Below are 109,872 nucleotides of genomic sequence, written 5' to 3'. Positions count from 1 at the left end.
TAGAGATCATCGTATTGATACAAAAGTAAGGCTCTGAGAGTGGCTGACCTACACAGCTAGTCGGTGGCTCAGCAGGGTCTGCAATCATCTTTCCTGATATGCACCCAAGTGATCTTTTAATGTCACCATACCTTCTAAACGGTACAGAATTATGAACACAAGAATGTTGCTTGATATTTTGATTTTAGTTTTACTATTAAGATATAACATGAGAGAACTAGAAAGTATCTCAAATTTTTATGACTTTTAAAGTTTTATTTTACAACATAAAAAATTATTTTATAATATCAAAAGCCTTGAGAAGGAAAGAGATAAGTTAAGGGTCAGGTGCGGTGGCTCACCCGGCAGCCGGATCGCCTGAGGTTGGGAATTGGAGACCAGCCTGACCAACACAGCAAAACCCTGTCTCTACTAAAAAATACAAAAATTAGCCAGGAGTGGTGACAGGTGCCTGTAATCCCAGCAACACAGGAGGCTGACGCAAGAGAATTGGTTGAACCTGGGAGGTGGAGGTTGCAGTGAGCCGAGGTCACACCACTGCACTCCAGCCTGGGCAACAGAGCAAGATTCTGTCAAAAAAAAAAAGGAAAGAGATAAGTCAAGATGTATCCTACAGAATAGATTAAATAAAAATGGCATGATTTACAAAATGAGTTCAAAGGCTAAATTTTGAACTGGTTCCGAATTTAAAGTATATTTCATACATTTGTACTTCGAAATACCATTATTATCCAATTTAAGCTTCACATCTTTTTAATATGTAGCCTTATTATGTTTGATTCTCTATATAAATTATTTCCAGTAAAATACTTTTTTAAAAATAGAAAATAAAAACATATTAGTATTTTTCGTGTAACCAATGAAGTATTTACCTTGTCAGAACATGTATTCTATGTTCATGGAATAAACTTTCCAAGTGCTGATGAATTTAATTTAATGTTCTGTTGAGTTTTTACTATGTTGCATTTAAGATATACAAACCTTTTACCACTGTGTAAGCAGGAAAATGACTCTCACAGTCACTGTAAATTGAGAAGAGGGCTTTTTTTAAACCTTAGGTAGTTAAAATAGATTGGCCTTTGTAGTTACACCACTGACCTTTCCCCTAAGTTTACTTGATCGGCAGTGGAATAGTTTTTTCAAGTGCTCTGGAAAGTTAGGTTGCGTTGGTCATCAAACTGAGAATCTATACAGGTATCACTCATAGATTATACTTCATCTATTTTTATTTTTACACAATGTACTGTGTGATGATCTATATGAAATAATGACCTGCGTGGAGAGGTTAGACAAATTACTTTTATTTTCCAATTCAGACTTTAATTACTGGTTAGCCATGTACCCTCAGACAATCTATCAACTTAATTCTTAAGAAGTGAATAATGCATGAGTCTATATAGCTTTGGAAAAAGAAAGCGATCAATTATGACATGGAGTACATGAGAGTACAGTCCTTTCTTAATACCAAACTCTAAACTTTTCAACTCAACAATACTTTGTCAAATGTCATAACTGCTCACTTTTGCACTATTTGTAGAACTTGAATGTTTTCATATTTATACTTCACAGTAAATTAACTGTATGGAAGTTACTGAGTTTGATGTACTCTCTTTTGGGAAAAGGAGAGAGAAGAAAGGGCAAGAGATACACTGTTCTTGGATTCCTTCTCAAGACGTTATTAAGTGTTTTCTATACCACAGGCAATGTTCTAGGTGCTGGGGATTCCGGAGAAAAGATATTCTCTCCTCTCAATAAGCTCACCTTCTAGTAGGACAGACATTTAATTGTTAGGTCAGGATACCTGATGCATTCTTAGGAATTCTTACACTCTGAGAGCTTTGTTTTGAGAGGTTTGTTTTCCACCCTTCTAAGCTGGGCAAAGGACACACAAAATCAGCTGTCAAATCAATTCCTACTCAAAACTGAAGAAAAAAAAAAAACCTAACCAAACTTAATGAGAAGAGGGCTGCTTTTGAAAAGACAGTAAATGCATCATGGTTAGCATCATACAAATCATAAATTTTCCATGCTGCTATGAGATATAGCAAATTCAAGCCCCTTAGCCTTTCCTGTGATACTTCAAAAAGGAAAAGTAAATGTGTATTCTTTAAAAAATAAAGAGGCTGGGCACTATAGCTCACGCCTATATTCCCAGCATTTTGGGAGGCCGAGGCGGGCAGATCATTTGAGGTCAGGAGTTCAAGACCAACCTGGCCAACATGGTGAAACCCTGTCTCTACTAAAAATATAAAAATTAGCCAGGCGTGGTGGCACACACCTGTAGTCCCAGCTACTCAGGAGGCTGAGGCAAGAGAATCACTTGAACCCGGAGGCAGAGGTTGCAGTGAGCCGAGATCATGCCACTGCATGCCTGGGCAACAGAGTAAGACTCTGTCTCAAAAAAAAAAAATTTAAACATAAAAAATAAAGAATCATCTCAATTGATGCAGAAAAAGCTTTTGACAAAATTCAACATCCTTTCATGATACAAACACTCAGCAAACTAGAAGAAACCTACCTCAACATAATAAAAGCCGCATGTAAAAAAATCTACAGCAAACATCATATTCAATAGTGAAAGACTGAAAGCTTTTCTTCTAAGGTCAGGAACAAAGCAAGGATAACCACTTTCACCACTTCTATTCAACATACTGAAAGTCCTAACCATAACAATTGATCAAGACAAATAAATAAAAGGCATCCAAATTGAAAAGGAACAAGTAAAATTATCTCTGTTCACAGATATGATATGTAGGAAACTCTAAAGATACCCCACACACACACACACACACAAACTGTTAGAATAAATGAATTCAGCAAAGCAGCAGGATACAAAGTCAATGCACAAAAATCAGTTGCATTTTGATACACTACCAACGAACAATCTGAAAGGAAATTAAGAAAACAATTCTATTTAAAATAGTATTTAAAAACTTAGTAATTAACTAAACCGAGAAGAGACTTGTACGCTGAAAACGATAAAACATTGCTAAAAGAAATTAAGAAAGACACAAATAAATGGAAAACCATCCCATGGTTCATGGATTAGAAGGCTTAATATTGTCAAAATGTCAGTACTACCCAAAGTGATCTACAGATTCAATGCAATCCCTATCAAAATCCTGGTAACCTTTTTTTTTTTTTGTTTGTTTTACAGAAATAGAAAAATCAGTTTTAATATTCATATGGAATCTTAAGGGACCCTGAATAGCCAAAACAATCTTGAAAAAGAACAAAATTGGAGGACTCACATTTCCTGATTTTAAAACTTACTACAAAACTTTGGTAATTAACAGTGTGGTTGGTACTGGCATAAAGACAGATATATAGATAAACAAATGAAATAGAATAGAGAGCCCAGAAATAAACCCCAATATATATAGTCAAATGTTTTCCAACAACAGTACCAAGACCATTCAGGGGAAAGGACACTCTTTTCAACAAATAGTGCTGGGAAAACTGAATAGCCACAAGCAAAATAATGAAAATGGACTGTTACCTAACCCCATATACAAAAATTAATTCAAAATGAATCAAAGACCTAACGAAAGAGCTAAAACGATATAATTCCTAGAAGAAAATATAGGGCAAAACCTTCATGATACTGAATTTGGCAATGAATATGACACCAAAGACACAGGCAAAAAGCAAATAGATAAATTGGATTTCATTAAAATGTAAAACTTTTGTGCATCAAAGGACACTATCAATATCTTGAAAAGACAGCCTACAGAATGGGAGAAAATATTTTAAAATTATACATCTGATAAGGGATTAATATCTACAATATGTAATGAACTAACCTAAAACTCAACAACAACAGAAATTCAAAAGTGGGCAAAGGACTTAAATAGACACATCTCCAAAAGATATACAAATGGCCAGTAAGCACATAAAAAAATGTTCAACATCACTACCCATTAGGGAAATGCAAATCAAAAACACAATGAAATACCATCTCACATCTACCAGGATGGCTACTATAAAAAACAAAAAATAGAAAACAAGTGTTGGTAAGGATGTGGAGAAATTGAAATCTTTGTGCACTGTTGATGGGAAGATAAAATGTTACAGCCACTGTGGAACACATTATGGTGGTTACTCAAAAAGTTAAAAATAGAATTACTATATGATCCAGCAGTTCTACCTCTGGGTATGTACTCAAAAGAATGAAAAGTATGATCTCAAAGAGATCATTGTCTGCCCATTGATATGGTTTGGCTGTGTCCCCACCCAAATCTCATCTTGAATTTCCACATGTTGTGAGAGAGACCTAGTGGGTGGTAACTGAATCATAGCGGCGGGTCTTTCCCCACTGTTCTCGTGTTGGTGAATAAGTCTCACAAGATCTGATGGTTCTGTAAGGGGAAGTTTCCCTGCACAAGCTCTTTCTTTGCCTACCACCATCCATGTAAGATGTGACTTGCTCCTCCTTGCCTTCCACCATGATTGTGAGGCCTCCCCAGCCACGTGGAACTGTAAGTCCATTAAACCTCTTTCCTGTATAAATTACCCAGTCTCAGGTGTGTCTTCATCAGCAGTGTGAAAACAAACTAATACACTCACGTTCCTAACAGCATTATTCATAACAGCCAAGAGCAAACCACATGTCCATTAACAGATGACTAAATGTGGTATGTACATACAATGGAATATTAGGCAGCCTTAAAAAAGTAATCTTAGACCAGGCATGGTGGTTTATGCCTGTAATCTCTGCACTTTGGGAGGCCCAGGTGGGAGGATTGCTTGAGTCCAGGAGTTTGAGACAGGCCTGGCAACATAATGAGAACTCGTCTCAACAAAATAAATAAATAAAAATAAACAAAATTAGCTAGGCATGGTGGCATGAGCCTACAGTCCCAGCTATTCGGGAGGCTGAGGTGGGAGGATCACTTGAGCCTGGAAGGATGAGGCTTCAGTGAGTCAAGATCATGCCACTGCACTCCCCGCTAGGCAATAGAGTGAGACCCTGTCCAGAAAGAAGGAAGGAAGGAAGGAAGGAAGGAAGGAAGGAAGGAAGGAAGGAAGGAAGGAAGGAAGGGGAAAGAGAGAAAGAGAAAAAGACTATCACATGCTACAACATGCATGAACCTCAATATTTTGCTAAGTGAAATAAATCAGTAACAAAAACTACTGTATGATTTTATTATATGAGGTACCTAGGGTCATCAACATCATAGAGACAGAAAGGAGCAGTTGCCAGGAGTCTGGGAGCGGGGGAATGGCACATTATTGTTTCTGATATATGAAGTTAATATTTCTAAAGATCTTATTTGCCTTTGCAACATGCAAGACTTTCTCCATTCAGCCTAAGACACCCATCTGTCTCTGCAGGAGATTTGGATTGTTATAGAAAAAATGCATAGAGAAAGGAGAGTTAATGTTTAACACCTGACATTCAAAATAGGATTTTGCAGCAAGACTATGAGCATTTTTGAGAAACAAAAATATTTCTAAGGGAAACCCATTCTCTTAAGAAAGGGTTTGAAAGATTGTAAACATGAAAAACCTAAAGAAAAGAGAAGGAGGTGAAAGAAACGGTCTGATGCGTCATGATAGAAGCAAGTCAGATAGGTTGAGGGGATTACTAGATTATAAATTCCATGCAGGCAAGGATTTTTGTGTGTTTTAATCATTACTGTATCCCCAGTGCATAGAACAGTGCTCAGTACACAGCAGACACAGTATTTACTGAATGCACACAGGGCTTTTTCTTCTGCTCCCTGTTCTGAACTCTGGTTGTAGAATGCTATGCTAGGCAAAAACGGTTGGGGGGAGGGGGTCCAAAAAGAGGGATCCTAGAATGATTAAGAGGGTAAAGCAAGGAGATCAGTTACGGATAGGACCTGGGTTTCAGTCCCAGTACACATTTTATGGATCCACCATGACAGAGGTGAGGTCATTCCAGTAAAGGCTTATGAAATGGATGTCTTGGGTCTTGGACCAGGCGGAAAACATTTTAGATACTCAGAGAAGGGTCTGCAGTGAAAGTAGGATCAAGAAAGGCTGAGACAGTAGGGGAGGAGGGTGCCTTTAGACTCCGGCCAAGCCAAGAAAGAATGACGAGGAAGTTATCAGCTACAGACATCAATAGCTTGTGCCAACAGGATAACCAGGAACAGGACTAGACAGACATACATTAGGTGATGCCAGCCCCTGCACAACAACCAGTTTCAAGGTCACAGAGTTCAGCTCCCCCAGTGCAACCAGTTCATGTAAGATCCTGCTCCTTGTACTAGACATCTCTTAGAACAAAGTAGAGAGAGAAAGGGGCGTCGAAATGATAGAAAAATGATTTCAAAGAGACTGGGTTAAAGACATTATTTAAATAATTCACTCAGAATTAGTTTCCAATCAGATTAGACTAAAACTATTTTTGTTTTCCCATACCTGCCTAGCAGTTAGGAAATGGTAAAGGAAATTGGAGAAGCTTTTAAGAATAAAATATACTTTCTTCCTTTCTCTGCCATCGTGGTGTGTGCTTGACTCTGCTTCTTGCCATGTCTTCTCACAAGACTTTCAGGATTAAGCATTTCCTGGTCAAGAAACAAAAGCAAAATCATCCCATCCCCCAGTGGATCCAGATGAAAACTGGTAAATCAGGTAGAACTCCAAAAGGAGACACTGGAGAAGAACAAAGCTGGGTCTGTAAGGAATTACACACGAGATGGCACACATATTTATGCTGTGTCAAGGTCACAACCATCTTACCATATCAAGCTGAAAATGTCACCACTATCTGGACAGTTGGACATGTTTTATCGGGAATGTAATTTTTTCTCTGTGTATGTGCTGTTTGTGCACTGGTAGGCCAGATTCAGCAGTAAATATGTGAGACCTTTCATTTCAAACAAACAAAAAGAACAAAATATACTTTTCTTAGTATATCAAAGTAGTGTAGATAGTTTTATAATTCCGTTCTCCAGAGACAGAAAACACAGTCCCTGTCTTAAGAAATCTAGTGGGATAATGAGTTATTACACAACATGGCACAATATATCCATAGCAAAGGAGCTCCAGGGAGCACCTAACATAGACCCATGGGAGGGAGGGCACAGCAGGCAGAGATTTCCTGAAGGATGTCTGAGATGCTAGAGTCTTACATTAGCAAGAATATCCTAGAATCAAGAAAACAGACTCACTGTTGGCATAGCCATATACAAAGTCAACAACATTCCAATTCAATTTCTAAAACCGTATTGATTACCAGGCCATGGACGTAGCATCAGTGCCTCAGATGTAGGGTTTACTGAACAGAATCACTGAGGATGCAATTGAAGTCACATTCTTTCACTTGCTCACTGTGATCTTAAACAAGTTACTTAACTTTGGGGACTCAGTTTCCTTGTCTTTATAGTGGGGGTAAATAATAGTGTTGTTCTGGAAATTGAGTTAACTTAGAACAGTACCTGGCACCTCTTAAAAGCTCATTAATATTAGTTGTTACCATTTATAGAGCATGTATTAATTTTCAAAACATGTCAGACATTTTATTTTTGCGATTCTTGGTAGATAAATTAACAGCTGAGGGATTAGTGCCTAAAAGAGGTTAAATGGCTTATATTATGTTTGATGACAGTACTTTCCCCTAATTCCTGTTTTCTTTGAAGACAGAGTGTCCCAAAACAATATCTTGGATTTTCTTTGTCCTTTAACTCGCTCCATTCCTGAGGAGGAAAAGTGACTTCTCTGGTTGGGAAATTGGGGAAGAATAACTGTGAGCTTGGCTCACCTCTATCCCTCTTCCTTTTAGGAGTGACCATGAAGTGACCAAGCACGATTCTTCCAGTCCTTCTGTGACTGGGAGAGGAAGTTGGCCCAGTTCTAGAGTTTAGTTCTAGCAAACTCATTTATCTGTCAGGTCTAAAGCATCATTCTCCAACAGGACTTTTTTTTTTTTTCAATGTGGTCACGCTCATTAAATAATCAGTTTCTCCCCCGCCTCCCCCCATCCCTTGGAGACATTCCTCCAAGAGCCTTCCATTCTCCTGCTGCAAACTGTGTCACTTTGATAACAATTAAATTTTAAAATAAAATACCACGCAAACTGTGTCAGAGACTACTAGTCGTCTACCAAAATTATTCCCTCTTTCCTGAACAACAAAACCTGGGTTTTAGCTAGTCTCATTGCTGCCTACATAAAGGTTACATTTGCATGTACCTTGGGATTAAGTTTTAATTAACATGAGACAAGCAGAAATGTACAGTATTTTCAATAATTATCCTTAAAGGAAGAAGGTTCGCCCTTCTTTTTCTCTTCCTCCATCCTGATGCCTGAATTTGGATATGACAGCTGGAGTTCTGGAAGCCTTGTTGTACAATGAAGATGAGATCCACAACACAAAACGGAGGAAGCTATGGGCTGAAAGGAGCCTGGGTTCCTGATAACATTACAGAGCTGCCCCACCAGCTTCGAAGAGCTTACCTCTAGGCCTTTTTTTTTTTTTTTTGAGACAGAGTCTCGCACTGTCGCCCAGGCTGGAGGGCAGTAGCATGATCCCGGCTCACTGCAGCCTCTGCCTCCTGGGTTCAAGGAATTCTCCTGCCTCAGCCTCCCAAGTAGCTGAGATTACAGGGGCACGCGCCACCAGGCCTGGCTAATTTTTGTATTTTTAATACAGACAAAGTTTCACCATGTGGGCCAGGCTGTTCTCAAATTCCTAACCTCCAGTTATCTGCCCGCCTAGGCCTTCCAAAGTGCTGGGATTACAGGCGTGAGCCACTGGGCCCAGCATCCTCTATACTTGTATGTGAGAGAAAAATAAACTTATCTCTTGTTTAAGCCACTGGGGTGTGTGTGTGTGTGTGTGTGTGTGTGTGTGTGTGTGTGTGTGTGTGTGTGTGTTCCTGCCATCTGCAGCTGAGGTAATGCTAATAAATACAGCAAATCAGCTTGAAGTCCCCCTTTCCCGGTCTTTTCTCTTCAACTAGACTGCCAACCCTAAGCCCTCATTTATGGAAACTCTGGAGCTCACAATTTTAAGAAGCAGCTAAATTTACTCGCAAGAGTAAAATGATTTTGTTTTTAAATTCAGGCCAAACAACATTTTAAAAGATCTACTCTAAGAAAAAAGGAAACATCACCACCAAAAAAAAGCCTCTTGAGTGTCCTCCTGTCATGCATTCAAAGCATTCCATATATTGTTCTTGATTAATTTATTATATCAATGATCAGGAATTTTTAAAGGACTTTTCCTATGCAAACTCTAAGAGCTCAAGTTTTGTTTTGAATAGAAATACAACTATATTGATCACTCTTTATGTACATCTCAATACATTTTCTAATAAATATTTATTGTATACTGACTAATCCTCATTTCATTCCCCAATTTCCCAACCAGAGATATCACTTTTCCTCCTCAGGAATGGAGCGAGTTAAAGGGCAAAGAAAATCCAAGATATTGTTTTGGGACACTCTCTCTTCAAAGAAAACAGGAATTAGGGACAAGTACTTTTGTCAAACATAATAGAACTCATTTAACCTCTTAGGCACTAATTCCTCAGCTGTTATTTATCTACCAAGGATTACAAAAACAAAATGTCTGAAATTCTTAGGTTCCACCTTTCCTCTGTTTTCTAATTTGGGCTGAAACACTGGGCTCTGACTTTGCTCTCTAAATTCACTCTTACATCCCCTCTTCACAAAGTAAGAAACTTTCTGAAACCTTTGGCCTCTGCCATGCACTGGGAATCTCCTCTTCATCTGATTTGTCTGACTACCATCTTTAACCCAGCAAGGACAACTAGATGTAACCCCTTCTTTAAAAAAAAAAAAAAAAAAAAAAAAAAACTATTATTAAAAGTCTACCATATGCTAAGTGCTAGAATAGATGCTTCAAATGCTTTCATTTTTTCATCTAATCTTCACGCCAAACTTGCAAGTGAGATCTTGTTCTCTCCATTTTATGGGTGAATCAACTGTGATTCAGAGTGATTAAAACGAATCCAAGGTTTGTTTGCCTCTGAAGTCTGTTTTCTATCTCATTTTAAAAAGATCTCTCTCCAATTTTCCATACCTCTATATCATTATATTCAAGTCTTCCACTTCAACTTCAACTCTATTTCTTTTCCCAGCTTCCCTTTTGCTTCTCACTGACTGTATCTGGATATTTCAAAAGTACAGAATAAATGGTTCAATTCGGAAGGGATTCTGAAAACAGAACTCCGAATTTTACAAAGTAAAATTATGACATGATAATAATGGTGCACTATAAAATAAAGTGCACAGAAAATGCCAAAGAATATAAAAACCAAATATAAGGCAGCCCCATCCATTTCAGATCCACAAGGTCACAGGATTAGGACCTAATTATAAATAATAACCCAAATAACTGTTTTCCTTTCAGAAAGCATACACGCATACACACAACCCTGGAGAAAGTCTTTTCCAACTACAGTCCTCCTCCCCACTCCCCAAATGCATTAACATCAATGTTTTAGAAAGCACTAGAGTCACTGCCAAATAGTTGAGGTTATCCATCAGATGTTCCTCAAGGCGAGCCTTCTCCTGACAACTACAGCATGAGATTATTGTGTATATATAGATCACTGTCATGCACAGGACAGGCACATGACAAATGTGCATTAAAACGAAGGCTGCACATGGCACCACTGTAGCCCTAGACTGCAAATTCATTGGCATTCCAAGAACTTCACAAATAGCACAATAATGTGACTTTTTAAAAATGGACACTATGTAGCTTGTAAAATTAATCTTAGAGGCACATCATATTAATCATGGTTCCATTACTTAACAGTCTTCATTTTCATTCAAAATATGAAATTTCCAAGATTAAGATCATTTGGATTTACAAATCTTGTAAAATTCAAGCATTTGTATGAGAATAAATCACTACTAAAGGAATTGATGTCATCGATCTCTTTTACTTCTTATGTCTAATTGCAACACTGGGCATTAAAGTGAGAGTTTTACTGGAGGAAGGACAGCAGGAAAGGCTAATTTTGGAGCCCCGGAGAACAGTGATCAACAGGAGGGCAGTGTAATGAGACAGTCATAGGAGAGACTGAAAGTGGGAGGGGGCATGAAAAGGGAGAACTTGAAGACAAACGTAAATGTGATCTGTTTTCACAACATGATCAGGGCCTCACTCTGCTAACATTTGTTTGTACACTAGTACTTAGTCTCTATCAGGCACAATTTTAAGCCCTCATTTACTTAACAATAGATACTACTTTCATCCCCATTTTACAGTTGGAAAAACCAAAGCCCAAAGAGGTTGAGTACCATCCAAAGCTTCACAGCTAGTTAGTGGCAGAGCTAGGATTCAACACCAGGCACCACTTCATAATCATGAATTATCATTTTACACAGCATGCAATCTAGAACAATCACTTTCAATCTTGTTTTTAACCATAATCCTTCCAGTAAGAATATATGACTCAGTACACCAAAACATAAGTAACAGACACAGAAGCTTTGTGAAATAATATTTTTAACAAATGTAATGCATTTGGTAATCCCAGCTACTGGGGATGGATGAGGAAGGCTGAGGGAGGAGGTTGAGGCTGCAGTGAGCCATGATTGCATCACTGTACTTCAGCCTGGGTGACAACAAGACCCTGTTTCAAAAAGTAAAATAAAATAAAATAATATAACTTTTTCTATTGGTTGTATGTTGAAACGATGTCTTGGATATATTGAGTTAAGTAAATTATATTGCTAAAATTAATTTTACCTTTTTCAAACCTTTCTTTTTTTTTTTTTTTTTTTGAGACAGTCTCGCTCTGTCATCCACGCTGGAGTGCAGTGACATGATCTGGGTTCACTGCAACCTCCACCTCCCAGGTTGAAACGATCCTCCTGCCTCAGCCTCTGGAGTAGTTGGGACTACAGATATGTGCCACCACGCCTGGCTAGTTTTTGTATTTAAAAAACTTTTTTGATGTGGCTACTTGAAAATTTTAAATGACCTATGTGGAACTTAATATTTCTATTGGACAGTGCTTTCTGGTCGTTCAGGCCAAAAACCTTGGAATCATCCTTGACTCCTTTCTCCACTAGTCAATTCTGTAGGCTCTACCTTCAAAATAGTCCAGAATTCAGCACCTGCTACACCACCTGCTATACCACCTCCCCCCCATCCCCCCAACCCCCCCCACACACACACAAAACACACACAAGTCATTTTCTCTTGCTTGGATAACTAAAATAGCTTTCTAACTGGTCTTCTTGCTTCCTTCCTTGCTACACTCTACAGTTTATTCAACTATTTACCATAAAGTTGCAGAGCGATCCTTTTAAAAGGTCAGATTATGTCACTCCTCTGTTCAAAATCTCCATGGCTCTTTTTCCAAAGTTTAAAAGCCCAAGTCCTTGCAATGGCCTACAAAGCCTTATAAGATCTGGTCACCTGCCCGTGCTCCTGACCCCCTCTCCTGCCCCATCTGTCTGTCCTAATCTCTTACCACTCTCTTCTTCACTCAGCTATGGTGACCTTCTTCGGTTCGCCAAGTATGCTCCTGCCTCATGGTCTTTGTACTTCCTATACCTCTACATGTAACCCTCTACCTTAGACATCCTCTTCCTTCTTTCTCTCAGTTTGGCATCACTTTACTAAACGTTGTATTTAGAAATACAAACCTCTCTCTGCTTACTCTTCCACACTTTCCCCTTCTTATTCTATATAGGATATAATACATCCTTATTATATAGGATATATCATAGCCTATATAGAATAAGAAGGGGAAAGTGTGGAATAAATTATACAGGATATAATATATCCTGTATAATTAAATAAATTATAATTTATCTGTCTCCCACCAATAAAATGTAGGAGTTCTCTGAGGGCAGTGACTGTTTTATTGCTGCATTCCCAGCACTTTATGTGCCTGGAAAATAATAGGGGCCAAAAAATGAGCTGTGGGTTCCCAAAGTCAGTTACGGACCATTTGCAATTAGCCATTCTCAGAAATCTACAAAACAAACAAATACTTCAGTATGGGTTTTTTTTAACCTATACCCTCTTTAGACCTACAGTCATACCACAATAAAAAATGCAAGAATCTTCTCCACACCCCACAAGGCTTAGTTAACCAAATCTTCTGTTCATTTTCTCATGACCATTAGGAACCCTCCAAAAGCCTTGTTAGATGGGTTTTCCTTTACCCTCAGGCATTAAATCTCCTTAATCATCTGCAAAAAGTTCTGTGTTACTGGCCTAACAGAAGTGCAACTTAATCTCAGATGATCTCCAGGTCTATCTAGGGTAACTTAGGTACACGCAGCTATGTATCAGTAGGTTCTAGACACCGTTAAGTATCAGTGGTGTTTGCATGATCGATGGTTTGCAGACTGGCCATACCTTACCTACTGTATCCGCATTCAGGAATATGTGTCCTGTCTGTTAGCACTAGAAATGATGGACATGTGTTGGATGGAATGTCAAGGCTGTAGCCAGGACTCTTATTTTATTTTTTATTTTATTTTATTTTATTTTATTGAGACAGAGTCTAGCTCTGTTGCCAGGCTGGAGTGCAGTGGCGCGGTCTCGGCTCACTGCAACTTCCGCCTCCTGGGTTCGAGCAATTCTCCTGCCTCAGCCTCCCGAGTAGCTGGGACCACAGGCACCCGCCACCGTGCCCGGCTAATTTTTTTTTTTTTTTTTTTTTTTTTGTATTTTTAGTAGAGACAGGGTTTCACCAACGTGGCCAGGCTGGTCTTGAACTCCTGACCTCGTAATCAACCCGCGTTGGCCTCCAAAAGTGCTGGGATTACAGGCGTGAGCCACCGTGCCCGGCCGGGACTCTTATTTTAGACACTTAGAAATCAGGGCTCTGAGAACTTAGGCCAAGTAAAAATTATCAAAACAAAGAAATATATCACGCGGTGGTACAAAAGTCACCAGAAGCCAGTCGTTTGCCCCTCACCATTCAGCCCTTCCCACCAAAAAATCCTACTGTGCAGCTCCACCTAGCTCGCAGCCTGGTACCGCGGGATTTTCATGTGCAACTGTGAGCTCGCAGGTTGTTAAAGGAAGGCCGCGCCTTGGTCGCCGCACCCTCCCCGTGGCAGGAGAAAACGCGGCTCCCGGCCTCGGCCGCAGCGGGTTCCAGGTCTCTGGGCCCGGAGCCGACTGAGACGGTGCGGTGACCACGCTCTCGCGAGACTAGCGGTCGGGGCGAGCGGGTCGAGCCTCCCGGAAATGGGCCAGCGGACTGGTCCGCTCCCACCTGGAGCGAGTGTGCGCACGGCCCGGTGGGGTCCCAGGTGTGCCCCGGACCCCGCGCGAGGCGGAGTCGCTGAGACGCCACTTGCTCCTCACCCAGCCTCCTCGGCCCTGCCCCAGCCGCCCGCCGCCCCTCCCTTTGCCCTTCAAGGTGCCCGGCCCTCCTTGGGCTGCGGCTTCTGTGCGCGGCTGGGCAGCCAGCCTTTCCCCTTCTGTTTCTCCTGGTCCCCTCCCCCGACCGTAGCACCAGAGTCGCGGGTCCTGCAGTGCCCCAGAAGTCGCACGTATAACTCTCTCGGCGTAAGTGCTAGGAATGCCGCTGGCCTCGCGGGGAAGCGCATTCTTTCTATCTATAGCTCGCTCTGTACATCTTCTGTCTACGGCAACTATTCCAGAGGCAACAACTGCTTCCCTCTGTTCTCATCTCCCCATTGGTGGCTGACGACCCGAATTTGGGAATGGGGAGATCGCCCACCTGTTATCTTTGAGCAGACTAATCTCTTGTAAGCTGAAGTGCCATTTGGAGTCTCCAGAGCCCTGTGGCTTGGGGTTGGGAATGTCCCCCTGACTTCAGGCTTTCCTGAATGTGTTGCTTTTCTCTGAGAATGCTCTAGGTTTTTAATTTTTTTAATTGTAAGAATCTATAATACAGCATTTTTATTTCGGTTTTATTCGTTGTGCTCAAAGGCAGGAAACAAGTATTAATTTGCCTTCTCGAATCTTATTAGTTATAAGATTCGTTCTCTTTCGTTGCTTTGCTAGGCATAAAACACACTTCGAACATGTAAGTGCCGCTGTCAGCTCTGGAGAGTTTAGGCAATAGTTATGTTCGATATTTTAATTCCTTTTTGTTTCATAGGGGTAACTCATTCGACTGTGGAGTTCTTTTAATTCTTCTGAAAGATTTCAAATCCTCCAGAAGCCAAAATGGGGCACAGTAAACAGATTCGAATTTTACTTCTGAACGAAATGGAGAAGCTGGAAAAGACCCTCTTCAGACTTGAACAAGGTCAGTAGCAAGTTGTTTGACTTGCTCATTTGCATCTTTTAAACTTTTAATTCATTGGCAGTCCTGTTAATTTTTTTAAAGGTTTAAGATAAATATTATTTCCAAGATCTAAAACTTGCTTTGTACAAAGATGGTGCTGTGTTCTTCATGTATCACTAATGAATGTTGATTTAAATTAAAACTATTTTATATCCCTCATGTTAGGATAAGGATAAAATAGCTCACTTTTCTCTGCATACTAATTCCCACTTAAGATTGAAGTTAAATATGTGATCAGAAGATTGACCATATCATTTCTAATAACATTTACTATTAAAACTTGATAAATTACTTCGTATGTAATTTTGCTTTGGGTATGTGTGTAGTTTAGCCTTTATATAGCTCTGCCTCTTTTCCTTTGTTGAGCCTTTGAATTGACAAAATAGATTACAGCAAAAAGTATAGTAAACTATTGCTTATGTATATCAAAAACCTCTCAAATGTGGAGAAGGTAAAAACTGAAAATATTTTCTTACCAAATAAAAAGTGCAATAGCTCATCTGGTTATGTTGAAATATAGTTGATCTGTATTTAAAAGATCAAATTACTTTTCTACAAGACTAGTTAATAGATGTTTTATTTTCTTCACCTTTGTAATTTTTCAACATTGAAGAAGTGTAATATATGAAAAATGCAATCACCCTTATTAATGTACCAAATGGATGTTGATAGTCATAAACCCTTCGAAGGAATTTTTTAGTTTCCCTAATGTTTTAAGAGTTAAATTTTTGGGAAAAAAAATGTCACACATACAATGTGTTATCTTCATGCCAAATCCGTGTCTTTTTCCAACTTTGGCATTTAAAATCACTGAGTACCTACTCCATTTTTGGCTTTCCTGACTCTGCACTTTTCTGGTTTTGATTTTTTTTTTTTCCCCCTACCCTGTTGCGTATTCTTGTCAACTTGGTGTCTCTTACTGGGCTCTCTTCCTTTCACTTTTTAATTAATTATGGGTATCTGCTAGGAATTCTTTCTTTTTCTGTTCTCCTTCAAAGAATTAGTTACACAGTCTCATGGCCTCAACTGTTGCCTCTCTGCTGACGACTCCTTTTGGAGGAAAGGCCTTGAGCTTGCTTCTTCTTGGAAGCTTTCAGTGTTTGATGACAAGGGTAGAGAGCCAGAATTCTCCTGGCTCTGCGGCTAACAAGCTGACTTGGGGCAAGTTACATTAATTCGGAGCGTTCATTTCTTTTTTTTTCTTTTCTCTTTTTCTGAAACAGGGTCTTACTCTCTTGCCCAAGCTGAGTGCTGTGGCATGATCACGGCTCACTGTGGCCTCGACTTCCTAGGCTCAGGCAATTCTCCTGCCTCAGCCTCCCAAGTATCTGGTACGACAGGCATGCACCACTATGCCCAGCTAATTTTTTTTTTTTTTTTTTTTTTTTTTTTTTTTTTTTTGTAGACTGGGTCTCACTGTGTTGCCCAGGTTGATTTTGAACTCCTGGTCTCAAGCAACCCTCCCTCCTTGGCCTCTCAAAGTACTGGGATTACCAGCATAAGCCACCGGACGTGGCCCCAATTCTGAGCATTAATTTATTAGTGAAATGAAAGTGGTAATGTCTGTTCTACCTTTCTAGGTTTTGAGACTCAAAATTAATAATACATGAATTTCTAGTGACAAAGCCCTAAATAAATATAAGGCATTTATATGAATCACTCCATGTATTCCCACCCTGGACCTTGGCTTCAACCTGATATTATGCAATAGAATAGCATTAGGATAGCTCAACTTGGATATGCTTAAATCTGGCATGTCCAAAAATATCCCCTCCCCATTCTCAATCCTTCTTTATTTCTCAGCTTCCCTGTTTATTTCGTGGCATCTCCATTTTTATAGTTCCCAGGGTAGAAACCTTATATTCTTCTTTGACGATTTCTTCTTTTTTCCTGCAGTCTCTTTTTAAGCTTGCAATTTCTTTCCAAATATCCCTGATTGCCTGTCTATTCTATATGGCTGAATATAGATGCCAGAATAATCTTATGCAGTCTCTTCCCTTTTTATTAAGTGGTATGTATAAAATCAAATTTAAATACTTCTGTCTGACTTCCAAGACATTCTGTAATGAGACTACACCTTCCTTAACCAAGATTGTATCTCATTATTCTCCATCATTAATGTTATAGATCTTTACAGTTGCCCAAGTCATCCCTATCAATTCCCTTCTCAGCAGCTTTTCTGATGCGTGTCCTTATACCGCTGCTCCCATCAGATTCCTTTATATCTGTTAAATCCCATTTGACATCAGTCTATGTGTTGCCTGAGTTTCAACTTTCAGCTAGAATTCTACCTCCTTTGTGAAGTCTTTCCCTAATTTTTCACTGTCTGCTTCCTTTGACTTCCAACTACACAATGAGCACAGAACTATTAAGTGCTGAATAATGAAGCAGTGTCTAAAAGCTTGTTAGTCTTACAGTGTCAGACTAGGGTTTAAAATCTGTGAGAATTGATGAGGACAGGTGACTCACACTTGTAATCTCAGTGCTTTGGGAGGCTGAGGCTGGAGGATCACTTGAGGCCAGGAGTTCATGGTCAGCTTGGACAACATAGTAAGACTTTATCTCTACAAAAAAAGAAACAAAATTAGCTGGGCATGATGGTGCTTGGCTGTGGTCCCCAGCAACTTAGGAGGGTGAGGCAGAAGGATCTCTTGAGCCCAGGAGTTAAAGGCTGTAGTGAGCTATGATCCCAACATTGCCCTCCAGCCTGGGTGACAGAGTGAGACCCTGTCTTTAAAAAACAAAAATAAAAGGCCTTGGTGCGGTGGCTCACACCTATAATCCCAGCACTTTGGGAGGCCAAGGCAGGTGGGTCACCTGAGGTCAGGATTTCGAGACCATCCAACCTGGTCAACATGGTGAAGCCCCGTCTCTACTAAAAATACAAAAATTAGCCAGGTGTGGTAGCACATGCCTGTAATCCCATCTACTTGGAAGGCTGAGGCAGGAGAATCGCTTGAACCTGGGATGCAGAGGTTGCAGTGAGCCGAGATCACGCCATTGCACTCCAGCCTGGGCAACAAGAGCAAAACTCTGTCTTAAAAAATATATAAAGCAAAAAAAATAAAATAAAATAAAAATTCTGTGAGGATAAGGACAACCTTACAAATCTAGTGCAGTGTACAACAGTTAAATACTTGTTGATTTATTACTAAGACTCTAGTTAAAACTAGCAAAAATTATAAATTCAGCTAACTTATTTGAAGAGGGAAATGTGAAGAATTTATGAAAAAAGAATGATGTGGTTGACTTTATAACTCTGGTTAAAACCAGTAAATATGTCCAAATGTTATAAATGAGAATATGTCACCTATTTTTGCAGTAATGGTGTGATCATATTATTTTAGAAGATAATTTGAAATGTGAAAGATGAGTTGAAGAGAAGGGACATTGGAGACAAGAAGCATTGAGAAGGCTATTTTAAAAACACATCTGGTTAAAGAAAAGGGTTTAACAGTCTGAGTTGAAAAAGAGAGGACAAGGCCAGGCGCAGTAACTCACACCTGTAATCTTGGCACTTTAGGAGGCCAAGGCAGGCGGATCACCTGAGTTCAGGAGTTTGAGACCTGCCTGGCCAACATGGTGAAACTCTGTCTCTCCTAAAAATACAAAACTTAGCCGGGCATGGTGGTGGGTGCCTATAATCCCAGCTACTCAGGAGGCTGAGGCAGGAGAATCGCTGGAATCCAGGAGGCAGAGGTTGCAGTAAGCCGAGATCATGCCACTGCACTCCAGCCTGGGCAACAGAGCGAGACTCCGACTCAAAAAAAAAGAAAAGAAAAAGAGAGGACAAAGTATGAGTTATTTTAAAGTTCAGAGGACTTGGTAACCAATCAAATGTGAAGAAAAACTGGCAATTTTTGGTTCTTTCATATTTAATTGGTCACCAAAGCCCTCGTATTTCTTTCCTCCTCTCTTTTCTACAAGAAAGAATTCCTCCTCATTTTTAAGACTGATATTTCTATAGATTCTTCCAATTCAGCAAGTACAAGACTAAATAATGATCTTTCCTAGACAAAATCATAGCTTTTTCTTTTATTTCCTATCTCATTTAGTGGTAGAATAATGAATAAAATCAGACCCGACACGGTGGCTTACTCCTGTAATACCGCACTTTGGGAGGCCGAGGTGGGTGGTTCACCTGAGATCAGGAGTTCAAGACCAGCCTGGGCAACATGGTGAAACCCCATCTCTACCAAAAATACAAAAATTAGCCGGGTGTGGTGACATGCGCCTGTAGTCCTAGCTATTCAGGAGGCTGAGGCAGGAGAATCACTTGAACCCAGGAGGCAGAGGTTGCAGAGAGCCAAGATCATGCCACTGTACTCTAGCCTGGGCAACAGAGCGAGACTCAGTCTCAAAAAAAAAAAAAAAAAAAAAGAGTGAACAAAATAAGTACTTCCCAAATCTGAAATTCTTCCATCTTTTAAATAGGTTGATGAAATTTATAATTTTTACTATTTTTTAAAGAAAACATTTATACATAAAGGTTCTTTGATTAGATTGAGTTTCTATAAATTGAGTGGAGGGGAAAAGATAGAACATATTTATTTACAATAATAGTTTAATCCCTCATCATGCTAGTTGCCTACAAGAGAGATATGGCTAATACAAGTAAAGTATCCTAGCGTTAGTATGAGGAATAAGATAGCCACACCATGTACTGCTATGACCTCAGCTAATTTTAACAAACTTAGTCATGGAATCTGACCTACTCTAGGTCCTCTGATGTTTCATTTACTGTATATAAAAATTTTAGTTTCAGTGATTTGCATTAGAGGTCTACAGAGTGGCTGTGTATCCCTCGGGGTATGTGCTGATGTATCTATTGGGCTACAGAAGGAAAATGTAACATTTATCCCTCCCTCCCTCCCTCCCTCCCTCCCTCCCTCCCTCCCTTCCTTCCTTCCTTCCTTCCTTCTTCCCTTTCTTTTATTTTCTTTCTACCTATTTTAGTTTTTCAGTCTGTGTTAACAACATTGAATTATGTTAATATATGAATTACACTCTCAGTTTGTATGTCAGGTAAGTTATAAACAAAAAAGGCATACTCAGAAGATAACGTAGAGGTTATAGGTCTGGAAGGGGTTGACAATCACACCCTCATTTGTTTGCAGTATGTTGCCATGAATTGCACTTTTACTTAAGCTAGGTTAAGTAGCTTTACAGGTTATATTATCTTAAATAACGGAGTCTCTATATTACTTCATAAGGAGAAGTAGAGTAACCAAGAATAGTTCTTTTACCTCACAGAAGTGATCAAACTTAAAAGATGAGTTAGAAAGTGTTTGAGATTTGTCCTTTTCAGGAATAGCAAGTAGTCTTAGATAGTATGATACTTAGAAAATATTTTCAGAAAAAATAAAAACTTAACTCTTTGATGTAAACATGAGTGAGAAAGTTAAGTGCTTTTTTGAAGGAAATTGATGCGGCGGAGCAGAGTTTGGCACATATTTTCCTGTAAAAGTTCAGATCGCAAATCTTTGTAGCTCTTCAGGCAATGCATTCCCTATTGCAGCGACTCGACTCCTATTGTAGCAGGAAAGCAGCCATAGGCAAACATACATGAATGGATGTAGCTGTGTTCCAGTAAAACTTCATTTACAGAAATGGGGATTGGGCTGGATATACTTTGCCAGCCCTTGCTATAGCGAAAGCATTTTGAATATATATTTTTAGAAATGCTTCTTCCATCATTGTATGATTTTACCCAAAATAAACAGAACTTGAAATCTTTGAATCACTTTATTATAAAATATTAAAATCAAAACTTTTTAAAGTAATGAAATTTATTTAGTTACATTGTTTTCACTGAGAGATATTATCAGTATTAATTTTTAGTGAGAACTAAATAAAGTATATTATTTATTTCATTTATATCTTATCTCATTAAGTTAACTTCTGTGTTTGGTAATTTACATAATCTATTAGAACATATATATTATAGAAATAAAGGACTTAGTTTGGGAATTATTGGGGTTTTTTCTTGAAGGTAGAGCACTGATCCAAATACTATTTTGGAGATTTTAGATGAGTTTTAACCTTTGCACTGCAAATTCTCTGAATCCTTGTGTAATTGTAAAAACAATATTTGTATAAACTTAATGGGGACAGGTTGTACACATATACCCAGACAGCTAATCTCTGCTATTTGTACTTGTTCAAAATGACACTATTTCTCCTAATGATAAATTTAGTCATTCTTGTGAGATGTAAATGTTTATGCTTCTCAGTCACTAAATATTTTAGTTCATGTTTTAATTCTTTGTGTAATTATTTCTTAGTCTATCCCTTCATAATTGTAACTCTAATTTTAGAATGATTTCCCCAATTATAAAATTATGAAAATGTATAAAAAGCATTTTTTCTGTGTTTTGTTTTTAAAAAATTAGGATTATACTATCTAAACAATGTTGTAACCTGCCTTTTTCCCCTATTTGTAGTAGTAGTATGGTATACGTACTCTACCTCCCTGCCTACTGCCACGTTTCAGCCATGCTTTTTTCCAGAAGATATTTTAAAAGCTCTACATAAATATGTAAAATGTAACAAAATAAAATAAATTAAAAGTAGTTATTATTATTGCTTTTTTTAATGGAGTCTTACTGTGTCACCCATGCTGGAGTGCAGTCGCGCGATCTTGGCTCACTGCAACCTCTGCCTCCTGGGTTGAAGCAATTCTCCTGCCTCAGCCTCCTAAGTAGCTGGGATTACAGGTGGACACCACCACACCCAGCTATTTTTGCATTGTTAGTAGAGACAGGGTTTTGCCATGTTGGTCAGGCTGGTCTCAAACTTCTGACCTCAGGTGATCCTCCTGCCTTGGCCTCCCAGAGTGTTGGGATTACAGGCGTGAGCTATTGTATCTGGCCAAATATCTTTTGATAACATGATTTGTAATGGCTTTATACTATGCCAACTTGTAGATTTACCATAATTTATTTAATCATTGCGAATCATTAGATATTTAGGTTGTTGTCAGTTTATTTAATTTCAATAAATGAGGCTGTGATAAATATCTTTATACATAATCGCTGTTTATATCACTGATACTTTTCTCAAAAAATCTATATAAAATTCCTAGATCAAAAAATATAAACATTCTTAATATATTAATGCCAAATTATATTATAGAAAAAGTACATGTAGTTGCTTAGAGAAGAAATTCTTAGTTTCATTATACAGCATTCTCTTAGTGTCTCTTACTGAAGTATTTTCTTCACAGAAAATATTCCTGTTAGTATATCCTCTTTTATTACTTTGTTGGATGTTTAATAAATCAAGGATTATAAATTATAAATAATATATATTAAATATATAAAAGTTTTTTTCCTCTCAAAGAAATTCCTTAGATATTAAAGATTTTACTCAGTGGAACTAAACTTCCCTGCCTCATCAGTTATTATTGCCCATTACTAATTGAAAGTTATATTCATGTTTAACATTGATATGTATTATATTTCTAATAGACTTGACCATAGTATTTTCATATTCTAATAATTGTAAAGGAAGTTTAAAGTCTGCTTTAAACCAACCAAAACGTTTCTTTCACAGTACAGTTTTAACTGTAATGTGCTTATTTGTTTTCTCTTATGGCAAAATACTTGCAGCACAATGCAGAAGTCTAAGGTATGTTTTTTAAAAAATAACCTAACTTGGGCAAAAGTAGAAGTAAATGCATTGGCTCTCAGGATTACAAGAACAGCTTTAAGAACTAAACCATGAAGCATAGGGATATAGGCAGTAGTGTGTTGGAGGTGCTTATGATGGCTCACAAGAGCTGATTGTGCACATCCCTTCCCACTTCCACGTTCAATGTTGTCGTGTTGGTAGCTTAAGATTGTCCACGTCAGGATTATTTCCACCAGAAAGTCAGCAAACACTCCAAGTCAGAGGTTCCCACCACCCTAGTCAGTTGCTAAATCTTTATTAGCACATCACTGGACTTGAGCAGACATCAATCAGGTTCAGTTGCCTTCAGAACTCCTGTTAGAATCCTGAATTCTGCCTCTATAGAGGTTGACTTCTGTCAGTGAAGACTAGCTTTCTCAGTATAGTGAGATAATTGTCCCGTGGCAGCTCCCAAGTTTTACATACTATCACATACTTTCTGACACCATAGAGAAACAAGCTTTCTCTGTTGCAGTTAGAAAAATACTAGAGAAGGCCTCTCCTCAGATGCCCACCATTGGGTACTTAATTCAGGGTTGAGGATGGGGGATCATGGTAAATGGGGTTGTATAAAAATTTGCACATCCCAGAGTTGCTATGTGAATGGGATTGAATTTCCAGGGGAAGGAGAAAGAGACATTACAGAGCAGACAGCTCTATGATGTTTACTATACTTGCTAAAATATGAAATTCAGCTAAATTGGAATACAAAGTAGTGCCAAAACAGCATTAGGTTTGTGGAGTTATGTTAAACATAATTGAAAAATCAAGGTTTTTTTAAATAAAACATGTATTTTTTCAATCATGGTAATTTAAGTCCTACAATGAGTTTATTAAAATGTGCTTTTTATTTAGGGTTTGAACTACAGTTCCGATTAGGCCCAACTTTACAGGGAAAAGCAGTTACCGTGTTTACAAATTACCCATTTCCTGGAGAAACATTTAATAGACAAAAATTCCGTTCTCTGGATTGGGAAAATCCAACAGAAAGAGAAGATGATTCTGATAAATACTGTAAACTTAATCTGCAACAATCTGGTTCATTTCAGTATTATTTCCTTCAAGGGTAAGTCAGGTGTTTTGTTTGTGAGAAAAAAAAAGTTAATTTATTCTGTAATTTGAAGTTACCTAACTTGTAAATGTTACTGTATGAACCATGGCAGTGCAATTTTTACAATGCTTCCTTTGAGATGCAAATGGAATATTCTTTGATTTCTAGGAGGTAATTGTATGGCCCATTGCAGAGCTAAAGTATCATGTAAATGTATTTTAAGTAACATCTTAAAAACTGTAGTCATTTCATGCAATCTGATTATAGGTTGCTGTTTATTTGCATGCCGTTGTTATTACTGATAGGTTTTAGTATACTTATTTTTCATGAAACCAACATTATTGGATATTTTGTGTATTATACATGTAATTATGTAGATTGTGAAAGGGTAAAAGTAGCTTTTCCATTAAGTTTTGTTGCAACTTTTAAAATGATTTTATGTGCTTAGAAATAAATATATTTTATTTGGGACAATTAACCTTTTAGTTAGAGTCAGACTATATTATATGAGGATTATTTTTCTATCAATGACTGAAAAGTTTTTGTTTTGTTTTTTCCCTTAGAAATGAGAAAAGTGGTGGAGGTTACATAGTTGTGGACCCCATTTTACGTGTTGGTGCTGATAATCATGTGCTACCCTTGGACTGTGTTACTCTTCAGACATTTTTAGCTAAGTGTTTGGGACCTTTTGATGAATGGGAAAGCAGACTTAGGGTTGCAAAAGAATCAGGTAATGTCAGCTTGCTTTTTCTTATTTAAAAAAATAAATGTAATTATCCTCTGTGATACAGATTTCAAAAGTTTTGTGTATTAGTTCATTCTCTCATTGCTATAAAGAACTACCTGAGACTGGGTAATTGATAAAGAAAAGAGGTTTGACTCACAGTTCTGCAGGCTGTACAGGAAGCATGGCTGGAAAGGCCTCAAGAAACTTACAGTCATGGCAGAAGGCAGAGGGGAAGCAGGCACGTCTTACATGGCTGGAGAAGGAGGAAGAGAACAAAACAGGAGGTCCTACATGCTTTTTTTTTTTTTTTTTTTTTTTTTTTTTTGAGACGGAGTCTCGCTCTGTCGCCCAGGCTGGAGTGCAGTGGCCGGATCTCAGCTCACTGCAAGCTCCGCCTCCCGGGTTCACGCCCTTCTCCTGCCTCAGCCTCCCGAGTAGCTGGGATTACAGGCGCCCGCCACCTCGCCCGGCTAGTTTTTTTGTATTTTGTAGTAGAGACGGGGTTTCACCGTGTTAGCCAGGATGGTCTCGATCTCCTGACCTTGTGATCCGCCCGTCTCGGCCTCCCAACGTGCTGGGATTACAGGCTTGAGCCACCGCGCCCGGCCTCCTACATGCTTTTAAACAACCAGATCTTGTGAAAACTCACTCACTATCAATGAGAACAAGGGGGAAATCCACCAGCTTTCTCTCACCAGGCCCTTCCTGCAACACTGGGGATTACAATTTGAAGTGAGATTTGGGCAGGGACACAAATCCAAACCATATCTTTTTGCCTCTACGTTTAATTTTGTTTCTTATTATATTTGGTAATATAAGTAGATAGAACCATATTTAAAAAAAAATTTTTTTTTTTTTGAGATGGAGTCTTGCCCTGTCACCTAGGCTGGAGTGCAATGGCGTGATCTTGGCTCACTGCAACCTCCACCTCCTGGGTTCAAATGATTCTCCCGCCTCAGCCTCCTGAGTAGCTGGGATTACAGGTGCCCACCGCCAAGCCCAGCTCATTTTTGTATTTTTAGTAGAGACGGGGTTTCACCATGTTGGCCAGGCTGATCTCAAACTTCTGACCTCGTGATCCACCTGCCTTGGCCTCCCAAAGTGCTGGGATTATAGACATGAACCACTGCACCCAGCCCATATTAAATTTTTGATACTTAACCATTTTTAACCTATAAAAATGGCAAATTTTGTGGTTCATCTTAAGAAATGAAAGAACTCCATAATGAAATAATTATCATTTCTAGGACTTTACCATATAAAAATCAGAAGTAAGCTATTGAAAAGTGAAGGAAAATGTGTTATCATTATATATCATTTTAATTCAACAAGCATTGCTTAACCATCTTTTATGTAGAAGACGTATGCTATCATCCATATCAAGAGCAAAATGAAACTTAAGTTGTATTTTGCTCTTAAGCAAAGGGCAAGATTAATTTTTTCTTTTCTTTGTTTTTTTTTTTTTTTTTTGAGACAGGGTCTGACTCTGTCACCCAGGCTGGAGTGCAGTGGTGCAATCTCAGCTCACTGCAGCCTCCTGGGTTCAAGTAATTCCTGTGTTGCAGCCTCCCTAGTAGCTGGGATTACAGGCATGCACCACCACGCCTGGCTAATTTTTGTATTTTTAGTAGAGATGGGGTTTCACCATGTTGCCCAGGCTGGTCTCAAACTTCTGACCTCAAGTGATATGCCCACCTCAGCTTCCCAAGGTGCTGGGATTACAGGCATGAACCACCGTGCCCAGCCATATATATATATTTTAAGACAAGGTCTCACTCTGTCACCCAGACTGGAGTGCAGTGGCCTGATCTATTTTTTGTAGAGACAAAAGTCGCACTGTGTTGCCCAGGCTGGTCTTGAATTCCTGGGCTCAAGCAGTCCTCTTGCCTTGGCCTCCCAAAGTGCTGGAATTACAGGTGCAAGCCACTGCACCTGATCTCAATTTTAATTTTCTGCTTTTAAATTGAATAATATATGAAGAAAGGAATGAGAAGTTCACTGACATAACTAAAACAATACAAGTACTATGGAACATTAAAAGTAGCTGAAAGACATATGTTGATATACTCGTAGAGGATAGATTTACTACACGTAAGTATATACATTTTCTAATAGGCAGTATGTGTGAATTTTTTCAAATATTACCTCATTATCTCTGTCTTGTATATAAGGACACTGATATCTTGAAAGATTTAAATAAACTTGCTTAAAGTCTGTTAAACTCTTGGTATTGGAACCCAAGTGTTTGACTTCTTTTTTAGTAGCATGCTTGCCTTGCTATTTATAATTAAGAAAGTTTAAATTTATATTTTCTTCATTTTAGGCTGGTTTTGTTTGTTTGTTTTTACAGTGGTTTTTATTTGTTTTGCAGGCTACAACATGATTCATTTTACCCCATTGCAGACTCTTGGACTATCTAGGTCATCCTACTCCCTTGCCAATCAGTTAGAATTAAATCCTGACTTTTCAAGACCTAATAGAAAGTATACCTGGAATGATGTTGGACAGCTAGTGGAAAAATTAAAAAAGGAATGGAATATTATTTGTATTACTGATGTTGTCTACAATCATACTGGTATGAGCTTCATTGACTGCCTTTATTAATTTTGATGAGAATTTATACACACACACATACACACACAAACAGGAGAAGGGAAGGGAGGAAAGAAAGGGAAAGGAAAGGGGCTAACATAAATTTTAAAAACACAAATGATGATTAGGTGTCCTTCCATTTAAAAAATTAGTATTTTTCCTTTCAAAGAAAACATTCTTAATTGAGGATAAAGTCAATATATAAGTATCTTGCGTCTGATGTTTATAAATACAGGAGAGTGATCATAGAAGGAACATAATGATCACATATTTCAACTTAGAGTACAGTAGTCCCCCCTTATTCACAGTTTTGCTTTCTGAGGTTTCAGTTACCTGCAGTCAGTCACATTTCAAAAATATTGAATAATTCCAGAAATAAGCAATTCGTAAGTTTTAATTTTCATGCTGTTTTAAGTAACATGATGAACTCCCATGCCATCCTGCTCTCTCCCACCTGGATTGTGACTCATCCCTTTGTCCAGTGCATCCATGCTGTAAACACTACCTGCCCACGAGTCACTTAATAGCCTGCTCAGTTATCAGATCAAAAAAACAAAATATCAAAAAATATATATGTAGGGTTTGATACTATCTATAGTTTAACACATTGACTTGGAGTCTTGGAAGGTATCCTTTAAGGATAAGAGGGGACTACTCTGTTAATACTTTCTCAAGTAACACATGGATCCTATATTAGCAGGAGCTCTAGTACTGTAGTGCTATAGCATATATTAAAAAACTAAATGACTTCTATTATTTGGAGAGAAACTTATTAGTAAACTCTCAGAAGGTGTATCTGGAAATTATGTCTTCTACATGTTAAAAGAGCTTATTAAAGTTAGTCTGTTTTGGTTCCCAAGATTCCTTAGTGATATATAATTCTATTAAAATATATCAGATTTTTCCAGCTAGCGATCCTTGAGGAAATGGTTCCTCACCTCACCTGTCAGAGGAGCTGAGCCTGGCCTGGCCTAGCCTGACAAGGCCTGGCCTAGCCTGACAAAGCCTGGCCGTGAGCAGCTTTGGGTTTAACCCAGTTTACCTTACAAATGTTATCTTGGATGTATGCTACAATGTAGAAAAGTTTGGAAAACACTGTTTTGCATATGTAAAGAACAAGAATTCTAGTTGGTACAAACATTTAAAAGATATAATCTGCTGTTTCATAAAACAGTTCTCCAAGTAACCATAGGAACTATGAAGATATTTAAAAGCTTATATATCTGGTTCATCAATATAAATAAAAATCTCTAATCATAATGGCAAAGTTAGGTAAAGAAATAGGTACATTCTAAAATTTGGTGTTTCTGCATGTACCTAGAAACCAAGCCTCCAATTCTACAGTGAAAACTTTGCAATACCCAAGAACTCAGTATTCTTCACGTGAATATTTGACATTATTAAGCCAGGTGCTGTCGCTTGCACCTGTAATCCCAGCTACTTGAGAGGCTGAAGTGCGAGGATCACTTGAGGCCAGGAGTTTGAAACCAGCCTTAGCAACATAATGAGACCCCATCTCTTACAAAATAATGTAAAAAAATTAAAGGAAAATTTGACAGTCTTGATAATCACTTTGAGATCTGTAATATTATTGAAATCAAATTTATCAAACCACATAATGGCATTTTATGAGTTACAAATTGTATGAGTTAGGATATGGCTTAAGCAGCTGTAACAGAAAAATATAGGGACTAACAGCTAAAATTGTATTTATTTCTTACTAAAAGATTAAATAGGCATTCCTGGACTAGAATGGTAGTTCAGTGGTGATAGGGAACTAATTTCTCTCATGTTGCTCAGCAGTCTCCAACACTTTGCTTCAAATTCCTAGATATGGCTATTCCAGCTCCTGCTACCACATTCTCCCCAGTGGAAATGGGGAAAGGGCAGGCCTGTCTTTTCGGGTGTGATATGATATATATTACCGTGTTCACATTGCGTCACAGGAATTTGTCTCTTGCCATACCTACCTTAAAGGAGACCTGCAATGTAGTCTTGAATTTGTCAGCTATGTGTAAAGTTGAACCTTGGGAATTTTATTACTAAAGAAAGAATGGGAGAATAAAATTGAGTACAGCAGCAGTCTCTGCCACAAACTATATTTCTGAGACATTTGAGAGGTTCTATGCAACGTACAAGAAGTAAACCTTGCCACAGCCTTACTTGAAAAGTGTTGCAAATCATAATATCCTTTCTGTGAAACAAGTTTTCTTTTAAAAAAAAAAAAGTATTATCTAGCAGAATTCAGCCTCCAGAATGGTTATGTGAAGGCTTCACACACTTTATGCAGTGAAACAACCCTAACTGGTGAAAATTATTTGAAGACAATCACTTAAATCCCCTGGAAATTGTCCTATGGACATTTAGCATATGGAGAAACATACGAAAATCTATTACATCTTTTTTTTTTTTTTTTTTTTTTTTTTGAGACGGAGTCTTGCTCTGTCGCCCAGGCTGGAGTGCAGTGGCCAGATCTCAGCTCACTGCAAGCTCCGCCTCCCAGGTTCACACCATTCTCCTGCCTCAGCCTCCCGAGTAGCTGGGACTACAGGCGCCTGCCACCTCGCCCGGCTAGTTTTTTGTGTTTTTTAGTAGAGACGGGGTTTCATCGTGTTAGCCAGGATGGTCTCGATCTCCTGACCTCGTGATCCACCCGTCTCGGCCTCCCAAAGTGCTGGGATTACAGGCTTGAGCCACCGCGCCCGGCAAAAATCTATTACATCTTAATAAGAACAAGTATCCTTGGTGATTGAACCAAGACCTGCTCCATTATCTTACACAGATGCCTCTGTTATGGAAGCTTTATCACAGGCGCACCACTCCTGGTAGGTGTGGTCAAGAGGAGACATTCTCTCCTCCCAACTTCCAGCCTGGGGTTACAGTTTCACCCTAAGAGGCACAGTCTATGAGTGTTTCTAATTCTCCCTGCCGGCCCTGTCTTGCAGAAGTTCTTTTTTTTTTCTCTTTTTTTTTTTTTTTTTTTTTTGAGACAGAGTCTCCTTCTGTCACCCAGGCTGGAGTGCAGTGGTACAATCTCAGCTCACTGCAGCCTCCACCTCCCGGGTTCAAGTGATTCTCATGCCTCAGCCTCCCGAGTAGTTGGTATTACAGGTATGAGCCACCACGCCTGGCTAATTTTTATATTTTTAGTAGAGATGGAGTCCCGTCATATTGGCCAGGTTTGTCTCAAACTCCTGACCTCAGGTGATCCACCCCGCCTTGGCTTCCCAAAGTGCTGGGATTACAGGGGTGAGCCACCGCACCCGGCCATGTTGCAGAAGTTCTATTCCAAGTAGGTAGGTGGAGAAAAATCTCCCTTTCTCCACCCAGCCCCTACTTGCAGAGCTGACATCCTTTCCCAGATGTAGCAGGCCAAGAACACTGGGAACCCAGTTGCCCTGGAAAAGGTCTTGGTTCAAATGCCAAGAATGTTTCTCCTTATGCTGAATGCCCTAGGATAATTTCCAGGGACTAAATGATTGTTTTTAAAATATTTTCACCAGTCAAATTGTTTTGCTGGGGACAGTGTTTGTTGAGTTTCTTCCTGTATCACTCCAAAAGTCCACATTTATTTTTTAATGTTGATGTGTGTTAAAATATAGTTTGGAGTTTGACTCTTCTTTCATGTAGAATTAGAAAAAAATATTTTCACTACCTGTTGTTTAGAATTCTTTCATTTTACAGTTGATTTTTGTTTCAAAATATTGAGAAAAGAAACAGTTTTAGGATTTTGCTATTTTAAAAATTGGGGATGGATGGAGTGGCTCACACCAGTAATCCCAGCACTTTGGGAGGCCGTGGCGGATGGGTCACCTGAGGTCATGAATTCGAGACCTGCCTGGACAATATGGTGAAAACCCATCTCTACTAAAAATACAAAAATTAGCCGGGCATGGTGCTGGGTGCCTGTAATCCCAGCTACTCCAGAGGATGAGGCAGAAGAATCACTTGAACCAAAGAGGTGGAGGTTACAGTGAGCCGAGATTGTGCCACTGTACTCCAGCCTGGGTGACAAAGCAAGACTCTGTCTCAAAAAAAAAGAAAAATTTAAATTAGCAGGGTGTATTGGCATACACTTGTCGTCCTGACTACTTGGGAGGCTGAGGCAGGAGGATCACTTGAGCTCAAGGCTGCAGTGAGCTATGGTTGCACCACTGCACTCCTGCACTCCTGGGTGACAGAGAAAGACCCTGTCTCAAAACTAAATGAATGAATGAGGGCAGCATTGGTATTTATTCTCTTTTTTTTTGAGACAGGGTCTCATTCTATATGTCACCCAGGCTGTAGTGCAGTGGTACCATCTCAGTTCACTGCAGCCTCCACTTATTGGGCTCAAGCAGCCCTCCCACCTTAACCTCCTGAGTAGCTGGGACTTTAGGCACATGCCACCATGCTAAGCTAATTTTTAAAAGATTTTGTAGAGATGAGGTCTCACTATGTTGCCCAGGCTGTCTCCAGCTCCTGGGCTCAAGTGATACTCCCTCCTCGACCTCCCAAAGTGCTGGGATTACAGGCGTGAGCCAGCGCATCTAGCCCCAGTATTTATTCTTTATAAGTGAAAATCCTATTTGGATATAAGTTATTACTACATTTTATGTTTTTGAAAAATACCTTGAATTTCAGTGATTGTGTTGATGAATCTCGGAGGAACTATCTTGATGCAAGTTTTGAGAATTACCAGTTTAACTTTTATTACAACTTCTCTGCTCCTTACATAGCCTCTCTTCATCTGAGTGTTTATTATGGGTATGAATAAATACTAAGTAAATAAATGATTTAATAAACAAATGACTGAAACTAGAAATAATAATGATTGTAAAATTATATAAGAGTGCTCAGCTGAGTGAATGAAGCATGAACACATGCATTTCAGCAGCAGAGCAATGCGGTTAAGATTGCACATTCTGAAAAAGGACTTGGCCAAGTTAATTCCTGACTGTATGACTTGGGCTGAGTTACTTAACTCTCCGTGCTTCAGTTCCTCATTTGTTAAGAGAACTTAACAGTACATCCTAATTTGTGTGGTAGGAAGTGAGGAATAATAAATTGGCGTATTTAACTGCTTAGAACAATTTCTGGTATGTGGTAAATATTCAGTAATTGTTACTACTTTTTGTTTTATGTACATTAATCACTCATGCTCTTCAATATGAATTCAGGGATAATTAGTCCATTTTAAAGATCAAACAAATTCCATGTAACTTTCTTTTTTTATTTTAAAATTAAAACAAATTATCTTTTTTTAAATAAGTAGATACAGGGTTTCACTTTGTTGCCCAAACTGGTCTTGAACTCCTGCAGGCTGTCCTACTTCCACTCCCACAAAGTGCTGGGGTTGAGCCACCATGCCTGGCCAAAACAAATTATCTTCAATGCTGTAAATATTTGGAATACTTTGCCAAACTCTTGATTCTGATTCTGAACTGTAAGCTAGATTCATATTCCTTGAGCATATTTCTTTTAGCACTTTCTCAGCCTCGCTTTTATCCAACTTATCAAAACAACATATTTCATTAATGCTTTAGGATTAGCCATACAAAAGTATTACCTATGAGAGAGTTGCTTTTTGTTGCATCGGATTTTCTAAGCAGAATTAAAGTTTAAAAAAAAAAAAAAGTATGGTGAAGCGAATGATAGGATACCATAACCAAAGAAAAAATGTTTCCTATAACAGTATCATTGTAAAATATTGATATCTAATATAGAAAAAAATGAGTGGTGGTAGATGTTTCTATTTTATTTCACCTCTAAACTTAACATAGATACAGTTTCAATTTAATTATGAGATACTCCTTTGTGTCTCCTTTTTCCTTCAGCTGCTAATAGTAAATGGATCCAGGAACATCCAGAATGTGCCTATAATCTTGTGAATTCTCCACACTTAAAACCTGCCTGGGTTTTAGACAGAGCACTTTGGCATTTTTCCTGTGATGTTGCAGAAGGGAAATACAAAGAAAAGGGAATACCTGCTTTGATTGAAAATGATCACCATATGAATGTCAGTATGTACAGAGGAGTATCACACTAAAACAGAAAAAATTTCTAAAGTACACATTAAATATATGTTTGAAAATTACTTACAATCTGTATTTTAATATGATAAACAGTATTTGGTTAAATGATTTGAAATAAATATATGTATATATGTGTTTTTTAACTATTGACATTTTTCAGTCCATCCGAAAAATGATTTGGGAGGATATTTTTCCAAAGCTTAAACTCTGGGAATTTTTCCAAGTAGACGTCAACAAAGCAGTTGAGCAATTTAGAAGACTTCTTACACAAGGTAAAGAATATGTGCTAGAATGTTCCTATCAATTTTAAGAAATTTAATATTATAAAGGGAAAACTCTCTTGCGTAATGTCATTATGAAATATGTCATTGTATGATATTTGTGTTATTGTTGATATTATAAAACTGTGATTCTGTAAGCTGAGAGTTAGCAGAGACATCTAAAGGGCACGTCATAATAACACATAACACAATTATTTCCCCTGGGTACTGTATCTTACTGTTAGTTCCATAGAATGCTCAGAATTCTGTGGAACCCAGTATATAGTTATTAAATGTATGAATGGGAAGTAGGTAGAACAGGTTATTTCAACCGAGAATGGCTTGAAACAAGTTTTGAAACTGAGAGATGTGATAGTCTCCTGTTGTCTATAGTAAGAATCTTAACTGACATAGAGGGGCTTCCAGCTGATTTTCCCCACTATTAAGGCCACCTAACCACTAGTGATACTGAAGCCAGATATTGGTGAGATAACAAAAGGTAACGAAGTGAGTCTTCTGTTAAGGACATAACTAATCAAGAAGGTAATGTGCCCCCAACAAAATAGGGTAGGAAAAAATAGGTGAAATGAGAAAGTAGGGTTTGTAGGAGACAAATTAGAAAGGATTATTAAGAGCTATCTGCATTTCATGTAGGACAGCCTAGCAGTGAGGATTTGGAGAAGATCTTAAAATAAATATTTTTTTCTCTTCCAGAAAACAGAACTAGAGTAGGACTCAGAAATAGTGCCTTTGAAATAGAATGAGCTCTAGGATCCTCAGTCAGCTTCATATATCAACTTTTGCAATTGTGTAACACCTTAGTACAGGAATTTTTAATATTAACCTTTTTCCTGTTTCATTTTACTAAAGGGCCTCTGTCTTCCCTTCCCCCAGTAAGCTGTATTATTTACATGAAATAATATGTGCTCATTATAAAGAGAAAGAGCCCAATAGTTCGAATGTGTAAGAAAATAGAATGTATGACCTCCTCTCTCCCAAAACCCACATCTCAGCTACTACATATTGTTTCTTGTATTTAAGACTCTTCTTGAAAAAAATTCAATTTGATATATAATTGTATGTAATTCTATATATGGTATGTGTATAAGTTTTATATTTATATTATTTTTACACATGCAAATAAGACTAGAACGTGAACCGTCAACAACTTGTTCTTTTAGTTGACAATATAAATTTATAGCTAATTATTTCTTTTAACCTCTGTATAGCAATATGCTGTTTTTAAAGTACTTGAATTTATTTAGCCTTTTTGATAGGTCGTTTCCAGATTTTTCATTTTTCATTCATTCATTCAATGCATATTCATTGAACCACCTACTGCTGTGTGCTAGACATTCCTCCAGGCATGAGGATTCAGTGGTAAACAGAACAAAGTCCTTTCCCTGGATAAACTTCCAGTCTCATAAGCTGTACTTGCAGAAAATACGTCCCCGTACATGTTATGTTTACTTGCTTACGTGAGTCAATCTGAAGGATAAATTGTTAAACATGGAATTATTGAGTCAAAGGGTATATAGATTTCAAATATAATAAATTTATTTTCACAGCAAGTTATACCAACTTAATATTATCACTAACGTTAGATATCATTAACCTTTATCATGTTTGTCAATGAGGTGAAACATAACCTTATTTTAATTTACATTTCTTTCTTTTATTTATTTTTTTTGAGATGGAGTCTCGCTTTGTCACCAGGCTAGAGTGCAGTGGTGTGATCTCAGCTCACTGCAACTTCCACCTCCCAGGTTCAAGTGATTCTCCTGCCTCAGCCTCCCAAGTAACTGAAACTACAGGCATGCGCCACCACACCCAGCTAATTTTTGTATTTTTAGTAGAGACAGGGTTTCACCATGTTGGCCAGAATGGTCTCGATCTCTTGACCTCATGATCCGCCTGCCTCGGCCTCCCAGAGTGCTGGGATTACAGGCGTGAGCCACCGTGCCCAGCCTTTTAAGTTACATTTATTTGCTTATTAATGAAGTATATTTTTACATGTTAATTAGCTATTTATATTTCTTCCATTAATTGCCGTTAATGCTTCTTCTCATTTTTCTATTGAGTTGTCTGTTTTTTATATTGACATTATTATTGATTATTACACAGGCCTCAAATATATCCTCCTAGGATGCTCTTGATCTTTCAACTCTTGTTTATGGTGACATTTTTTTTCAATGTAGTCAAACTTTTCAATTTCTGATGGCTTCCAATTTTATATCATGCTTAGAAAAGACCTTCCATCAACATTCTCTTTTCTTCTAATTTGTATTTTTACATTTGAGTATTTAATATACCCGAAATTTATTTTTGTATATTATATAAAGAAGATATTTAACTTGATCTGTATTTTTAAAATTATATTGAGTTGAAAATCCATCCTTTTATACTGATTGGAAGTACCACCGTAATACTTCATAGTGTATGGTAATATACAAAATATACATCTGTTGTCTGTGCTCTTCCACTGATCCATCTCTTTTATTCTATCAATACTAAAGACTAAATACTAAATACTAAAGTTTATACTGATGGCATAGCTTTTTCTGTTTTTCAAACATTTCATTTCTTGGCAGTGTTCTTTTTTTTTTTTTTTTGAGATGGAGTTTCACTCTTGTTGCCTAGGCTGAAGTACAGTGGCATGATCTCCACTCACTGCAACCTCCACTTCCTGAATTCAAGCGATTTTCCTGCCTCAGCCTCCCGAGTAGCTGGGATTACAGGCATGTGCCACTACACCCAGCGAATTCTGTATTTTTAGTAGAGATGGGGTTTCTCCATGTTGGTCTCGAACTGGCTGGTCTCGAACTCCTGACCTCAGGTGATCCGCCTGCCTCAGCCTCCCAAAATGCTGGGATTACAGGTGTTAGCCATCATGCCCGCGGCAGTTTTCATATATTTACTCTTGCAGATGAACCTTAGAAACTGGATTTTAAGAATCGATTTGTATTTTATGCTGTTTTGTGAGGCGAACATGAATAACCACTACACTATGGAAACCCATTATTTTATGTTTTTTTGTGTTTTTATAAGCCATTTCAAAGTCTCTTTGGAATAAGCCAGATAGAAATTAATTAGTTAATATAAAATCAAGTTCAATGGAGGCAATCCTGTACCAATTCTTAATTTTATTACAAACAAGTGCCAGAAAAAGAGTGAAAATTTCCCCAAAAACTATTTATTTCCCTTTTAATTTTTAAGTTATTATCTAAGGAATATGGTTGATGAAAAGGGAAAGAAAGTATTAAGCCTGTGTGCTTCTTTTAGAGAATACAAAGAAAGTCAGGTTGTTAATAAGACTTTAGGAAGCAAACTTTGAAAGCAATCTTGAAAAAGAACTCCTAATGTTAGAATATTGGTAGCACATGGGAGGAAAACACGTTCCACTAAAGTCCTTAATGTGTTTAAAAAAAAAAAAGAATAGAATAAGTGAATGCTGACGTAGGCAGAAAAGTGGTGCTGGGGTTGAATTGATAGGAATCTTTGTGTCTTTCTTTTATGTTATTTTTGTCTCTCTGTGTTTCTTTCTCCACACGCCTCGTGTGTGTGTGTGTGTGTCTGTGTGTGTGTGTGTACACACACAGCAAGATGAGGAGAGGAGGTAGAACGATACTTGTGAAATACTTGTTTTATTTTCAATGAAAAAATTATAGGCCCCAAATTAGAAAATAGTAACAGTTATAATCTTTGTGGATAGTTGCATTTAAGATACCATCTTTTTTTCTTTTAGAAAATAGGAGAGTAACCAAGTCTGATCCAAACCAACATCTTAAGATTATTCAAGATCCTGAATACAGACGGTTTGGCTGTACTGTAGATATGAACATTGCACTAACGACTTTCATACCACATGAGTATGTAATGTGTTTTTTTCTGTGAAATAAAGAATATTACTTATAAACCTTTATGGCTAGTATGATTTTCATACTACTTATTAAAAATGCTTAATAGAAAATGAAATAAAGTAATTCACTGTAATTCTACTATTTCAGCACATGACATTTTCCCACTTTTTCTGTGCGTTGGCCATGTTTCTATATTTGTGTATAAACATTTTTACAATTGAAAAGCATCATCAGCCATAATTGAAATCCTGATGAATATATTTAAGGTTTCTGTGACCTTTGTTAGAAAGTTTTTAAATGTAGAATCTGTAAAGCCATTAAATACTATATCTGCATTTCTCCATCTGCTCTAGCAATGGGCCAGCAGCAATTGAAGAATGCTGTAATTGGTTTCGTCAGAGAATTGAGGAATTAAATTCAGAGAAGCATCGACTCATTAACTATCATCAGGAACAGGTTTTACTTATTTTTGAACTGCTGCTTTTCCTTGCATCTTATTACTATTTTTTTGTTGTCTTGATGATGATGATGATCTAACACAATTTAATGTTTTTCAGGCAGTTAATTGCCTTTTGGGAAATGTGTTTTATGAACGACTGGCTGGCCATGGTCCAAAACTAGGACCTGTCACTAGAAAGCATCCTTTAGTTACCAGGTGTTGCATTTTTGTTGTTTTTTTTTTTTTTCTTATTGATGGTTGAACATTGAAAATTGTATTTAACATCTGAAATTAACCTAAATGTTTTCTTTAACATGTGACTTCAGTACATTTCTTAAATTGAAATAGAAGTTTTGATTTGGACATAGGCTTAATATTAACTCATTTTATTAGGCAAATATTTTGTTAGAGAAACTGTCATCAGTATGAACCAATTTATAGTTATCATTTACTTTAATGTTTCTGGAGGACTGCATACTTAGTGATAAATTCAATATTAATCAATTTAAGCAAGCATCTAGCTCCTTACTTTGTAAGTGACATGAAGCATAGGTTGGGCAACTAGAGTGTAGTAAAAGCCTTTGCATAACTTTACTTAAGAGTCTTTTTTTAAAACATCTTTGCAAAGTAACATCAATGCCTCAATTATTTTTTTTTTTTCTTTGAGATGGAGTCTCGTTGTGTCACCCAGGCTGGAGTGCAGTGGCGCGATCTCAGCTCACTGCAACCTCTGCCTCCCGGGTTCAAGCGATTCTCCTGCCTCAGCCACCCAAGTAGCCAGGCTACAGGGGTGCACCACCATGCCCAGCTAATTTTTGTAGTTTTAGTAGAAACGGGGTTTCCCCATGTTGGCCAGGCTGGTCTCAAACTCCTGACCTCAGGTAATCCGCCTGCCTCAGCCTCCCAAAGTTCTGGGATTGCAGGCATGAGCCACCATGCCTGGCTACCTCCATGATTTTTTAAAATAGTTTTATGAAGTTTTTTTTTGTTTTTTGTTTTTTGTTTTCTTTTTTTTGAGACGGAGTCTCGCTCTGTCGCCCGGGCGGGAGTGCAGTGGCCGGATCTCAGCTCACTGCAAGCTCCGCCTCCCGGGTTTACGCCATTCTCCTGCCTCAGCCTCCCGAATAGCTGGGACTACAGGCGCCCGCCACCTCGCCCGGCTAGTTTTTTTTTGTATTTTTTTTAGTAGAGACGGGGTTTCACCGTGTTAGCCAGGATGGTCTCGATCTCCTGACCTCGTGATCCGCCCGCCTCGGCCTCCCAGAGTGCTGGGATTACAGGCTTGAGCCACCGCGCCCGGCCTAGTTTTATGAAGTTTTAAACATTATTTTAAATGTTAGCCAGCTATCCTGTTGTGTTAACTCCCTATTTCTCACATTCTACTAGATTTACTCAAAAAGTCTATTGAAGATTCTTGACCTATGTTGAACTTTTTTTCTATAAATAGCATCAAACTAATTTTATTCTATTCATTAGAGAAGAAGTTTAGTTTTAATGTTGCAAATTCATATTCTCTCCAAGGAGTTTCTTTGTATGGATTTAATATTTAATTATATTTTCATAGGTATTTTACTTTCCCATTTGAAGAAATGGACTTCTCCGTGGAAGAATCTATGATTCATCTCCCAAATAAAGCTTGTTTTCTGATGGCACACAACGGATGGGTAATGGGAGATGATCCTCTTCGAAACTTTGCTGAACCAGGTATATAATTTTTAACTTCTCTATGAATAGGGAAAGAATAGTTCATGGCAAGGTCAAGATAAAATCTGCTTTATTGATTTTCTTCCCCATTATTCTATTGGTTTTTAAACTATTTCACCAATAAAGGTACCAGAGGTACATACAATTTGAGAAAGAAAACATGGAGTCAACAAATAAAAAAGTTCATCTTCTTTCCTCTCCTTTGCCTTCCTACCTTTTATCCTCTCAAACGGAATAACTTTTATGTATCTATTTTCTATACTGTGGGTCTATGTAAGCTTTTATTTGGACAAAATATTATTGCATTTTTACAAACAAGTTTGAAACCACTGCTATTACAAATACATTGTCATAAGAGAGATTTTCACTCATTGGCCAGAGGTATTAAAACATTTCAGTGGCAATTAAACTAGAACCTAATGGTTTGAGGTCCCCCCTCATTCTTAGTGTCTTGTTTTTCTATAGCTATTTCATTACCAGGAAGAATGTTGCAGGAGCTCATTGATATATTTATTTTTTAACATTTCAAAACTAGAAGTCTATTTTAGTGACATCAGAATTTATTCAGAAATCTTATGCTTTTTTTTAAGAGTATAAATTTGGGTGTAAGTATCTCTGCCCTCTTTTTTCTAGCCATTCTAAACAAAATCAAGCCATTCTGCTGTATGCCATGGATCTAATATAACCTGTTGCCGAAAATAAGTAGGAGGTGGAAATGGAGCTTTAAATGTCTTGGTAGAACTATGGTTTTGAAAGGCCTATGATATTAACATTTCTATTTTCCCTTATGAAGTGACTTGGGTTTTTGAAATTGAGGACACATTTTTAGAAGAAACTATAAGCTAGAGTTTTTTCAGAGTAGCTATGAGAAATAAATTATTATTAATTTTTTAAAACATTATCTCATACCACTTTAGATACAATTTTAACCAATATATCATTCGTGGCAGAAATGATCAAAGCAATTTAAAAATCAGTGTTTCCATGAAGTAATTGTTTTCATTTTATTTCTTGAACTATTGAAAGCAATCTCTTTTCTGGACAGGCTCAGAAGTTTACCTAAGGAGAGAACTTATTTGCTGGGGAGACAGTGTTAAATTGCGCTATGGGAATAAACCAGAGGACTGTCCTTTTCTCTGGGCACACATGAAAAAATACACTGAAATAACTGCAACTTATTTCCAGGGAGTACGTCTTGATAACTGCCACTCAACACCTCTTCATGTAGCTGAGGTACAGAAAAACAATTTATCTACATTAAGAAAAGAAATTCAGTGTTCTTTCCTAGCTTTCCTTAAGTAGACTATGCAGGTAAATGTTTCCTTTTGCTAGTTGGACACTGACATTGATTTGGTGGTAGTGTTTATCACTATTGCATAATTAACATAATTCTAACAATCTTTTGATGCAGTTGTTATGGAATACTGGGCTACAAAATATTTAACTAGTTAATTTTAAAATTTTAATTTAGGGAAGTTGATCATATTGTTTCTGATAATATGGAGCGCTATTGTAAATACATGAAATGTGTTTACAATACATAAAATGTATATTGGCTACTGTAAATACATAAATGTTAATTTTTCTTATTTTTAGGTTGCTTTCAATATATTTAGAAGTGACTGTGAAGGTGAATAGCTTATTACACATTATAGTGGTGTGCACCTGTAGTGCCAGCTACTCATGAGGCTGAGGCAAGAGAATCACTTGAACCCAGGAGGCGAGGGTTGCAGTGAACTGAGATCACACCACTGCACTCCAGCGTAGCGACACAGTGAGACTCTGTCTAAATAAATAAATAAATAAAATAAAATTTAAAAAAAATTAACGTTATAGCATATTGAAGCCAGTCTAGCCTCATCGATTTAATTTTTATTATTTATAAAAATATAAGTGTAAACATAAACATTGTCTATTCCTCTTTGAGCTCTTTACAATAACTTCTGAACAATGCCAATACTTACAATATTACTTTCTATCTAATACAACTTTGTAATTAAACTCATAATTTTCATCCTGCTTATAAGATTTTTTTTAATTTATTAGTTTTAGAAACCCTACAGTAGCACTGCTTGTAAGATTTTTGATAGCTTCCTAGTGACCAGTGTCACCTAGGTGTTCTTTGGAAATGTGTGTTTACCTGAAAAAATCTTATTTGTATGATATTAAAGCAGTATTATAATGTATATGTTTCAAGTCCTGTGATGAAAAATTGATTTGATTTGGAGGGATTTAGTGAACATTAGTTAAGCTGATAGAACATTGTCTAGTTCCAAAAAATGACGGCTTTATTTTATTGTGCTTTTAGCAACAGCAAAAAAAAAAATGCTTCTAAGATTATTATATGGCAGAAAAGAATGTTCAAACTTAATTTTAAATTACAAAACTAGGATTCTACTTGTTAGCTGAGAGAATTTCAAGTATTTTATTAATCTTTGTGCAAATGTTATGTTTAACAGTTTGGAACCTATCTGATTTTTTATTATAAACCAGTGTTTATAATAAACAGCTAGGTAGATAGCACCAGTGTTAAATATAAATCACACAAGTAGAAATTGTAAGGTATGAGAGTTTTTAAGAGTTTTATCATCATCTGTAGGAGAAACTGGCTTCAATCTGGTCAAGCAGACCTAATCTTTCCAACAGCTACGTAATTCATCAGGGAATTTGTGAATAATTGTTTAGTCAACCACCTGGAAATTAAGTCTGATTAAAGTTTTAAAAATAAGCACATAGGCCCTGGCACAGTGGCTCACGTCTGTAATCCCAGCACTTTTAGGCCAAGGCAGGCGGATCACCTGAGGTTGGGAGTTTGCGACCAGCCTGACCAACGTGGAGAAACCCTGTCTCTACTAAAAATACAAAATTAGCTGGGTGTGGTGGCACATGCTTGTAATCCCAGCTACTCAGGAGGCTGAGGCGGGAGAATCGCTTGAACCTGGAAGGCAGAGGTTGTGGTGAGCTCAGATCACGCCATTGCACTCCAGCCTGGGCAACAAGAAAGAAACTCGGTCTCAAAAATAAATTAGATAGATAGATAGATAGATAGATAGATAGATAGATAGATAGATAGATAGATAGATAGATAGATAGATAGATAGATAGATAGATAGATAAGCAAACAGGGAGAAAGCCTAACAGAATTGTAGTGTTATGATTTACATTTAGTAATATGAAACTAACATTTTTCTTCTTCTTTTTCTCTCTCATGTCTCAATATCTTTGCAAAATCTAATCTTCCTTTTTAACTGTTTTCTTCTCTTTATAAATTCTCTTGTTTCTATGTGTTTTGGTATGTTTGATATTTTCTTACATATGTACAATGAAATTTTATTTGGAAATTCTTCTTGAATTTCCATTTTATCTTGCTGCATATTTTTCTATGTGAAATCCATGCCTCCTTTTGTTTCCTTCCTTCCTCCTATCTTGCTATTCTCTTTGTTACATTTATTTGTTACATTTGTCGCTGTGCTTTTTACAGTACATGTTGGATGCTGCTAGGAATTTGCAACCCAATTTATATGTAGTAGCTGAACTGTTCACAGGAAGTGAAGATCTGGACAATATCTTTGTTACTAGACTGGGCATTAGTTCCTTAATAAGAGGTAGGCTTGTTGGAGTGTATTTCCCATCTAAAACTTTAGCTTTTGTTTAAGTAGATTAAAGGATTTAATAGCTTCATATGCAATGCTTAATAATTTTTTAACACAGTTAATGTTCTTTTAAATAGTTTGTATGACATATTCTAATATGACTCATTCTATTTTTATCAGTATAAATTTCTGCTTGGGGGTAAGGTACCTCATTTCAAATTGAAAGACCAGTAGGATGAACTGAAGACTCACTAACAAAACCATTTTTTGTTGCTGAAAATACGTAAACCTGTTTTTCATCTTCTACTGGGAGATATGATGTAAAGTTTAGATGTTTTACACTGAATTTTGTGTAGCTTACATCCCAGTAAACAACGTATGTTCCCTTTTCCTTACATGAGCCATTTCTCCAGTTAAGTTACGGGGAAAACTTTTTTGTCACTTAAACTAGTAGACATTTGTTTAAATCCTTAAAGCAGTTTTTTTTTATAATGTTGATGTGGTCTTTATTTTGAAAATCATTTATGATAAGAAATCTAACCTCTTCCTGGACATAAATAATGAAGATTGTTAAAATATTCTGTAATGCTCTGCAGAGGCAATGAGTGCATATAATAGTCATGAAGAGGGCAGATTAGTTTACCGATATGGAGGAGAACCTGTTGGATCCTTTGTTCAGCCCTGTTTGAGGCCTTTAATGCCAGCTATTGCACATGCCTTGTTTATGGATATTACCCATGATAATGAGTGTCCTATTGTGGTAAGCACCTAATCTTTTTCATGTACTTATTTTGCTGAATGCTTTGATACTTAACTCTCTAACACTTGGTCACAATCATTTCCATATACTTCAAACTAGTGTCTTAGATTTATAACTGATTTATAATACATAGTTTTCAGAATGTTTTGCTTGTTTAAAAGCAAATTTATTTACCTTATGAATTTATTTATGTAATTATCCTTTTACTTCATTATGCTATAGAATGGCATTTTGCATTTGAAAGAAAGCAAACTTTTGCTTTGTTGTTGTCTTCTAGCATAGATCAGCATATGATGCTCTTCCAAGTACTACAATTGTTTCTATGGCGTGTTGTGCTAGTGGAAGTACAAGAGGCTATGATGAATTAGTGCCTCATCAGGTTTGTTTATATGTTGTTTTTTAAAACCTACATGGCCAATAACTTTGGGCATTTTTATCAAAAAAATTCATTATAATTAAAATGTATCCATGCTAAATTTTACCTTTGTCTAGATTTCAGTGGTTTCTGAGGAACGGTTTTACACTAAGTGGAATCCTGAAGCATTGCCTTCAAATACAGGTGAAGTTAATTTCCAAAGCGGCATTATTGCAGCCAGGTGTGCTATCAATAAGCTTCATCAGGAGCTTGGAGCCAAGGGTTTTATTCAGGCAAGAAATTATTAAATTTGTTTCTTCAGGTTCAATTTCAGAGTAAGTCTTTCCAGTTTGAAAGCTAATCTAGGTGCTCTTTCTGCTTCTCAGGTGTATGTGGATCAAGTTGATGAAGACATAGTGGCAGTAACAAGACACTCACCTAGCATCCATCAGTCTGTTGTGGCTGTATCTAGAACTGCTTTCAGGAATCCCAAGACTTCATTTTACAGCAAGGAAGTGCCTCAAATGTGCATCCCTGGTAATGCAATCTGAAAATTGTTATTGTATTTGTATTATATCATTATATTAAATTATACTATAACGTTATAGTTACATATCATGTATATATCATATATATTATAACACAGTGCTACTGTGGATGTACTTGAGAAAAAGAATTTAAACTTTTGCCAGGCATGATGGCTCACACCTATAATCCCAACACTTCAGGAGGCTGAGGCAGGCAGATCACTTGAATTCAGGAGTTCAAGACCAGCCTCAGCATTATGGTAAAACTCTGTCTCTATCAAAAAAAGTACAAAAAATTAGGTGGACATGGTGGCAAATGCCTGTAGTCTCAGCTACTCCTGAGGCTGAGGTGGGAGGATTGCTTGAGCCCAGGAGGCAGTGGTTGCAGTGAGTCCAGATCCCACCACTGCACTCTAGCCTGGGTGATAGAGTGAGACCCTGTCTCAAAAAAAAAAAAAAAAAAAAAAGAAATTTTTGGTAACTTATATTTTTACTGGGTGGAACAAAACCTAGACAGAAATACTTTCAAATATTAACATTTTTTGAGTTGTGAAATATTTTTGTTTATATTTTATTTCCTAATTTGTGTAAAATGAACATTTATTTCTCTTCTAGCAGAACAATATATATATTTGTGTTAGTGTATATGTATATACATGTATAAATATATGTCTTTGTGTATATGCACAGACATACATACAAATATATAAACTAAAATGGCAAACAATATAACCTTATGTTTAAGGCTTTTCATAATCCATCCTCATCTACAATCCTAGCCCTATGTCAGTCCACTATTTCAGCCAAATAGGTATTTTTACTTCTTCCCAAATACTATGTGAATTGTCTGGATCTTTCAAGGTCTAAAGTTGCACCTTCTTTGTTCAGTGATCTCTCTTTCTTCGGAACATACAGCAATTATAGTCTCTATGTACTCCTTTGGCATAGAGAGTCAAAAATTATAAAATACATCCCTGAGGTGTGTCCTTAATATTACTTGATTTTTTTCTGGATATGTGTATTTTATTGTCTTACTATTATATGTGGTATAGCATACCGTGCTCCTGTTCGTGCAGCAGCTGTCAAAGTTTGTTGATTGATTGACCAAATGAAAATTCCCAGAAAAATCATCATATTCTATATTGGTTGCTAGTTGCTGAGTATGCATAGTTCCTGTTTTTAAAAATTATCAACCTGAATACCTAAAAGTTTCTTTAATTGTTCACAAATTTATATTCACTATCCTTATCTGATCTTTGCTAATGTACATATTTAGTTTTATAGGACAACAATCACAATGTACAATATTATCTCTGGTTTTGTTTTGGTCACGGATCATTCCTAAAACATTTCCTCTTGTCAGTCCACAAAATTGTGATTATTGTTTTGTTAAATGTTTCATACATTGTTGTTATGCCGTTTTTAATATTCTTTAGTATGTTTAGTAGTGTTTTAAATATACACTAAGGATAATTGTTTTTTCTTTTAAGCAATTTTCTTAGTGTATATTTACAGAGGTAGAATTTCTAGATCAAAAGGTTCTGTTACCTATTGCCAGATTAATGACCTAAACCTTAAGTTATTTAAAGTAAGGTTGTAATTTTATATAATCCATTGACCCTGCAGTTCTATCCCTAGGTATATATCTGGGAAATTTTCATACATTTCCATTTGAAGATATGCACAAGAATATTTATTGCAACATTGTTTATAATAGAGAAAAATTAGAGACAACTGTAATAGAACAGATGTATTTTGGTATATTCATACAGTAGAATATTATTTGACATTTGAAGTAAATGTGCTAGAGCTGATGTAGCAGTGTGAATGAATCTAAAAAATACATTGTTGACCAGTAAAAAGCAAGTTGCAAATATATGTAATTTGAATTCATTTTAATAAAACTTGGAAATAGGGAAAATAATATATGTTGTTTAAGGAAACAGGCATGTGTAGTGAAAATGCCAGGAATAGTGAGCACCAAACTGAATTGAGGTTACCTCTGAAAGTGAAGAATGGGTACACGGACGCTTTACTTGTATTTGTAAATTTTTCTTTAAGTGAGGAAGTGGAACCTGGGTTTTTAATTTTTTTTTTTGTATCTGAAATATTCCAATTTTTTAAAAAATGTATGCCTTTCAAGTGATTTGCTTTTTTTCTGCTCAAAATTAGGTAGTTGTTCGCCAGAGCTAAGCTATTATTTTGATACATCTCTACTTCAAAAAAAGCTTTGTTAACTAAGTCGTATTTTTTTTTTTTTAATGTAAAATGCACCTTGGTTAGAATCATCTACTTTCAGACTTCTAAAAAAAATTAACTGATATTTTCTTTTCAACTTTAAGTTAAATGATTTGAAACCACTTTAGCCTTCCTAATTTTGATGATTCCATATGAAATTTTGTTAAAATGTTTTTATATATTCCTAGGCAAAATTGAAGAAGTAGTTCTTGAAGCTAGAACTATTGAGAGAAATACGAAACCTTATAGGAAGGATGAGAATTCAATCAATGGAATGCCAGATATCACAGTAGAAATTAGAGAACATATTCAGGTATTTAGGACTCTCATCTTACTACTATGTTTAGCATTTTAAGGACATTAGAACTATTTGTTGAATGGATTTTTTTAATGTAATTTTTTTCAAGCTTAATGAAAGTAAAATTGTTAAACAAGCTGGAGTTGCCACAAAAGGGCCCAATGAATATATTCAAGAAATAGAATTTGAAAACTTGTCTCCAGGAAGCGTTATTATATTCAGGTATGTTAACTGAGCTCAAACTGTTGACTTATATTTAAAATAGTTTGCATATCCTGTTAAATTTGAATAAATTACTCCTAAAAATTAACCACTTTTTAATTAACTTTTTCAGAGTTAGTCTTGATCCACACGCACAAGTCGCTGTTGGAATTCTTCGAAATCATCTGACCCAATTCAGTCCTCACTTTAAATCTGGGAGCCTAGCTGTTGACAATTCAGATCCTATATTAAAAATTCCCTTTGCTTCGTAAGTATGCCTTGTTTGATAGAGATTTGCCACTTTAATAAGTGAGTTACCACTAGACTGAATTAAGGAGTTTTAAGGGTCGTCTATATCCTTGCTACTCAAAGTACCGTCCAAGGACCAGCAGTGTCAGCATCACCTGTTGTTAACATTTTACCGTATTGCTTTATAATTTGTGTGTGTACCTGCATGTGTATTCTCTCTATAGATATAGATACACACATGCCTACATGCATACATACACACACACATGCATCTCTCTGTACACACACACACACAATTTATCCAAAGTATTTGAGATTAAGTTGCATACCTCATAGCCTTTACCACATCATTTTTAAAAAATGTCAACATATGATTCTACTTTATGGCTTTACTGTAATTTATTTAAACAGTTTCCATTTTTGGATATCTAGATTGCTTCTAATTATTCCCTATTAGTATGTCTTTGTACATTCATCCTTAGTTATTCCCTTTCTAGATGTCACTGCATACTACAGAAGAATATCAGTTTTGAGGTTTAGACCTGGGTTAAACTTTAGCTTCATTACTGTCAGTATGATCTTGGATAATTTGTTTAGAACTTTCATCATCTCAGTCTCCCATCTGGAAAATTTTGTAAGAATTAAATAGGATAACACATATAAAGCACTTAACACAATGCTTGGCACATAGTAAATGCTCATAGTTTGTCATCATTAGTACTAGTATAAATTTTCAGAAATGGAATTTTTGGGTTAGACGAGGGGTCCCCAACCTCTGGGCCACGGACCAGTACTGGTCCATGGCCCATTAGGAACCAGGCCGCATAGCAGGAAGTGAGTGGCAGGTGAGCTTTATCTGTATTTACAGCTGCGCCCCATCACTCGCATTACGGCCTGAACTCCGCCTCCTGTCAGATCAGTGGCTGCATTAAATTCTCATAGGGGCGTGAACCCTATTGTGAATTGTCCATGCAAGGGATTTAGATTGCATGCTGCCTATGAGAATCTAATGCCTGATGATCTGTCACTGTTTCCCATCACCCCCATATGGCACTGTCTAGTTGCAGGAAAACAAGCTTAGGGATCCCACTGACTCCACATTATGGTGAGTTGTATAGTTATTTCACTATATATTACAATATAATAATAGTAGAAATAAAGTACACAATAAATGTAATGCACTTGAATCATTCCAAAACCACACTCCCTCACCCTCAGTCCATGAAAAAGTGTCTTCTGTGAAACCAGTCCCTGGTGCCAAAAAGGTTAAGGACCATTGGGTTAGACTATATCCATATGTTTGAGGCTTTTAATACATACTGCCAAATTGCCTCCAGAAAGATTATATTAATTAATACTTTCAGCTCTATCTAAGAATTTCCATCATTACCAATACCAATATATTATACCACAATATAATATAGTGTTTAAGGGCATGGAGTATAGAACCAGACTAACTGGGTTTGAATTCCATTGCAGACTCTTATTAGCTATAAGAAGTAAGACCTGGCTGAGTGCAGTGGCTAACTCCTATAATCTCAGCACTTTGGTAGGCCAAAGTGGGAGGATTACTTGAGCCCAGGAGTTTAAGACCAGCCTGGGCAACATAGTGAAACCCTATCTCTAAAAAATGTTTTTAAAAAATTAGCTGGGAGTTGTGGCATACACCTGTGGTCACAGCTGCTCAGGAAGCTGAAGTAGGAGCATCAGCATCAGTTGAGCCCAGGAGGTCTAGGCTGCAATGAGCCATGATTGTGCCACTGCTCTCCAGCCTGGGCAACAGAGCAAGACCCTGTCTCTAGAAAAAAAGAGACCTTTGAGAATTTATAATAGACATAATTATAGCACCTTTCTTCCAGAGTTGTGAGGATTACTTGAGTAAAACACAATAGTTTTTGACACATAGTGATTGATAAGTGTTAGCTGTTACTAATCAAACTGGTATATATAAAATAGTTAAAAATAACATCTCATATAATTTATTAGTTAAGCTAAGTATTTTGTTCATTGGCCATTTGTATTTGTTGAAGTGTAGTTTTATGTATTACTCCATTTTGCTATTGTGTTCAGCTTTTTTTGTTGTTTTGTAAGACTTTATTGTTAAGGATATTAACTCTTAATTCAAACTATTCTTAATAAAGTAGTTGCATTCTTAACCAAAAAATCTGTGATGAAGCAGCTTTGTGTTGGGTGAACTGCTTGTAAAATGCATGTTCCTCCTCAGACCTGCTCAGATTATTCTGGAGCAAGGCCAAAAAATTTGCAGTTTTATAAGATCCCCAAGTAATTTTTAGGCAAGGAGTCCACTGGCTGTGTGTTGAAAAATATTGCCCTAGAATGGAGTTGATACTGAGGCTTCTGAATGATTTGACTCAGGCCTGACTCACAAACTAGCTCTGAGGAGGAAAGCTGAGATGGAGAGAACAAAGCACAGATGACAATGATTTTCTAAATTGAGCCAGAACTAAAAGAGAAAGAAGAATATACATTCAAGTGGATATGTGTTCACATAAAATGGCAGTCATGTAAAATGAAATTACCTGAGCATCTATTATAGAAGCACAGGAAAATACAGTTTCAGCTGTATTCAGGTGTGGTCAGTTATACCGTCTTACTGCTGACCAAACAAAGGGAAATCAAGGCCATGATAGTCAGTCTTCCCTCTAACAGTTATCAGGAGGCATCTTAATCTGAGAAAATCCTGGTTTCTTGAATAAACAAGCTGAGAGGCAGTGCAGCCTTAGAGAAGAGAAGAGAAGAGGAGGGACGTGGAGAATAGTATAAAGGCAGAGAGCACGTGATTTCCTAGGCAGTTAACTGACTTTTTATTATTCCTTTAGTGATCCTCTGATAAGTATTCTTAGTATACAATAACTAGCATAAAAAGTTCTTGATGTCTCACTTAGGGAAATATAAAGGAGGGAAATCAGATGAGAACACATAAATAAATAATAGAAGGAAGGAAAACACTAAGTCCAAACTAGAAAGGCTAAAAAAACAAATTTATAAGATCAAGGATATAGAAGCCAAAATATTTTCCCAGCATACTTCTAATCAATACAATTTGGTACTTGATTATTTCCTTGGTTTGGAAGTATTGTTGCTTCTAATTGAATCTTTTGCATAATTTGTCCTTTAATAATTACTTATAATGTATGACTGTAATGTTTATTTGAATGCTGAGTTCCTAAAACATATACTGCTAAGACATTTTATGATTATAATTCAGATTATCTTCTTTTGTTTCTATTGACAACAAGCGAAACTTCAATATATGGTTATCTTTATTTTCCAATTCTTAGTATTGCCTCCAAATTAACTTTGGCTGAGCTAAATCAGATCCTTTACCGATGTGAATCAGAAGAAAAGGAAGATGGTGGAGGGTGCTATGACATACCAAACTGGTCAGCCCTTAAATATGCAGGTCTTCAAGGTAAGCAAATAGAAGGACAGCTGAGCTTTGTGTTTTTCTTTTAGGGTAGTCTGGTGTCTTCTTTACAGGCGATAGAGTATATAGGCTCAGAGTATGCCTGCTTGGGTTGCAATTATGGCTCTGCTCCTACTCATTGATTGACCTTTGGCAAGTAATATACCCTCTCTGTGCACCAATTTCTGCCTCTATAAAATTTGAATAATATTATCTAATTTAGAAGGTTTTTGTGAGGATTAGTGAGATCATTCACATAAAACACTGAAAACAGGATGTAACACAAAGTAATTACCCAGTAAATTTTACCTAGAATTACGAGTTCTATCTCTTTCCTTAAGGTCTGTGTAGCTCTTTATGTATACTTGGACCTTAATTAATGTTTCTTGGCCTGGTTTATTATATAAGAAGAAACAGAATATGCTTGTTTGGGCCCCAAGTGAGATTAGGTTGTAAATATAATCCATTCACCTTTTTTTAAATCTAATGGGAAATATTGCATATTTGTTTTATCTTGTAAAGAGAACTTACAGTAAAACATAGAGTAGTTGTAAGATGAGTTAAAGGAATTAAATATTTATCAGTTTAATTCATCTAGTTGGTAATATTTCCTTAGATGTTTAAGAAATTTGCTTTATCACACCTGTATTCCTAGTTCATATAGTTTTCCACTTATGCCTTTTGTTCAACTCTTTCTTTGTCCATCTAACCTATCTTTAAGGACTAATTTAATTCTTGCATCTTTCATAAAAGCTTCTTTAACTATTGCTTTTTACAGTAATTTCTTTGTCCTCCAGATACCCATTGCATTTATTTTCTATACCTCTTACTTGGCCCTTGAAATATATTGCCTTGTTTTGGTAATTAGTATAATGATTTTTGTGAATCTTTATCATTGTGATTAAGAAACAGGCTTTAAAACCAGATTTCCTGGGTTACATTGACTAGCTTTATAACCTGAAGTAAATGCTCTATGGCTTAGTCTTCTCATCTGCAGAGTGGTACCTACCACAGGGATTATGGTTAGGATTAATGAATTAATACATGTGAACAGCTCACTAGATGACACCTAGTTTATAATAAGTAATTGGAAATTTCTAGCCTTAAAACCACACTAAGTAAGTAGGCTGCATACCTTGAGAAAGAAGAATTAAGTTTTATCTTTTTTATGCTTCTTGTTTTTGAGCTTTTGTATTTCCTACAAAACCAAGCACATAAGCAGTTCTCAATAAACTTTTTTGAGACTTTTTGAACTTAACGATATTTTTTTTCTAAAATATTCTCATTTTTAACACAAAATGTTTTGTCCTGTAAGAAAGAAGTATATGTGAGCCAGACATGGTGGCTCCCGCCTGTAATCTCATGCTTTGGGAGGCCAGAGCAGGAGGATCACTTGAGCTGGAGAGAGGTTTGAGGCTACAGTGAACTATGATCATGCCACTGCCCTCCAGCGTGGGTGACAGAGCAAGACTGTGTCTCAAAAAATAAATAAATTTATTTAATTAATTTTTAAAAGATGTGTATATGTTACCAGATTTAAGTAATTATCTGCTTCATTTTCACTCTGAGTTGTTAAACTACTTCTAGTTCACTAAAAAGACCAAATTTGTGTGTTCTCTTTTTCTAGCCTTTATCTTTCTTATAGTTCAGTTTGCTTCTTTGCTAATTCTCCTTGTCTTTCTAATGAAATGATTCTTCTTATCTTTTCTAAATAGAATTGCCCTTACCTGTTTATTTTTTGCTGCTTTATACTAATCCTTTTCCCCTCTGATCGTTTAATATTTTCAGCAACCCACATATTTCCAGCAGGCTGCTAATAGGAGCCTCAGGTTAAATCAGATTTAACTACTTTGTTGACCTTTCTTTCCCCTAAACAAAATGTATTTCCCTCCTTATAATATGGTATATCTAGTCATGTTGGAATCCAGGAGTCCATTTTGGATCTGCGCCTTTCATCCTCAATATCCAATCAGTCATTATGATTTGTGGATTCTTTTCCATATTCTGTTGGGTACACCATATCCTTTTTATTTCCAGTTTTCACTGTATTCTAGGACTAAGTCCTATAAACAAAACCAACTAACCAATTTTCCAAATCTTGTTACCTCATCTGCAAATCATTCCATTTCATTGGTCATCATCAGATCTGTTTCTAAAACACTGTTTTCCTTATGTCCTTCCATTATTCCACAGTGAGACCAAAATTTACTGAGCATTATCTGCTGTCCATGAAAATGCTAGGGCATATGTAGAATATTATTTTATAGTCTTGTTTCCCAACATCTTTATGTTTTAAGTATATGTCTATATATGTGTGTGTATATATATATGTGTGTACATATATGTTTCCCAACATCTTTATGTTTTAAGTATATGTATATATATGTGTGTGTATATATATATGTGTGTATATATGTTTCCCAACATCTTTTATGTTTTAAGTATATGTGTATATATGTATGTGTATATATATACATACACACACACACCTCACTTTGATATTTCACTTAGTTCTAAGTACCTCCCGTTAAATTTCAACAATTCCTTCCAAAGTATACTTTACTCTTATTATCTCCATAGGTGTTCTTGCTCCCTCTGAAACCAGTTCTATGATTTCCTTAAATCTAGCCTGAATATTGATGAACCCACTACTTTTCAACATGAAAAAACATAGGCTTATCACTTTTCTTTCTTGAGATGCTTTTGGGCAGGGAAGCCATGCCAGTTACCCTTGAATATTATAACATTAAAATCCAAAAGAATAAGACCAGTCCCAGAAGCTATGAATCCTGAAAAGCTCTTTATATCTCTTGTGACAGTGGTCTCCTTCAGTATGCCTTTGTAACTTGTCTCAAGCCAATATTGTCACACTTATCTTCAACTATATTAAGCGCTGTTGGGGACTGGATAGCCCTTGTGTCTGCCTCTAATACGTATTCACCCCAAATCACTAGAATAGACACTAGCAGAGTAGGGACTAGAGGATATACGAACAAATTGATGCTACCGATAGTACAGCATGACATGTCTCTGCATTTTCAGGTTTAATGTCTGTATTGGCAGAAATAAGACCAAAGAATGACTTGGGGCATCCTTTTTGTAATAATTTGAGATCTGGAGATTGGATGATTGACTATGTCAGTAACCGGCTTATTTCACGATCAGGAACTATTGCTGAAGTAAGTAGAACTATATTATAGTCCCAAAAAAATCAAGGACATAATAATAAATATTACCATGTTATATATAATATTTAGATTGTTTTCTAACCTGAACTGTTTTCCTCCTTTCTTCATCATCTTTCAGTACTAGTAAATGGAAATAGGGTTTATAGATTACTAAAGTTGCATGTTTAGATTTACCTCTATAAACACACCTAGCCTATACACATACCAAATTAACTTTCAAATTTATTTTTATAATAGGTTGGTAAATGGTTGCAGGCTATGTTCTTCTACCTGAAGCAGATCCCACGTTACCTTATCCCATGTTACTTTGATGCTATATTAATTGGTGCATATACCACTCTTCTGGATATAGCATGGAAGCAGATGTCAAGGTACATCCAACAAAACTTGAATAAATGGGCATATCTGTGTAGAAACTATATACAGAGTCACTTCATACATGTTCTTAAAAAACCAAACCATGAAGAACTGTCATAGAACTGAAAAGGCTTGTAGGTGGATAGTAAATTTATTAGAATCCTTTAGTCTGTGTGGCATACAAAAACAAGCTTGAATATTATAAAATCTGTTCTAAAAGCTAATAAAATATATTGATAAGAGTATTGTTTTATATTGTTTCTGTGTATTCATGGACTTACTGAGTTAATTGATAAAATTTCTGAAACATACATGTATAATTTTTCTAATTTTTCATCAAGAGGAAAAAATTCCACTATTATTATGAATGAAATTTGCCTTTAATGATGAATTTTCCTAAAATGGAACCACAAATTTAAGCGTACTAGTGAGAGCCACCAAATTGATTAGGACATAATTTCAGAAGAACAAACTTTCATTTCTGCCATTTGTTTTACAACCATCTGTGGACTGTAAACCAGCTAAAATAATGGGTGAAATGAAAGCAGTTTTGAAATCTAACCAAATTTTAAAAAATTTTAACTAATGTGACCATTGTTACAGATTGTATAGAAAAATCATTTGAAGGAAAGAAACCAAGTAAAATAAAACTGCTAAAAATTTTTATATTTCTACAAGTAATTAATTCCATCACTTTTGTTACAGCTTTGTTCAGAATGGTTCAACCTTTGTGAAACACCTTTCACTGGGTTCAGTTCAACTGTGTGGAGTAGGAAAATTCCCTTCCCTGCCAATTCTTTCACCTGCACTAACGGATGTACCTTATAGATTAAATGAGATCACAAAAGAAAAGGAGCAATGTTGTGTTTCTCTAGCTGCAGGTAAGGAATTATGTACAAGGTTAAAATATGTAAATCAGTAGTATTCACAGGAGAAAAGTTACAGGAAAATGATTATTTTTAAAAACCTTGTAACGTTACTTAAGATTTTATTTTACCGCTTAGTACATTTCATAGATTTTCACTCATAAAAATAGTGACTATGCATACTGTTTAATTATAACTGTGCACCAGGCATTTATGTGTGTTTTTTATGGCTAGCTGATTCTTTTCTTCATGTTTCTATTTTTCCAACTCTTGATATTCTGTGTTTTTTTTAAATCAAATTTATTTTACTATCTTCTTTTCTATATTTTTCCCCAATTTTAAAAAATAAACCCGGCCGAGCGCGGTGGCTCAAGCCTGTAATCCCAGCACTTTGGGAGGCCGAGGCGGGTGGATCACGAGGTCAGGAGATCGAGACTATCCTGGCTAACATGGTGAAACCCCGTCTCTACTAAAAATACAAAAAACTAGCTGGGCATGGTGGTGGGCGCCTGTAGTCTCAGCTACTTGGGAGGCTGAGGCGGGAGAATGGCGTGAACCCGGGAGGCGGAGCTTGCAGTGAGCCGAGATCCAGCCACTGCACTCCAGCCTGGGAGACACAGCGAGACTCCGTCTCAAAAAAAAAAAATTAAAAAAAAAAATAAATAAATAAACCCAACCTTGTAATTATCAAGAGATCATGTAAAGGTCCCTATAAATTATAAAACAGATGTTAAATAATTTTTTTCATGGGTCTAATTGCAATCAAATGCTTTCAACATTTGAATCAATATACTTTATTCCAAGAAGATTTAAAACCTGAATCAAATAACAAATTCAAGTAAGCAAAATAGACTAAAGGACAGGCTTTTGTTTTCTTTTTAATACATTTCAAGCATATTTCTAGAAAGTACTTAGTATTTGAGACAACTGAAGTTTAGAACTTTCCAAACTAAACTGAAAAATACCAAGTTACAGGAAGAAAGAAGTAGTGTTATCTGTGTAATTCCCTCTTTTACCCTTAAATTTGCAGCTACTTAGACCAGATAAAAAGACTTAGTGATACCCAACAGCTAAAATAAAAATTACCTTTCCATTAAAAATGTTCATGAAACATTCATAAAATGCTGTTTTAGTTCTGTAATTGTGTTTTTAGATTTTCACTTGACTGTTTGATCTCCTGGTATCCGTTGTTCCCTCATGAATCCAATGCAGATGCTCGTGAAACAACCTTAGCCAGAGGGGCAAAAGAAACACTGATGTAAATAACTTGGTTTTAAAGCCTACTTTTTAGAAGCCTGTTACAAAAAGTAGTAATTTCAACCTTTTTGATTGTGTACTGCTGTTGTTAAACATCTTCAAAACATACACTTTAAACGATATACTGATATAAGCTGTTACATCTGACATGCTTATCAGGTATGATATAAAACAAAAACTAAAAAATTAAGTTGATAAGCAAATACAGGTAAAAGTGTGATATTTGCTTCTAGCATCCCAAGGGAGTGTTTGCCTACTCTTTACTTGCAAAAAACAGGACTGTATTCAGATTTGCAGATAGGTTTTTTGGGATTCATTTTAAACTGATTGGGAATGTCTTCCTTTGGTTATAGTATTGCAACAACAATTAAAAACAATGGCTCATACCTGTAATCCCAACACTTTGGGAGGCTGAGGCGGGAGGATCTCTTGAGGCAGGGAGTTCAAGACCAGCCTGAACAACATAGCAAGACCCCATCTTTACCAAAATAAAATTAAAAATTAGCCAGGCATGGTGGTATGTGCCTGTAGCCCTAGCTACTCAGGAGGCTGGGGCAGGAGAATCCCTTGAGCCAAGGAGTTTGAGGCTGCAGTGAGCTGTGATCACACCCCTGCACTGCAGCCTGGGTGGGAGGAGACCCTTTCTCAAAAAAACAAAAAAAAAATTGTAGCCTGTTCTAATAATTGACAAATTAGAAATCACTTAGAAGATATGAAATCTATTAGTTGTGTACTCTTACAGGTCAAAAAGTTAATACAAACATTTCCATATATCAGTGCTAGAGATTTTATAGTTTTGACTTTTTCACAAAGACAGACTGCATATATTTTTGGATATACTGATTCAGACTCACCTTTGAGTCTACCTATATTCATGTTTCATACATGGAATTAAATGGGTCAGACTACTAGGAAGTGTCCTTATGGCACAGAGTGCTATATATATGTTAGCTGCTGTCATTGCTATCATCAAAATTATGTATATATCATCCATATATAAACCATACATATTAACCATAAGTAAATAATACACAGTGTATTTGGGGAAATTTTGTACCATCATTTTGGAGACCACATAGGTAGGAAAAGGGTCTAATTCTTATCTTTCTTAATGGAAGAAACTAACATCTAATTTCCAATAAACAGAAACTTAAATTGTGAAGTACACTCGGGAATTGCCAAAACTTTCTTTTAGTCAAATTCTTTCACTTTTCAATTTACATATTAATATTGGTTTTTTATTTCAGTTATCAAATATTTATAGGGATATATTATATACAGTTACAATTTTCAATGAATACATACTTGTTGGTGAACAAGGTAGATGAGATTTCTACTCATAGGTCTTATTTCCTACTGGGAAGATACATTCATTCAACAGGGAGCAAACAAGATAATTTTCAAATAGCGTTAAGTGCTTTGAAGTTAGTTATAAATGAATGCTGTGTATATTTTATTTGTCCTCAGTTTCCCCAACCAAAATATGTGTGATATTTGTGCTTTAGCATAATTTTTTTTCTTTTGAGACGGAGTTTCACTCTTTTTGCCCAGGCTGAGTGCAATGGTGTGATCTCGGCTCACTGCAACCTCCACCTCCCGGGTTCAAGCAATTCTCCTGCCTCAGCCACCCAAGTAGCTGGGATTACAGGTGCCCACTACCATGCCTGGCTAATTTTTTGTATTTTTAGTAGAGACGAGGTTTCACCATGTTGGCCAGGCTGGTCTCAAACTCCTGACCTTAGTGTTTTATAAGAAACCAAACTCAATCTTTAAGTAAAATTTTAGATTGCACCATTAATCATACTATTTTATCTTGTATATAAAAGCTCCAATTACCTAGAATGTTCAAGTTATTTGGCACATTAAATCCTTGTTTTTGTCTGTAAAATTAATTTTAAGTGACAAGTAAAATTGTACATATTGTATACAGAATATAACACTTTTTTTTTTTTTTTTTTTTTTTTGAGACGGAGTCTTGCTGTGTCGCCCAGGCTGGAGTGCAGTGGCTGGATCTCAGCTCACTGCAAGCTCTGCCTCCCGGGTTTTTACGCCATTCTCCTGCCTCAGCCTCCCGAGTAGCCGGGACTACAGGTGCCCGCCACCTCGCCCGGCTAGTTTTTTGTATTTTTTAGTAGAGACGGGGTTTCACCGTGTTAGCCAGGATGATCTCGAACTCCTGACCTCGTGATCCGCCCGTCTCGGCCTCCCAAAGTGCTGGGATTACAGGCTTGAGCCACCACGCCCGGCCATAACACTTTTAAGTTATTTTAAATTAGTGGGAAATTTGATAATAAATGTTGACTCAAGTGATAGATCAATAAGTATACTTAATTAGGTATCATTAAGTTAATAATTTCATGTTTTGATTTATTTATTATCCTTAAGTTCAAGGTAGCGTCTTTTTAAATATATAATTAATATTTAGTGTTTATGTGTTAAGTATTTGATCTCCGATTTTACTCTTTAAATTTAATTTATAAAAGAAAGTTTGGCCAGGTACAGTGACTTATGCCTATAATCCTAGCACTTTGGGAGAGCAAGTTGGGCAGATCACTTGAGCTCAGGAGTTCAAGACCACCCTAGGCAACATGGCAAAACCTCATTCTCTACAAAAAGTATGAAGACTAGCCAGGCACAGTGGTGTCCACCAGTTACTCCCAGCGACTTGGGAGGCTGTGGTGGGAGGATGGCTTGAGCCTAGGAGGTGGAGGTTACGGTGACCCAAGATTGTGCCACTGCACTCCAGCCTGGACAACAGAGCCAGACCCTCTCTCAGAAAGAAGAAAAGTTTACCTGTGTATTCACACCTCAATTTAGATAAGTATCCCTCTATAGCAGTGGTTCTTAATCTTATTTAGGTCATAGATTCCTTTAGGAATCTGATAAGAGGATGGAATCTCATTTGACAAAAGTTAGCACAAATAATTTTAGATGGTTTTAGAGGATTTGCAGGTACCTGTCTTGTACCCCCGGTTTAGAGGAACTGTTCTATAGTAATGGAGTTCATAGGTTTGTGTGTATTATTCTGGTTAACGTATTATTTTGTTGTGTTTTCTGTTAGGCTTACCTCATTTTTCTTCTGGTATTTTCCGCTGCTGGGGAAGGGATACTTTTATTGCACTTAGAGGCATACTGCTGATTACTGGACGCTATGTAGAAGCCAGGTAGGAGATCCTCTAAAGTGTTGTACTGCAAGTTTATGTCTGAATGTCTTTTACGTGTTCTTCAAGCTTTCCTTCTTACCCATCTTTTCTCAACATTTGGTAGCTGTATTTTCTTTAGGTATTTTTTATTTTGTTTTTGTATGTTCACTTAATAGGATCATAAAATTTCAAAGGGGTGAAAATCTTTGAAGTCACTAAGTTCTAGTCCTTCATATTACAAGACAGGTTATCTTTAGCATTAGCTAATTTATTTCAACAAAACTAAAAATGTTATAACAGTTTTATGCCTTCTATAGTGAAGGCATTGCTAGTCTTTCAGTCTTGCAGAATTATAATATCAAGTTTTCCTCTATTTGTTGTCAAGCCTTGTAACCTTGTTTTATGTTTTCTAGACTTAAAATGGTTTATTTTTGTTTTTTTTTTGTTTTTTATTTTTGAGACAGAGCCTCGCACTGTCGCCCAGGCTGGAGTGCAGCGGCACAATCTCGGCTCACTGCAACCTCTGCCTCCGCCTCCGCCTCCCAGGTTCAAGCCATTCTGCTGCCTCAGCCTCCTGAGTAGCTGGGATTACAGGCGCCCGCCACCACGCCCGGCTAATTTTTGTATTTCTAGTAGTGATGGGGTTTCGCTGTGTTGGTTAGGCTGGTCTTAAACTCCCGACCTCATGATTCGCCTGCCTCGGCCTCCCAAAGTGCTAGGATTACAGGCGTGAGCCACCATGCCCGGCCCTAAAATGGTATTTTTTTAATGTCACAATAATATGAATGAACTTATTGGAGGTTGAAAGGAAAGCGCTACAGCAGTGCCACTCAAAATGCGTTCCACACATCAGTAGTGTCACCCTCACCTGAGAGCTTTTAGAAATGCAGATTCTTGGACCCTATGCCAGGCCTCCCAAATCCAAACCTGCACATAGAGAGAGTAGGGTTGTTGGGCAGAAATCTGTGTTTTCACAAGGTCTCTGGATGATTATCAACAAGCTAAGGCTGAAGTTTGAAAGCACAGGTCTAAAAGTTAAAACTTTTAGCAAAAAGGCATTTATATGATACCTTGTTTTGATACCATCAGGAAAATAACTGAAATTTGTGTCCTTACATGCCAAAATTTTATTTTTGATACTTTTAAAACTGAAGTTTTTAGGTGGGCATCTGAAATGAATTGCATTTTTGCTAGTCGGATATAAGACCTTTTCTTACTATCATTATGGAGCTATAGAAATTTAGGAAGCTGTTTGCTTCTTCTCTAAATGCCCCTGAATTACTAATTTAGAAGAAGGAAATGGAACATCAGCATTCAGCGTAGTATAGTGATTAAGAACTCCGGCTTTAGACCAGACTGCTAGCTTCTAATCCTGGTTCCAAACTACCAGCTGACAAATTACCTCACTGGGTACTTGTGAGGATCAAATGAACACATACAGTTAAGGTGTCTCGAATAATATCTGCCACATGCTGAACATTTCATAACTGTTAGTTTTTATCATTATTAATATTGTTTAGGCTCCCAATTATCACTTCTATGCAATATCACAAATTTCCGCTGCTTAATTTTACATAGGACTGTCTAGATTATTGGTTAGCAAACTATGGCCTATCACCTGTTTTGTATGGCCTGTGAGCAAAGAATAACTTTTACCTCTTTTTTTTTTTCTTTTGAAACAGACTCTCGCTCTGTCGCCCAGGCTGGAGTGCAGTGGTGCGATCTTGGCTCGCTGCAAGCTCTGCCTCCCGGGTTGATGCCATTCTCCTGCCTCAGCCTCCCAAGTAGCTGGGACTACAGGCGCCCACCACCATGTCTGGCTAATTTTTTGTATTTTTAGTAGAGACCGGGTTTCACCATGTTAGCCAGGATGGTCTCGATCTCCTGACCTTGTGATCTGCCTGCCTCAGCCTCCCAAAGTGCTGAGATTACAGGCGTGAGCCACTGCACCCAACCAGAATAACTTTTACCTTTTTAAAAGGTCATTTAAAAGAAGAAGAAAGCATATGCTACAGAATTCATATATGTCTCACAAAGCCTAAAATACTATATGGCCCTTTATAGAAAAGGTTTGCCTACCCCTGATCTAGAGGTGATTCCCAGAGAATAATATATTATCCCAGAGGATATTTGTTAGGGTAGTGCTAGCTGCCGTAAATTATAAACACTTAAAATCTTAATGGCTTTTCACAAATCAGATTTATTTCTTGCTTGTAGTCATAGATGCATGCTCAGTAAGCAGCCTTCCACATACTGATTCATGGAAGCAGGTTTCTTCCAGCTTGAGGATCTATCAGTTTCCATGGCTTCTGGGGCCTCTCCAGGAGGCAAGCAGAGAGGGAAAGAGAGCTGGGAGAACACACCTCTTCTCCATACACTTACCATGCATCAGTTCTGGCCACAACCAACTGTAAGATTGGTTGCGAATTGTAGGAAATTCGTTTTAGTGGACATATACCTCTACCTCAGATGGTTCTACTTCCTCCCTCTACAGAAGTCATCATGAATCAGAGGTCATTTTGTTAAAGTGTACAAGGTTGTTCCAGATGGTTAAGATTGCTAGCACCATGGCCCGGTGTGGTGGTTCACACCTGTAATTACAGCACTTTGGGAGGCTGAGGTGGGCAGATTGCTTGAGTCCACGAGTTCAAGACCAGCCTGGGCAACAGGGTCTCTTAAAAAAAAATACATATATATATACACACACACACACACATATGTATACATACATACATACATATATACACACACACATACACACACACTATCCTGACCTTTTATTAATTGAAAGTGTCACTGTCTATACTAATGTTTTTGTTCTTTATAAATAAAAAGTTTCCCATTGCATTACTGTTTAAAAAATGGGCATTAAATTGAGACATAGAATTAATAAAAATTTCTGAATGGTTTAGCCAAAAAGCAGTAAGACCTAGACATTTTAAATGACATTTCCAAGGTCACACAGATGGCAAAGCTAGGATTTAGACTTCAGCCTTCTTATTTCTTAATTTCATGCTGTTTCTAGAGTGCCATGCTGTCTTACAAACTAAATTTTGATTTGGTATATAATAGTAAAATAACGCTTTAAAACATAAACTGTCTTCTACCAGTTTGTTTTCTTTCTCTCTCTTTCTTTCTTTCTTTCTTTCTTTTCCTCCCTCCCTTCCTCCTTCCCTCTGTCCCTCCCTCCCTCCCTCCTTCCTTCCTTCCTTCCTTTCTTTTTTTTTTTTTTTGATAGAGTCTCGCTCTGTCGCCCATACTGGAGTACACTGGCACAATCTCAGCTCACTGCAACCTCTGCCTCCCAGGTTCAGGCAATTTTCCTGCCTCAGCCTTCTGAGTAGCTGAGACTACAGGCATGCACCACCATTCCCAGCTAATTTTTGTATTTTTAGTAGAGACAGGGTTTCACCATGTTGACCAGGCTGGTCTCAAACTCCTGACCTCAGGTGTTCCGCCAGCCTCGGCCTCCCAAAGTGCTGAGATTACAGGTGTAAGCCACCATGCCCGGCCAGTTTGTTTTCTTATATGTTTGTTTTACTCTTGGTTTCTGCTATTTAAAATAATAAAGTTCATGTTTAATAGTTACTTCAATTTTGAAATACCATAGACTTCAAAAGTAGAATCTGGAGCTATGAGGTACCTTAAAAATCACCCAGTCCAACCTCACATGAAAAAACTGTATCAGAGAGGGAGTCACACAGATTGTTAGCATAAAATTCTAGGCTAGAATCAAGGTTCCTGACTTTAATTCAGTACTTACTCTATCATGTTATGACTACTTTCTACATGAAAATATAAAGAAATAGGTCAAGAGAGAAAATGCATTCAAAGTATAGTCACCGAAAGTGACTGTTTTGTTTTCATTTCTGATCCACTTAATTCTGTTGTTTTAGGAATATTATTTTAGCATTTGCTGGTACCCTGAGGCATGGTCTCATTCCTAATCTACTGGGTGAAGGAACTTATGCCAGATACAATTGTCGGGATGCTGTGTGGTGGTGGCTGCAGTGTATCCAGGATTACTGTAAAATGGTTCCAAATGGTCTAGACATTCTCAAGTGTCCAGTTTCCAGAATGTATCCTACAGATGATTCTGCTCCTTTGCCTGCTGGCACACTGGTAAAGATATTTCTTAAAATAATTTTTTTCTGAAAAATGACTTTTAGTTTCTAATGTAAAAATAAGTGTAATTAAGAATCCAAATCTTAAGAATTTTTCAAATGTCAGTATTGATTTGGCACCTGCTGGTACTGTAAGTGATTCGTCTTTGCCTAAAGAACTTTGCAACATGGTAGAAGAAATGATGATGTGTACATAAATATGGCCATTGCAATAGAGTGTAGAGGAAGTGTTGTGTAGTCTCTTAAAAGAAAGAGAAGCTCCAGTAAGTAGGTCTCAGGGAGAACCTTAGAAAGTAGCTAAAGTTTCACCTAAATGAGCCATAAAAGGTGAGTAGGACTTTAGGAGAGATGGGGAAGGTTGTTGGGAGACATTAAAGATGAAAAGAAGCCGGGTGTGTGGCAGACACCTGTAATCTCAGCTTCTCAGGAGGCTGAGGCAGGAGGATCACTTGAGGCCAGGAGTATGAGTCCAGCCTAGGCAACATAGCAAAACTCAGTCTCTTAAAAAAAAAAAGAAGAAGAAGAAGAAGAAAGGAATAATAAGGTCGCATAGTGGATTGAAGCACAGTCTGGGGGACATAGTACTTATCGTGCTTTTATAAGAGCCTAGGCTCTTATAAAATACTTTTTGTGAAAAAGTCAATCTGGTTTGGCTTTTTGTGTACTATATCTGCAGGGTGGTAAGAGATTATGGAAAGGGTGAGCCAGGTTATGGAGAGCCTTGACTACCAATCCAGGGAGCTTAAAGATTATCTTATGAACAGTGAAGAATGGATAGACATTTTTGAGTGTTTATTTCCCCAATCAAGAATGAACAATAATGCTATACTTTTGCTACTTCTGATAGGCCTTTATATGAATAGTTTGGTATATATGACTGGGGGGTGGGGAGGGGTAGTAGCTGTGTAAGCTACTTCAGGGCTAGCATATATTTGTGTCCTCATGATATTTATTTATATCATGAAGTACTCAAAGAACATTTGTCCAAAATTTTTTTTTATTTGTCCTCTGTTATCGACGGACATTTCCGTTACAATGAATATAGAGGTTCATGCTATCAGGCAGGTAATTATTTTACACATAAGTATTTGTTTTCTCACAGTTTATCCAAAAGTATTTATTCACAGCTTTATAATTTTTATAATTACTAGTAGAATTTTTATATTGTAGAGTTTTGGTTTTATTCAGAGTCTTTAAAATGAAACATAATAAACAAGTAAGGACTCTAAACATTTTGCTTCTATTTAATATTCTTTACCTTATTTTTAAAAATATAATTGTATATTTTCCCAGGTGTCATCCTGAGCATCACATTTATTGTTTATATGGGTAAAGAAAATGACTTACGAATTCTTTACATTCACTGGGGTATTTTCCAAAGTCATTATGGATCTTCAAATTTGAGAGTTCCCCTTTAGCACATAATTTATCCCCATTACCTATGTATGCAGATGAGCAAGAATAGCAATACCAATTTAAAATTCAGAAGCTGGATAACAAGCTAGGTTCATTTATTAGCTGAACAGATCTCTTTAATAGAAACTGTACAAGCTCTCTAGATTCATTTTTGTATATCAACAGATTATTTTATGTCACAGACATGAATAGTCAAAACTACTGATGTTAAATATTAGTATGCTCATCTGTATTATTTGGTATATAGGAGCTGCTTCTTCCCTGGCCTCACCCAATTCCTACTTCTCACTCCAAATGAAACTATATATTTTCACATTACTTCAGTTGTCAGATTTGGGGGAAAATAAGAAAAATGTAATTTTGAACAGAGGTAACACCCAATTATGTCTCAAACAGGATCAGCCATTGTTTGAAGTCATACAGGAAGCAATGCAAAGACACATGCAGGGCATACAGTTCCGAGAAAGGAATGCTGGTCCCAAGATAGATCGAAACATGAAGGATGAAGGTACAGAACTTTAACTAAAATAGTACACATTTATCGAGATGATGAAATTAAACCTTGTAATTGTTCACTTAATAAATATTTATTTGTAAGCCAAACCTCACAGTATAATGATGAAAAAGATTAACATAGTTCCTGATCTCACCAAGTTTGTAGTTTCTAGAGGAAAGATAAAATTTTATGTCTTTTGTCAGCCAATTTGAAAGATAATTTTGGTGGTTTCGTTTATAACTATAATGATCACCATGAACTGAACTGCATGCTTACTATGTGCTAGGCATTGTGGTGACTACTTTACCTATGTTATTACCATTTAACACTCCCCAAAACATTGGGAATGAGTGATATTGTTTCCATTTTTACTAAATGAAGACTGAAGCAGAGTAGCTTGCCCAGAGTCACATAGCTACTAAGTGGTAGAGGTAGACTTTACTCATGGTCTGTCTCAAGAGCCTAGGCACTTATAAAATACTTTTTGTAAAAAGGTTTGTTTGTATGTCGTTTTAAAATAAATGTGCTTTTCTAACTTCTCTTGAGTTTGTAATGTTCCTCATCTCATGGCACACTATCATTGCTGCCAATGCAAGGCTAATAGTAATTTATTTCATTTTATTCCCCATTCCCCTTAGTCATTCCAATGGTTTATTGTATATTATTTTGTAAAACATGCATTGTATATTATTTTGTAAAACATGCATTGTTTTATGTTCATGTGGGTTTTTTAAACTTTATAATTTTGAAAGATTAGACTCATAAGAAGTTGAAAAAATGATACATAGTATGCCATGAACTCTTCACCCAGTACAGTATCAAAATCAGGAGATTGACATCAGTATATTTTCAACTTTTACCAGTTTTTACATTCACATGTGTGTGTATGTGTATGTGTAGATGAGTGCAATTTGACCCCATGTATAGCTTCATGTTGCCACTGCCATAATCAAGATACAGAACTGGTCCATCACCATAAAGATCTTTGTGTACCCTTTTGTGGTCACACCTAACCACTCCACCCCCAACCCTGGTCTCTGGCAGCTACTAATCTGTTCTGCAACTCTATAGTTTTGTCATTTTGAGAATGTTATATGAATGAAACCATATACTATATAACCTTTTGAGATTGATTTTTTTCACTGTGCATAATACCCTTAAGATCCATTCAAGGCCGGGCGCGGTGGCTCAAGCCTGTAATCCCAGCACTTTGGGAGGCCGAGACGGGCAGATCACAAGGTCAGGAGATCGAGACCATCCTGGCTAACATGGTGAAACCCTGTCTCTACTAAAAATACAAAAAACTAGCCGGGCGAGGTGGCGGGCGCCTGTAGTCCCAGCTACTCCGGAGGCTGAGGCAGGAGAATGGCGTGAAACCCGGGAGGCGGAGCTTGCAGTGAGCTGAGACCCGGCCACTGCACTCCAGCCTGGGCGACAGAGCGAGACTCCGTCTCAAAAAAAAAAAAAAAAAAAAAAAGATCCATTCAAGTTGTTGCATTTATCAATAGTTTATTCCTTTTTATTGCTGAGTAGTATTCCCTTTTATGCATATACCAGTATTTATTTAACCATTCATCCAAACCATTCATCCATTGAAGGACATTTGGGTTGTTTTCATGTTTTAGCTAATACAAGTAAAGCTACTATGAATATTCATGTACAAGTTTTTGTGGGACACATAGGTTTTCATTTTTTCTGGGATAAATGTCCAAGAATGGAATTGGTTCATATAGTAAGTATATGTTTTGTTTTAGAAGAAACTGCCAAACTATTTTCCAGAGTGTTTTACCATTTTAATAAATGGTGGTACCCCTTTCTTTTAAGCTGTTCTGATAGCTTCATGACCACTACCAACTGTGTGTGGTGGGGTGGGGGCGGTCTGAGATGGAGTCTCGCTCTGTCCCCCAGCTGGAGTGCAGTGGCGCAATCTCAGCTCACTGCAATCTCCGCCTCCTGGGTTCAAACGATTCTTGTACTTCAGAGTAGCTGGACTAGAGGTGCATGCCACCACACCTGGCTAATTTTTTGTATTCTTTGTTGTTGTTGTTGTTGTTTTAGTAGAGATGAGGTTTCACCATGTTTTGGCCAGGCTGGACATTGTGGTTTTAATTTGCATTTCCCTAATGGCTAATGGTGTGGAATATCTTTTCATGTGCTCATTTGCCATCCATCTTCCCTCTTTGCTGAAATGTCGGTTCACATATTTTGCACATTGTCTCTTTCTTTATTATTTTTCAGAGACAGGGTCCCACTCTGTCACCAAAACTGGATGGTAGTGGTGCAGTCATACCTCACTCAACCTCTAATTCCTGGGTTTAAGCAGTCCTCCTGCCTCAGACTGCCAAGTAGCTGAGACTACACGTGTGCACCACTGAACCTGGCTAATTTCTTTTTTAAATTGTTTTGTAGAGATGGAGGTCTCCCTATGTTCCCCAGGCTTGTCTTGAATTCCTGACCTCAAGCAATCCCCCTGCCTTGGCTTCCCAAAGTGCTGGGATTATAGGCATGAGCCACTGAGCCCAATCCATTTTATAATTGTAAATTTTGTCCATTTTATAATTGTATAATTGGAGTGCTCTTTTTTTGTTGTTGTTGTTATTGTTGTTGTTTTACTATTTTTTTTTATTGTGGTAAAATAGACATAATGTATATTTACCATTTTACCATAACAGTTACAATTTTAGCCATTTTAAGTGTACAGTTCAGTGGCTTTAAGTACAGTCACATTGTTGTGCAACCATCATCACTGTCCACCTCCAGAACTTTGTCATCATTCCTAATTGAAACAGTAACTCCTCATTATCTCCTTCCCCAGCCCCTGGAACCACTATCCTACTTTCTGTCTCTATAAATTCAGTTATCCTAGGGACCTCATATAAGTGGAATCATACAGTCTTTGCCCTTTTGTACCTGGCTTATTTCACTTAGCATAATTATATTTTTATCAATACATAAGAGTTGTACATACTTAGCATAATTCTTTTGAAGTTCAGCCATGTTGTAGCAGATGTCAGAATTTTATTCCTTTTTTTGTCCTTTTTGTGATAAAAAACACATAACTTTAAATTTACCTTAGCCATTTTCAAATGTACAATTCAGTAGTGTTAAATATATTAACATTGTTGTGGAACAGATCGCTAGAACTTTTTTACCTTGCAAAACAAACTCGATACTCATGAAATACTAGTTCCTCCTCCTCCATCCCCACTCTTCCCATGCCTTAGTAACCACCTTTCTACTTTCTGTCCCTATGATTTTGACTACTTTAGATACTTTATATGAATGAAATCATGCAGTATTTGTTCTTTTGTGACTGATTTTTTCCACTTAGCATAATGCCAAGGTTCATCTCCATCTCATAGCATGTGAAAGGATTCCCTTATTTTTCAAAGTGCATAATATTCCATTGTGTGCATACATTTTCTTCATTCATTCATTGTCAATGGGCATTTTATTGTTTCCATCTCTTGGCTCTTGTGAATAATGCTGCAGTTAACATGCGTATGCAAATATCTCTTCAATATCCTGCTTTCATTTTTATGTATATATACTCAAAGTGGAATGCTAGATCGTATGTTATTCTATTTCTATTTTTGAGAAACTTCTATAATATTCTCCATAATGGCTGCAATATTTACATTCCCACAACTATTCGAATTTCTCTGCATCTTTGCTAACACCTGGTATTTTCTGTTCTTTTGATAGTGACCATCCTAATGGGCGTGAGGTGATATCTCATTCTGGTTTTGATTTGCATTTCCCTAATGATTAGAAGTGTTAAGCATCTTTTTATATGTTTGTTTGCCAATTATGGGTGTTCTTTGGAGAATTGTCTATTCAAGCACTTTGCCCATTTTTTATTTGGTTTTTGGTTTTTTGGTTATTGACTTGTAGAAGTTTCTTATATATTCTGGATATTAACCTCTTATCATACATATGAGAATTTCTTTCCTTTTTAATATATTCCATTGTATGTACATACCACATTTTGTGTTTCCATTCATCTGTCAATGGACGTTTGGGTTGTTTCCACCTTTTGGCTATTGGGAATAATGCTGCTGTGAACGTTGGTGTACAAATAGCTGTTTGAGTCCCTGCTTTCAATTCTTTTGGGTATATACCTAGAAGAGAACTTGCTGGATCATGTGATAATTGTTTGTTGACCTTTTTGAGGAACTACCACATTGTCTTCCACAGTGGCTGTGCCATTTTACACTCTTACTGATAGTAAACAGTCTTCCGTTCCTCTATATCCTCACCAATACTTTTCTGGTTTTGCTTGGTTTTTTTCTCCCCCCCACTAGTAGCCATCCTAGTGGCTAGGAGGTGGTATCTCATGGTTTTGATTTGCATTTCCTTAATGATTTCTTAGTGATGTTGAGCATCTCTTCATGTGCTTATAGGCATACATATATCTTCTTTGGAGAAATGTCTATTCACATCCTTTGAAATTTAGGGAATGAAATGAGTTCTTTTGTTACTGAGGTGCAGGGTGCTTTGTATATTCTGGGTATGAAACACTTATTAGATATGGTTTGCAAATATTTTCTCCCATATTGTGGGTTGTCTGTTCACTGTCTTAAAAGTATCCTTTGATAAACAAAAGTTTCTGATTTTGATTAAGTCCAGTTTATCTACTTTTGTTACCTGTGCCTATTGTATCATATGCAAAAAAGCCTCATCAAATTCAGTGTCATGAAGCTTTTGCCATACATTTTTGTCTAATAATTTTATAGTTTTAACTCTTATGTTTAGGTCTTTGATCCACATTGAGTTAGTTTTTGTATACGATATTAAATCCAAGTCAATTTTTTTTACATGTGAATATCCAGTTTACTCAGCTCTGTTTGCCAAAAAAAAAAAAAAAAAAAAAAAAAAACAGCTGTCCCTTCCCCACTGAATGGTCTTGGCACCCTTGTCAAAAAACGTTTGACTATATATACAGGGTTTATTTCTGGGTTCTCTGTTCCATAGACCTCTGTGTCTGTCTTTATGACAGAACCACACTGTTTTGATTAGTGTAGCTTTTTAGTAAGTTTTGAAATGAAGCATGAGTCTTCTAACTTTGTTCTTTTTCTAGATTGTTTTGGCTATTCAAGGTCCCTGGAAATTCCATATTTATTTTAAGATGGAGTTTTCTGTTTCTACAAAGCATCATTCTCTTTGGAGCATTTTTATGATACCTCCCTTAAGCTTTTCTGTCAGATATTTCCAACATCTGAGTCACCTCAGTGTTGTCACCTGTTAATTGCCTTTTCTCATTCAGGTTGTGATTTTCCTAATTCTTGGCCTGACAAGTAGTTTTTCATGTTTTCCTAAGCCTTTGGATATTATGTTATAGGACACTGGATCCTGTGAAATCTTTCATTTTACCAGGTAGCCGTTATTTGAGTTTAGTATGCAGCTTCTGGCCCACTCTTGTGGGCTGTGGTTTCAATGACAATTTAATATTTAGCAAGGTTATTCTGGTTTACTTCATTCATGGGCTATCAGGAGGCCACTCAGGAAACCTGAGTGGAATTTCACACTGTGTAGTTTACTTCTCTTCTCTTTGGGTGTGTTAATTCTCATCTGTTTCACATGTAGATTGGTCAGAGTCTGCCCAGGCCTTCCTATACAGCTTTAAAGCATCGTTTTTGCAGCTTTCTCCTCTTCAGATCTTCCCTGAAATCTCTAGTTGGAGTGTGAGGGGCACCCCATCACTGCTGGGCAGGGCATGGAAATCCAGACTCTCCACTCAGTCTCTGCTGGCAGCATGCTGTCAGGAGAAGGGAGCACTGTCCCTAACGACCTGCTCCCACCGGGGGTAGAAGTCCATACTCCCCACCCAGTTTGTGCTAACATCATGCAGCAGGGGTGGGAAACACCCTGGGCTGCCTGCTGCCGCCCGAAGGCCACCTACTGCTGCCAGGTTGGGAGTGGAAGTTCAGACTCCCCAGATTCCCCTCGTAGTGTCCGCGGGTACCACGCTGCTGAGGAAGGGGAGCACTGCCTTGAGCCATCTGCTACCCCCAGGTAGGGGATAGAAGTCCAGGCTTCCACTCAGTCTCCACTGACATTCCAGGGAGAAAGGACATCCATGGTATTTGCTGGCATAGGGTGTTGTCATAAAGGTTTCTCTCTGGTTAGGGTCCCTCTTTCCTTTTCCTTTGGCTGGAATCAATTGGTTTTTCTTGGAACTTTTTGTCATTACCTGTTGAAGGTTGCAGGTTGCTTTTCCAAGGCAACATCTCACCCAGACTGGTATATATGGAGAATTAAAAAAAAAGAAAAAAAACCCGGGGAACTCACCACTATGACATTCCTCAAGTCTTGAGGTTTCTAGCCAATCTGCCTTCCTCTTTACACTTTTAGAGTCCTCTTATGACAGTCCACTGTATTACGCTCAGGGATTTTCATTGTTCTTAAGAGAGGAAGATCAGGGAAAAATGAGTCTTCTCCCTTTTTTCATACCAGAAGTTTTTGTACTTTGTGTACTTATGTGTGTTTGAGTATGTGTAAATTACTTAAGCTATATATTACATAGCGTATATTCAGTGTACTATAATGTGTCCTATAATCAATAATTTATGTTTTGAAATTATACACAGATATTAGATATACCAGTATTATCTATGATTAAACTTTTACAAAAATGTTATCTCACTATATATGTCCTTTTGCAACTTGTTTTATTCAACCATTTTGTTTTGGAGATTTATCTTTTTTGTATAAATTTAAGGAGTACAAGGGCAGTTTTGTTACATGGATGTGTTGGGCAAGGGTGAAGTCTGGGCTTTTAGTGTAACCATCACCCAAATAATGCACATTGTACCCATTAGGTAGTTTCTCATCTGTCACTCTCATCTCACCCTTCTGAATCTCTGGTGTCTATTATTCCACACTCTATGTCCATGTACATATATTATTTAGCTCTGACATCCATTTTGATACATGTAAATCCAGTTCATTAATTTCAAATGTTATAGAGAGTTTCCCATTGTATGAATAAACTACAGTGTTTATCCATTCCTCTACTGAGCAGTTATTTTTTGTGAATGCAAGCAATGTGGCAGTGAATATCCTCGTACACATCTCCATGTGCACGTAAATAAGGGTTTCTCTAGAATATATATAGAAATGAAATTCCTATGTGGTAGAATATGCATATCTCCAACTTTGTGCTTTGTATATTCTGGATACAAAATCGTAGGATATCACCAAACTGAGCTTCAGAGTGGTTGTCCTAGTTTATTATTTTTAAAATTTTGTACATGTTTTAAAATATTTATATATACTGTATATAATACTTATAAAAATTTTGTTTTATACATGTTTTGTTTTTTAGGTTTTAATGTAACTGCAGGAGTTGATGAAGAAACAGGATTTGTTTATGGAGGAAATCGTTTCAATTGTGGCACATGGATGGATAAAATGGGAGAAAGTGACAGAGCTAGAAACACAGGAATCCCAGCCACACCAAGGTAATGTTAATTTTATAGTGCTGTGTAATTATACCCTTTTTTAAAAAAGCACATACTTGTGGAATCTTTTATTCTGTTAACTATGAACTCTTTATATTAAGTCAATCAAAATGCCCCTGCCTTCCTCCCTTCATCTCCCCATTGTCCATGCACACAATCCTCTTGATATAAGTTATCAAGTAACACTATCTGTTCTTTTCTGTAAGTGCTCGTGGATTGATTCTCTACAAGCACCTCAAAGGAAAGATTTCTGTTTCATTATCCCAGTGGTTAAGACATTTTCGTAACCTGAACTGCTTATTGATGTAAACATTTCATTATGCCCATCTTTTGCAAACATGGAAAACAACCAATTGTTCCGTCTTTTATGAAATTCTTTCACTTTCTGAACCTTTTTTCCTCCTAATTTTTTAAATCTTTTTTCCTAGTGTTTGTCATTTAAGAAGTTTTTATGATTTCAAATGCTTAACATCAGATGCTATTAAAATAGCTTTTAATATTGCTATTACCCAAATAATGTACTTTGTACCCATTAAGTAATGTCTATTAAAAGAGCTTCTGATACTGTATTAAGCTGAGAAGTTAATTTCTTATTCTAATTTTTTTTTTTTTTTTTTGAAAGAGAGCCTCACTCTGTTGCCCAAGCTATAGTGCAGTAGCACAAATCATGGCTCACTGCAGCCTCTGCCTCCCAAATATAAGCAATTCTCCTGTCTCAGCCTTCCAAGGACCTGGGACTATAGGTGCTCACTACCACACAGGCTAATTTTTGTATTTTTAGTGGAGACAAGGTTTCACCATGTTGGCCAGGCTGATCTCAAACTTTTGACCTTAAATGATCCACCCGCCTCAGCCTCCCAAAGTGCTGGGATTACAGGAATGAGCCACCGCACTCAGCCTCTTATTCTAAGTTTTATCTTCAGTAAGAATTGTCCAAAAAGTTTAATAGTTGTGGACTGGGTGTGGTAGCTGACACCTGTAATCTCAACACTTTGGGAGGTTGGGAGGTTGAGGTGGAAGGATAGCTTGGACCCAGGAGTTCAAAACCAGCTTGGGCAACATAGTGAGGCCCCATCTCTACAAAAAAAAATTAATAAATAAGTTACTATCTTTACATGCTTTACCAATTTTTTAAAATTATTTATTTTGGTACATTAGATCTTGTACTTCCCTTTTATTTTTCTTAAAAATGAGCTTTCAGATTAATGTGTCTGCCTTCCCTCATTTTCTCCAGCCCTATTTTTCGTGTTTGCTATCTTTTCTCTAGTACCTTATCCCAATATTCAGATTCCTTAGTCCTACCTTTTCCAACTTCCATCTTCTTTTATTCCACAATTCCCATTCTACATCATAGAATTTTTAAAAAACATGTGAGGATGACAGACAATGGCAAAACACAGAGGAAAAAATGTTTAATGATATAGTACACATTCCTATAGAGTAAGGATTTTTTAATAGTTTTCATAATATGTTAGTTATATGATTCATTACAATTGTTTACTGAATGCCCTTTAAATAGTACTTAAAGGACTCCAACTTAGAGAATAAAAATATGTTTTTTAATTTTAGAGATGGGTCTGCTGTGGAAATTGTGGGACTGAGTAAATCTGCTGTTCGCTGGTTGCTGGAATTATCCAAAAAAAATATTTTCCCTTATCATGAAGTCACAGTAAAAAGACATGGTAAGATGGTTATTTACAAAGAACCTTCAAATGTACTATGCATATTCTCAACCTATGTAATCATTTGATTCAATCAGCTAATATTGGGAAACCCTTAAAATTAAGAAGAAAGAAAATTCATTTACTAGTGTGAAAATTGTAACAATTCTAGTTGGACCATATTTTTAGCAACTTTGAACTGAGATAAGAAAGCAGCATAGCTATTGCCTTTATTGTGCTTGTCTTTTTCCTCAGTGTGACTGAACAAGTTGCATTTCTGTGAGCAATTTTGCAGTCTTTACATGTCTTTTTCTAGAATAGTGCTGTCCAAAATAATGTGAACCACATACGTAATTTTAAATTTTATAGTACCCACAGAAAGAAACAGGTTAAATTGGTTACAAGATATTTTATTAAATCAGCCAGGTACAGTGGCTCATGCCTGTAATCGCTACACTTTGGGAGGCCAAGGCAGGTGTATCACTTGAGCTAAGGAATTTGAGACCATCCTGGGCAACATGAAGCCTCATGTCTACAAGAAATACAAAAATTAGCAGGGTGTGGTTATGTAAGGCTGTAGTCCCAGCTACTTGAGAAGCTGAGGGGGGAGGATGGCTTGAGCCCAGGAAGCAGAGGTTGTGGTGAGCCAAGTTCATATTACTGCACTCCAGCTTGGGTGGACAATGCCAGACCCTGTCTTAAAAAAAAAAAAGGCATTTTATTTAACTCAGTGTACGTATATAAAATATTGTTTCAACATGTAATCAATATAAAATTATTCATAAGCTATTTTACGTTCTTTTTAGTGGTGCTACATCTTCATAATCCAGCTTATATTTTACATTTATAACACATCTCAATTCAGTCTGGCCACATTTTCCAAAAGTGGATAATTCATTGCCTTGTAGTAGATAAAAATAAACTATTACTGTTTGTCTGTAACTAGATGTGTGAATTGTTTTGAATGATTAAAACTACCATGTCTTATGTCATTTTTCAGGAAAGGTTGTAAAGGTCTCATATGATGAGTGGAACAGAAAAATACAAGACAACTTTGAAAAGCTATTTCATGTTTCAGAAGACCCTTCAGATTTAAATGAAAAGCATCCAAATCTGGTTCACAAACGTGGCATATACAAAGATAGTTATGGAGCTTCAAGTCCCTGGTGTGACTATCAGCTCAGGCCTAATTTTACTATAGCAATGGTTGTGGTAGGTGATCCGTTTGTAAAAACATTTCAGAAAATGATGTGCTAGCGTTTGCTTGGTTCCTTATTCCCATTTGTTTTCGAATTCACTTAATGGCTAAAAAGTAGTATATTGCTTACTAGCTAGTTTTAAATAGTCTTTTCTAATTCATCAGGTATTATGCGTATCACCTTTGACCTGTAACATTCAGTATCCAAGAACATGGATGATGACTGATGAAGTGCTTCCTAGAGTTTTTCACATTCAGAGCACACATAGAAGATGATATTTGTGGCCAGATGCAGTGGCTCACACCTGTCATCCCATTTTGGGGACCAAAGCAGGAGGATCACTTGAGCCCAGGAGTTTGAGACCAGCCTGGATATCATAATGAGGCCCCACCTCCATATTTTAAAAAAAAGAAAAGAAAAGAAAATGATATTTGTATAGCACAATAGGCTACATGGAGGAGGCTGCTTGTGCTAGATCCAGCTACTTCAGTTAGCCTCAGGCCCCACCCAGCTGCCCTGAAAGCTGAGGGTCTCTGTATCCTACACACCTGTGCTCTAACCAGTGCCTCAGCACGCTAGTTAGAAAGCCCTGAACTAGTGAACTAAAGTGGATAGCTTCAATTAACATCCTGTTTTCTTTGTTGCATTGCTGCAATTAGTTTTGTCTAGCAAAGAATTCTAGATTCTCTCCTTTTTTAAATCTATACTTTAGTCTAAAAATAAACTATAAGGAAGTAAAATAGAGAAGGTATGTGTTCTTCTATGCCTGCCTAGCTGTTTTCACATTGTCAAAAAGAGTACCAAACCTAGTACTCTAAATTATAGTAGAATGAAAAGTATAAAAGTACACAAAGGTAGCTTTGGTTCAGTGTGCACTTGATTTTATTTAACCATTGAAATGAATGCATATTCTTGGTCAACAATGCTTTCTCTCTCCTTTGTATCTCAAGTAAATTTACTCATGCTATTGGAGTAAAAGTTCTGTATTTATTTATGGCCCCAGAAGCAAAAAATGGGTATCAGATGTACTTAAAGAAAGCTATTACAAACTCGACGAAGAATGAATTACATACATTTAAGTGTGTGCTGTCTGGGTTCAGTGACTCATGCCTGTAATTCCAACACTTTGGGAGGCTGAGGTGGGAGGATTGCTTGAGCTCAGGAGTTCAAGATCAGCCTGGGCAACACAGTGAGACTTCATCTCCACAAAAATTTAAAAAATATATTAGCCTGTAGTCCCAGCTGCTCAGGAGGCTGAGGCTAATCGCCTGATCTCAGGAGATTGAGGCTGCACTGAGCTCTGATCTCGCCACTGCACTCCAGCCTGGTGACAGAGGGAGACCCTGTCTCCAAAGGGGTTAAAATAAAAGTGTGTTCTGCCTTCAGTGTAGCTGTGGCAACTTCCTTTTAGAGCTGAGTAACTTTCTTGAGGTGACAGAGAAATAATCACCTCTAAAAGCTATCCTAACTTCTATGGCCAAAAACAGTCCTTCTAAGTCAGGCTCATAGGATTAGATCTGGTTAGGTATCTACACTCAAATTCTGACCCTCACTGTATTTTAAGTAATTTTTTTTCAAGTTTATGAATAGTTTCTGTGGGTAGGAACTAATTGTTCTGTGATCTTAAAAATTTATATATTTGTTTTTGGCATTCACTAGGCCCCTGAGCTCTTTACTACAGCAAAAGCATGGAAAGCTTTGGAGATTGCAGAAAAAAAATTGCTTGGTCCCCTTGGCATGAAAACTTTAGATCCAGAGTAAGTTGGAATATAAGTATTAAGAATGTTGTTGATATTATATTTAATCCAAATACATTGACATCAACCCTACTTTTTTTTTTTTTTTTTTTAAGCCAGGGCAAAAATTTTTGTAGAGATACCATCTCTACAAAAATAAAAATTAAAAACAAATTATCTAGGAGAGATTGTGTACACCTGTAGTCCTAGCTACTCAGGAGGCTAAGGCAGGAGTATCAGTTGAGCCAGGAGATCAAGACTATAGTGAGCTATGATGGCACCACTGCACTTCAGCCTGCTTGACAGAATGAGACACTGTATTAAAACACACATGCACGCACACACACACCAAAACCCACAATTAAAGCTTACTCTTGTGGCCAGCTCTCCAAAAAAAGAAAAGTAACAAATGGAGTATAGATAACTGTGTTTTAACTTCTATGTATTATAATAAAGCAATATGTATCTTCGGTTGCTATTTGTAACCTGATAATAAGCCAATTTTAATTTTAAATAATTTTATGGAGAAGCTTAAAAACTACCTTTCCGGCCGGGCGCGGTGGCTCAAGCCTGTAATCCCAGCACTTTGAGAGGCCGAGATGGGCGGATCACGAGGTCAGGAGATCAAGACCATCCTGGCTAACACGGTGAAACCCCGTCTCTACTAAAAAATACAAAATATTAGCCAGGCGTGGTGGCGGGCGCCTGTAGTCCCAGCTACTCCGGAGGCTGAGGGAGGAGAATGGCGTGAACCCTGGAGTCGGAGCTTGCAGTGAGCTGAGATCCGGTCACTGCACTCCAGCCTGGGCGACAGAGCGAGACTCCGTCTCAAAAAAAAAAAAAACAACAAAAAAACAAAAAACTACCTTTCCAATCTATAATTAATAAAACATGTCTTTAATTTTTACTAATTCAAATTATTCTATGTATATTTCAATTATTAGACAGGCCTCCATATATTAGAGGCCTAGGAAATAGTTGACTTCAAACCAACCCATATTTAGTGCCAGGCTAGCTTCTTTTAAGGCAAGATACCAGAATATTTTACAGTTTTTATATTAACCAGTATTTGTTAATCATTTTTAACACATGATTAAAGTCCTGTGAACTCAGTATGTACTAATTTAAGGTTAGATAAATGATGCACTAATGCTGAGCTTATTCTGTAGATTAGAAGACAAAATAATTAATTTCTCTTACCTTTGTTATTGAAATTTTTCAATGCTTTCTCTGTAATATCTGATCATCTTTTATTTAACTTAAATTTTAATCATTTTGCAGTGATATGGTTTACTGTGGAATTTATGACAATGCATTAGACAATGACAACTACAATCTTGCAAAAGGTTTCAATTATCACCAAGGACCTGTAAGAATTTCATTTATCTTCTGAGTTTCAGTTTAAATTATTTTTCAAGTAATTTTTAGACATTTATGGGTTGTTGTTTTTTTTTATCTTTACTTTTGAATAATCTTTTTTAGGAGTGGCTGTGGCCTATTGGATATTTTCTTCGTGCAAAATTATATTTTTCCAGATTGATGGGCCCGGAGACTACTGCAAAGACTATAGTTTTGGTTAAAAATGTTCTTTCCCGACACTATGTTCATCTTGAGAGGTAAGTCATCAGCAGCATGTAATTTCCATAACTAGTGTTTAGTCGGTTTACTAGCTATTAGGTAAGTTACAGTTTCTTAGAATTGATTTCTATATGCCCTAGGTATCCCAATGAAAAGTGAAGCCTTTATTCTTTAACATGACAAATTCTGTTATATAATTTTCACTTTCTCTTATTTTAGATTATTTATTTTAAGTTGAGGTCTTGATATTGTGTGATTTATACATGTGGAATTTTGATTTTTTTAATTTTCCTGATGTTTTTGGATATGGTTAGCACAGGATAAATATAAAAATTTAAGGTACTCACCCTGGGCCTTTTGAGTTAATTGATTTAAAGATATATCAAGAAATAGTTTTCAGAAATGCTTTCATTATAGTTAAAATATCAGAGTTGGTCTTTTGCCTGTTATTTCAAAAACCATTTTTCACTTCCTTGTCCTAATTATTAGCAAATAGACAGTGTCAGAGTTACATATCTTTATAAGATAGTATAAATTCAGAGGGTATCTTAATTTCCCAAATTTTATATTATACATAAGTATATCTATGTTCTATTCCTCAAATTATGAATAAGCAGCACAAATTTCATCTCCTTTCTTACAAGCACATAAGGGACTTCTGTGCATTTCATATTAATAGAGCCACTCCTGGTTTCTTTTGTTTGGTTGTCACCATGGTATAGATTTTATCATCCTTTTAACCTATTTATGTCTTTGTATCTAAAGTGGATTTCTTGTACATAGTAGCATGTAATCGGGTCTTGCTCTCCTGTAGCATGACAGTTTCGGCTTTTGGAATATTTAGACCATTTACATTTAAGGTGATTACTGAAATTGTGAAATTTAAGTGTTTGTTGTCTATTTATTCTGTCTGTTTTTTGTTAGCTTTTTCCTCTTTTTGTGCTTCTTTTGCATTGAATATTATTTCATTTTAATCTCCTTTGTTGGCTAATTAGATATAATTCTTGTTTATTTAAAATGGTTGCTTTAGGTTTATAGTATATGTCTTTATAGTTTACCTTCCAGTGATTTACCACTTCAAGTAAGGTATAAAGAACCTTAAAATAGTATAGTTTCATTTTTCCTCTCCCGGCCTATGTGCTTATTATTGTCATCCATTTTGCTTTTACATGTTATAACCCCCTACACTACATGGCTACTACTTTTGTTTAGGCCGTCAGTTATTTTTTAATGATCTTTAAATAATACATTAAAAAGTCTAATTACTCTTGTAGTTGCCATTTTCAGTGCTCTTCATATTTTTGTGATGTTCTGTATTTCCATCTTGTATCATTTTCCTTCTACCCGAAGGACTTTTTCCATCATGTCTTTGTAGTGTTTGCCTCCTCATGATGAGTTCTTTCAATTCTTGTAAGTGTAAAAACAGATGTGTTTTGCCTTTATTTTAAAGATATTTTCACTGAGTATAGAATTCAAAGTTAAGCTTTCTCTCTTTCATACTTTAAAGTGGTTACATCGTTTTGATAAGAAATCTGCTAACATTTTTATGTCTAACCTACCATCACATCCATCCTGGTGTTTTTCATTTCACACATTGTAGTTTTCATTTCTCTTATCTGGGTCGTCTTTATATCTTCCATGTCTGTTTAATGTTTTGAACATTTCTGGGTTGCTTTTGCTTGTGAGTATTCTCTTTATTATGGGTCAGATCACCCTGCTTCTTTGCCTGGTAGTTTTTGTTTTTTGATTTTTGAAGAGACAGCGGTCTTGCTATCTTGCCCAGGCTGGTCTTAAACTCCTAGGCTCAAGCAGTCCTCCCACCTCGGCCTCCTGAAGTGCTGAGATTACAGGCATGAGCCACCACACCCAGCCATTTGCCTGGTTATTTTTTATTAGATACCAGATGTGCATTTTACCTTGTTGGGTGCTAGATTTTTGGTGTTTCTGTAAATGTTTTTGAGCTTTGTTTTGGAATGCAGTGAAATTACTTGGAAATAGTTTGATCCTTTCCGGTCTTGATTTTAAGCTTATTAGACCTGACCGGAATAGGATTTGGTCTAGGAATAATTATTCTCTATTAGTGAATCAAGACCTATCTGTGTTCTCTAGCCTGTATTTCAAAAATTATGACGTTTTCAAATCTGCCTGATGGGAACAAGCAAGTGTTCCCAACACTATGTGAGTGCCATGTACTGCTTCTTCTCATCCTTTTGGATGGTTCTTTCCTTGTTCTTTGGTTGTTTCCTCTTGTGAATTTGCTGGTTGGTACACTACAGATACTTGAGTGGGACCCTCTGCATATCTTCAGAGTTCTCTCTTTGTACAGCTCCCTCCTCTCTAGTACTCTATCCTGCAAATTGTAGCTGCTTTATAGTGTTCCTGGATTCTCAGTTCAACTCAAGGAAGTCTGCCAGGCTCCACCTGTGTTCCCCCTCTCTGTGCCAAATCCCGGAAATTCTCAAGGCAGTAAGGTATGGTAATCATAGGGTTTGCTTCATTTGTTTCTCATTCCTCAAGGATCACTATTTGTTGCCTAATGTCTAATGTCTTAATGTCCAGTTCTTCATTTGTATCAGACAGGAGGGAAATTTCTGTCCATACTACTTCCTGTTTGTCATGTATGGAAGTCCTTCCTTGCTTTCTGGCCCAGCAAGGTTTTCAAGACTCATCTTTTGCTTTCACTACCCCAGCCTGGAATTGGGCAATTCTCTAAGGAGCCCTTGCTCTTTATAGTGAAAAATGTTATTTAGAAGCTAGATCGGAACACATGGTGTATTGATTATTACTATGCCCCCCAGTAGATAGGGCTAGGGAATATGTAATAATAATGCATAAATATAGGTAAATACATACACATGTATCTTCATTTCAGTGTATCCTATGTATATTGAAAACCTGAGTTTACACCAGTTCCAATCTATTGCTCACTGTTTAATTCTATTTTTCTCCCTCTCTATATTTGTAATTACGTTTTCCAACAATTAATAACCTACTTCCCACATTGGGCTGTCACCACCACATACAGTCTGCTCACCCAGCTTCGGCCTGATACCCCACACTAAGTCGCCTGTATGTGTGGAGCCCTCCTGACACCACTTGGTTTCTAACTGCCCACTCGGGACCACTCTCACCCTTGGTGAACTCCCTCTTCATACCTCTTGAACTCTAACATCCTGCTCTATACTACCTATTACCCTTTCCTCTCCATTTGTGGTCACCTGCCATGCTCTGTCCCACCTAATGACTTCAGGATGAATTTTTCAGGAAAGCAAGGGAAAAGGGACTTCCTTATATTTGTATGGACACATTCCATGTCCTAGTGTCCAAGTCTAATTATGGGCAGCATATTCATGGTTTTGTAACCTCATTTTGTTTTTTAATTTTGGTAGTCTGTTAGTTTGCTAGAGCTGCAGTAACAGAGCACTACAAACTGAGTGACTTAAATAATAGAAATTGTTAAACAGCAGAATATTGTCTCAGAGTTCTAGAGGCCAGAAATCTGAAAAATCAAGGCATGGACAGAGCCATCCTCCCTCTGAAGGCATTAGGGAAAGGTCTCTTCCAGCCCTCTCTCTTAGCTGCTGATAATCCTGTGGCTTGTGGCAGCAAAACTCCAATCTTCATGTGGCATTATCTTAACTAATTACATCTGCAGTGACCCAATTTCCAAACAGGTTCACATTCTGAGGTACTGGGGGCTAGGACTTCAACATACAAATTCTGTGGAAATACAATTCAACACATTACAGATGCCCAGTTATCCAGCTTCAGTCATTTGGCATTTTACTCTGATGTAGCTTGAATACTTGGAAACATACATTTTCTATATTTTCCAGGTTTCTATGACTTTTTTTTTAAAATATAGTACCCAGCTGATATTAGTTATTATCCAAAATGCCCTATTTTACCTAATGGGGTTATTTTTTCCCATTTTTACTATGAAATATTTGATGCCCACTGAAGCATGTATGTAATATAGCCCTGAGTTACAAACCATAATAATGAAACAAGTCTGTTCCCACGACCCAGCTTAAAAATGAAACATTACAGATTTCTGTACTTTTTAAATTCGTGTTTCATTTTTAAGGGATTACATTGAAATTAACAATAAATTTGATGTACTAACATCACTGTGTTCTGATAGAGAGGGCTGGAACAAGTTATTTAACCTCTGTAAATCTCTCTTACCTCTCTATAGATAGGAATACTTATGGTGCCTACCTTATAGGGTTACTGTGAACATTAAATGAGATAATATATGTAAAGCAGTTAGTATTAGAATATAAAGGCATAATAAATACTAAGTTTATTATTCAGTAGAATGAGAAATTGATTGGCATTTTTTTTCTTTAAGTAGAAAGTACTCTGGAATGGCATTTCCCCCCTAATCGTAGTTCTTAGTGTTTCTTCATTACTTTTAGTTTTACAGTTTTATCAAGATCACACATGACACATCTGCATAATTACAATTTGAGTCTCATAAACTTACTCCAAAAGGAATAAAATTATGCCTGAGAGAGTATTTATCTCTATATTTATATGTAGCTTGTAATGGTAGTTTCTTCTATGTTTTTAATACATAAAGGGATTCCTTGTATTTAAAAGTCTCAGATTCCAAAGATGGAATGTCAAAGAATAATTTCAGTCTAAATTCATTTGTATGTCTTTAGGATATTGTTTTATTTTGTAGCAAATGACTACATATGATTATTTTCTGCACTAGAAGGCAAAAATCACCAGGTCTTGCCTATTTTGTTAATATGTATTAAATCATGTCTTTGTAAAATGTCTTTTTTTTCATTCAGATCCCCTTGGAAAGGACTTCCAGAACTGACCAATGAGAATGCCCAATACTGTCCTTTCAGCTGTGAAACACAAGCCTGGTCAATTTCTACTATTCTTGAGACACTTTATGATTTATAGTTGATTACAGATATTAAGTATGCAATTACTTGTGTTATAGGAAGCAAGGCCATCATATGTAAATGCCTTATATGCACAGGCTCAAGTCATTTTAAAAATCTCATTTATTATAATATTGATGCTCAATTAGGTAAGATTGTAAAAGCATTGATTTTTTTTAATGTACAGAGTAGATTTCAATTTGAATCAGAAAGAAATATCATTACCAATGAAATGTGTTTGAGTTCAGTAAGAATTCTTCAAATGCCTAGAAATCCAGAGTTTGAAAAAGAAATATCATGTAATCTTCCATTTGTACATAAATAAAAATAAAATATGAAAATATAATGAAAGAAATGGAAAGATAGCTTTTAACTGTGGTATATATAATCTTCAGTAACAATACATACTGAATAGGCTGTGGTTCATTAATATTATCACCACTTACTATAGTATTCTTAATACAATGCTCACTGCATTTAATAAATATTTAATAAATGGTGAATGATAGAAGTTTCCACCTACAATATATGTTCCTAAATGGAGCACAGATGTTCAAACTGCTTTCATTTTTTCACTGATATATTTATTTGTGTGTAATATAATGAATGCCAACAGTATATTTTATATGATTTACTTATGTGGGGAAACAGGCAAAGCATTAGGAAATTTATTTCCTGAAAACAGTTTTGTAAAATTAGTATTGAGTTCTAGTTTACTATTATAAGATAGCTTACATTTTCAAAATGGAAATGGTTGGTCATATTTCTAGAATTGTAAAGAAAAAGAAAAAAGGATGTTATATTAGTTTTCTAAAACTCAACTACCTTTAGTTCATGTTCAAAAATCTATTGCTAGATCATAGTAGATACTGGTTTTCTATTAACTCAGAACCTACATTGACAAGTTTAACATTGAGCAGAATCTTAACAAAAATATGGGTATTAATTCAGTATATATCTTAAATTCAGTAAAATCATTGGAAATTTTTCATGTTAACTTATTTTAAGATACCTTAAAAATCTTAAAGTCACAAAAGGAAAAAGGTTTTTAACGTTTATATGAGTTCACATTTTTTAATAGAACTTATTTCCTAGATAGAACTTTTTTACTGTTTTTTACTGTTTTCTTAAGAAAACAGTTAAATCATTTTGCGTTCAATTGGAAAAAAGTAGTTGCAAGAATTCTTTCATTGCTATATAATATTCAGTGGCTCATTTATAGCTAATAAAATAATGGTGTTTTAAAATAATGCTACTTTAAAAGTAGCATTTTTTAACTTAAAAACCTTAACTATGACTAAGAAATAAAACTAAAGGAGAAAACCAGCAAATAAAACTTCTGGGCAGTAAAAATTTACAAATGCTTCAGATGTCAAATACCCATTCTTGAAAGCTCGTGTAATTTACTTTATGATTATCTGCCTGCTCCTCTTCAAAGCTGACCTTACTTTAGAAATAGTTTTAACTAGTTTAGTTTTCTGGTTTCCAAAACTGAAACAGATTAAATCCTACAAATTTAAGGACAGTTGTGACAGTAATCTGACCACTGTCTATAAACACACTGGTTTCCAAATCTCCCTTTCTTCTTCAGTTCCTTCCTTGCTCAATATATAACCTTCTCTATACTGTGCAGGTAAAAGGAATGACTTTCCTTGAGAGAACCATTAGTTCATCAAAGGTTTATGTAGTTTTGTAGCTCTACCCTAACTTTGATATTAAGGGAGGTAAGAAAGGTAACAGAAAACCAGCATATTTAAGCCAAAGCACGAAGTAATCACTGACAGTTAAATGTGACCAAAATAATTAAAATTCACAATTTTTTAAATGTAGTCATTTTGGGTTATCTCTAGTAAGGCAAATACCCACGTTGGTAAATTTTTAGGATATTGTGTTGCACTAGAAAACTAAGTAGTTCATCTTTCTAATGAGGAAGATTAATGAAAGAACATTATTATATTCTGCATGGTATATTTTTAAGTTTAAGAAGGCATGTTAAACATTATTTCCTCTATGGTAGTTAAAATACAAAATTAGATTTTTAAAAGGTGTCATTTGACTAAAGAACGTTTAGGTAGAATGCATCATACTTGAGTGATGCTGGATAAGGTATTATTATATTTCAACAATGGACTATGCCTTGGTTTTTCACTAATCAAAATCAAAATTACTCTTTAACATGAGAAATGAATTTGCCAGTTTAGTATGCTGTGGTATTTTAATAACTTTTCTAAGATAATTGGGAAAACATGAGACTGGTCATATTTATGAATATTGTAACATGTGAATTGTAATCCATTTCTGATATGTCTTGAACTACTCTGTCTAGTGGGCAAATGTCATTGTTATCTCTGTGTGTTAAGAAAATAAAAGTATTTTCTAAAGGTCTATATTTTGCTTTCATTCATAGCCATTGCGCCCAGCTAATTTTTTGTTTTTTACTTATTTTTTATTTTGTAGAGACAGGATTCTACACTATGTTCCCTAGGTTGGTCTCAGCCTCCTGGTCTTAAGTGATCCTCCTGGCTCAGCCTCCCAGAGGCAATTAATTTGTCAGTGCTGACCAGAGCCATTTATTCAGTGCTTGCCTACTTTAGGTGCTTACCTTTTTGCAGGAGGCAGAGAGCAGGAAGAACTTTATACTGTTTGGATTATTTATTTCATTAGGCATGTTGAAAGGAGCAAAATCAACTTCCAATTTATAAATCTCTTAGAAACTATACACTTCTTTTCTGGTGACAATGGGCCTCCTGGAAAAATTAAAATAATTTTTTTTAAATAAATAAAAATAAGCTGTGCACTTTCCTGGTACTTCTTGAAACCTTTTACTCAAGTGTGAATTTTTTATTTACTTTTGATCAACTTACAGTAAACACTACAGGCCAGAAGACATAATATATATACGTACCTCCTAAAGTAGCCAAATTTTTTTTTTACTTTTCATTATATTACTGAATAATATACGTATTTATAGAAAAGCATCTAATGACCAACGTTGATCAATTTGGTTTTTGCCTTAGCTACTGTTGGTTTCTTTTTACTGCAGATATGTATATCTTCATCTTCAGATAAAAGATACTAACCTAAAAATCCCAACCTGTAACTATCACAGCAAACTTGCCAAAATTATTTATATAGAACCTCAGTGTGCCAATATAATAAACTCATGGAATTTGCTTAATAGCTGTTGGTTTCCCTGCAACAACCCCCGCCACCACCCGCCAATTTGTATGAGCCTTGAATTATAGAGTAGTGCTAATACTTTGTCATTCCGGCTGTAGTTATGTTGGTTAGAGCACGGTTTTTCGTTTGTTTGTTTTGTTTTTGTTTTTTTAAAGAGAGTCTTGCTTTGCTGCCCAAGCCTGATTACATACAGCTCATTACAGCCTCAACCTCCTGGGCTCAAACTGTCCTCCCACCTCAGCATCCCAAGTAGCTAGGATGACAGGCGTGCAACTACTGCACCCACCTAATTTTTGCATTTGTTTTGTAGAGATGGGGGCCACACTGTGTTGTCTAGGCTGGTCTCAACCTCCTGGGCTCAAGCAGTCCTCCCATCTCATCCCACCTCAGCCTCCCAAAGTGCTGATGATAAGCGTGACCATTTCTGGCCAGTTTTTTCTTTAATCAGATCTTTCAGCACTTGCCTCCACCTTTGTAATCTCTTCTGTCTCTTCAATGTTTATGTCAGTCTCAATAACCACCACTGTTTCTATTTCCTTCTAGTTTTATTTTTTATAAGTGCATCTGGTATGAGGTGAGACATTACTTAGGTTTTTTTCCAAATTGTTAAATCCCAAACTTATAAGTTGAATATGATTGATGGGAAGTCCTTTTTTAATCTTGAATTATTCTTTAATGGTAGGGTCTACTAGAATACACTGTTTTCTGTGCCCATTCACCTATCTCACTATTCTAGTTGTTGTTTTAATATTTGTTAGAGCATTTTCTCACCACCTTTCTGTCTCATCAGTTCCCTAGGCTTCTTTTTCAGAATCTTATTTACTCCCACTTACTCTTTATATGTATTTTTCCAAATCCAAAAACTATGCTCTTAGCATTTTTACTAAACATGCCCTCATACTATTGATAACAACAGACATATTGGCATTATTTAATCTTATCTTAAAACATAAGCTGTTTATTTAAAAATTTTTAGCTTGTTGGAATTCTTCCTAATTTTTATGTTTATGATTGCTGTGACCCATTTTGGTTCAATTTGATGGTCAATTGGTCAGAATAGAAAATTCAGATTCAAGAAACATTAATGGAGCCCCTACTATGTAAGGAATTTTACATTGGAGGTATTATATCCCTTTTGTAAATCAGAACATTGATAATCTTACCATAAATCACATAGCAGATAAATTGTTGGACCCAAGACTCAAACTCTGATTTTCCTATCACAAATTGTCTTACACAAACCCTCAAGATTGCTGTCTTCTGTGCTTGCCCTCCTGCTTCCTCCCTCCGTCAACCCATAGGACCCACTGTTGCTATTATCAGTTTGCCATGGAAAGCATTAGGTCTGTTCCGCTTGAGCCTAGGTATACTTCTTTATTATTACCTGGCCAAAATTCTCGTATCTGCAGCCGTCTGCACTAATAGGATAACCCATGTGTTCCTGGCTAAATGTGTAGACTCAGTGACAAGCATGGGCTAGGTTATACAAATAGGATAAATTTGCAAATGTAAGTATCTTATCAAGGAAGGTGAAACAGAAAAGTCAGAGACAACAGGAAGTGTTAATAATTAAGAGAAGGCCAACTGGTTAAAGTTGGTCCAAAGGAATTTCGGTCAAAAGGCAGGGCCCGTGCCCATGCATTTTTAACACCAAAGGGAACAAGCTATGGAAATTTTCTAAAAAATATGGCACTTAATTCTGCAAGTGTTCAATGTTAATGTATTTATTGTAACTGATATATTTGCAAAGTACAAAACTGAGCACTAAGTCTTATTAGATATCTTTTTTATCACATCAAGGAGCAGTACTCCAAAAATGATTTATCTTGGCTCCCACATCACATTCAATGGATCACAAAGTCTTGTCACTTTTACCTGACTGCAGATTTCTACTCATACTCTTTATCTTGTGCATAGATTAACATAATAATCTTTAAATTGATGACAATTTACTCTATCCCTCATAGAGCTATGAGGAAAACCTTTCTTGAACACTGATACTGTCTATTAGTGGTCAGAGGACATTGAGGATTTGCTATGATTCGGCCTCAGTCTCTTTCCAGTCCTATTGTTATAGTGTCTCCTTGCTTTTCCCAAAGCTGATTACTTGCCTCCCTGAACCTTTGCTTCTTCAATTGCAAAAACAGTGACTATAACATCTGTGGGTAGTAAGAATTCATGAGGGCAACCCATAGTATATTTAAGTTTCACTGCCTATAATAGAACCTAAATAATAATGGTCTACATAAGATAGATGTCAAGGGTGTGCACCCCAGAGCTGATATGATGGTTCCGTTGTCATCAAGAACCAAAGCTAGCATTTAATGACAGAATACTCAAGAACTTCTCAAATATTTCTTTTAATATGAGCTCACTGTCTCTTAGATGTTATAAGCAGGGGTAGACAATAATCTGTTTACTTTTTGTAATGTTTTTAGAGGCAGTCTCACTCTGTCACCCAGACTGGAATGCAGTAGTATGATCATAGTTTACTACAGCCTCCAACTCCTAGGCTCAAGTGATCCTCCTGCCTCAGCCTCTCAGAGAGCTGGCACTACAGGCATGTGCCACCAAGCCTGGTTAATTTTTAATATATTGTAGATATAAGGCCTCACTGTGTTGCCCAGGCTGGCCTCAAACTCCGGAACTCAAGCGACCCTCTAGCCTCAGCCTCCCAAAGTGTTGGGATTACAGGCATGAGCCACTGCACCAGCCTATTTGTTTATTTTAACCATAGGGGAAACAACTCAAAGTTTACATCATCTAAATTGATGGCAAATTTTAAGGCTTGGCTAAAATAACAAATTTTCTCATCTAAAAAAAAAATTCTAATTTTATACTTAAACTCTAAAGAAGCAGAAGAGCTATTACTGAAGTCTTTATTAATAAAGCAAGATACAATTTTACAGGAATTTTTGTTGGTTTTGGTTTGGTTGATTTTAATTCTACTTTGGTCTTTCTCATCTTTGGAAAACGTGGGGAAGTGTATTTCAGACAAATAAATGAACTAGTTTGCAATAAATAGAGTGTGACTGTTTGATAGACTTCCCTTCTTTCTGAATGTCTACAAAAGATCAGCTTTTTTATTTTCTTTAAGCAACTTCAAAGCACTAACTCTTAGACCTAGAGATCTGTTTCCTTTTTTTTTTTTTTTGAGATACAGTCTCACTGTTTTTCCTAGGCTGGTCTTGAATGCCTGAGCTCAAGCAATCCTCCTGCCTCAGCCTCTCTCAGCCTCCAGAGTAGCTGGGATTGCAGGCACACAACCCACATCTGGCTAGAGATCTATTTCTCTTAGAGATTCACTTACTGGAATTCAGCTCTGCATACTCAGAAATAAGCAAATATATGCTTCCCTCGGGGGTCTTCATTTCTGTGTGTTTCTCATAATGTCATTGTTCCACTGAGCCAATTGTGAGTCTAGTGTTTAAAAATATGCCATTTCCATAAGACACAGTTCCCCAAGCCAGTGCTTCCCACCCTTTACATGTTACAGAACACATTTAAAAAGATAAGCTTGGACTGAGTGTGGTGGCTCACACCTGTAATCCCAGCACTCTGACTTAAGGGGATAGTTTATCAGTTTTCAGCCTATAAATTTCTTTTGTTGTTTTGTTTGTTTTCTTTCAGTGAATGGAATATAAATTTCTTATGGAATGTTTAAGTATAATTGCTTTCCTAGAGAAAAAGAAATTGTGTTTTGAAACATAACATATGCATCGTTAAAGAACAACAATTAAGTGAACAGCATGAACCCACCACAGAGTTGAAAAGGAAAACAAATAGCCTGCCCCTATTTTAGACAATACTACAGCCATGCAAAGATAGTAGCTTTTTATTTCAGGAATTCCTGTCTAGGAAGATGAGACTGTAAACCAACTAAAACAGCTTGCTCACCAGTATTTTTCTGATAATTATCTTGCTCATCAAGATTTATTTTAAAACACTTGCCTCATTTTGTCCACCAATACAAAGCTATTATTTTTAAGCTCTGCCTAATCCCAACCAGCTCCACCTTGCAATAGCTGCCTTAAAAATCACCCAGCTATGTCCCAACACTCTTTAAATACCATACCCTGACTTACCCCTTCTGAGAAAATATTAAGATTTTGTTAAGATGGTGTTTTTCCTTGCAGCAATATGTAAGGCATGATCAACAGATTTTTCTGGAGGTATTTTATGGGAGATTTTTACAGAGCTTTAGAAGACAACCTTACCAGTATCACTAAAGTGCACTGCCTACCCCTCCAAATTAGATTCTTCTCTGCCACTGGTGGATTCTCCCTCCTGATTTTATGTTAGTCATTTTCCTAAGTATCTCTGTAGTGTTATATATGTATATCTTAATATACGATTTAGTTTTGCCTGTTTTAACCGTTATATATTTGGAATTCCATTATTTCTAATCTTTTTTAACTTAATTTTTGTAACATATTATGTTCCTGAGATTTATTCCCATTGATGAGTGCAGGTTGTGGCTCATTTTTCTTCTCTGCCATAGTTGATTCCATTGTTTGAATAAGCCACAATTTATACATCCATTCAAACGATTCTCTATAACAAAATAACACCAATTTTAGTCTCTTTTTTTAAATTTAAAAATAAATTTTCCAATATCTTTCCTTCTTAATAGAGATGGGTTTCATTATGTTGCCCAGGCTGGTCTCGAACTCCTGGCCTCAAGGGATCCCCTCCCCCCCAACCTCGACCTCCCAAAGTGCTGGGATTACAGACATGAGCCACCACGCCTGGCCAGCTTTAGGCGCTACAGTTCTTTTGTTCACAATATGTGGCATGTTACCCAAAATAAAGAAATGTTTGAAGAGAAAAACAACTGTGATAGATAATCAAAAGAAAAAACAGACAAGGGAAGCAGATCAAAATGATGCACTCGCAGAGGTTAGCTGATAGACCTTTTCAAATAAGATTATAGACATGTTAAAAAATAGAAGAAGGAAATCCTGGTTTACACCTGTAATCCCAACACTTTAGGAGGCAAAAGCAGGAGGACTGCTTGAAGCCAGGAGTTCAAGACCAGCCTGAGCAACATAGGGAGACCCTGTCTCTAAATTAGTAAATAAAGGAAAACACAGAGAATTCCAAAAGAGAATTGGAATCTATATAAAAGAATCAAAAAGACATTCTAGAACTGAAAAATATTTATCTGAAATAAAGAACTTATAGGGTAGTTTTAACAGCAGACTGAGCGCTTGAACTCATGAAATCAAAGGCCAATCAATTAAAAATATCGAAACTAAAGCAAAGAGAGAAAAATAATGGAAAGAACCAAGCGCCGCTTGTGAGACACACAGGACAGTGTCAAACAGTCGCACACACTTGTAATTGGAGTCTCAGAGTCAAGGAAAATGATAACAATGACTGAGAGTTTTTGAAAACTGTTTATTGCTCACATTTTACCCCATCTGTCTTATTTTCTTAATTCTTCCTCTTCACACACACCCAGAGTACAGTTAACTCCAGTAAATTTAACATTGCTGAAACTTTAATCAAATACACCTCCTATATCCAGTGTTGTCAGTTCACTGAATAATGTCCTCCATAGCTTATTTTCCCATCGAGTACAGAGTTCAGTTAAGATCAGGTGTGGCATGTAATTGTCATCTCTTTAGTTCCCTTTAATCAGGAATATTTCCACAATATTTCTGTGTCATTTATGACATTTTTGAAGAAAAACAGTTACCGAACCTCTTACCAAAAGAATATTCTTCATTTTGGGTTTATATGAAACATTCAGAAAGGCAAATACACAGACACAAAAAGCAGATTAATGGTTACCTGGGGTTTAGAATGAGAAGGAATGAGGGAGTGACTGCAGTGGGGCATAAGCTTTTTTGTGAGGATGATTGAAATGTTCTGAGATTATATTTTGGTGTTTGTTGCATAACTTTGAAAATTGACTAAAAATCATTCATGTATGTACTTTAAATGGGTGAACTTTTTGGTAAGGAAATTATATTTCAATCAAACTATTTTTTTAAAGTTAGATGCAGAGAGAAGAAAAATTCAGAAAAACTATGATTAATATCCTCTGAGGTATAGGAAGAGATACTGCATTCAGGAAACAAGAACAGGATGCTGTTGCTAAAAAAGGAACACCTGGGGACATACAAATCGGTCTTAGATATTGAAAACTCCAGCAGAAAGCAATACAATTTTATACAATAAAGTTCAAGAACTTTCCCAGAGGAGCCAGGGTGACGTTGAAGGAAGATCTCAAGGTGACAACTGTACAGTGGACCTAGAGATCAACCAGTGCCGATTGGAGCCGCCCAGGGAAGAGGGTTCTCTAAGTCATTAAAATTGACGGGATACCTAGCACTTTGGAACTTTTAAGAGGATTCCTAGGTAAAGAAGTAGGGCTGGCCGGTTGGCTCATGCCTGTAATCCCAGCACTTTGGGAGGCCAAGGTGGGAGGATCACAAGGTCAGGAGATCGAGACCATCCTGGCTAACACACTGAAACCCCGTCTCTACTAAAAAATACAAAAAACTAGCCGGGCGTGGTGGCGGGCGCCTGTAGTCCCAGCTACTCGGGAGGCTGAGGCAGGAGAATGGCGTGAACCCGTGAGGCTGAGCTTGCAGTGAGCAGAGATCGCACTACTGCACTCCAGCCTGGGCTACAGAGCGGGACTCCGTCTCAAAAAAAAACAGAAGTAGGGCTAGATCGTTCCTAAGTACTTAGAAAACTAAGCAAGCAATAACAAAAATAGATATTCAACAACAGAGAAAACAACCTTTTGCAGAAAAGGAAAGGTAATTAAAGTATACCATATGGCTCAGCTGTTCATAAAACTTAAAAGAGTTATTAATACCATAAGTGGTGAATTTTTATGATAGCAAAGTTATGATGAAGTTATACTGACTGGACTGGGGATGGAAAATGTGTTTGTGGTAGAGGCTAGGAGGAATGGGAAGGTATGTGTGAAATAATTAAATGGACATCTTCCATAAAAGTCAATAAGTAACGCCTAAAATTTAAAAAAAAAAAAAAAAAAAGAAATAGCAATATAAGCATATTACGTAGCAACATGGAGGTAACACCCAAAACAATCAGTTCAGATATGAAACGGTTGGAAGAACACGAAAGATCAGTAGAAGCTGGGGCTGACTGGGTGAACTGGTATTTGGGGAACAAAACTTACAGATAGATCTCTTAATGCTATAGGCAAGGAAGCTTTGATGGAAATAAAAAAATAGGCCAGGTACAGTGGCTCACGCCTGTAATCCCAACACTTTGGGAGGCAAAAGGCAGGTGGATTGCTTGAGGTTAGGAGTTTGAGACCAGCCTGGGCAACATGGTGAAACCCCATCTCTACTAAAAATACAAAAATTAGCCAGGTGCCTGTGGCACAGGCCTGTGATCCCAGCTACGTGAGAGGCTGAAACACAAAAATTGCTTGAACCTGGGAGGCAGAGTTTGCAGTGAGCCAAGATCATGCCACTGCATTTCAGCCTGGGCAACAGAACGAGACTCTGCCTCCAAAAAAATAAATAAATAAATAAAAATTTAAAATAAGATTATATGAAATTAAAAATGGAACCTAGGGAAGAAAAAAGAAACACTGTATTAGTGAAATACAGGGACATTTCTGCCTTCAAGACATCTGGCTCTGGCGATTGTTCTTAGGAAGCCAAAGAGATGTATATTTGTATTAAATTATGTACATCGAGGGTGCTTTTAATAAAAAGATCCAGTAACAGAAAATTACTAATGTCTTCATTTCTGAAATGATATTCATAGTCCAGGAAACTTCCATTTCATGAGCAGGTGAAGAAGAGGAACCCACAAAGGAGACAAAATCTTTCTGAGTTTTAGATTTCCCTCTGCAAGGTAGGAACACAGACACTCACTTTATAATATTGCCAAAAGGATTTCCTTCTTTGCCAAGTTTTAAGTTCCCAAATTTTATCTTCTTCACTTCATTTTAGAAGAGAATGAGAGAAAGAAAAGGCGGTGAATGGCAGTGTACTGGTGCCTGGTGAGACATTCTCTTTTTTTTTTTTTTTTTTGAGACGGAGTCTCACTCTGTCGCCCAGGCTGGAGTGCAGGAGTGCAGTGGCCGGATCTCAGCTCACTGCAGCTCCGCCTCCCAGGTCTACGCCATTCTCCTGCCTCAGCCTCCCGAGTAGTTGGGACTACAGGCGCCCGCCACCTCGCCCGGCTAGTTTTTTGTATTTTTTAGTAGAGACGGGGTTTCACCGTGTTAGCCAGGCTGGTCTCGATCTCCTGACCTCGTGATCCGCCCGTCTCGGCCTCCCAAAGTGCTGGGATTACAGGCTTGAGCCACCGCGCCCGGCCCGACAGTCTCCTTTTTAACTAAGTAGTATTCCTTTCTACTTTTTCCTTCCTCAAATCCAGATCCTTGAAGATAGGAATCCAGCATTAACAACGATCAAGCCCTCCAGGTGAGTCTAATTAACAGTTAGGGTTGCGACCACTGCATCAATGGAAATCAGAATTCTGAAGCCAACAAATTTGACTACCAAAAGAAATCAAATATTTTCTGTCATCTTGCCTTTTTTGCCTTTTATACAAAATGTTTACAAACCTGTGATCATATACAGATAAAATTTCATACCCAGACACTGATTTTGTTGGAACCGAACTGTCGATTCCCTCCTGGGCAGGGGTCGCCGTGAAGGATCACCGACTCGAGATTTACAGCAGAGAGTTATTTATTACTAGCGCGCTAGGGTCCCAAGCTCTAAGTTGGCCCTGGGACCCCGACTGCTTGTTACAGGCTGTTTATATAGGCAAACACAAGTTCAAACACAGCTTAGGGCGCGAAATTCAAACAAAGCTTTAGGCGCGTGGTAATTGGGTCTGTCTATGGCCTGAGCAAGGTATCTTGTTCTAATTGGTTAGAGCAGGACCTTATGAGGTTTTTTTCCTGGAGTTGTTGATTCCGGGAACTTCGAGGCAGGGTGGGACCCCCGGAATTGGCAGGGTGGGACCCTATCAGGGTGGGACCCTATCAAGGCAGGGTGGGACCCTATCCAGAGCCACCTGGTGTTAATTTTTTTAAGTTCTTTTTTTATGAGGCCTAGTTTCTAAGTTTTATGCGGCCTAGTTTCAATTTTCAACAGGTATACAACTATTTCATTATATATCATATGAGAATTAATTTGTTCTAAGGGAAAAGTTCCAGGTGTAACCCTTCTAGCTTTGTGTTCATGTACATGAAAACTGAGGTTCACAAGAATTAAGTGACTTACCGATAAAATGAATATCATATCTTAGGAATCTTGAGATATGAGAATGAATACTCTCATATCTCAGAAAAGGAACAGTCACAGGAATCTAAGAATTAAGTGAAACAATCTGTCTAAAAATGCCAATTTAAAAATAGCATGCATATAAGATGGATTATTCCATTAGAATGGTGATTCTCCACCAGGTGTGGTGACTCATGACTGTAATTCCAGCACTTTGGGAGGCCAAGCTGAGAATCCCTTGAGGCTAGGAGTTCAAGACCAGCCTGAGCAACATCACGAGACCCTGTCTCAAAAAATTTTTTTAAATTAGCCAGGTGTGGTGACATTTTCCTGCAGTTCTAGCTGCTCAGAAGCCTGAGGCTGGAGGATTGCTTAAGCCCAGTATTTAAAGATTATAGAAAGGTATGCTCACACCACTGCACTCCAACCTGGGTGACAGAGCAAGACCCTATCTCTATCAATAAAACAAAATTAATAAATTGCCTCTCTGGAGAGGTTTACCAATATCCGGAGACAATTTTAATTGTCACAACAGAAGAGTGCTACTTGCCTCTAGTGTGTTGCTAAACATCCTGCACAGCATAGGACAGGCGCTCACAACAAAAAATTATTGCAGCCCAAAATGCCAATAGTAATGAGGTTGAGAAACCCTGTACTACAATACATTAATATTTAAAACCCAAAATTAGTGACTTTTATATCTCAATATTACCTTTAGCACCTGCAAAATTATCTCTATCTTTCGGTACAACTGTGGGGAAAAGAAAGACAGATCAGACTGTTACTGTGTCTATATAGAAAGAAGTAGACATAAGAGACTCCATTTTGTTCTGTATTTGAGACGCTGTTGAGATATGAGAACGAATACTCTCATATCTCAGGAAAGGAACAGTCATTCCTCAGGAAAGGAACAGATCTGTGACCCTACCCCCAACCTTGTCCTTGCAAGGGACAGGTGCTGTGGTGACTCAAGGTTTGGGCTGTACAGGATGTGCTTTGTTAAACAAGTGCCTGAAGGCAGTATGCTTGTGAAAAGTCATCATCATTCTCTTAATCTCAAGTACCCAGGGGCAGGTACACTGCCAAATGTCGCAGGGACCTCTGCCTAGGAAAGCTAGGTATTGTCCAAGGTTTCTCCCCATGTGATAGTCTGAAATATGGCCTCGTGGGAAGGGAAAGACCTAATCGTCCCCCAGCCTGACACCCGTGAAGGGTCTGTGCTGAGGAGGACTACTATAAGAGGAAAGAAGGCCTCTTGGCAGTTGAGATAGAGAAAAGCATCTGTCTCCTGCCCATCCCTGAGCAATGGAACATCTCCGTGTAAAAACACGATTGTATGTTCCGTTTACTGAGAAAGAAAACCGCCTTAGGGCTGAAGGTGGGACGTGCTAGCAGCAATACTGCTCTTTATGAACTAAAAAGTTTTATGGAGATGTTTGCATATGCATATCAAGGCACAGCACTTTTCTTTAAATAAAGATCTCTGTCACAGAGATCTTTATTCATATGTCTTACTGCTGACCTTCTCTCTACGATGATCCTATTATCCTGCCACTTCCCTTTTTCTAAGATGGTAAAGATAACGATCAATAAATACTGAGGGAACTCAGTGCCTGCGCAGGTCCTCTGTATGCTGAGCGCCGGTCCCCTGGGCCCACTTTATCTTTCTCTATACTTTGTCTCTCTGTCTCATTTCTTTTCTCAAGTCTCTCGTTCCACCTAACAAGAAACGCCCACAGGTGTGGAGGGGCAGGCCACCCCTTCAACAACGAATATTCACCATATTAATAATTGGCTAAATAATTTGTTATATTGAAAACAAAAAGACATGGCTTTGAAGCAGCAGCAAGAGTTTAAGTTTGGTTTAAAGCATCAAAAGGGCCACTACTCTTTTTAAGAAGTTTCCTGGTTAGAATTTACTGAAAACTAATATATTTTTCTTCACATGTAGCTCTAAGACTCATCCTATTCTTGAATGCTTTACTAAAGTACTGACTCTCATTCATCTACCACCTAATGACATGACATAAATGATTCAGAATGCCCTTATGATAGAGGCAGGAGGCAGACAAGTGCCTTAGCAGATAGGGACAGGTCCTCAGTGAAACCCTACCTCCAAGTGGAAGACAGTTTAAAGCCTGAAAACCAAGCTACAAGTCAAATCCATGGACCAGATTGAGAACCTGTCTTCCCGTTTGACATGCTTTTCTCTGATCCCCAAGCTTCACCTAATTTACATATACCTACCCTTTCCTAATTGGTTTTCTACACTGCCATGCTCACCTTTGAGTGGTGCCTTTCTTTGCATACTCACAAACCAATCAGCATGCGCTCCCTTATTCTGAGCCCATAAAAGTCCCAGACTCAGCCACACTGGGAGAGAAACCACGTGACTGCAAGTGTGGGAGACCACCCCCATGTCCCCTTCCGACTGAAAGCTTTTCCGTCACTCAATATAAAATTCTTGCCCATCCTTTTCATCCTTCAAATTGTCAGTGTATCTTCATTCTTCTTGGATGCAGAAGAAGAGCTCAGGAATGGCCTAATGTGGGTATGAGTCATAACACAAGCAGGCCAAGTGGGCAGAGTGCCTCCAGCAACAGGCAAAAGGCCAAGCAAGGCCCAGGCAGTCGGGGGCAGCACCAACTGTGGAGGTCCTCAGTCGGCAAAGTGGCTGAGAAAAATCCTGCATCACTTAGAAATGGAGTACACTTTACATGGAACACTGGAGGTCAAACTGCCAAATCCATCAAACCATTCAACAGGCCTGTGAGAGCCACAACATCAAACCCAAGACTACTACACAATCTATTGTCTGGACAAAAGTAAGTACGATGGTGGAAAGGCTACATGCTGTGTGTTAAAGACTGCTTCCTGATCTAACATGTTTAAAATTCCAAAAATTGTTCATAGGTGCTACATTTTATTGATATTTAACTTGAAAATGCATTTGCCAGCTGGTTGTCATAACTTCCTTCCTATCCAGCCAAGTAGATTAGGAATATTTTGTGTAATCTACTATTTTAAAATAGATAACAAGACCTCTTTTCTCTTCTTTATAATCCTATTAAAGTATTCCTATATGTAATTTAGAAATAAGCAATCTATCCTATTTAGGAATAACTAAGTTGTTTTTATAAAACCCTATTATCTTTTTTATCTGACCCTCCATTTCTTCCTTGCTTTCCATACTTCCTTTCCCTTTTTTTTTTCCACGTTTTTTCCCTCTCCTGGTTTCCTTCTCCTGGTTTATCTCCTGATACCCTGATTCCCTGAGAATATACCTTATTCTTACCAGAGGAATTGTAGACATTGTATCGTCTCAGCTATATTCACAGCTAAAAAAAAATAAAAATAAAAATAAAAAAAATAACAAACAGCTGTGAGTTAAAGACACTCATTCTAAACTCCTTGGATGAAACTTCGAAAATAATCATTCCAGTGACAAAGCAACCAGAGTATTTGTTTAATATCTTCACTTTTGAAAGAACTCTGAGTGATTTTTCACTACATTCCATCAGGATCTAACACTGTAATTCTCAGATGTTACATGAGATGTATTATTGTGTGAAGCAATTCCATTTTATAATAATCTATTATTATTCCCATTGTTGCTGTAGGGAGAAAAACCTTCAGCAAAAAACATTCTAAACCTGCTTCAGTAGCAAGCATTCTGTCAAGTAAATATTTTAACTGTTTGTTTATCTAAATTATTAAAGTGCTGTGTGTTCTGATTCTAAGTTGTTGAACCAAAATGACTTTTTTGGTTCCAACTATATATAATTCAAGGTTTATTGCAATTGTGGGTTTTAACAGTTAACAGTTTTTTTGAAACATCAGAGCACAGATAGAGAAAATTCTCCACTGGTACTATATGCAATCTTTGTTGTTAGATAAACTCAGACTATACCAGTAGAAATACTTGGAATAGATGTTTTACCCTTGGTACTTTATTTCACTCTCCTTCACCTTGTAATGATTCTCATGGTAGAGCGAGTAGGGGAGGGAGATATTTCTCAGAATAACTAAGATAGGCCTCCAAAAGAAAGCCAGATATGATTATAGAACAATTTGAGTACAAATTAGAAAACTAAAAATGCTAAAGATAATAACAAAATAGTTCAAAAATAATCAAGAAAGCCTGGAATTTTAAACTTAAATTCTCAAGTAGAGTTTTGAGTTGGGTTACTGCTATTTAATTATCTGCTGTTTAAAAGTTGAAAGATATCTGAAAATCTCATTTAAAGAAAGATCTGAAGATGTCTAATAATCTTTCTTTAGTAATTTTTCAGTGATGTATATTTCTTCAGCAAGTTATGCTAAATTTCATTCTCTCTGGAATAAAAATACAGTTAAGGGAAAAAACGGACAAAGCAAAAGTTATCTGTAAAGGTAGTGAATAGTCATTTATGCTTAGAAATTATAAAAATAAGCTATTAGCATTCCTAACTTTGTTGACAAAATGATTTAATTTGCTAAATGTTCTACTCTTTCTTGTTTTTAGCAGTTAGTCCTTCTTGCACTATTATTAGTTCATCTTCCAGTAAATGGTTATTCCTAATGATGGAAACGATACTCATCTGGGAAGTAATACAAGAGATATTCTCTTGTACACAAATTCTTATATGAAGAAAGGTAATGATCAGCTTTAACAATCAGAGGTAGGAATAAGTGAGTAAATGATGTTAGCTTTGGTTCAATGGAACAAGCTGAAGTGAACTGAACTGCATGGCTCTATTTCTGAAGTCCTGACGACCCAGTAGGGTAAAATATTTTATTTCACCAGTATTAAAATATTTAATACTACCCCAGGGGTAGGCCGTGTGGTCTATTTTTGCGACAACTGAAACTTTCCTAGGCAATGCCAGAATATGATAACCACTAATTTGAAAGTTTTAACCATTGAAAGAGCTAACGTTAGCCCGGGCGCGGTGGCTCACGCCTGTAATCCCAGCACTTTGGGAGGCGGAGACGGGCGGATCACGAGGTCAGGAGATCGAGACCATCCTGGCTAACACGGTGAAACCCCGTCTCTACTAAAAATACAAAAAATTAGCCGGGTGCGGTGGTGGGCGCCTGTAGTCCCAGCTACTCCGGAGGCTGAGACAGGAGAATGGCATGAACCCGGGAGACAGAGCTTGCAGTGAGCCAAGATTGCGGCACTGCACTCTAGCCTGGGTGACAGAGCGAGACTCCGTCTCAAAAAAAAAAAAAAAAAAAAAAAAAGAGCTAACGTTTATTTCTGTGCTATTTATAAAAAGAAAAATGTTTAAGGAAATCATGAATTTATTTTCCATATGGCAAGGACTAGTTACAAATTCAAACCCCGCATATCAGGACTGCTTGGCAAAACTCAAAGCCTCATTTAATACAAAATGTATGGACTTGGCTGGGCACGGTGGCTCATTCCTGTAGTCCCAGCACTTTGGGAAGCCGAGGCGGGTGGATCACGAGGTCAGGAGATCCAGACCATCCTGGCTAGCACGGTGAAACCCCGTCTCTACTAAAAATACAAAAAAAATTGGCCAGGTGTGGTGGTGGGCACCTGTAGTCCCAGCTACTCAGGAGGCTGAGGCAGGAGAGTGGTGTGAACCCGGGAGGCAGAGCTTGCAGTGAGCCAAGATCGCGCCACTGTACTCCAGCCTGGGCGACAGAGCGAGAGTCCGTCTCGGGGGGGGAAAAAGAGTATGGAGTTTAACTTCTTCTTGAAAATTATTCAGTATTCTACTCTCTTTTTCACTGTTTATTAATAGTTGGGCTTTCCCTGGACCTGTAGACCAGATCTCTTTACTACATTCTCTCACAGGGCCCTGAAACTTCACTGGAGCATTTTTATGGTTGTAGTTCTACATTAGTCATTATTTGAAACCCAGCATGGAACACTGCCTAGAATATAGCAAGTACTCAATGATTACTTGAAAAAATTAATGAGTTAATATTTACTGAGTTTAAGAAATTGGGCCTGGTGTGGTGGCTCACACCTGTAATCCCAGCACTTTGGGAGGCAGAGGCAGGAGGATCACTTGAGATCAGGAGTTCGAGACCAGCCTGGCCAACATTGTGAAACTCCGTCTCTACTAAAAATACAAAAATTAGCTGGGCGTGGTGGTGTATCCCTATAGTCCCAGCTACTTTGGAGGCTGAGACAGGAGAATCACTTAAAGCTGGGAGGTGGAGGTTGCAGTGAGCTAAGATGATGCCACTGCACTCCAGGAACGGCAACAGAGCGAAACTCCATCTCAAAAAAAAAAAAAAAAAAGTTTTTGAATAAATTCTAGCACTTCGGGAGGCTGAGACGAGAGGATCTCTTGAACCCAGGAGTTCAAGACCAGCCTGGGTAACATGGCAAGACCTCATCTCTACAAAAAAAAAAGAAAAAAAAATTAGGTAGGCATGGTGGCATGTGCCTGTATTCCCAGCCTCTCGGGAGGCTGAGGTGGGAGGATTGCTTGAGCCTGGGAGGTAGAGGCTGCAGTGAGCAATGGTCATGCCACTCTACTCCAGCCTGGGGACGGAGCAAGACCCTGTCATAAAATAAAATAGTAGAGAGATGTTTCCAATCTAGAATAACTTTACAAAAAGAAAAGAAGAGAAATTGAATAACCATTTTGGAGATGGAATTTTGTGTCCAATTTTATTTTACTTATTTTATTTTTTTTTAGAGGGAGTCTGGCTCTGTCGCCCAGGCTGGAGTGCAGTGGCGCGATCTCAGCTCACTGCAAGCTCCGCCTCCTGGGTTCACGCCATTCTCCTGCCTCAGCCTCCCGAGAAGCTGGGACTACAGGCGCCCGCCACCACGCCCAGCTAAGTTTTTGTATTTTTAGTAGAAACGGGGTTTCACCGTGTAAGCCAGGATGGTCTCGATCTCCTGACCTCGTGATCCGCCCGCCTCGCCTCCCGAAGTGTGGGGATTACAGGCGTGAGCCACTGCGCGCGGCCGTGTCCAATTTTATTTCAACACAAAATCTAAAACTAGGGAAAAATGCAAGGAGATTAAAAATAAAGATTAGGCTAGGAGTGGTGGCTCACTCAGGGGTGTCCAAGGGAGACAGTACAGTCATGGGTTCTTAGTTTCTGTTTCTGGTTGAGGCAGTAAAGCCCCTTCCTCATCCCTGTTTCCTCCTTATCATTAGAGGCAGAAACCAACCCATGGCCTCAGGCTACTAAAAGCCTAAAACAAAACAAAACAGAACACGGACACCACCACCACCACCAACAAAAGAAGGCAGGTTAAACAAGATTGCTACACTTTGGAAGGCCAAAGCAGGAGGATCATTTGAGCCAAGGAGTTCAAAATCAGCCTGGTCAACACAAGAAGACCCCATCTCTACAAAAAATAAAAATAAATTAGGCCGGGTGCAGTGGCTTATGCCTGTAATCCCAGCACTTTGGGAGGCAGAGGTGGACGGATCACCTGAGGTCAGGAATTCGAGACCAGCCTGGACAACATGATGAAATCCCTGTCTCTACTAACAGAAAACACAAAAAAATAGCCAGGTGTGGTGGCACAGGCCTGTAATCCCAGCTACTTGGGAGGCTGAGGCAGGAGAATCACTTGAACCCACTAGGTGGAGGCTGCAGTGGGCTGAGATCGCGCCACTGCACTCCAGCCCGGGTGACAGACCCAGACTCTGCCTCAAAAATAAACCAAATAATAATAAATTAGCCCAGCAAGGTGGCACACGCCTGTAGTCCCAGCTACTTGGAAGGCTGAGGTGGAAGGATCACCTGAGCCCAGGAAGTTGAGGCTGCAGTGAGCCATGATCGTGCCACTGCAGTCTAGTGTGGGTAACAGGGTAAGACCTGTCTCAAAAAATAATAATAAAAATAAAAAAGAATAGTGGCTTTCTTTGTGGAATGGGAAGTGATTAGAAGAGGGCATGAGAGAAGTTTCTGGAAGCTGGAATGTTATGTTTATTTTTCTTTGTGTTTTCATTTTTGCTGTTGTTTTATTTCTCGATGAGGTGCTATTTGTATGTGTAAGATCAGTTGTGAAAAATACTTGAGCTGCACTTTTCTGTGTGTAGGTTAGAATTCAATTTTTAAAAAAAATCTTACTGTCCCCCAATAAAAATCTGTTTTGGACCCTTTGCATAAGTTCAATAGTAACTAAACTTTTCTCTGTAATTTTTTTTTTTTGAGACGGAGTTTTGCTCTTGTTGCCCAGGCTGGAGTGCAATGGCACAATCTCGGCTCATTGCAACTTCCGCCTCCCAGGTTCAAGCAATTCTCCTGCCTCAGCCTCCCGAGTAGCTGGGATTACAGGCATGTGCCACCACACCCGGCTAATTCTTAGTAGAGACGGGGTTTCTCCATGTTGGGCAGGCTGGTCTTGAACTCCCAACTTCAGGTGATCCACCCACTTCGGCCTCCCAAAGTGCTGGGATTACAGGCGTGAGCCACTGCCCCCAGCTCCTTCTTTTTTTTTTTTTTTTTTAAAGTAGAAATGAGGTCTCACTATGTTGCCTAGGCTGCTCTAGAATTCCTGGCCTCAAAGGATCCTCCTGCCTCAGCCTCCTAAAGTGGGAGGATTACAGGTGTAAGCCACCGTGCCTGGCCTGAACTTGTATTTTCTACTTTACTATTTCAGGTTTTAGAGACTTACTATCTGCAGTGTGTAGCCTTTTAAAAATGTTTTGTTAAATTTATCCTTTCAGGATTATTACTTGGATTTGATTAGTAGGCTTGTGTGTATCATAATTTTATTTACAGAATTAGCTTAATGATTTCATAGGCTTCTAGAATACCCCCAATCTTTCTTTTCATCTCCAATCAGTTCTCTCTTCCATATCTTTTTACACCCTTCTAAGCCTTATCCAATGTTACATAGATATTTAGACAGACATATCCTGATGCCTGGCTTAGCAATCTTTTCCCTGTATCTCCACAGCATCAGAAAAGAGCTGAGTGCCTCCAGGGAACTTCCTTGATTCAAGTGCTACCATTGCCATCTGGCTCCCCAGTTGTTTGAACCAAGGTATAAATTCAACCCTATGGTAGAGAAGTCAGAGAATCGACAGGAGTTAGAATTCACTTCAAAATAGTATACATATTTATGGAAAGTATTTGACTCCTATGGCACAGGTCATTCTTTTTGTATTCTAAAGGGAATTATTCAATTAAAAGGCATGTAGGCTGGGAGCAGTGGCACATGCTTATAATCCCAACACTTTGGGAGGCCAAGGTGGGAGGATCACTTGAGCCTAGGAGTTTGAGACCAACCCTGGCAACATGGTGAGACCCTGTCTTTTAAAATCAATAAATAATAAATAAAATGCACATAATTATTTAATCTAGAATGTCACACACACAAAGAAGCCCTCTTTGAAAACTTAGATACAATCAGGGCTTTTTAGAAACTTTTTGCCAGGCTCTTAAACTTATGATTCATTTAAAAAGAAGTCCCTAGGCCGGGCGCAGTGGCTCATGCCTGTAATCCCAGCACTCTAGGAGGCCAAGGTGGGCAGATCATGAGGTCAAGAGATCGAGACCATCCTGGCCAACATGGTGAAACCCTGTCTTTACTAAAAATACAAAAATTGGCTGGGCACGGTGGCTCATGCCTGTAATCCCAGTACTTTGGGACGCTGAGGTGGGTGGATCACCTGAGGCTGGGAGTTTGAGACCAGCCTGACCAACATGGAGAAACCCCATCTCTACTAAACATACAAAATTAGCCGGGCATGGTGGCACAAGCCTGTAACCCCCGCTACTCAGGAGGCTGAGGGAGGAGAATCGCGTGAACCCTGGAGGCAGAGGTTGTGGTGAGCTAAGATAGTGCCATTGCACTCCAGCCTGGATAACAAGAGTGGAACTCCATCTCAAAAATATATATATATATTTTTTTCTCAGAAATGAAAATTTCCTTTCCTTTTGACAAATATTGACCATATTTCTTTTTTCTTTTTTCTTTTTTTTTTTTTTTTTTGAGACAGGGTCTTGCTCTGTTGCCCAGGCTGGAGTACAGTGGCACAATCATAGCTCAATGTAGCCTCAAACTCCTGGGCTCAAGTGATCCTCCTGCCTCAGCCTCCTAATAGCTAGGACTATAGGCACATGTCATCATTTCTAGCTAGTATTTTTTTATTTTTTATTTTTTTGTAGAAATGGGGTCTTGCTTTGTTGCTCAGGCTGGTCGCAAACTCCTGGACTCAAGCGATTCTCTTGTTTCAGCTTCCCAAATCACTGGGATGTTAGGCATGACCTACTGCGCCTGGCCATGTGGGTGTTTTTGAATAATAAATGTAAAGAAACTCCAAATCAAGCATTACTTTTATATTCATGACATTGAGATTTGTATATAAAAGAAAACAGTTACAGATTATCATATAGATATTTGTTTCCCCTCATTTCTCCTTAATTGGGGATCTCAGGTCATTATGATTCAAAATTCAAAACATGGGAAAAACAGACAGACTTATCCTTAGAAGTTAAATTGATCTATATAAATGTAGACAAGTGAAGACTTTCCCCCTCTCCCTCTAAGAATTCAATAACTTAGCCTCTGAAACATACTAACAACAGGCAGATTAATATAAGAAAAAGTATAGAAATTGATTACGTGTGTATCAGGAATCAATCAGGAAGAAAAGTACCTGAAAAACCAGGGAAATGTATGAGCTTATATACCCTCTTAATAGGCAAGAAGGAAGCCAGGGATGTAGCCAATTTCAGGCAGAGTAAATGACTTTGGGAAAAGACGAATGGCCCTTAGAAGAATAGATGATCATTTGCAACATTTATCTGAGTGTGGTGTGGGCTTCTAGTCTCTTCTCTTGTGATTGAGATAAACTTCACTGGTTGATGAAACTCCTCGAGAGTTTCACTGATGGAGAATCGATGACAAATTGAGTTCCTTTGCACGATCTATCTTTAGACAGATAAGGGGAGTTGAGGGAAAGCCTCTCCCTGCATTTGCTGTTTTTCAAGTGTCTTCAGCTGAAAGTAATACACCAAAGCACCATATTTTGGGGTGGCATTTCCTAAACCCCTCCATAAAGAATTGGAGAAGATTGAGAAAATAGAGAGCAGAGTTGCTGTGGAGTTAGATGCTAAGGGTAATCAGGCTGGGTTCACTTCACCCCACCCAGCCACCCCGATTAGATGAAAGTTTTTGTCTTCTCTCAATTCTCTGAGTCTTGCTGTCTGGGATCAGCATTCAGAACAAGTGTTCAGTAATATTTCTCTGAAGGAAAATGAAATTCACAGGTCATGGTCAAACTCTAACCATTAGCACGAGATGCAACCAAAAAAAAAAAATGCTGACAATTCAGTTTAAGTCCCTGTAAAATAAACTTGCACACTGAAGAGTGGCAGGATATGCCACCCCAAAATATGCCAGCTTGGCATAAGGATTATTTTGAAAGGCGCAGCAAGAATAGTGATTGATTATATAGGCTCTTTTGAAGTCTGCTTTGCTGGAAGTCTTAATAAAGAATCTCAGATTGGAGTTTTTAAAGCCCCTCAAGTATAGGAAGCCACACCAAGGACTCACCAACAGATGTCTCTTCTCAAGGTTCCCCAAATATTCTGAGGTTCCTGGGCCTGCCAGAAAGTGATCTATCTCCCCAGTAAGGTTAGGAACCCCGTAGGCAAGGTAAAAAGCCAGTTTTTTTCCAAGGGGCTTTACTGGCTCCATAAAGTCAACCTTAATTCCTTAAAACTGTCTGTCTTATCTGGGGTTTTCTTTGTTTGTTTGTTTGTTTTTTGAAACTCACTCTGTCGCCCAGGCTGGAATGCAATGGCACAATCTCAGCTCACTGCAACCTCTGCCTCCTGGGTTCAAGTGATTCTCCTGCCTCAGCCTCCCGAGTAGCTGGGACTATAGATACGCACCACCATGCCCAACTAATTTTTGTGTTTTTAGTAGAGACAGGGTTTCACCATAAGGGCCAGGGTGATCTGAAACTCCTGACCTGGTGATCTGCCCTCCTCGCCCTCCCAAAGTGCTGGGATTATAGGTGGGAGCTACTGCCCTCGGCCTGTGGTATCTGTTTTTAAGCATATCATTCACAAATGTGACGTCTGAGTCAAAGCCTTGGTAATATAACTACTTCCATTTGTGCCTTGTTGCAAGGAGAAAAAGTTCTTATTGAACTTATGTGAATAACCATGTTGTCAAGAGAATAAGAATGTTTGATAAGAGATTCTGATTCTGGAAGGATCAGGTATGGAGAAAATGATAAATGTTTTGTTTTGTTTTTCATTTAAAAGTGTATAACCTACCAAATTGCAGTAAGTTACAGATGATTGAAGAAAGTAAGAGAAAAGGGTTTCTTTAAATCTGGAAAATGGTCAGGTGTGGTGGCTTACACCTGTAATACTAGTACTATGGGAGACTGAGGTGGGAGGATCACTTGAGGCCAGGAGTCTAAAACTGGGCAACAAAGTGAGATTTTGTCACTACAAAAAAATTTAAAAATTAGCCAGGCATGGTGGCACACTCCTATAGTCCTAGCCACTTGAAAGGCTGAGTGGGGAGGATGGCTTGATTCCGGGAGGTCCAGGTTACAGTGAGCAGTGATTGCTCTACTGCACTTCAGCCTGGGTGAAAGGGGAATCCCTGTATTTAAAAAAATAATAATAATAAAGTGTTGAAGAACCAGAAATATTTCAAACAAAATATCATAGATATTATAATCATCCTCATCAGTTCATTTAATCCCATGTAACTAATTTTTGTTGTTGTTGTTGTTGTTGAGGCAGTCTTGCTCTGTCGCCCAGGCTGGAGTGCAGTGGTGCGATCACAGCTCCACGCAACCTCTGCCTCCCAGGTTCAAGCAATTCTCACATCTCAGCCTCCCGAGTAGCTGGGATTACGGACACCCATCACCTTGCCTGGATAATTTTTGTATTTTTAGTAGAGGTG

General features: G+C 37.4%; 1 protein-coding gene across 2 annotated transcripts; it reads left to right on the top strand.

Moving 5' to 3' along the window:
* Positions 1 to 14,122: 14,122 nt before the first annotated feature.
* AGL (amylo-alpha-1,6-glucosidase and 4-alpha-glucanotransferase) lies at positions 14,123 to 86,973 on the top strand. 2 transcript variants are annotated; one of them, XM_005542615.4, is made up of 34 exons: positions 14,123 to 14,486; positions 15,046 to 15,195; positions 23,761 to 23,971; positions 24,520 to 24,686; positions 27,055 to 27,258; positions 33,092 to 33,273; positions 33,450 to 33,561; positions 37,295 to 37,418; positions 37,763 to 37,865; positions 37,967 to 38,064; positions 39,413 to 39,552; positions 40,598 to 40,785; positions 43,034 to 43,157; positions 43,742 to 43,905; positions 44,183 to 44,284; positions 44,398 to 44,553; positions 44,647 to 44,797; positions 47,214 to 47,338; positions 47,433 to 47,545; positions 47,658 to 47,792; positions 51,076 to 51,206; positions 54,243 to 54,379; positions 54,626 to 54,759; positions 55,451 to 55,626; positions 59,930 to 60,032; positions 63,908 to 64,133; positions 65,948 to 66,059; positions 73,375 to 73,510; positions 75,080 to 75,192; positions 76,172 to 76,383; positions 78,030 to 78,127; positions 79,388 to 79,475; positions 79,589 to 79,722; positions 84,490 to 86,973. In XM_005542615.4, the coding sequence occupies exons 2-34, from the start codon at positions 15,114 to 15,116 to the stop codon at positions 84,605 to 84,607; spliced, it is 4,599 nt and encodes a 1,532-aa protein (XP_005542672.3). In that variant the 5' UTR covers positions 14,123 to 14,486; positions 15,046 to 15,113; the 3' UTR covers positions 84,608 to 86,973. The 2 variants fall into 2 exon arrangements, with proteins under 2 accessions (XP_005542672.3, XP_073856956.1); XM_074000855.1 differs by lacking the exon at positions 23,761 to 23,971.
* Positions 86,974 to 109,872: the final 22,899 nt, after the last annotated feature.

Source organism: Macaca fascicularis, chromosome 1 (genome assembly GCF_037993035.2).
Source record: "Macaca fascicularis isolate 582-1 chromosome 1, T2T-MFA8v1.1".
NCBI lineage: Eukaryota > Metazoa > Chordata > Mammalia > Primates > Cercopithecidae > Macaca > Macaca fascicularis.
The sequence above is the reverse complement of the archived record's forward strand: the minus strand, read 5'-3'. Positions and strand labels throughout refer to the sequence as shown.

Coding starts and splice junctions, on each gene's coding strand:
- AGL (XM_005542615.4), top strand. CDS start 15,114: ATGGGGCACAGTAAACAGATTCGAATTTTACTTCTGAACGAAATGGAG. Junction 15,196..23,760: donor CCTCTTCAGACTTGAACAAG/GTCAGTAGCAAG, acceptor CTTTTTATTTAG/GGTTTGAACTACAGTTCCGA. Junction 44,285..44,397: donor ATGAATTAGTGCCTCATCAG/GTTTGTTTATAT, acceptor ACCTTTGTCTAG/ATTTCAGTGGTTTCTGAGGA.